At 32.3% G+C, this 105,590-nt stretch overlaps 12 protein-coding genes and 2 pseudogenes across 15 annotated transcripts in view; 4 read left to right on the top strand and 10 right to left on the bottom strand.

The window, feature by feature from the left end:
• Positions 1-8,819: 8,819 nt before the first annotated feature.
• Positions 8,820-10,100, top strand: LOC124943072 (annotated as a pseudogene).
• An 8,758-nt stretch (positions 10,101-18,858) lies between these two features.
• LOC124943071 (phospholipid scramblase family protein C343.06c) lies at positions 18,859-22,704 on the top strand. The gene is made up of 14 exons (XM_047483634.1): positions 18,859-18,887; positions 18,934-18,967; positions 19,270-19,365; positions 19,513-19,974; positions 20,057-20,143; positions 20,224-20,265; positions 20,761-20,805; positions 20,889-20,954; positions 21,028-21,084; positions 21,197-21,258; positions 21,930-22,050; positions 22,131-22,196; positions 22,273-22,379; positions 22,466-22,704. Exons 1-14 carry the CDS (start codon positions 18,859-18,861, stop codon positions 22,494-22,496), a joined length of 1,305 nt encoding a protein of 434 aa, XP_047339590.1. The 3' UTR covers positions 22,497-22,704.
• Positions 22,705-22,773: 69 nt separating this feature from the next.
• Positions 22,774-24,641, bottom strand: LOC124941999 (ADP-ribosylation factor 1-like 2). The gene is made up of 6 exons (XM_047482404.1): positions 24,438-24,641; positions 23,671-23,761; positions 23,464-23,579; positions 23,330-23,389; positions 23,198-23,263; positions 22,774-23,083 (listed from the first exon to the last, which is right to left on the bottom strand). The coding sequence occupies exons 1-6, from the start codon at positions 24,492-24,494 to the stop codon at positions 22,916-22,918; spliced, it is 558 nt and encodes a 185-aa protein (XP_047338360.1). The 5' UTR covers positions 24,495-24,641; the 3' UTR covers positions 22,774-22,915.
• A 2,881-nt stretch (positions 24,642-27,522) lies between these two features.
• On the top strand, positions 27,523-33,535 carry LOC124941779 (histone acetyltransferase MCC1-like). Its single transcript, XM_047482129.1, has 6 exons — positions 27,523-27,729; positions 31,471-31,678; positions 31,769-31,910; positions 32,167-32,266; positions 32,353-32,581; positions 33,231-33,535. The coding sequence occupies exons 2-6, from the start codon at positions 31,560-31,562 to the stop codon at positions 33,412-33,414; spliced, it is 774 nt and encodes a 257-aa protein (XP_047338085.1). The 5' UTR covers positions 27,523-27,729; positions 31,471-31,559; the 3' UTR covers positions 33,415-33,535.
• A 627-nt stretch (positions 33,536-34,162) lies between these two features.
• Positions 34,163-37,121, bottom strand: LOC124941839. The gene is made up of 7 exons (XM_047482199.1): positions 36,877-37,121; positions 36,688-36,789; positions 36,486-36,591; positions 35,113-35,228; positions 34,828-35,019; positions 34,574-34,716; positions 34,163-34,464 (listed from the first exon to the last, which is right to left on the bottom strand). Exons 1-7 carry the CDS (start codon positions 37,002-37,004, stop codon positions 34,280-34,282), a joined length of 972 nt encoding a protein of 323 aa, XP_047338155.1. The 5' UTR covers positions 37,005-37,121; the 3' UTR covers positions 34,163-34,279.
• Positions 37,122-38,078: 957 nt separating this feature from the next.
• Positions 38,079-42,965, bottom strand: LOC124941190 (WEB family protein At5g16730, chloroplastic-like). 2 transcript variants are annotated; one of them, XM_047481478.1, is made up of 4 exons: positions 42,859-42,957; positions 42,705-42,796; positions 42,245-42,476; positions 38,079-40,938 (listed from the first exon to the last, which is right to left on the bottom strand). In XM_047481478.1, exons 2-4 carry the CDS (start codon positions 42,719-42,721, stop codon positions 38,221-38,223), a joined length of 2,967 nt encoding a protein of 988 aa, XP_047337434.1. In that variant the 5' UTR covers positions 42,722-42,796; positions 42,859-42,957; the 3' UTR covers positions 38,079-38,220. The 2 variants fall into 2 exon arrangements, with proteins under 2 accessions (XP_047337434.1, XP_047337433.1); XM_047481477.1 differs by having other exon boundaries at positions 42,705-42,965.
• Positions 42,966-46,911: 3,946 nt separating this feature from the next.
• Positions 46,912-48,341, bottom strand: LOC124942357. Its single transcript, XM_047482844.1, has 2 exons — positions 48,162-48,341; positions 46,912-47,476 (listed from the first exon to the last, which is right to left on the bottom strand). The coding sequence occupies exons 1-2, from the start codon at positions 48,320-48,322 to the stop codon at positions 47,353-47,355; spliced, it is 285 nt and encodes a 94-aa protein (XP_047338800.1). The 5' UTR covers positions 48,323-48,341; the 3' UTR covers positions 46,912-47,352.
• Positions 48,342-52,834: 4,493 nt separating this feature from the next.
• On the bottom strand, positions 52,835-56,458 carry LOC124941118. The gene is made up of 5 exons (XM_047481384.1): positions 56,307-56,458; positions 54,514-54,649; positions 53,917-54,016; positions 53,251-53,331; positions 52,835-53,157 (listed from the first exon to the last, which is right to left on the bottom strand). Exons 1-5 carry the CDS (start codon positions 56,338-56,340, stop codon positions 53,023-53,025), a joined length of 486 nt encoding a protein of 161 aa, XP_047337340.1. The 5' UTR covers positions 56,341-56,458; the 3' UTR covers positions 52,835-53,022.
• A 6,731-nt stretch (positions 56,459-63,189) lies between these two features.
• Positions 63,190-64,801, top strand: LOC124943070 (glutamic acid-rich protein-like). Its single transcript, XM_047483633.1, has 4 exons — positions 63,190-63,195; positions 63,950-64,018; positions 64,316-64,444; positions 64,496-64,801. The coding sequence occupies exons 1-4, from the start codon at positions 63,190-63,192 to the stop codon at positions 64,799-64,801; spliced, it is 510 nt and encodes a 169-aa protein (XP_047339589.1).
• Positions 64,802-69,974: 5,173 nt separating this feature from the next.
• LOC124942854 (histone-lysine N-methyltransferase ATXR6-like) lies at positions 69,975-76,886 on the bottom strand. The gene is made up of 5 exons (XM_047483424.1): positions 76,633-76,886; positions 76,183-76,268; positions 75,617-76,085; positions 74,104-75,494; positions 69,975-73,950 (listed from the first exon to the last, which is right to left on the bottom strand). The coding sequence occupies exons 1-3, from the start codon at positions 76,699-76,701 to the stop codon at positions 75,719-75,721; spliced, it is 522 nt and encodes a 173-aa protein (XP_047339380.1). The 5' UTR covers positions 76,702-76,886; the 3' UTR covers positions 69,975-73,950; positions 74,104-75,494; positions 75,617-75,718.
• A 4,920-nt stretch (positions 76,887-81,806) lies between these two features.
• Positions 81,807-87,476, bottom strand: LOC124941212 (annotated as a pseudogene).
• Positions 87,477-89,767: 2,291 nt separating this feature from the next.
• LOC124941213 lies at positions 89,768-91,948 on the bottom strand. Its single transcript, XM_047481499.1, has 3 exons — positions 91,617-91,948; positions 90,240-90,307; positions 89,768-90,094 (listed from the first exon to the last, which is right to left on the bottom strand). The coding sequence occupies exons 1-3, from the start codon at positions 91,932-91,934 to the stop codon at positions 89,941-89,943; spliced, it is 540 nt and encodes a 179-aa protein (XP_047337455.1). The 5' UTR covers positions 91,935-91,948; the 3' UTR covers positions 89,768-89,940.
• A 1,341-nt stretch (positions 91,949-93,289) lies between these two features.
• On the bottom strand, positions 93,290-100,659 carry LOC124941211 (DNA-binding protein SMUBP-2). 2 transcript variants are annotated; one of them, XM_047481497.1, is made up of 7 exons: positions 99,493-100,659; positions 99,085-99,396; positions 98,143-98,426; positions 96,351-97,379; positions 95,255-95,423; positions 94,598-94,755; positions 93,290-93,719 (listed from the first exon to the last, which is right to left on the bottom strand). In XM_047481497.1, the coding sequence occupies exons 1-7, from the start codon at positions 100,229-100,231 to the stop codon at positions 93,486-93,488; spliced, it is 2,925 nt and encodes a 974-aa protein (XP_047337453.1). In that variant the 5' UTR covers positions 100,232-100,659; the 3' UTR covers positions 93,290-93,485. The 2 variants fall into 2 exon arrangements, with proteins under 2 accessions (XP_047337453.1, XP_047337454.1); XM_047481498.1 differs by having other exon boundaries at positions 99,085-99,410; positions 99,493-99,667.
• Positions 100,660-105,553: 4,894 nt separating this feature from the next.
• LOC124941366 (eukaryotic translation initiation factor 5-like) overlaps positions 105,554-105,590 on the bottom strand; it is a 2,812-nt gene continuing 2,775 nt past the window's right edge. For both annotated transcript variants that reach the window (XM_047481676.1, XM_047481675.1), the window contains exon 2: positions 105,554-105,590. This exon is cut by the window's right edge. The gene's annotated coding sequence lies outside the window, so the exon portion shown is untranslated.

Genomic DNA, 105,590 nt, shown 5'->3' with positions numbered 1-105,590 from the left:
AGTAAAAAAAAATATTTTTAATATTTTTAGTTTGTCTTAATCTTGTTGACAACTAATTGTATCATTGGTTTAATTAAATTCAATACTATGATAGATAAAATAAAAATTACTCACAATAATTTATGTTTATGTTTTAATTTTAAAAGACCATATATATATATATATAAGAATTGTAAGACAATATCAAACCATCTTTAACTAAAAAGAATTTTTTAGTTCAATCTTATATTATAGAAAAATAATACAGGTTTAAGTTGACACGTGATGATGTATATTAATAAAATATGACTTGCATAAAACAAAATATAGAATGAAAATGAAAAACTAAATCTTATGTCTTTTTCATCCTAATAAATCGTCATTAGAGATACCATCTCCAATTATGTTTTTGTTTGTATTTTTAATAACCTAATTAAGACATTAAAATATTAAATAACAATAGAAAAACAATTTATTTAGCAAAAAAAAACTAAAAAGTTATCTCTTCAACAACATTGTTTGAAATTTATATTCCTCCATAATAAAAAATAATAATTTAATATATAAAACACGTTTCGAATTTATATATAACAATCAATATAGAGACATCTAAAAAATATAGAGAAAATATAAACAAAATTTTTATAATAATAATAATAGAAGACATACCAACAATCTTACACTATAATAAAAAAAAAAGAGGGAATAATGTCAATTTTATCATCAAACTATAACTGAATATTCATATATACCACTGAACTAATTTTTGTTCATTCATACCACTATAGTTGAACTTAATGTTTATCTATATCACTGGTTACCCAAAACATCCAACTCCGTTAAGTTTTACGTTAAATGATGAAATATGTGATTGTGATTGACATGTCATTTTTTTATATTAATATATATTATATTTTTATTTTTATTCATAATTTTTAAATGATAAAACTTTTATATTTTTAGATTCATTAACCAAACAATCTAGATATTTTAAGAAAAATTCATAATAATTCACTTTTTTTAATTAATATATTTTCAATATTTAATTTTATTAACAAATTTTATTATTTAAAAATGTTAATAAAAATAAATGTTGAAAATATATTAATTAAAAAAAGTGAATTATTCTTAATATTTATAATTTGTTTGATTAATGGCATTGAAAATGTAAATTAAGTTTTATTATTAAATTAAAGATAGTGAATAAAAATGAATATATAATATATATTAATTTTATAAAAGTGACATGTCAATCACAAGTGTTATCATGAAAAACTTAACGGGTTTAGATGTTTTTGTTCAGCAGTGACATAAATGAATATTAAACTCAACTACAGTGGTATGAGCAAACAAAAATTAGTTCAGTGATATATTTGAATATTTTGTTATAGTTCGATGATAAAATTGACATTCTTCCCAATAAAAAATTTTTTCTATACAACAATATTGAACAATAGTTAATTAAAAATAACTTTTTAGTCCAAACTTATGTTAGTGTAAATATGAAAATATAACATACCATAATTTATAATAATATTAAAATAATATTTTGAATTTTTAATTTAAAATATCAAAGGAGAAATTAAAATCAAATTATAACTAATTATTGGGATAATTAGACCATAATTAGAAAAATTTATAAAAATTTAAAAATAATTTGAGGTTAAAATATTATATTTAATTCTCATATCATGTCATATTTCCTTTTTTAATTCTCTGCATATTTAAAACAAAACTAGGCTAGCAGTGTTTTAGTCATTGATTTTCCAACTCCCTGTTCGTCTTTAAATCTAACATGTTCATTTTCAGTCAAACACTCAAACTCTAACCGAAAATCAACCTCATCTAACAAATAATATAACAATATTCATAGATCTAGCTAGCAAAGATTAATTAGCTCATCTCAAACAACACATTCAGATAATTTACAAAAGGAAAGCAGTTTCAAACCAAATGAAGAACAATATGAATCGAATAACAATTACAAAAAAAACATTAATTTCAGATCAATGTCGTATTACAGAGAAGAATAACACTTAAAGAAAAGGCAGATCTTTAAGTAGAATCAATATTCACCAGCTACAAAACACTCGAAAAATCTCACTATCACTCAAGAAAAGGGAAAAAGGATCTTCCGAAGAAAATAGCCTTTCGAATACCAGGATGATGTGCCCCTGCCTTCTTTTCTTTTTTTTTCTCCTCTCTCCCCTCTCTTTCGATCTGGCTCTATCTCCTTTTTATAAGCGAGAGTTGATCTTTCTTTGATGCAGTCTTCTCGGCGGCATTAGGAGACCAAATCCAATCGATGAGTCGATGCGGTCTTCTTGGATTTGAGGAGAATCACGGAAGAATTAGACATGCATCCACAAGATCTCTAGGGAAATCGACAATTTGTGGTTGATCGTTTCTTGCAACATCACCGGGGAAATCGATAATTTGTGGTTTGGAGCACCATACTTTCAGACAGTAACAAACAATATGAAGGACACGGATTTTCATTATCATTTTCAAACAAAAATTAAATCTTAAAACCTAATAATTTATATATATATATATATATAAATCATCTTGTGGATCAATTAGGGTTTGAAAATCCTAACCAAATCCTCATATCATGTCATATTTACTTTTTTAATTCTCCGCATATTTAAAACAAAACTAGGCTAAGTTAATTCTCTGCATATTTAAAACAAAACTAGGTTAAATTGATTCTCTGCATATTTAAAACAAAACTAGGCTAGCAGTGTTTCAGTCATTGATTTTCCAACTCCCTGTTCATTTTTAAATCTAACATGTTCATTTTCAGTCAAACACTCAAACTCTAACCGAAAATCAACCTCATCTAACAAATAATATAACAATATTCATAAATCTAGCTAGCAAAGATTAATTAGCTCATCTCAAACAACACATTCAGATAATTTACAAAAGGAAAATAGTTTCAAATCAAATAAAGAACAATATGAATCGAATAACAATTACAAAAAAACTTTAATTTCAGATCAATGTCGTATTACAGATAAGAATAACACTTAAAGAAAAGACAGATCTTTAAGTAGAATCAATATTCACTGGCTACAAAACACTCGAAAAATCTCACTATCACTCAAGAAAAGGAAAAGAGTATCTTCCGAAGAAAATAACCTTTCAAATACCAAGATGATGTGCCCCTGCCTTTTTTTTTTCTTTTTTTCTCCTCTCTTCCCCCTCTTTCGATCTGTCTCTATCTCCTTTTTATAGGCGAGAGTTGATCTTTCTTTGATGCGGTCTTCTCAGCGGCATTAGGAGACCAGATCCAGTCGATGAGTCGATGTAGTTTTCTTTGATTTAAGGAGAATCACAGAAGAATCGGACATGCATCCACAACATCACCGGGGAAATCGACAATTTGTGGTTGATCGTTTTTTGCAACATCATCGGGGAAATTGGCAATTTGTGATTTGGAGCACCGTACCTTCAGACAGTAACAAACAATATGATGGACATGGATTTTCATGCTCATTTTCAAACACAAATTAAATCTTATAACCTAATAATATATATATATATATATATATATAATCATCATGTGGATCAATTAGGGTTTGAAAACCCTAGCCAAATCCTCATATCATGTCATATTTCCTTTTTTAATTCTCTACATATTTAAAACAAAATTAGGCTAAGTTAATTCTCTACATATTTAAAACAAAACTAGGCTAAGTTTATTCTATACATTTTAAAACAAAACTAGGCTAGTAGTGTTTCAGTCATTGATTTTCCAACTTTCCGTTCGTCTTTAAATCTAACATGTTCATTTTCAGCCAAACACTCAAAATCTAACCGAAAATCAACTTCATCTAACAAATAATACAAAAATATTCATAGATTTAGCTAGCAAAGATTAATTAGCTCATCTCAAACAACACATTCAGATAATTTACAAAAAGAAAACAGTTTCAAACTAAATGAAGAACAATATGAATCGAATAACAATTACAAAAAAAAGAAACTTTAATTTCAGATCAATGTTGTATTACAGAGAAGAATAACACTTAAAGAAAATGCAGATCTTTAAGTAGAATCAATATTCACCAGTTACAAAACACTCGAAAAATCTCACTATCACTCAAGAAAAGGGAAATAGGATCTTCCGAAGAAAATAGCCTTTTGAATACCAGGATGATGTGCCCCTTCCTTTTTTTCTTTTTTTTCTCCTCTCTTCCCCCTCTTTCAATCTGACTCTATCTCCTTTTTATAGGCATGAGTTGATCTTTCTTTCTTTGATGCGGTCTTCTCGGCGACATTAGGAGACCAGATCCAGTCGATGAGTCGATGTGGTCTTCTTGGATTTGAGGAGAATCACGGAAGAATCATACATGTATCCACAACATCACCGGGGAAATCGACAATTTGTGGTTGATTGTTTCTTGCAACATCACCAGGGAAATCTACAATTTGTGGTTTGGAGCACCATACCTTAAGACAGTAACAAACAATATGAAGGACATGGATTTTTATGCTCATTTTCAAACACAGATTAAATCTTAAAACCTAATAATATATATATATATATATATATATATATAATCATCATGTGGACCAATTAGGGTTTGAAAATCCTAACCAAATTCTCATATCATGTCATATTTTCTTTTTTAATTCTCTGCATATTTAAAATAAAATTAGGCTAAGTTAATTCTCTGCATATTTAAAACAAAACTAGGCTAAGTTGATTCTGTGCATATTTTAAACAAAACTAGGCTAGCAGTGTTTCAGTCATTGATTTTCCAACTCCCTGTTCGTCTTTAAATCTAACATGTTTATTTTCAGTCAAACACTCAAAATCTAACCGAAAATCAACCTCATCTAACAAATAATATAACAATATTCATAGATCTAGCTAGCAAAGATTAATTAGCTCATCTCAAACAACACATTCAGATAATTTACAAAAGGAAAGCAGTTTCAAACCAAATGAAGAACAATATGAATCGAATAACAATTACAAAAAAAAAACTTTAATTTCAGATCAATGTCGTATTACAAAGAAGAATAACACTTAAAGAAAAAGGCAAATCTTTAAACAAAATCAATATTCACCAGATACAAAACACTCGAAAAATCTAAGTATCACTCAAGAAAAGGGAAAGAGGATATTCCGAAGAAAATAGCCTTTCGAATACCAGGATGATGTGCCCCTTCCTTTTTTTTCTTTTTTTCTCCTCTCTTCCCCTTCTTTCGATCTGGCTCTATCTCCTTTTTATAGGCGAGAGTTGATCTTTCTTTGATGCGGTCTTCTCGGCGGCATTAGGAGACCAGATCCAGTCGATGAGTCGATGCGGTCTTCTTGGATTTAAGGAGAATCACGGAAGAATCGGACATGCATCCACATCACCGGGGAAATCGGCAATTTGTGGGTTGGAGCACCGTACCTTCAGATAGTAATAAACAATTTGAAGGACATGGATTTTCATGCTCATTTTAAAACACAGATTAAATTTTAAAACCTAATAAATTATATATCTATATATAAAAATCATCTTGTGGATCAATTAGGGTTTGAAAACCCTAACAAAATCCTCATATCATGTCATATTTCCTTTTTTAATTCTCTACATATTTAAAACAAAACTAGGCTAAGTTAATTCTCTGCATATTTAAAACAAGACTATGTTAAGTTGATTCTCTGCATATTTAAAACAAAACTAGGCTAGTAGTGTTTCAGTCATTGATTTTCCAACTTCTTGTTCGTCTTTAAATCTAACATGTTCATTTTCAGCTAAACACTCAAAATCTAACCTAAAATCAACTTCATCTAACAAATAATACAACAATATTCATAGATTTAGCTAGCAAAGATTAATTAGCTCATCTCAAACAACACATTCAAATAATTTATAAAAGGAAAACAGTTTCAAACCAAATGAAGAACAATATGAATCGAATAACAATTACAAAAAAAAAAGAAACTTTAATTTCAGATAAATGTCGTATTACAAAGAATAATAACACTTAAAGAAAAGAATGATCTTTAAGCAGAATCAATATTCACCAGCTACAAAACACTCAAAAAATCTCACTATCACTCAAGAAAAGGGAAAGAGGATCTTCCGAAAAAAATAGCCTTTCGAATATGAGGATGATGTGCCCCTGCCTTCTTTTTTTCTCCTCTATTTCCCCTCTTTCGATCTGGATCTATCTCCTTTTTATAGGCGAGAGTTGATCTTTCTTTGATGCGGTCTTCTCGGCGACATTATGAGACCAGATCCAGTCGATGAGTCGATGCGGTCTTCTTGGATTTGAGGAGAATCATGAAAGAATCGGACATGCATCCACAACATCACCGGGGAAATCGGCAATTTGTGGTTGATTGATTCTTGCAACATCACCGGGGAAATCGACAATTTGTGGTTTGGAGCACTATACCTTCAGACAGTAACAAACAATATGAAGGACATGGATTTTCATGCTCATTTTCAAACATAGATTTAATCTTAAAACCTAATAATTTATATATATATATATATATAAAAAATCATCATGTGGATCAATTAGGGTTTGAAAATCTTAACCAAATCATGTCATATTTCTTTTTTTTTAATTCTTTGCAAATTTAAAACAAAACTAGGCTAAGTTAATTCTCTGCATATTTAAAACAAAACCAGGCTAAGTTGATTCTCTACATATTTTAAACAAAACTAGGTTAGCAGTGTTTTAGTCATTGATTTTCCAACTCCCTGTTCGTCTTTAAATCTAATATGTTCATTTTCAGCCAAACACTCAAAATCTAACTGAAAATCAACCTCTCTAACAAATAATACAATATTTATAGATATAGCTAGCAAAGATTAATTAGCTCATCTCAAACAACACATTCAGATAATTTACAAAAGGAAAGATGTTTCAAACCAAATGAAGAACAATATGAATCGAATAAATATTACAAAAAAAGAAACTTTAAATTTCAGATCAATGTTGTATTACAAAGAAGAATAACACTTACAAAAAAGACAGATCTTTAAGTAGAATCAATATTCACCAGCTACAAAACACTCGAAAAATCTCACTATCATTCAAGAAAAGGGAAAGAGGATCTTCCAAAGAAAATAGCCTTTCGAATATCAGGATGATGTGCCCCTGTCTTTTTTTCTCCTTTCTCCCCCCTCTTTTGATCTGGCTCTATCTCCTTTTTATAGGCGAGAGTTGATCTTTCTTTGATGTGGTCTTCTCGGTGGCATTAGGAGACCAGATCCAGTTGATGAATCAATGCGGTTTTCTTGGATTTAAGGAGAATCACAGAAGAATCGGACATGCATCCACAACATCACCGGGGAAATCGGCAATTTATGGTTGATCGTTTCTTGCTTTTCTTCCCTATAAGGCAGAAAGAAATCTAAGGAAAATGTCAAATGAACAATGAGAGCATCCCCATCGGTGGGTGGAAATATGATGTGGAGACAAATTGTACATGTGTACATGAATAGGAGTATGGGTATAATTGTGGAGAGAGAAACAAATATTTACTATGGTACAAATGAAAAAAATCAAGCCAAAAAGTGGTCCCCACCTGACATGTTGTTTAATTTTTGATTAAAAATGTAAAATTGTTTCTTTTTAATTTTTTTTAATTGATAAAATGTGGATCTCTTTTATTTGAAAAAAATGACATTTCTTTTATCAATTGAAAATATGACCGTTTTATTACAGTTTTTTTATACATATGATCACGTTTTTTTATTTAGATAAAATCTATAAATAGATGCTCACACACTATCTAATTTCATCTCATATTCTCTTCAAAATTGTATCTACTTGAAATTTGAGAAAAAAAGGAAATTAATTCTTTTCAAGATTCATATATCCGTCCCCAAATTTTCACTTTCTCTCCTTAAAATTCCAATGTTCGACCCCAAAATCCAAACATTCGTGCCCACCATTTATTATTTCATAAGATTGCCGATGATTATAATAAAAATCGACCTACAAACTGCCTAGTGAGACGTTGGGACCTTTTAAAAATGCAATTTTACACGCTGTAAAGGTTTGTGAGTGCCTTTAACGAATTGTACAATCAGATGAAGAGGGATTGGGGAAGTGAGCAAAGTGATGTTGATATACTCATGCATGCAATGAAAGAGTGGGCACAAAGGCACAAGAACAATGCATTTACTCACTTGGGTATGTGGAATATACTTAAGGAAAGTGCTAAGTGGATTAACTAGTAGGAACATGATCATTGCGGCAGGAAGAAGACAAAAACATCTGCTCAAGGAGGATACATGTCTTCTTCTAATCCGGAAGATGCCGATGAAGAATGCGTACGTCCGGTCAGTCAAAAAGCAGCAAAGAGGAAGGGTAATATGAATCATCCCTCGAAGGATATCATGTACGAGGAGATGAAACAAAGCATCGACAAAAACATGGAGGAATACAAAACGATAGCAAATGAGAAATTGAAGGAACAAATAAAATACAACAAAAAATGGGAGTATGATGTTATCATGAAGGATACCTACCATGGGGATGTCGCCAATGCAATTAGCAGTACATCTCAAACTTTATGACGAAATTACAAAGAATTAGGGTGTTTGAAATTATGTTGTAGTATTTGAAATTCCGTTGTAGTATTTGAAATTTTGTTGTAGGGTTTGAAATACTGTTGTAGTATTTAAAATTCCGTTGTAGTTAAATTTCGTTACAAACTAGTCGTTATAAACTAGCCGTTATAAACTAGCCGTTGTAAACTAGCCTTTGATGTATCATTATATATTAGAGTAGTTATCTCACACTTCTTCACAATACTTAAATCAATCTTCTTATACCATTTTCTCCTCATAATAAAGACCACCCCAAACACAATGTCTTCAAATCCCAACCACAATGCCAACACCAATGTTGATAGTGATGAAGAGTTGTGGAATGATGACTCAGATGATCAAATATTTTTCGAAATTCTTCAACAACAAATGCTTCTTCAGTACATAGGGAGCTCTTCCAGTGCAACAACAAGAAGAAAAAGAAGAGTCGTAGAGCGTGATCGTGAAGGAGGCCATAGTTGTCTTGTTGCTGACTATTTCTCCAAAAATCCAACATATCCGAGTGATATTTTCTGTCGTCGTTTTCGGATGAGAAGAGTCCTTTTCACACGCATAGTCGATGCCTTATCTCATGATGACTATTTTAAATGGAGAGTCGACGCAACTATAAGGCAAAGTTTCTCACCACTTCAAAAATGCACGGTTTCCATCCGCCAATTGGCGTACGGAGGACCCAAAGATCAATTCGATGAGTACCTACGTATTGATGAAACTACCGCCATTGAATCATTATTTAATTTTTGTCGTTGTGTAATCATCATTTTCGGCGAAAGATACTTGAGAAAGCCAACTACTGTTGATTGCGAACGTTTGCTCCTTATGCATGAGCATAGGCACGGCTTCCCCCGAATGTTGGGTAGTCTCGATTGTATGCATTGGGAATGGAAGAACTGTCCAGTCGCATGGAAAGGACAGTTTACTAAAGGTGATCATGGAACACCAACAATAATGCTTGAAGCGATAGCATCTACCGATTTATGGATATGGCATGCCTTTTTTGGAGTCGTGGGGTCCAACAATGACATCAATGTGCTTAATCAAAGCCCCCTCTTCAGCGATGTTTTAAAAGGAAAGGGCCCAAAGATCGACTTTGAAGTGAATGATAGACAATATACCAGAGGGTACTATTTTACAGATGGAATCTATCCTAAATGGGCTACTTTCGTCAAGAGTTTTCGGTGCCCTCATGATCCCAAGAAAGCATTGTTTAAGAAAATGCAAGAGGTTGCAAGAAAGGATGTCGAGCGGGCATTTGGTGTCTTATAAGCTCATTGGGCGATGATTAGAGGACCGGGGCATTTTTGGTACTAGAGTAACTTGAAGGATATCATGTATACATGTATTATTTTGCATAACATGATAATTGATGATGAAGGGGATACAACATTCAACTAGTCGGAGGAACCCGATGACAACAATACAATTCTAGAGATATTTCAAGGTCCCGTCGGAGGATTTAATGAGTATAGCAAGCGACAGGCTGCACTACTTGACAAGTAAATGCATCAACAACTTCGATCGAACTTGATTGAGCCTGTTTGAGCGCGTTACCAGAATTAGTAACAAAATATGATTTAGTAGTGTATTTTTTCATGTATTATTGTGATTTAGTTTAACATTGTACTCGTTTTTCATTTCTTAATTAAATTTTTTTATTTTTCAAAATTTTATACACAAATTATTGACAATTTAATGTCCTAAATTATTTTTAAAAATTATTGATTTTTTAAATTTTTTTAATATAATTTATAAATATTAGTTTTATTTATTTAAACAAATTAATATAATTAAAAATGAAATAAGATTTACTTGAATTATTGAATTAAAAAATATTGTATGAATTAGATGATGTGGATGGGGATCCTGAAATAGTAACAATTGTACCTGAGATGGTTGAGGAATAGAGATATAAATTGATATGTATAATTTACTTTTGATGTGACAACTGATGTGACACATATTTATACCTATGTATGGGTATAGGAATAGGATGCTCTAAAAGAGAAATGGCCCTCGTCTTCTGTTTTGGTTTGCTGAAGAACCGTTCAAAAGAAAATGAAAATAAAATAACTCTTCATCCTTTAGTTGTTTTTAAAGTTTGGTTGATTGTAAATGAGCCCCTTTTTTCCTTCTCTTATTTTCCATAAATGGGCCTGGACTCTCATCTCCACTCGTTGGGCCTGATTCACAAAATAAAAATGAAATTAATAATAATATAAATTTTTACATTATTTTTTATTATTTTTAAAAAATAAATAATTATATTAATAATTATGGATATATTAAAATATCATAATTATTAACTAACAATTTATTATTTATTTTAAATAATATCGATAATAATTAATCGATTTTTGTCAAGCTCAATTATTATTTTATTTATTCTTTTGATATATTTTGGCCAACTAATTTTATTTTTCCCAAAATACTTCTAAATAAATAAATTAAAATAATAAATTTGGGGAGTAAAAATGAGTGTCTACAGAGATGGCTTAAATCGAAAGTGCACAAAATTTGTCCTAAAAACTATTTTTGAAAAATCAATTGTTATAGAGTTGGAATGATCGTGTTTAAGGTTAGGGATTATGATCCCTACATTTATATGAGTTGTTTACAACTTACAGATCATTTTTCACAATCTGTATCAAAAGATACAAATCTGCAATTCTTCTTACCAAATGAAGAATACTATGTCCCCGACGACCGAGTCATATAGGATCAGGACCGAAAAACATGATCGAGAACTCTTGGTCCTAACCGAGACCAAGGACCAAGAAAATCGACCTAAAACCGAGACCAATGACTGGTGTTCTTGAGTGAGGACCGAGTCCTAGGACCGATATTCTTGAGCAAGGATCGAGGAATTCAACCGAGAATTCTAACCTAGGATTGAGAGAACTAACCTAGGACCGAGACTACCAAGTCCCATGAATGAGGAATCTAGATCTAGGACCGAGCCTCCTAGACCTATGACCGAATAACCTGAGTTTAGGACTGAGCCTCCTAAACCCTAGGGCCGAACCCTACGGTCCCTTGACCGAGTGTCCTAAGCCCCGATCCAGACCACCCTTGGTCTAGACCGAGCCCGTCCGAACCTAGATGGGTAAAAACAGACTCAAGCCCTAGGACTCTAGTCTTAAGGCCTGCTTGGTTCCACTTTTCAAAATCTAAAATTACTTTTGTAATTTCAGAACCCCAATTCATTTTCAAATAATCCCAAAATGTCAGAAAGTAATACTTAAATATTTTCGGGATATTTATCAAACAAATATTTTGACTAAGGCCCCATTTGGAATTTATTTTTAAAATTCTAATATTTTCTGATATTTTCAGGATTTTTACTCAATCTTATATCAACGCAATCACATGTACGTCCTTCTAAATAATTTTGTATAATTATTTACGTAATCTAAACCTATCATTGTTAAGGACTCAAGACTACTAATTAAAGAAAATAAATGTTATAAATAAAACTTTTGATAGTCAGACTTTTACTTTAAAAATAAAACCGTCATTTGACGGGCGCGGAGGATATAACGCGAAAGCCCTTTCCTGAGCGTAACAAAAAACGAACCTTTTATGAAAACTCTAGTAAAGTATTTTTATACACGTACCATTTACTGATTTTTCTAAAATCATTTAGCGACTCTATTTTCAAATAAATATTCTTTTAAATTAATTATCTTTGATTAATTTAAACTAGATTTTAATCAAATTATTATTTGATCCCAATATTATTAAACTTTAAATTAAATTGGTTGTTTTTACATAGATAATTTCAAAAGTAGACAAGTACTATCAAAATCTTTTAAAATAATATTTCTTTTAAAAAGATGCATAACACGCAAATCAAGGTTAAAAATGCATCGAACCTCGAGCCACCCCGCGATCCCCGTATTGTCACGTGTCCATAACCCGTGCTAAACTACGGACTAAGGGAACTTTTCGGGGTTACATTTATAGAAAAATAATACATGTTTAATTAAGTTGACATGTGTTAATGTATATTAATAAAATACAACTTGCATAAAACAAAATTAGAAAATGTATAATGAAAAAGAGAAACTAAATTTTATGTCTTTTTCGCCCTAATAAATCATCATTCGAGCTACCATCTCCAAATTTGTTTGTATTTTTAACCTAATTAAGACATTAAAATATTAAATAACAAAAGAAAAACAATTTATTTGATAATTTTTTTAAAAAATTACTTTTTCAACAACATTGTCTAAATTTTATATTCCTCCCTAATAAAAAATTAATTTAATATATAAAACACGTTTCGAATTTGTATATAAGAAATAATATAGAGACAACTAAAATATATCAATGTGTTGCGTAATTAGTGATTAATAAAGAAAGTTATAAACTTTTAATATTCTAATCATTCTAATGAAAGCTCAAAGCAAATGACAACAAAAAGTTCAAGTAGAAAACAATTTAGTCACCTGTACAAAACAAAACTAAATAGAAAGTTCAAAGCGTATGACTGAAAGATCAAAATAGAAGAGAGTTTAGTCGTCACTTGTAAAAAAACTAAACAGAAAGCTCAAATAAAAAGACATCAGTACAATTTACCGTTGTTACGCTAATCTTAAGAAAGGACAACATCATCTCCATCTCCATCTCCATCTCCATCTCCATCACCAAAAACTCAAAGTAAAAGACGACACGACATTGATAAAGATCTCCATCATTAAGGAGCTTCTCACTTTAACCAAACCCTATAATGAGTTTAAAATAATTAATAGTTAAATATAACCCGCCCTGAAATCCGCAAAAAAAATTAAAAAAAAAACCGACATTGTTAAAAATAATTTATAGTTAAGCATTATTATATATGTATAGATATATTTTTAAATTTCTTTTTAAATTTATATAATTTTTAAAATATACTTACATGGGAATGTTATAAATTAAAATAACAAATATTTATTATATTTTTCGGATTTTACATTATATATATATAAATAATTAATAATTGTAATAAAAAAACAAAAATGCATTATTTATTCCACCATACTTAAGCATTCGATTAAGCCTTTAGGCTTTGACTCACCATCCGTGGACAAACTCCGAGAAACCCTTAAAAATGGTAACACTTTAACCGTTTGACCAATTATGATGATTAAAATAATTTTGTATATGTATATATATTTTATAAATTATATTTTGAATAACTATATAATCCTTTAACTTATATTTTGTTTACTTTTAATAATTTTAACTATAAGCCAGTATTTTAGATTTTTTTTAATAATTTTTAATTTATTTACATGTAAATTAATCCTTTAACTTATATTTTGTTTACTTTTAAGATAAAAAATAAATTTATTTTACTTAAATTTTATCTATTAAATTATATTTATGTGTACGTGTACCAAGTATTTTTTTTATTAATAATGTTTGTTTTAATATAATATGTTTGTTTATTTAAATGTATTATTGAATTACTTTATTGTTTATGAATTATTGATATATAATTAATTTTATTAAATGAATGAGAAATTTTTTGGATTAGATATGTAAAGTTGATAAATATATAGATAATTAATAAGGTTAAAAAATTAGTGTAAGAAATGAATATTCTAATAATATTCTTTTGAGTTTGAAAATAAGCTTTTGAGTTAGAGATGAATTACTATTTGATGTGATGTTTACTGTATTTGGGGTTTTAGAATGAGTTTGTGGATTGAAGATGGTCTTAGAAGGTATATATATATATATATATATATATATATATATATATATATTAGGAGAGAAAAAATAATTAAGATAGATAAATTAGGAAAACATAAATTATGATATAAATGATTGTGGAGAAAGTAGTCTAACAAATATGAATAAAACTAACTTACACCAAAATTTAGTTCGAATTTTAACATTTATTTCACTAATTATAACTAAAAAAACAAACTATACAATATATGAATGATACACGTTTAAGGATAATCATAAAAAAAATATAAATATGAGTGTTTATCTTGTCATAAAATTTACTCAAAACATAACGAGATTAACCATTTGGTAATAACAATGAAAACATAAGTCAACATAAAATTTAACGTTAACGACCTCAAAGATCTCCAAGAAGATCAATAAGTTCACCAACAACCTTCATCGATTTTCCAGAAAATATCTTTCATATCGTCATAATAGTAGTGTTGTAGAGTAAACACATCACTTAACCGTGATCACTGAACGTTCTACTATTTTTTTCGCGCTAAATAGTTCACTAGAAAATAATCGAGATAAAGTTACATCGACTCAATTTAACCGAGTTCGTGATTTCCATCCGAACATCCCAGCAATCGATGATTGACTCAGACATAATGTTCAAAAGTAGACTCAAAATCACAACCACTCTTTTGCAATACAAAAGCAAATGACATGTTATATCCACCTCTTTACAACACATTCTGCAATGACTAATTATAATACATATATTTTTTTCATTCGTCAATCATCCGTCAAAATCTCTTAATTCATTACACTCAATAAAAAACGAAAATTTTGAAGGGAAATTAGAATCTCACAATTTTTCTCATTAGAAGTCATATTGGACAATCTCCGCAAAGTATAACAAATATAGTCGATTCTATATTAAGTCATCAAATTCACGGGTTAGGACAACTCACCCTAATGCAATCCATTTAATAAAACAATATATTTAATTTAATTTATTAGTTTTTTTAAACATAAGCGTTAACGATAAAAATAATGAATTTTTATTTGGTCCCAATATATATATATATATATTCACGAGTTAGGTTAACTCACCCTAATGCAATCCATTTAATTAAACAATATATTTAGTTTAATTTATTAATTTTTTTAAACATAAAAGATATATATATATATTTTTAAACTAAAATTAAGGCAGCAATGTGCGGTTGAGGCATCCCAAACTCTGGGCAACACGAGTAACGAAGACCTTTTAAAAAATTTATATCTTGCAAATATAAAATATCAGGCGAAGAAAAAACATCATAACCTTGTATAAATAATTAATAATATTTTATCTTATTAATAAAATATCAAATTAAATAATTAAAATACCAAACAAATAAAATGATTATTAAACTTTAAAAAGTATTAACTAAATAAATTTTATCCAAACAGTTTTAAATGTTTAGTTAAAATGAATAAATAATATTAAAAAAAACAAAGAAAAACCTGAAAAAAAAATAATAATAATTTCAAAGCTAGCAAAAATCCAGGTTACTAAAACGAAATCTATATATATATATATAATGATACTTAATTTTTAAAGTGTCCGGATAGTCGGGTCGAGAGCTGTGGTTAATTTGGATATATATGTGTGAGTAAATGGATACTTGGGTCGGATTGTGGGTTGACCCGCCCATAAACTTAAAACGGTTAAAAATAAAATTAAAAATGTTATACGTATGTTCGAACTTACAACCCTTTAACCAAGTAAACTAATATCACTTTATATTTTAAATTCAACACCAAATTTGATGAACGCGAGATATTTTAACAATATAAGTTTAACTTTTTAACTAACTAATCTATATATAATATATATATAATGATGCTTAATTTTTAAAGTGTCCGGATTGTCGGGTCAAGAGTTGTGGTTAATTTGAATGTATGTGAGAATAAATTGATATTTGGGTCGGATTGTAGATTGACTCGCCCATAAACAATTTTACCATAATATTTTTTTTCTCGATTTTTTATATTATTACTCATGCAAATGCACTGAGATATATGCTAGTTTAATTAAAAATTATTATAAAAAAAAAGTACATAAAAAGATTTTACTTATTTATTTTTGCTAAAAAGGGGAAATTGGACGAAATGACCCTAAAAATAGGCCTATTTGCCTCCGTGGTCAAGGTTTAATAATATTTGATCTGGTGACCACTTATTTTTTTTTGGACAAATTTACCCTTTTCGCGTAACGCGAAGGGAGTTCGCGTTTCGCGAAGTGAGACGCTGTGAAAAGTCCAGAATTCCCTTACTATATAATACAATCCAGCCATTTTTTTTCATTTCTTTTCTTCTTCTTCTCTCTCTTCTCCCCTCTTCTCCTCCTTCTCTCTATAGGAGGCGGCTTCTGCGGCGACGATGAGCACCACGACGAGCACCACGACGAGCACGAGCATCCCACTTGGTACGTTTATTCTCTTCAAGTTTCATATCTTCATGTTTTTGTTGTTCGTTTATCATCTTCACATCTGCATTTTCGAATCACTGTTTTTGTTTTTGAATCTGCATCTGCACCACGATGAGACTTAGCGTTTCGCTAAGCCTTAGCGTTTCGCTAAGTCTTAGCGTTTCGCTAAGACCTTCTCGTTTCTTTCTTAATCATCAATCATATCTATTTACCCCGATCTGCAGTTTTAGCTAAATCTTATGCTGACTTTTATGGCCAAAAGCAGAGTCTGGATTGAAATATTGTTTATTCAATTAATGTGTCAGTTGAAACCTGAGGAAGGTCCAGATTATGAAATAAATGTGGTTCCTTTAATTGTTTCTTCAACTAATACCTTACCAGTTTTTTTTCTTATGCTTTAGATGATGTCTTACTTTCCTCTTTAGAGAGATAGAAAGCTTCAAGTGGTATGTTTTATAGGGAAATCTTGTGCTTTCTTGCATGATTGAATTGTATCTTTGTTCAGATTGTTATATGTACTAAACCATTTTGAGATCTTATATGTCACTCTCTTTGTTTTCTATGGGGTCTTATATCTAGAGTGCTCTTCAAGCCTCGATAAATGGCAAATAATGAGGTGGAATCGAACGCACTTCGTGGAGTAGAATGGGAAGTTGTTTCACCTACAACATCGGCTGCTGCTGCTGCTCCTAGTACACATGCTAAAGACACAAATGCATTTTGGTCATTATTGGACAGCAGAAGGAAAGGTGGCAGGTTTTATCATTAAGATGGTGAAGGGACATCAATATTGCTAGTAATTTAAAGGGTGGAACTAACTATTGCACTTGTTAATATAAATTGTAGTAATTGGTTGTGAATTGTGATACAATTACTTTGATCATATGCAATGTTTCAAGTTAAAAGTTTTTTCTTTGCATACTTTCATTACAATCATAATGATGTTTTAAACCAAACTTTATTCATAGTGTTCCTAATGATGTTTTAAACCAAACTTTTAAATATATGTTATATTACTAAACAAAACTTTCAATTTTCTTGTTGCTATTTTACTAGCATCTTGTCTTGGTGTAGCATTCTGGATTGGAATTCAGTATTTTTTTCAGATTAACAAATAACAACTCTAGATATAGTCGATGTAATCTTTGTGTTTAGCATTGTTTTTATGAAAAAATCTTTTTAAAAAGAAGCATATTTGGACACTGTTGGACACAAAATTACAGAGGTTATATAACTACCTATATAAGTATATATAATGAGAACATGTTCTAAGAGTTACATCAGCCTAGTAGTAGTATTCTCATTCGTGGTTAGGAATGATCTTTATTGAGAGGTTTCAAGTTGATGGTGTGGGCAAGGCCTCTCCGGTTCTCCTCTAGTCCACATGATTATGAGATCTCCTCGTTTTCTTCCCAATGTGAACAAAGTGCCTGCATAGACAACAACAACCCATGAATTATGAGGTATCAAATGAAGTAAAAAAGGAAAAACTATAATTTAGATCTTGATAAGAGAAAATAATTGGTAATTTTCCAATAAGATCTTGATTATGAAAGTACAAATAAGCTGAATGAGTATAACCAAATGAAGTAACTAAAACTACACTATCTGGATCATAACCAAAGGAAGAAAAATCACTTTTAATTTTATGTTTGGTAATTTTCCAACAAGATTGTGAATTTGTGAGTATGATGATAGAGATAGTGACAAATACCTAATCCATATGCAATCATTGCCCATAAGAAATATCCTGCTCTGAGATTCTTCTTTGATAACCAGTCAAACCTCTTCATATGCGCGCCTTAGCGTTACGCTAAGTGCTTAACGAAACGTTAAGTACTTAGCGTTACGCTAAGTGCTTAACGAAACGTTAAGTGCTTTGCGTAACGCTAAGTGCTTAACGAATCGCTAAGTGCTTAGCGAGACGGGAGACGCGAATCTTCCCTGAAACGGAACTCTAATGAGCTGCAAATATCATCATGAACAATAATGAACCAAAATATCAACCAATATGAAGAATAATGAACCAAATATCAACCAATATCAACAAATATCAACAAATACCAACAAATATCAACCAATATCAACCAAATATAAACAAATATTAACCAATATGAATAGATTAAACGATTTAGGGTTGGAGTTTGGGTTTGAAACATGGATGTGTATGATGAAAATCGATTCAGGTTAGGTTAAGTTTACTTATCTTTCATTTGATATTGTTTTCCGTAGGCGCCCTCGCCGTTGCTTCGCCGCCACCGTCGAAGTTTCGCCGCCGTCGTTTCGCCGCCGCCGACGACCAGAGAGAGAAGAGAGAGAAACGAAATGAAGAAAATGAAAAAAATTTAGTATATATATTCACACTGTTTCACTTCGCGTTTTCGCAAAGTCCCTTCGCGTTACGCGAAAAAGGTAATTTCGTCTAAAAAAAATAAAGTGGTCACCAGATCAAATTTATTATTGGGTGACCACGGAGGCAAATAACCCAATTTTTAGGGTCATTTCGTCCAATGTAAAATTAATTTGAATTAACCAATTTTCATTTATTTTTACCTTCATTTGAACCAGAGACAGACAGACGGAATTCGCGATCAGCTTTGCGATGCGATTGAAGAACGGCGATTTAGAGTTCGTCTTCAACCTTGTTTAGCGACTGCTTTCGATGTACTGCATTTCTTATCTCTTTTGAATCTTATTAAGACAGATCCTTCCTCTATTCACTAATTTAACCATTTAAGATTGCGATTACAGTTTATACTTTGATTTATAGTTGATTATCCTATTCAATGTTTACACCTTTCGTTCTTGCAGTCTGATGCGATGAATTGTACAAGAACTTGTCGTTCTCTCGCTAGAGTTTTAAAATCGAACGCAAAAGTAAACAAATGTGGCAATGACTGGAATGATCTTCATGGAAATGAAAGGAATATTACCAATGGATTTCATCGATACTTAGGATCTGGTTCAAAAGAGTTGGGAAATCAGGAAAAATGGTCCTTGGTTAGAAATATGCAACCTGCTATCAATTTATCTAGGCAATATGGAAAAACTTCAGGAAATGAATTAAACTTGGATAGGGACTTTATAGTTCAGCTATGGATGCAAGATATGAAGATGAAAAAAGAAAAAGAGATGAAGAGGAGGAAGTTTATTAGATGTGTAAAGAATGAACCTGAAAGGTTGTTTTCGGGAAGATACTTAACAGAAGAAAAATCGGATTGGTTGCCTGTTAACCATGGCACCAATGTCTTGAAACCGACATCTTCGGAGGAGGTTGGTTTGTGTTTATTTCAGTGTATTGTTTTTCCTAGAAACTTTACTGAAGTGGCATCTTTCGATTATTATGTTCTTGAAGGCTCGGGTTTTACCTCTTCTTGGAAGATCTATTTTGTTGATTACTAGAGATATTGAATGGGCTAATCTTGCGTTTGGTATTGAGCAGGTAATAATAGTTGACAAATTGAATGTTGATTCAAATTTACATAGACTTTGTACTTAGATTGTTCACTATTTGAATGGCAGGAAAACCGGTATGCTGTAATTGACGTCTCTTATCCTCAATCGGTATGTTCTTGTGACTTTTTTCCTTGACTTAGTTTTGTCTGAAATGAATACCATAAGGCTATGTTTGGAGGTTTATAATTGGAATTGGAATAAACTGAATTACAATTCAATTTGTATGTTTGATAAAGTTATAGAATTGCAATTCGGAAGGGGGATAATGGAATTGAAACTTGAAAAGTTATATACATTCAAAGAATACCACAAGACTATGTTTGGATGTCTATAATTGGAATTGGAATAAACTGGATTACAATTCAATTTGTATGTTTGATAAAATTATAGAATTGCAATTCCAAAGAGGGGAGGATGGAATTGAAACTTGTAAAGTTATATTCATTCAATTCTATTGGACTTATATTCCAGTTCCAATTCCGTATTTTAAGTCATCAAACAAACAATCGATTTGGAATTTGACCCTCAATTCCAATTCTGCCCGAACCAAACATAGCCAAAGCTAAAAGAGAAGGTTCATATCTGACATGGTTTTGTTTTCAGCCTGTTGGATTTATTCGTGAACAGAGCAATTGGTTTGCAAGACAGGTAATTAGAACTTCTTGAACCATATATTCTTTTGGATATTTTTTCTCTTTTAAATACGTTATTACTCCTGTACTTCATTGCAGACACTTCGTCTAAGACGCCCTTTTATTGCTTACTTCACTGATTCCACCAGTAATGAGCTATTTAGGGTGAGATTTTACACATATCTCAGTTTGACCTGTCAGATTAGTTTAGTGCTCATTTTTATTATATTTTGTTCAGGTTCGTAGGCCTTTTTGGTGGCTTACGAGCTCAATTTATACAGAAGTAGATGGTAAGGTATGTCCAGTTAGATATATATGGCTTTCCTTTACCATAACCTTTTTTTATGAACTTTTCTTACATTACGCATATGAACCAATGATACTAACTTTTAGTATTCTTCTTTTAGGAGATTGGTGTTGTTCATAGAAGGTGGCATCTTTGGAAGAGAATCTATGACCTCTACTTGGGGTAACATTTACATTGCCTCCATTTTGCAAATTCTGGCTTGAAATGAAACTACATACTCATTCTCTTCTATTTTGATGCACTCAGCCGCAAAAAATTTTAGTTAAACTTTCCTCTCATGCCCATTTGGTTGAACATACAATCTCATTTATCAATGGTTCATATTTGAATAGGAACCCATTCTCAAGCATCAGAATGCTGTTGGAGCTTCTTGATATCTTAGGCTTTTTTGATCTTGGTTTATATCAAAATAATCTTGTTTGATGTAGGTTATTGAGGAATGGGATTTTTGGGTGAAAAGACATTAGGGGTACACATTTATAATGATTTTTTATATAGTTCAAAATAGAAGGTATTTTTGTATTATTGGTTAGTGATTTGAATGATGAGTTGATTGGATGGTGAGTTGTTTGAAATTAATCTAAAAAAACCCACATCAATCAAGGCCCTTAAATTCAACTGACTATAAACCAAGTCTAGATAGTTACATCGTGCACCATACTTATCTGTGCATCGTCCATCTAAGCACGTTTTCTTTATTTTTAAAACCTCCTAAATTTACCAATGGACATACTATTGGACTAGGGCTTTTGATTCTATCTATGTCTAGTTCAACTAACTTGGATTCAAAACCTCTATCTTTCTTCTATTACTTGGTTTCTGATATATTGTAGGAACAAGCAGTTTGCAGTGGTTGAGAATCCTGGATTTTGGAATTGGACCTTTACATTGAAGGACATTAATGGGCAAGTGTTGGCTGAGATAGATCGTAACTGGAGAGGATTCGGTTTTGAGGTATTTCTCAACTATTCTGTGTGTGTTGCCTTTAAAATGATAGTTTAGATAAATGTTGATTTAGTTAAATATGATTGCAGATACTCACTGATGCTGGTCAATATGTCATACGATTCGGGTCTACATCTAATGATGTCATGGAGAAGGTAGTACATAGTATTAAGGTTCAATTATTGTGTTTCTGAATAAGATTTGAAGAAAAAAATGTGTTTGGTTTTGCAGAATCAAGAGTTGGAAGTAGTTCGGCCCTTGACCCTATCAGAGAGGGCGGTTACTCTCGCACTTGCTGTCTCATTGGATAATGATTATTTTTCCAGACATGGTGGCTGGTAATTAGCTATATACTAACTAATTTTCTTAACTATTATCCGAAAACTAGCAAACACTCATGGGCGAATGATTTATTCTTCGACAGGGGAATTCCATTTTTCGTTATGGGTGAATGATTTCATGTCTGGAACTTCATTAGCATGATCAACAAATCCGATGAAAAGAAAACACAAACGCCGGTTAGTTGATATTGTGTTTTGCTAACATGGTCTTAAGTGGTGGTAAACTGTATTAGTATCTCCTGAGAATAAATTTGTAATATTGTGTTCAAAAATACAAATCCAACATTATACTGGCCCTTATTGAATTTACATTTTCTGGATCTATGTTTAGTTTCCATTATGTGTGTGTTAAATGACATTATTGTTCAATAAAACATTACTATATATGTAAGAAAACCCAAAAGATAAATTGTTAATAATAATAATAATAATAATAATTTACAACATCTCAGCAATCAACACTAAGTTGGGTTCCTTAGATATTTTACTATTACACAAGGGAAGTAACAAATCAAAAAAAGGCCAATTCACAGTTATCCATCAGAAGCCTTAACCTCCTTGAGAGTGCTAGAAAGCCAATCTAGCCCTTCATATAAACCATCTCCTTTAGTAGCACAAGTCCCTTGTATATGCCATCTCCGGTTCTTTAGATCGTAAAGTCCAAGTCCCGCACATACTTCCATGGGCGTCATCGCCCCTTTCTGATTAAAACAAACCAACATAAAAGTGGATTATTCGTAAACTTTTTGAATTTATAAGTGTTTCCAAATGGGGTCAATTATGTATGATGAACAAGGAAGAGTGTGAATTAGTACCATATCTTGCTTGTTTGCAAAAACCAAGATAACACTATTGAGCATGAAAGGATCTCTGATGATGGTCTGCAAGATGATGAACAATTCAATTAGCTTCAAATCTAAAAACCCGGAAGGTAACATGAAACTAACCTGAAACTCTTGCTTTGCTTTACCAATTCTCTCTCGATCCAACGAGTCCACAACGTATATCTAGGAAAGAAAATGAAAGATTTTAGTGTAACAAACTACTGCAAGGGACGGGAGTGTAAAGATTTCATTCTCACCAATCCATCGGTATTATTAAAGTAATGCCTCCATAATGGCCTCAATTTCTCTTGACCTCCAACATCCCACACTGTAAATACCACATTCTTATACTGCACTTTCTCCACATTGAACCCTACATATTAAAGAGTGTATGAAAAAATTGCAGTTCTTGAGAGCTCCAAACATGATTATATCCATTAGATACTACCTCAAGAACAACATACCAATTGTAGGAACAGTCGACAAAACTTCTCCTATATGAAGCTTGTATAATATTGTTGTTTTACCAGCAGCATCAAGACCAAGCATCACAACCTATACCAACAATTTATTCAAGAATTTTGCTTAGGAATTCTATACTGAAAGCTATAAACAATCACTAGAGTTCATATGTCAATTCTCATCTCCAGCAACAAGTTCATACTTCACCGATTAAGTAGGTTAGGTATTCGTGTTTGTTCACGATCAGCAAACAATATTCTATGATCATATGAAAACCTAATTGGAAGGTCCGATAAAATTCAAATCTTAACAAGATATCTAAACCTCCTTAAAGACTCGATTAGCAAAATTAACTAAGATTATGGTAAAAGAGATGGAAAAGGAGAATAACAAAGATCAATCAAAAACCATTTCTGAAGCTATAAACAATCACTAGAGTTCATATCTCCATTCTCATCTCCAGCAACAGTATCATCATCATCATCAAGTTCATTCTTCATCGATTAAGTAGGTTAGGTATTTGTGTTTATTCACGATCAGCAAACAATATTCTATGATCATAGGTAAACCTAATTGGAAGGATCAATAAAATTCTAATCATAATAAGCTATAATAACAAGAAATTGCGACTATCATGAGCGATCTAAACTTCCTAAAAGACTTGATTACCAAAATTAAGAAGATTATGAAAATAACAAAGATCGATCGATGAATCAATCGGATATGAATATCGTGTGTTTGTGAAAAAGAGAAAGGAAGATAGATATACCCTCATTTCGCTATTACCAAAGAAGGTATCAAACAACTTGCGAAAGGCTTGTCCCATGGCAACCAACTCCTTCTTCTCCCGACGATGATCCGGCCTTTAAGAAAGATCAGACAAATCCAAGAACGGAAAAAGAGATTGGAATGGAACAAAATTATTCGCCTTTTTCTATCTATCTATCTATCTGTATATCTACGATTGATGAAGGATGGAGGAGGAGAAGCAGAGAAGCTTCTCCAACACGATTTGATAAAAATGAAGAATTCTTCAAATTCACATCCCTTTTACATCTATAAATATTGCTTCTTTTTTTTTTTTACTATTTCCACTCTTTTCCTTTTTTGTTTTTATACCCTCCTTTTTTCTTTTCTAATACAAAAATAACTAAAACTTTTATTTAAAAAATATATATATTAATATTTTGAGTTGTCTTAGATGACTTGATAAATCAGATAAATAATTTCATTATTTTTATCCTATTAAATTTTTATTTTTTTTTAGTTACGAGTATAAATATTACTTTGAACACATTTTTTTTATTACTTAAAAAAAATACATATAATATGTCCATTATAAAGTTGGACGTAGAATCTTAATAAAACTAGCATTTAGCCCGTGCATTTGCACGAGTAATAATATAAAAAACCGCGAAAAAAATTACGGATAACATTTTTAATTTTATTTTTAACCGTTTTAAGTTTATGGGTGGGTCAACACATAATCCGACCCAAGTATCCATTTAATCAACATCATTATATATTAGTTAGTTAAAAAGTTGAACTTATATTAATATTAAAACGTCCCGCATTTATCAAATTTGGTGTTTGAATTAAAATATAAAGTCTTTGTAGCCTAGTTGGTTAAAGAGTTGTATTTGTTTTGTTAGGTTGCAAGTTCGAAACATACCTCTAGCATTTTTAATTTTATTTTTAACCGTTTTAAATTTAAAAACGGGTCAACCCACAATCCGATCCAAGTATCCAAATTAACCATAGCTCAACCCGGCAATCCGAACACTTTAAAAATTAAGCATCATTATATATATATATATATAGATTAGTTAGTTAAAAAGTTGAACTTATATTAATGTTAAAACGTCCCGCGTTTATCAAATTTGGTGTTGAATTTAAAATATAAAGTCTTTGTAGCCTAGTTGGTTAAAGAGTTGTACTTGTTTTGTTAGGTTGCAAGTTCGAAACATACCTCTAGCATTTTTAATTTCATTTTTAACCGTTTTAAATTTAAAAACGGGTCAACCCACAATCCGACCCAAGTATCCAAATTAACCACAGCTCTCGACCCGGCAATCCGGACACTTTAAAAATTAAGCATCATTATATATATAGATTAGTTAGTTAAAAAGTTGAACTTATATTAATGTTAAAACGTCCCGCGTTTATCAAATTTGGTGTTGAATTTAAAATATAAAGTCTTTGTAGCCTAGTTTGTTAAAGAGTTGTACTTGTTTTGTTAGGTTGCAAGTTCGAAACATACCTCTAGCATTTTTAATTTTATTTTTAACCGTTTTAAATTTAAAAACGGGTCAACCCACAATCCGACCAAAGTATCCAAATTAACCACAGCTCTCGACCCGACAATCCGGACATTTTAAAAATTAAGCATCATTATATATATATATATAGATTAGTTAGTTAAAAAGTTGAACTTATATTAATGTTAAAACGTCCCGCGTTTATCAAATTTGGTGTTGAATTTAAAATATAAAGTCTTTGTAGCCTAGTTGGTTAAAGAGTTGTATTTGTTTTGTTAGGTTGCAAGTTCGAAACATACCTCTAGCATTTTTAATTTTATTTTTAACCGTTTTAAATTTAAAAACGGGTCAACCCACAATCCGACCCAAGTATCCAAATTAACCACAGCTCTCGACCCGGCAATCCGGACACTTTAAAAATTAAGCATCATTATATATATATATATAGATATAATAGACATTTGATCTCAATAAAAAGAAAACAAGACCCAACAATATCATTGTAAGTTTTAAAAATAAAATCATTTGACAAAAAATTACCATCTCAAAAATTTATGTATGCATCATCTATAAATAAAAAAATGTCAATTTTTATATATAACTTTTGAAAAGATACTTAACCGTGTTTAAAATATATCAAAAAGTACTTGTATTTATCTCTGAACAAATTTTCAGTGACCGACACTGACGTAACAAATTTAAGTTAATAGTGATTTATGTGAGTATGTAAGACCTAGCCTCGGGAACTTTGACGATTCTTTTGAAATTCCTCACTCGAAAACGTTACTCGTAAGTTCATGTTATATTTCATTGATAACTTTAATTATTCTTTGAATATCCTCATTAGTGATGATCCTAACGATTCTAATGTTTCATTCAATGTATTTACAATTTATATAATCTAAAAATTATTGCATTTAGAACTATATATTCGATTAAATATGAAATTGATATTAACATAGACATTTAATAAGCTCTGAATCTAACTTCTTCATTTTTTTTTATAGTATTTTGTAACCAAATTCATAATAAACTGGTTTCTTATTTGTTCCTTTACTAGACAATAATGTCTTCTACTTTAAAATCTAAAAAAATACCCATAGATTCATCCGATTGGATAATTTTTTATATGTGAATTCTTCGCAGGAATCAGTAAAACAGAGTATATCACGTCAGTATTGATAACCAAAAATTTGACCGATTGTAAACACATATAATATTTTGAATATTTTTAAACACGGGTTAAAGTGTTCTAAAACACAAGTATTTTTATTTTTTTATATTTATTTTAATAACAATTTTTGTATATAAATCCAAATAAAATTACTTATTTTTACTTTGTAAATTTTTAAAAGTGAATAGGAGTGATTGATGATGATAAAATATCACTTAAAAAAAGGAAAAACTATTTACACTAAATAAAGTAACAATGAATAATTATTTCAAAATATAAGTTTATAATCACAAAGTTAAAGGTTAATATTTCCATTAAATTTGTTTAAGTACTAATATAAGTTAATCAAGAAAGTTCAATAGCAAATACATTCTTTATTCCTACTACACATTTACTTCTCCTTTCTTTTGCCTGGTAGCTTCCATTTTGTAGTTTGTAAGATTAACACTAGATTATCATTCTTCTCCTTTTTTCAATCGAATCCGATCTCATATAAATCTCTCTCCTTTTCATCAATCAACGTTTTCAATCTCTTCCAACACTCTATTCTCTTCCCTCTCCAATCCTACCGATCGTTCTAAGCTTCAGATTCTGTCTTCTCTGCTCGACGACAGCCGACCGCCTTTCAGGTAATTGAATGAATGTTCATGATTTCAGTTCATCTAAAGTTCTCAAGATCCTGTACTGTTTCTAATTTACTAGAGGTTTTGTTCTGTTGTTCAGTGACTAGTCATGAACTATTGAATTTTCAGTTCTATGTGATCAAACGAACAAATGGATGTAAGATTGATTTGAATCGTGTTAATCTTAATTTTTACTAGTTAGTATGTTAGTATTTTAGGATTACTAGAAGAATATATAGTAAGAAAGATGATATGATTCTAATATCAATCTAAGGCTGATGTTCTATCATCAAAAGTAACAAGATACATGAGGAGTTGACCTTTTGTTTAGCTATCTGAATTTTGAAAGGTCAACTTTAGGAGGTGATCTGAATATAGATTGAGGACTTTTAATAGCTAGAAAGCCAAAAAGAAAGTAGAGAAATATCGGTTACACTAAATAGCTTTCTGTACGCGAGCTTGGCGGTGTTGCACAGTACACATTGTTTTTGTAGTTTGGGAACTTATCCATTTGTCCCTAGTTGTTCATTATAAAGGAACATTGTAAAGACATTTTCTTTTGATATAGCCTACAATGGTTTTTGCTGTTAGCGAAATTAACCTGTTGCTTCAGCTTCTTTATTGGTGTTTAGGAGGCTCAAACTTCAGTCCAATAGTGCAATTTGTAATTGTACTATTTTAGCAAAGTTTTTGCTTGTTGTTTGACAAATGTTGTGTTGTATGTAAAACCTAGGTGATGTTTTGAATAAATGAATCATCTTGCTGGATTTCCAATAGGAATGAAAGCATTCATTGAGGTAATTTTGTTTACTAAAACCTATTAAACCAAAAAGGGTGTTAAAAGATCAGTTGTATGGTATTGTGTTATCTTTTATGATTTTAAAAAACATTAAGATAGAAAATAAATTAACTAATGAGGTATATTTAACTAATATAATTATAGTTACTTTGTCCTGGAACAAAGATATTTTGTAACAAGGTGAGACTTCTATGAGGGGTCAACATCACGATGATGACACTGAGGTGAGTTAAGAGCTTAATTATGAAGGATCAGTGAAGGAAAGAAATTGTCAATTTGAAGGGAAAAATTGGTATCCAACCTGGTTAGTACAAATGTTGGTCAACATGTCTTTGTCCATGATTCTGAGCTTTGTAACTCAAACACACCTCATCTTTATTCTGAACTTTGGGTAAGTTTCAAGATGATCACCAAAGACATTAACCAGGTGGAAGTAGGCACTATACAAATAATAACTAGCTGAGAAGTTTGGATGGACCAAGCTGTCCAAATAAATTTCAGCTCACTGTTTATAGTTGTCCTGTTTGGGAGCAATTCAAGTCCCAAACTCATCAATCACTCAGTCGATTAGAGAATGAAGAAGCAGTAGAAGACTTTGATAATGATGGACTGACTTGAGTTGTGAAATTGTAGCTATCTGTGGAGATGTCTATGAAACACCTATCTAAAAAGAGGATGTAGTAGCCTTGACTAACGTGAAAGGGGGCATCATTTACTTTTTGAGCATTGATGATCTTTATTCTATGTTATGAGTAATGGGGTTAGTCAAGGAATTAGGGTTATTAAACAAGCCTTCACTACTTTGAGAGACAAGATGTCAAATCTAAGAAGAGAGCTTCTAATTTAAATTTGAGTGGGCCCTTGAAAAGCTTGAATGTTCAATAACTTATGATAATTGATAAACAACTTTAAAAATAGATTGAATGAATCTTCTTTTTGATCTATACTTGAGTGATGAAATAGATTCTATCTTGAATTACTCACGAGCATATAGATATTTTGGATTGAGTTACAAGGTTGTATAGCTCCTTTGTTGTTGTTGATGATTTAATTTGGATCACATGTGTTATGAAGTAAAGGGATTTTCCTTGAGAGGATGTATTAGGCACTATTATTTGGGTGAAAGCCATTGCATCTTTTTAAGGTAACATGGAAACATGGTTTGTCCTTCTGAACATTGGAAACAGGTTTGTTCTCATGAACATTGCAAACGGGATTTGTTCTGAAGAATATTGGCAGTTATCCCTTTTCGTGATTTTCATACTTGTGTTTAGCAACTTTCATCTTTGGAGGCTTCTTCACATATTGTGAAGGGCTTTCTCTTTTATTTAATTTTTGAAATATATCTTTTGTTTCTCTTCTTTCTTTGACTACTTGATTGTAATAGAGAAATTGCTACCTATACATGTTTTAACTTTTCAATCATTTTCCCCAACTCCTTGTATGGAGTGTCTGATATATATAATAATAATTGTAGAATTTTGAAGAGAGGAGATGTTTCTTCTTATATTGGATTGGTTAAACTATTACAATGAGAGGCCAATTTATAGGCAATACTAAAAGAAAGTGAATAAATTATGGAACAACTTCCTAGATAAGAGTAAATGAGCATTTTGTTGGAAAGACACAACTCCATCCACTTGGGAGTTAATGTCTCTTGAGAATGCAAAGGAGTTGTTTGGAATAAGACCAAGTTTGTATTTCCACTGTAACTAATTGGACATAACTTCTTAGGAAAATAATCTATATTGAATTTCAATAAATACTTATTATAGCATGACATAACTAGTAAATCCTTACACATGTGAAATTGTCAAACTTATTAGAACTATTGATGACATCAAGTCATCCAAATGAAAAATATTAAAGTACAAAGAAAGTTACAATTAATGTATAAAAAGAGTTTAAATGACACAATACTACTGTTGACAGTGAGAGGACAAAGTGCTTTTTCCTCCATACTTAAGAAAGGAGAGACTTGCACAGGATAGGACTTCTTTGAGATTTACAAAGATCTAAGTTTTTGGTATATGTGTTTTCCTTTTCCCTTGCTTGTGAACGCACTTCATGGTAACATTTTTTTTATATAATAGATGACATTTTCTTTAAAAAGTATACAACTTTACTTATAATACCTCATGCTTCTCCATGCATTTGACCATCAAAAGAAAGATCTTTACAGTATTGCAAAACAGTTTGAAAAAGATCTCCATAGTCTCAGGTATTTTTGTGGAATTACTTTTAGAATAAACTTATATTCATATTAGGATTACGATGAATAGTAGTATTGTGTCCTTTAAACATTTTTTGTACATAAATTGTAACTTTCTTTGGCCTTTTCCAATAACTATTAAGTCTTTTGGATCCAGAAATGGTTCATCTCCAAACCCAAAGGAGTCTTCCAATAAGGATAGCTTGATTGTTTCACTCTTTATCTTTTCATTTTCTACTTCGCATAGGGTTCCTCTTCCCTAAGCGCGAATAGTAAGATTGTAGAAGTTTCTTTAGTACATTTAAAAATGAGTTGATATTGAGCAATCAAGTAAAAATGTTAACAGCAATGATTGCTAAGGTAACTGTAGGGATTGCCTTTCCATGTTCAATACTCTTACCACTTGAGCAACCCTGTGTGGGAATGAATTTATTTAAATAGATTTTAAAAAAAGGATTTTTTTTTTTTTTGCTTGAGTTGATAGAGTGAGCTCATTTGTAAATTGTTGATAATAAGTTGCAGTCCAGTTAAATAGACTTGTATGTGAGTACTTTAATTTGAATTTGAGAGACACAATTACTATAGATAATGATGTTAACATATGCGACAGTTTTCATTTGAATTTTGAATAATAATGGAACTACCATTTTATTTTATCCTATCAGCCCTTGCATCTATCTGTATGACAAATTGTTCTTTCTGCACTCTGATTATGAATATTCTTTATGTTTGCTAGGAACTGATGCAAATGATGGTATGTCTGATGCATTTCAACTTCAAGGAAAACTTATAAACAAATAATCACATTATTGTTTGGAGGGGTTGATGTGGCGTCATATGGGAGGCTCTCAGGGTTTATATTCTCCCGCAATATCTTATAGGCCTATACAACCTTCTGATTTAGATGTGCTTATGAGACTTCATACTGATCTGTTTCCTGTCAGGTGATTTAATCATATTCTCATGCTTCTTGCTGATTATTATTGATGGCAAGATATTTTTATATTTTGTGAGAATATGAATATTTTGTACAGGTATGAGCCTGAATTCTATCAGAAGGTTGTTACTGGCCAAGAACTGTCGTGGGGTGCTGTTGATCGAAATCGGCCCAATGGTCAAAATGATGAACTTATTGGGTTTGTTACTGCACGAATTCTCCCAGCAAAAGACAGTGAGGTGAGCCTGCATAGGTAAATTTCCATGGTTGATTTCTATGACTCACTGCATGTTTGATGTGGGGTTATATTTGGGTCAAATGACCAACATACATATACCTTATCCATCAAACAATACTTGGATTGAATCCAAATAACCCACATCAACAAGCTCTTTTGCAGTTAAACCGAGTCTTATCAAGTGGGTCGGTATTGCGAAGTTTGTAATATTAAGATGTTTTGTGATATAATTTTCTGAATAATGAACATTCATTCAGGTAGAAGACTTGCTGAGCTGCAACATGTCGAAAAATGATCTTAAGTTAATTTACATTCTTACTTTAGGAGTGGTAGAATCTTACAGAAACCATGGCATAGGTAAAAAAAGAAGCTTCCATCCTGATCAATAACTGTCCCTTTTTTTTTTTACTAAATTAAGTTGTATCTTCTGTCGAAATATTCAGCTGTGTCACTTATAAAAGAGGTAAAGAAATACGCGGCGACCATTCCAACATGCCGGGGAGTCTACCTGCATGTAATCCTTTATAACAATCCGGCCATTCATCTCTACCAGAAAATGTCGTTTCAATGTGTAAGAAGGTTGTACAGTTTTTACTTCATAAACGGTCAGCATTTTGATGCCTTCTTGTTCATCTACTACGTCAATGGAGGTCGAAGTCCTTGCTCGCTATTGTAAGTATTTTTCTTTTCCCACTACCATATTCATATTTAGAAACATATAGTAGTGGTCTCTTATCTGGATCCTAATTCTGGTTTAGGGTTTAGATGAGAAACTGTCACTAAAATTACTAAGGCCTTGTTCGGTTGATTTTTTTATAAACCCAGTATAATCAAACATTATTTCATCAAAATACTAAAATACACCCTACTTTTTAAAAAAAACGTTTTCTCAAAATTACAACAATCAAGATTTTTTAAATAATCCAAAGTTTATTCAAATAAAACTCTAACGAACAAGCCCTAAGTTCTGTTTTCAATTGTCATCTCATTTGAATCCACCTCCAGATAGAAAAAGAAATGTTTCCAAATAAATTTGTCGACGGTTTCATATCTATATCTGGATTCAAATCCGACCCTAAAAATGGCTTCAAATAGGTCCATAGAAACAAGATAGTGTTATGTTAGTCCAACCTCTTGATACATGTTAGGGCTAAATTAAGGTTTTAATACAAGTAATTGGTTATCGTTATCGATGGGCCTTGTTCTAATCGGCTTGAATTAATATTGTTTAGTTATTTAGTCATACCCTAATTTCTACTTAGTTCGAATCTCACGAAAACTACATTAAAAATTGGTTTAAGGAAAAAATATTTTGTTGCAGGGATATTATGAGACATGTGATGACATATTTGAAAGGTGGAATAGAAGTGGTGATTTCGAAACTACAAAGAAACGAAAATAAGGGATCGAGGTGGCATAAAAACCGAGAAACATTTAACCTTGTATCAACAACACAAAACAAGAAGATCCTTTTAAATGATGATTCAGGTTATCAATGTGTCTAGTGTTTTTTAATTTAATGTTTGTATATGTTCAGGCCAAATAGTAATTTATATCATCATTTGACAGGATTATTTGTACCTTTCATGAGTCTAAAAATGTGAATAAACTATACATTAACCTCAATTTGATGTCATTTATTGCACCCTAAAAACTAACTTACTTTTCTAAAGGAAAATAATTAGTGCTATAAGTTAACCTGAACTGTCTATCACATTTTAAAATCCATGATTCTATTTTTAAAAAATTACAATAATTTAGATAATAATCTGTAATTAAATTTTGACCGCATTGTTAAATTGGAATTCAATTGAAATTTTAGACATTTTTCTTTCAAACATCACAATTTAGGTTTCTTACGGTAAAAGTTATACAAAAACGAGATTTTAAAAGTTATACAAAAACGAGATTTTATTAAAAGTATGTTAATTTATTATATACATGATATTTATAAATAAATAAATAATGTTACTAATTAAAATTCTTTTATTGAAATTCGATAGTTAAATTATTGACATAAATATTTTATTTATATTATTTAAATAATAAATTAACGAAGTTTAAAAATAAAAATAATACACCAATTTAAGTGATTATAAGATTATGGGTTAAAATTTTCATGATTATTTCATAAAAAGTAATACTTCAATTCAAAATATATTTTAGAAAATAATTTAAATCATAAAAAATAATAATATGAACTCCTTAGTTTGAAGTAACCAAAATCTGCTAACTTTCTAAAAAAAAAAAAAATACTGTAACAGTTTTTTCATTGTAAATTAGTAACTATGGAAACAAAATCTTGTATAAACCATAAGAACAAACAACACTCCCTCAATTAAACATTCTAAAAATTCCCAAAACAAGTTTTCAAGAACTGAGATGAAGAGAGATAATTGACGAGAGCTTGATCTTGCGTACTTTCTTCGAATTCTTGGGCAAAAACGAAACCTCAGTATTCGACCTAACTGTTACTTCTTCCAAATCCAATGCAGAAGAAGACCCTTCATTCCGATAGTCGCGATATTTGAACAAAACTTGAAGCCTAGAAGGGGCTATTATCACCATTTTCAAACCAAAACAAAACAAATGGTATAAAAAAGTGAGAACAAATCGACTAAATCATCATATAATCATAAAACTTTAAGTTAAACTTAGTCATACCTAGTCCGAACATACTAGTCATTTGGATAACGACACGATTGATTTTAGATCTCTTAACAAATTTCAGCAGAAGCAAGTCATCGTCTTTCCCTTTGAATTCTAAGAACTCTCCCAGAAGATATTTGTTTCCTTTAAGCACCAACCTGCAAAAAAAACTTCAATTACTCAAAATCTACCAAAATTACGAAAATATCAAAGTCATAAACCGAGGAACAGAGGAAAAAGTGTTTTTTTCTTTTGTTTGTTTGGCAAACCTGTCCCACATCGGAGAAGTGCTGAGAATGGAGTTGAGTTTCTGATGAATAGATTCTTCGGTTTCTTTCTTCCCACCTTGGAAGGCGTTCTTTAACCAACCAGAAAACATAGTCTTACCCTCGGGTTTCAGTTGCAGCCACTGGTCGTAGGTGACAACCTCCGGTGGAAACGAGTTCGATGATGATATTATTCTGCAAAACAAAAACAAAAAATGTTTGAAATTTGTGATAACAAATTAAAGATCTCGTCTTTTAAAGTGTTTTTCATAATTATTAACAACATACTGGAATTTTGGATTTGGACAAATAACTTTACAAGCCAAAAACCCTTGTGGAAGAGACACTCCTCTTTGTTCAAGATATGACTCTAGAATGGAAACTTGCTCCTTTGCTTCTACTACCTGAAACAATAAATTAAAACAATGGATAATTAAGAAACAAAGAATGGCGATTGGACCCTGATAAGAAAACACCCCGATCCGGAGCTAGATCTAGGTTTGAACGTTCTGAAATATATTAACAAATTTAATAATATTTTTCCGTTTAAACCTAGCTACACTCCAGCTTCAGGTTGGAAACACCCAGCCCGGGTTGAATTATGTTTAAAATTAAACTTAGCAAAGAGACCACAATATATTTGATTGTTTCTCATCTACATTCAAATTTGGCTACAAAAACATAAATTGTAAGTGGTTTCAAATGGGGGCTTATTGGCTTCATTTAAAAATACCATTTTCAACAAGATTTCTCATCCATGTGTGAATCCACAACAAGAAATGCCTTACAATGGCGACATCAATAAGAGTTACTCTTCAGCTAGGAGGCAGTGTCCAATTGAGTTACCACGAATAATTCAATCTTAAACAAATCAATAGATCTACAAATTGGATCATGGAGGGAGTAGTAAACACGATTTCATGTCTATCTATCTACTAAAAGTATCCACAAATTCACGAGTGGTGATTACTCAGCCATATCGAGATACAAAAAGTATTTCCAAATAGTTACAATTCAAATGATTCAAGCACCCAAACACATGAAATTCATAGACCAAACAGTTTTAGGCAAGCTTTTCGAGATGTAAACTTAATCTACTAATAAGAACACTCTTCTCAGAGAACCAAAAACAAATAATTATCAAGAGATTAAACAACTTACAGGGACAATTCAAAAGATTCAAGCACCAAAACACATGAAATTCAAAGAACAAACTAAAGAACAAACAGTTTTAGGTAGCTTTTCGAGATGTAAACTTAATCTACTAATAAAATTCTCTTCTCATAGAACAAAAAACAGACAATTATCAAGAGATTAAACAACTTACACAGACAGTTCAAATGACTCAAGCACCAAAACACATGAAATTCAAAGACCAAACTAAAGAACAAACAGTTTTAGGTAGCTTTTCAAGATGTAAACTCAATCTACTAATAAGAATTCTCTTCACAAAGAACCAAAAACAAACAATTATCAAGAGATTAAACAACTTACAGGGACAATTCAAACGATTCAAGCACCAAAACACATGAAATTCAAAGACCAAACTAAAGAACAAACAGTTTTAGCTAGCTTTTCGAGATGTAAACTTAATCAACTAATAAGAATTCTCTTCACAGATAACCAAAAACAAACAATCATCAAGAGATTAAACAACTTACAGGGTCTGGAAAATTCTCCGTTTTGTTCCCAATACAAACCCAATTCCCACTAGCATCAACTGATACAAACCCAGACATATTCTGTACTGAAATCACAACAGCTTCCCTGTTATAAGCATCCAAAATGAAGAAAAAAATATCAAATTGAAAGGCACAGTTGAAAGAGATTCAGAAATTGGTTTAAAATCAAACATATATATACCCTTTAGTGACAAGAACCATATCAATATCTCGATGAGAACCAGTATCAGCATCTGGAATTCTAAGACCGATATAGGTTTTTCCACCATAAAGTTTTTCGAGTCTACATACAGCAGAAAAAAGAGATCTTTAAAATCAGGGTTGATGATTAATTTCAGCTAGATTGATCAAATAGTAGATGATTTAGTACCTTTGGGCGACGGAGAAAGAAGCGTTGGAATCGGAGGTTTCGACTTGAAGGATTTCATCTTGATTGTCGTAGAAGAATAGGCGGATTAACTTGTAGATAACCAAACAACAGATTATCTCTAACCACATGATTAAATTGGTGAAATTAGATAGAAAAATGAGATGGGTATGATCACAAGTCTTCTGAAAACCTAGAAAAATGAAGGACAAATAGAATCTGAATTCATATGAAAGATCTTCAAAATTTGGTGTAGAGAGAGAAAATGGGTCAAAAACTAGCAACAAATTGTTTTTTTCAAATTCAATGTTAATTATTCTTTTGAAAAATATATTTTCCACATTTTTTTTTATTGAATATCTCTGAGCTTTAAAATTGATTAATAACATGTTAGGTTTGTTACTAAATATTTTTAATTTTATTTTTATTGTTACTCTATAATGGTTATAATGGTTTTGTGTTTATCACAAAGTGAACACTTTTGTTTGTATTATTTTTGTCGTTATGTTTAAACGGTTATCATTTATATCATATTACGATAAATATGACATTTATATCATATTACATCAATATTTCAAAAAAAAAAAATGTTTAAAAATCTTGACACTAAAAAAAATGAATGAAAATTTTATTTATGAAATCTCATTCTATTCTCTTTAATTTCTTTTCATTGTAATAAATATAGGCAATCCTCATAAAAATTATCATAGATTTAACCTTAAATTCTAATGTCACAAAACAATGTCATTATCATAATATTACAAATTTTGTTTTGTTTGATAGATATTTTATCTATGAAAATAATATTTAATTTAATACCAAATAAAAAATCTATAAAAAAAAATCATAGAATATTCACATTATTTGTTTTGAAAATTGAAAGACTTTAAAAATAATAAGATCCGGTTCAACTTTAAAATATATATTTTAAGTAAAAATCGAACTTAAAATGTTAAGTTTTGCAACTCTTTCGAAGTGTAACTAATCTCCACGAGTTAAACACATAACCCAGAAACACATTCAATCAATTTAAACAATTTTAAATTCACAAAATAAGTGAAGATTTTCAAAGAATTCATAATCTTCTACTCAACTTGAAACAACCCTAAAAAAGATAGGACAAATACAATGCAGAATAGGATAGGAAGATTAATAACACATTAAAAGAGACAAGAAAAGAACAAAAAGAAAAAGACCAAAAAAAGAATAGTAAATGTTGAGAATGAAACATGATCATACAAATCCCCTCTTTCTCGTGTATTTTTCTTTCTTACAAACCCCAAAATAAAAATATGCAAACAATAATAATCATAATAATAACAATATTACCTTCTTTACTTAACAACTTCACTTCTTTGTGCTACTTCCTTTCTTCTTTAGCAAACTTGAAAATTTTCCAAGTAAAGGCTTCTTCTTCTTCAAAATTTGCACCTTCGTGGGCGACGTCGTTCCCCCGTTTTCAACCGCCCCACCAGCCGCCAACGACGATACTCCGTTCGTCACTTCCTTTCCCTCCACTTCCTCTTCAAACGACTCCCCTTCGACTTCTCCTTCCCCCTCGACCTCGGGGGAGAAATCCTTCTCTTCTATCTTACAGCTCTCCCACATTTTCAGTTCAGTCTCCACTGAATGTGCGTCGTCCTCCTCGTCATTATCGTCCTTATTGTCTACCACACCTCCGTTATTCTCTTCTTTCTTAACAACGACATCGTTCTCTTTCAGGATCGAGTCTTCCACCGCGCCATTCTGCTCGGACAATTCAACTTTTTTCTTTATCAAACTTGACAAATTTCCAAGTAAAGGCTTCTTCTTCCTCAAACTTTGCACCTTTGTCGGCGACGACATTCCCCCGTTTTCCACAGCCCCACCAGCTGCCAATGACGATACTCCGTTTGTCACTTCCTTTCCCTCGACTTCCTCTTCAAACGACTCCCCTTTTCCTTCTCCCTCACCCTCGGGCGAGAAATCCTTCTCTTCTATCTTACAGCTCTCCCACATTTTCAGTTCAGTCTCCACCGATTGTTTGTCGTCCTCATCCTCCTTATTGTCTACCACACCTCCGCTGTTCTCTTCTTTCTTAACAACGACGTCAATCTCTTTCAGGATCGAGTCTTCCACCGCGCCATTCTGCTCGGAGAATTCAACCACCTTGGGAAGCATGTCGTAATCTTTTTCGCTACCGGAGAACTCCACGTCTCCGTTTTCCTCCACTTCCAATACCTTCTTCCTAGCCATGGATTCCTCTAGTAACTTAGTTAGCTCGTTGATACGGATAAGAGAAGAAGCTTCCTTGGCTCGAAGGTCGTCGTTCTCGTGAATAATGTTTTGAAGTTCGGTTTCTTTGTCGAGTAAACTCTCCTTGAACTTCATGCTCTCGCCTTTCGCTTCTCCCAGGACTTCCTTCAAGTAGATTATTTCAGTTTCAGAATCCTTCAAATTCTTCTTCAGTTCAATTCCTTCATTCTTTACAGATGAAACCTCTTCCTCAGCTTGCTTGAGTGTAACCTCCAGCCTGCTTATTTCCTTTTCCTTCTCGGATAATTCGTTTTCCAAGCTGTTGATAGATTTCGTGAAATGAAGTTCTTTCTGTTCCCATTCGGTGGCAGATTGTTCGTGTTCGCGGCTCGCTAATTCGGTTTTCTTCGAAAGTTCATCGCTTTCGAGCTTTAGCTTGTCAAGCATTGATTCATACTTCTCGTTTGTTGCTTTCAAGACTAACTTCAGATCTTCAATCTGGGATTCAGAGAATTGATGCTCAGATTGAATCGAGAGAAATTTCTCCTTTATCTCCCGCGCTTCGGAAGAAACTTCGTGCAGTGCGGCAGCTAAGCTTTCCATTGCTTTCTTGCTCTTCTCTTCTTCGTCTTTGACTTTATCGAGTTCGTTTATCAGTTTGTTCTTCTCTTCCAATAACGTCTGGACGCTTTCAGCTGCGAGCTTTTCGTTATTGAGAGCTTGGTTCTTCTCTTCTTTAACGATTTCAAGCTCGTTTTGTAGCTTTTCGAGTTTGCTCACTGTTTCGGAAGCTTCTTTCTTAACTATATCGAATCGTCGATCCGATTCCTCCATGTCCCCTTTATGCCCGCGAAGTGAGATTTCCAAAAGACCGACCTTTTCCCTAAGGGAAAAGATTTCAGATTCAGCGTCTTGCAATAGATCGTTGCTATCCTCTAACTGTTTCATTACGGATTCGAGAGATTCAGATGCTGATTTCTCCAACCGACTTGATTCGGTTGCGCGAGCATCGAGTTCATCGGTTTTCCTCTTCAATTCCGATACTAAACTATGTGCGTATGATTCGGCCAACTTTGCAGCCTCAAGCTCGACGTTTAGTTGTTCAATCGATGCTTCCTTCTCTAATAGTTTCTCCTCAAATAATCTCGCTTTCTCGAGACTATCTTGTTGGATGGAAGCTTCCTTTTCTAATGACTTCGCCTCAAATGTTTTCGCTTTTTGGAGTTCCTCTTTTAGGGTTTCGACCTCTGAATGCAATTCGGAAACCATCTTATGGGTCTCGTTAGTTTCTGTCTCAATCTTGAACTCTAATGATTTCTTCAGCTTGGTTAATTCAGCGGAGAGAATCTCGACTTTCTGAACGTGGATTTCAGCGATCTTGGTTGCATCTTCTGCGTGAGCAAGAGCTTGGGTTTTGGCATCATTTGTCATTGAGAGTTCTTGTTTAAGCCTTTCGAGTTCTTCAGTAGTTGAAAGAAGAGAAGAGAGGTCAACAGCATGTTGGTTTCTAACAGATTCAAGTTCTTTCTGCCATGTTTCATCTTTTGAATAAGTAGCTTCAATCCCTGCCTGTTCGAACTCAACTGCTCTAAATTTCTCAATCTCCAGATCCTCTTCAGCTCGCTTTTGAGCAACTAAAGCCTCTCTGAGCTTCTCATTTGCTTCCTCGGCTAATCTCTGGGCTTCTTTCAGTTCTTCATGGGACTGAGATTTCTCATTTTCAACTTGAACCAATTTCTCCTTAGCTTTCTCGAGATCTTCCTTAACAAGTGTTAATTGAGCAAGTAATTCTGATGATGCTTTGGAAACAGCACGTGTTTGTTGTGGTTTCTGATCAAATCAAAGAGAAATGAAAAGCCAAATGAGGAACAATAGAAAGTAAATGTAATATGGTCAGTAAATTCAGATTCAAAGTAGTTGAATATCATATGGAAATCTAGTTCAAGCTGAATAAAAGTACAAACATTAATAATGTTCATAAGAAATGAATCAATATCAGTGAATTTGCAGCTTGTAATAGCTCAGTAAATTCAGATTCAAAGTGGTTGAATATGATTAGGAAAACTAGTTCAAGCTGAATAAAAATACAACCATTAATAATATTCATAAGAAATGAATCAAAGTCAGTGAATTTGCAGCTTGTATTCATGAAATCTGGAAAGAAACCAATCTTAATTGTTCAAAGTAAAATCTGAAGCAAAAGATTTGTTAATCAATCAATAATCATATCATTTGATTCTTCACAAATGATTACACACTAGTTAATTTGAATAACGAAGAACTCAATTGCTCGTAACAATAGAAAGTAAATGTAATATGTTCAGTAAATTCAGATTCAAAGTAGTTGAATATAATATGGAAATCTAGTTCAAGCTGAATAAAAGTACAAACATTAATAATGTTCATAAGAAATGAATCAATATCAGTGAATTTGCAGCTTGTGATATCTTCAGTAAATTCAGATTCAAAGTGGTTGAACATGATTAGGAAAACTAGTTCAAGCTGAATAAAAGTACAAACATTAATAATATTCATAAGAAATGAATCAAAATCAGTGAATTTGCAGCTTGTATTCATGAAATCTCGAAAGGAACCAATCTTAATTGTTCAAAGTAAAATCTAAACCAAAAGATTTGACAATCAATAATCATATCATTAAATTCTTCACAAATGATCACACACTAGTTAATTTGAATAAAAAGAACTCAAATGCTCGTAACAATAGAAAGTAATTGTAATATGTTCAGTAAATTCAGATTACCTAGTTCAAACTGAATAAAAGTAGAACAATTAATGATGTTCATAAGAAATGAATCAATATCAGTGAATTTGCAGCTTGTAATATCTTCAGTAAATTCAGATTCAAAGTAGTTGAATATGATTAGGAAAACTAGTTCAAGCTGAATAAAAGTATAAACATTAATAATGTTTCATAAGAAATGAATCAAAGTCAGTGAATTTCCAGCTTGTATTAATGCAATCTATAAAGGAACCAATCTTAACTATTCAAAGTAAAATCCGAACCAAAAGATTTATCAATCAATCAATAATCATATCATTAAATTCTTCACAAATGAACAACGAAGAACTCAAATGCTCGTAACAAGTAGAAATGTAGAGAAGAACAATAACTTACATCAGTAGGAGGAGTAATAGGAAGCTTTGGCGAACGACGATCCAAAGAAGGCTTAGAATTCGCAGATCTAGGCGAACGATCAATCGATAAACGAGAACTTTGAAGTGGAGACGGTGAATCACCACCAGCACCGCCACCAGCGGCAGCAGGTTTAGACACTCCTCTGACTACTTTACTAATACGAGGAGTTGCAGGTGACGATTTACTATTAGGAGTTTCAGACAAAGAAGATCTGTTGATAAACCATAATTAGAACATAAAAACCTAAATCCGACTCAAAAACGAATGGATCTAGTTCAAATCCACTAGTAAAACCGTCAACAACTGACTATTCTGATGAAAACGAATGAATTAAGTTTCAGATCCAAGTCAAATATAGAAAATGAACATGCAAAACAGCGAAAATCAGATCGAACTAGTAATCAAACAAGTCAGATCGAGAAATGCAGCAGGAACTTACTTGATCTTGGAAGACATGATTGAAATCGTTCAAAATCGTTGGAAGTTTGTAGAGGAAATAGAAGCTGTGCTGGAGTGTTTACTGCTATAATGCTGACATTGTAAGAGAATAAGGATTGTAACCAGACGATTGTAGAAGAGAGAGAGAGATTTACAGATATATTATTGCAGTTGGTGCTCTTCGTTGTCTCCCAGAGTGGCCACACCTTCTTCTCTCTCTATAAGGTAAAAAGTCTTTCTCTCTCTAGAAAATGCCACTCTTCTCGATTCAGTTTTTGATTATTTGGAGATGAATACGGATGAAAGTTATATTTCCATTTCTTTTAAATATTAAAATATTATTATTGTTCTTTTTCTTCAAATTCAAGTTTTATCTTCTTTTTCAAAAAAATAAATTTAAGAACTAGTTAATTTACTTAATTATTCAAATTTCAGTTATATCACTCTCAATAAGCTAGGCTTAATAATGTAGTAATATAATTAAGGTGATGATGGGAAAATTAGAGAAGGATATGAATTTCTTAATATAAGTTTGGGAAATATTTTATTGTAATAATAGATTATGTTTATTAAAAAAAAATAATTGGGAAATTGATGTATTTAATTAAGAGATGACAGGACAACATTATACAAAAAAATAAAAATAAATTACATATTTAAAATACTTCCTGATTAGCTAAAATTACCAATTAAACTTAACAATGTCTTAAATATTTTGAATGTTTTTTTCATTATTACTAATAATAGCATGTTTTTTCTACATGGGTTCTTGCACTTTTATAGCAAATTATTAATATTATATATATATATATATGGTTGTCAAAATAAATTTACTATTTATTATTGAAATCATGATAATTGTCTTCTACTTAATTCTACTTAAGAATAAGGAAACATTTCATTTTTCTTTAAAATACTTTCAATTAAAGTGATGTCATAATTTACAAAATCTTACTAAAATAAATTTGAATTCAAAAAAGTAAAGATTTATGCATTTATTAGTGAATTTATGTTTGATTTTTTTAGCATTTAATAAACCTAAAACTATTTAGGTAAGAAGCAATATTTTAATGTTACATTTAACAAACCTAAATGAAAAAGTAGACAAATATTTATTTTTTTATCTTGATTTAGTCCTCTCAACTTTCTTATTTTGATTTATTTCCCTAATTTATTTATTTTCTTAAATTTAACCCAGTTTTTTTTAATTAAAAAAAAATTACAATCTCCTAAACAGTTTGAAATAAAAAAAAAAACTTAGATGATATATTCATTTTTTTGAAAAATAAAAAATTAAGCCAAATCACACTAAATATGGTTTATTTTAGTTTTTTTATTGGAAAATTCTTATTCAATAAAAATAATAATTTAAAATTTTAATTATTTAAATTATTATGATAACATTTTATATTTAAAATTTTAAAGAAAAAATCACAATATGATTTTGAAAATTTTGGTCCATAGAAATTATAAGGTTAAGGTTTGTAATTTAAAATAAAATGAATGGCACAACTTAAATAAGTTTCATGTCCAAATTTTACTAAAAAATGTCATGTAGGAGACATAAAATTGAAAAGTTTCATTTAACCTAAAGACAGAACAATATTTTAAAGTAGAATTAAATAATAATATATAAATTTTCTTTTTTCAAAAACCTAATATAATATCATATTTTTTATTAAAATATTATTATTTTATTTTTCTAAAATTTAATTTAAAAAATTATAATAATTGAAACTATTTTATTTTTTAATTTTAAAAATTAACACGACATCACGTAAACGATCCTAATTTAACTCTATATTTTTCTTTTAACTAATAATTTAGTTTACTCAAAATATATTTTGAATAGAAAACCATGAATAATTTAACCAATTATAATTTACATTTTCATTGTATAAAATTATTATTTAAAATTTTTGTAACTGGCCCAAGATCAATCAAGTTCTAGATAACATCTTGTGAGATGAGTTTGTAATTTATTTATTTATTTTTGCAGTATACTCCAAAAGAAAAAGACTCGTGCTTTCCTTTTCAATCTTTTATCTATCCTTGGACAGTATTACTTTTGCAGAAGCAGAGGCATGGTTTTTCTGCTTTTAAGCATTTCGCCATCACTTTTGTTCCCCTTTTATCGGGAGGATAAAATTGGAATTTTGTATCTAGTATAAACCTTACTCTTCCCTAGTTTATACACAACCGATAATCAATTCTAATCGTCCTTTACTAAAATACCCCTGTATAGAATCACATGTCACCTCTAACCTATTCTAAAAAATTTTAGGTAAACTTGAAAAAATTTAGTATGGTTTTAAAAAAAAGTAACAAGAAAATTATAATTTTAAAATACGAATTTGGGTAAACTTGAAAAAATTTAGTATGGTTTTAAAAAAATAACGAGAAAATTATAATTTTAGAATCCGAATTTGGGTAAATTTGAAAAAAATTAGTATGATTTTAAAAAAGTAACGAAAAAATTATAAATAAATCAGAGTAAATAAATATAAATTTTATTTTGTTTTAAATAGATAAAGAAAATATAGTATTTAAAAAATAGGTAATGTCACATTTGTACCGTAAAAAAATTAATTATTTTTTGATAGGCTTCAGCCAACCCGAGTCCCTACATAGATCCGCCCCTGAGTTGAGAGACTTGATAATCTCTTTTAAGAAATATATATTTGACCGGTGTTTAAAAGTACCAAGAAAATACATTGTTTACCTCCCATCAAATTTTCGGTGACCGGTACTAATGTGGTGGTATTACACCTATGTCAATATTACTTAAAGTTGTCACACCGAAAATTTAATCGGAGATAAACACGTGTACTTTTTTTGAGTATTTTTTAAATGTGGAAAAAAGTTATATTTTTTAAAACATACTCAAATGTCTTTATCCCAATATTAAAATATTATCTATTTTAAATTATTATTTTTTATTTTATCATTATAAGTTAACATATTTAAATCTTTTTATAAAAAAAAAATCACCACATAGTAAAAAAAATCACCACCTCTTCAAAATCGTCATAAATATTTACTTCTTAAATAATTATTTTCTAAAAAATCTCAATCCAATCCTAACCAGACATCAATCTAAAGCTCTTGATATATTTTATCTCAAACATAAAAACCAGTTTTGAACCTTGTCCTATCTGAGTTACTTGAATTTAACCAAAAATACAAATATATACCCTATATTATATTAGGGTTTCACAAATCAGTGAGTGAGTGAGAGAGAATTAAAAAAAGACATTTAATGAAGGGTCATGTGTTTAATAGGGGCAGCAATAAATAATGGTATACACGACTCTAGTTGTATAAAATAAATAGGGAGAAGTTGACATGCAACCAACAAAACAGATATTTTTTAACCATTTTACTAAGTAGACATAATCAAAGCTAAATAAGAACTATATAAGATAGCAATACTTAACCTAAAATATAATTTGATAATGAAATAACAACTCAATATATTCTTTTTGTTGAGTCCTTGTGAAGGAATATTACTTTAATCTCAACTTAATGCAATACCCTTCAACCCAATTGAGTGAAAAAATTGAAAAAAAATAAAAAAGCAGGAGAGAAGTCCAAGTGGGTCCAGGCTGGCTTCTTCCTGGACTGTTCATTATCATCATCTTTTTCTCTCTCCTGTTTTTTTTTTTTTTATTATAAGTTGGGTGGGCTTAAGTTAGATCTGTCGGTTGAATTATTAATCTTTGTTTCATCAGTTAGTTCCTTTTATGCAGTCTCTTACCCATAAAAACAACTATCTATGATCTACCCACCACCTGAGAAAACAATATATGTGTCCTATGGCTATTTCAGGCTAATTTAGTCTAGTCTATAATCGGTTTGACAAGATCATAGAATCAATGACAAATGAAGTTAGTAGCAATTAATGAAGTAAAAGATCATAGATCATTGACTTGCTTTATTGTTAATTTCTTATGAAAAAGAGGTAAAATGAGAAACAAATGAAGTTAGTGGTTTTACTTTAAACTCAACTCTAGAAAAAGATTGATCATTTAGTGAATTACCCACTTACCCTTATGCCAACTAGATAATCCCACACTTACTAATGGTTTATTGTTAATTTATAATGGAAAAGGGTAAAATGTGAAACAAGTTAAATATGATGTTTCTCAGTGAAAAATCATCTATGAATGACAAATAAAACTGTTTTCACTTCAAACTCAGCAACAACATGAACATGTAAATTTACTTGTTTCTAAACATATAGAAATCATAAGGTACAAGATGATCTATCATACAAGGTTGTAATGAATAACCACAATACCCCCATCTCCTAGGAATGTGCCCTAAGTATGTTATATCAACAGGATTTGATAACAACTCGTGCATAAGTGTTTAACCATTTATTTTCAAAGAAACTACATGGGAATGTGAATAAGTATTTCATTGTCCAAACCATAGAAAGTGAAGGAATTGCAAGCCTACCCATTGTTCATTTGTGCATATGGGTGTCTGTTTTAGTCTCTCTAATGCAACATTGGATTTGGCTCAAGACATTTTCAGAAGTGAGAACTAATTGGGAACATTTGTCAGATAACAACTTATAGGAACAGCATATGCATTATGTATCAAATTAGTAAGAAGTTTAGCGACTAAGAGACTAACAAACTTCACTATTCATCATCGTAAGAGACATGACAGCCAGTGGTGCAGCCAGATGCTTCACGATCTTCAGCTCCACAACAGTCATAGAATTTGGCAGCATATGGAGGATCATCTGGTCCCAATTCATAATACCTAAATCGAAAAATAAGATGCAGAATCATAATCAGCAAATAAGATATTTTCAAATATAGGCTTTGTTTTCATTAGTAATCTGCAATCATCCAAACTCTTGGAGCATCATTCAGCAAATTATGCATCCACAATCTTTAAAAGAATGATTCTATCTATGAATTCTCATCAGACAGAGCAAACTTCAAGTTTTTAATTTCGATATCATACTATTATTATTCTACATGGAGATCAATTATCATACTTATTGGCTTTCTTTCTCAGTAGGTACATAAATAGGGAGAAGACAGTGGAATTGTTTTATCATTGCTATTGATTGAAAAAGGATCATATTCATCTCCTGAAACAGTTGCAAAGGTAGAAATCTACAGTATTCACAAAATCTATCATCAATCATCATTCATCACAATCATTTATTTGAAGAGTGGGACCTGTACCAAACACCGCCACAATAACGTGTTCACTGACAGGTCTGAAGCAGAACAAGGAAATTTCAGGAAGAAGCATCTATGAGTGATAACAGATTGAAAACGTTTTCTCTAGAGGTTATATCAATTGAAGATCAGAGTAAAAAGTTGATAAGAACTTCGATTGTGTTATGCATCCGTTTCAGTATGATTCAAAGCATCAACCTAACGCTAGAGGATGATTTGAGGAAATAAGAGAAGAAAGATGATGGATTGAGTACCTTTTCTGATCGTCGTGACGGCGAGAAACGAAGAAACTGGGATGGAAACGGCAAGAAGATAAAGCGTTCTCCGATGGATTGAAAGATTGTTTGCATCTCTTGCATATAGAGAATTTCATCGCAACTTCATTCTCTCGTTTTCCTCTCTCTTGATTATCCATTTTTTTTCTTCCTTGTGTTCTTCTTCCTTATTTTCTTCTCTTTTGTTTTATTATTTTTATCCTCTTAAGTTGAAATTTCATAAATTTAAATGGTATAGTATAATGTTTATTATTTGATTAAAAATATAAAGATTAGATATAATTTTTTTAATAATAAAAAATTAAAAAATTATTTTCATCCATTTAACCTCTCCCATTAGAAAATTTGACGAAATGACCATAAAAAGATATAGGTGGAAAGTTTGACGAAATAACCCTAAAAAAAGTTTTGAACAGCGCATAAATTTAATTGCGCAAAGAAACACTTTAACATATTTTGACGAAATTACTCCGTCGCGTAATGCGAAGATCAGGATCGTCACGTGGAGAAAAAGCCTTAAAATTACCTCGTCACATAACGCGAATGACACGATAATTCTGAACTTTTAATAGGTTTTTCCTTCCCGAGACGATTCTGCCCTTCGCGTGACGCGACGGGGTAATTTCGTCAAAATATTTTGAAGTGGTCATTTGCGCAATTAAATGACCAGCGCATTTAAGGGATTTTTTAGGGTCGTTTCGTCAAATTTCCCTAAATGCGTTGGTGACCAACGCATAAATTTAATTGCGCAAATGATCATTTCACAATATTCTGACGAAATTATCCCGTCGCGTAACGCGAAGGAAAAGGTTGTGAAAAGTCTAGAATGATCGTGCCTTTCGCGTGAAAATCGTACCTTTCGCGTGACGATCGTGTTTTCCGCGTTACGCGACGAGGATAATTTTGTTGGAATATTTTAAAGTGGTAATTTACGCAATTAAACTTACCGGCACATTTAAGACCCTTTTTAGGGTAATTTCATCAAATTTCCCCTCCCCTTTAATATATAAAATTACAAATATAAGTTTTAAAATACTTATTATTATGAGCCTTATAAAAATTTATAGTTTATTAGACCTTATATGGCACCCAATTTTGAATATCTCATGTTACATTTTGACATTCAATTCAAACAATTGTATATATTCAAAATTAAACTCACAACTTAAATGTTAACATTTATTTTTGGAGATGTGTTTATTCAATGCTTTTAGTGGTTGGTTGTTTTAACATTTTTATTTTATTTTAAAATTGAATTATTAAATTATATATAAAAATAATGTGTGGGGGATAAATTAATATATTTATTGATAGTTTGAATAATTAATGATAGAATACAAGATTATTTTAAAAAAACCCAAATTCATGTTTAAAATGATGGTATGCGAACTTCAATTTGATGAATATATAAAATTTGACAAAGCAAAATTTCAGATTCAAACAAGCTGAAAAGATGAGTTTGCCTTTAAAGAGTATTCAATGGAAAACTGTTATGAATATGTTTCATGTTTTATGTTCTTGCATTTGAAGTCGGTTAAAGGCTCAAATTCCATGGAAAGTCAAATGACTAATGATTTAAGACCATGATTGAAGATGATGTTTAACTCCATTACAGACATTTTCATAGATTGTATATGCTTAGGTTCAACTGATTCTGGTTTTGTTTGCATCTGAAATGAATATTTGAAAAGAGAATACATTAAACCGATTAGATTTATTACACCTCCCGGCTTGAATGACAAGAAGAAAAGAAAACGTTAAACGTTTTTCTTTAAAATTAATGTTTTTGGGTTCTTATATTTATTTATTTTTGAAAAATTGATACTTTTGTTTTGGGATCTAGCTGTCGGTAGAAAACAAAACAAGCTTCCGGGTGGGTATCTTTTTAGATGGTAAGAAGAGGAGGATGGTATGTAAATATGTCAACGATATCTTAAAACTGCAAGTAATCATCCTCGGACAGAGAAGAGGATAACCCAAAATCGAATAACTCGTCCACAGGAGGGAAAATAACGGGTCATTATTAGTTAATATTGAAGTCCTCCCAAAAAAAGTCTACATGACCCGTTAAAGATATCGGGTATGGAGTCTTGGAAATCAAACGTTTCGTCAGACAGCAGCAGCTGCAAACATCGAATGTTGAGAATCCTCCGATAAGAACATAAAGGATACGTCCTGCTCTTTAGTAGTAGTGAATGGGATTTCTGATTCTGCTACGGCATCGGTTTCGTACTGAAAATATTTCTTCGTTGAATGTGTGTTACGATGTCTTGGACGGGGACGTATGTAGTCGGAGCGGTGAAATTGGTCTGCGCATCGGGTACACACGCAAACCAATTTTACCGTGTCGACCACATTCCCGTCACAGTACACTACAATGTAACACCTTCGAAATTTAACGAACAAACTTTTTCAGTCCTACCGGAAGTATAAATCGATGCCGCAGTAGAATCAAAAAAACCCACTCACTATTACTTTTGTAAAAGGGCTAGCAAAAGCAATTGTTGTGAAAGAAGACATCCATCCCTAAGCAAATAAAAAAAAAAATGAAAATGGACAAGTTGTCATGGGGAAGACAAGTTGTATTTAATAACTGATCATTTTTATGTTCCCCATTTTCGGTCAAACTTCTTCATTACATTATTATTTCAAAATTTTAATTATTTATACTTAAAAAAATATACTTTTATAAATATTTATGAGTTCATAGCATGCCTTTCTGTTGATACTGATAGAGTGTAGTTTGTTTTAATCTTTAAAAGAAAAATAGAATAAGTATTTTATTATTTTGATTTTGATTGATTATTAAAATGTTTAGAAATATTAAATTTATCAGTGATGTTGTGGTCATTTTTAAATTTATCTTAATTTAAAAATATGTTGTTTATATATTTAATGTTAGTAAAAATTCTCAAATTTATTAAATTTACAGTAATTAAATGACTGTGTTAAATTGTTATCCTAACATAATCTATTAGCACATTAAAAGAAAATTACATACAAACAAGGCCTAACATATATTAATGAGATTAGAACTCACCATTAATGTTGTAGGTATTCATCATCATGGCTATTTCTGATATTTAGTTTTCCCTTTCTTGATGAAATTTAACTAAAAAAACAAAAATTTAAGTTTAAAAAAAGTATTATAATAAATTAATATCAAATAATTTGAAAAGACCTAACTTGATTTTGATAGAAGATACAATAAATTAAAGTGAGAAAAAAATTAATGCAGGTTTGGGTATTATCATATTTCCCTTTTGTGCGGATTTTTTTTTTTTTTTTTTTTAACTTGTTTTTGTTAGTATAATTATCCTTTTATATTAAGTCGATAATTATTTTTATAATTATAATATGATTAATAAAAGTTTTTTAAAAGATCCAAACAAAAATAAATAATAATCAAACCAAGTTTAAAACCAATGTTAGTATTTATTTCTTTTCTAGGAATTACGTTAAAAAAAAAAATAATAATACTTAATTAATCAACTAAAATACTATTTTTTACTTTTATTAAATTTTAATTTAAATATAAAAATAAATTTTAATCATTTATCTTAAATAATTTATTTTTTTTATCAAAAGAATAATTTTGAAAAAAAATCTCATAAAAATTCTAAAACAGAAAACGGGCCCGAAGGAGATGAACTAATCTAAGAAGATATTTTGATTCTTTAAGGAGAAAATAATAATAAAATGAGGAGTTCAAAAGTATAATAACAATACTAATAATAGAACTTTTCCCTTTGAAAAAAAATTATATAATAGATTTGAGGTTAATATCATCCATCATATATGAAACCAAACAAGCACTAAAAGAAAGCATTGAAAGAAAAATATTGGTCAAAAAGAGATGGACCTTCCATTTTCAAATAAAGGATAATGATGCCAAAATGAAAATAAAGCTTTTAAAGTGGTATTTAGATCTGTTTGCTTTGATGCCATTTAATGGCAAACTGATAATGACTTCACTCCAAAATATCTTTTATTATATCTCAGACCCAGAAATTGAATTATTTGAAAATAACAACTTGGTTATTCAAATACCTAGATTAAACTAAGTTCAAAGTCACAAGAAACTTGGATCATATGTCTCATATTCGATTTCCACTAAAAACGGTTTCAATCAAGCTTAAGAGAAATTATTTGAAAATAACCACTCAGATATTCAAATACCTAGATCAAAACAAGTTCAACAAGTTCAAAGTCACAAAATAAGGAACATAGCAAGAATAGTCATGATTTTCAAACCGACAAGAGATCAAATGTCTCATGATCGATTTCCACTCAAAACACTCTCAATGAAGTTGCGGTCAATACTTAAACGAAATTATTTGAAAATAACCACTCAGTTATTCAAATAACTAGATCAAAACAAGTTCAAAGTCACAAATTTTCAAACTGGCAAGAGACCAAATGTCTCATATTCAGTTACCACTAAAAACACTCTCAGTGAAATTTGGGTCCAGTCAATGCTTAAACGAAATTATTTGAAAATAATCACTTAGTTATTCCAATACCTAGATCAAAACAAGTTCAAACTCACAAAATAAGGAACATAACAAGAATCATCGTGATTTTCAAACTAGCAATAGCAAAAAAATCAAATGTCTCATGTTTGCTTTCTTAAGAGAATAAACCCTGATTTTCATAATCAAGTGCACAATTTCAGAATTTGATCGTCTAAAATGATTGATGAGAAAGTACTATTACTAGTATTACACTTTCAAGTCGTATAGCAAACACAAATAACAAATCCAGCAAGTACATAAGAGGAGCTCCATCCAAAACATTTCTATTTTTATTCATTGTTCATTAAACAAACCTTGAAAAGATCTTACATGGTAGCTTCTTCAGGATCACTTTCGACAGGAACAGGAGGCATGTTGTTCCCACCTCTTAACCGAGACGAAACATTGTCAATTGCAGAATTCAGTTGGCTAATTTTTTCATTCAGGGTCTGTCTTGTTTTCTGCATTTATGGTCAAAATCCAAAACAAGAACCTTAGATAAGAAGATGGGCTCCGTTTTTAAATTTTTCCAAAGTTTAAAGAAAAAGTATCACCTCTAAACCACCATCATAATATATGGGTCTCTTGGCACGTCGAAAACCATATTCATCTTCATTAAGTATGGCTTTCCTGATCTGATGACAGAAATCAAAACTGTTATAAACTTCAAGGCTTCAATATAATTCCATGTTATCTCTGCATCCAGAAACTCATTAACAGATAGAAAAATGCAGTTACAAACAAAAGAAAATTTGCAATTGCAAGTTAGTTATATAGATTTACACATTGTTTGATAACACAACTTATTGCTTAATTTTAAAGAAATGTGTTCTTATCTTATCTGAATGAAGTCATTTGATAATTGTTATTGAAAATCACTTAATCTAGAAAGTCTAGCTTAATTCTTAATTGGGTAAGCTAAGAATGACTTAACACAGCTTTAACCCCGTAACTTAATTTGATTAAGTTACTACAAGGGTAAGATAGTCTTTTAGTATTATTCCGATATTTGTTTCACATCTTCTCAAATCAACTTTCATATCAAGTACTTAAAATTTAGTTATTTTCATTTGGTTTATTCCGTCTTTTTTTTTTCAGTTTTATCAACCGCACCCTTAGTTATATAGTATCGGGTCTACTTTTTCTTGTAGAAAATATAAATTTTTCACTAAACCATCGTCAACGCGAAAGTCGCATCGACTATGGTAGAAGCTTCATACCTGTGGAGCAAAAATATAACCCAGAGTACCAAAAATAGCACCTCCAAGAAGAAATCCAGCAGCAAAATCACCACCACCACCTCCTCCACCTCTGCTGTCACTGCACATCAAGAGAAAAAGTGATCCCCAACTTAGATACAGTATATACACATCTTAAGAAAGTTCACACACTTTAACTCTTCAGAACTCTTCAAGGGAATCGTTATCGCACAAGATAAGAAGAGGAATGAATGTTATAGTTTCAGGAAAACTGTTCAAGACCCATGTACATAAGAAACATATTACAAATTCAAACAGACAACAAAGAGTACCTTGTAAAACTATGCACTTTTTCATAAACCACTTATCATTGTAAGAGAATATATCATTTCATTATAATATTTCCGAAAAGTGTAAACAACAACAAACAAGTAGGCAGTCTATACTGCCATGAGAAGTACTCGAGTGTTTTTCTACTTAATTCCCGAGGATCCTCATGACTGCAAATTGTACATCTTCTAATGCAAACCCTTAATATATAGACAAACTAAACAGTAAAAGGCATCAATAAACTCCGAAGGACAATTTGGCATCAATAAATAAGGATAAGTTACATACTCATACTGGCTGCAAACAAATAGCTTCTTAGTTGCCAGCTTCTGACTGCATTTCCTCTTAATAGAAACTTCCGATGCTTGACCAAGAAACCTAGTTTCTGGAAAGCACAGATCACTGGACTTGCGATAAGTTGCACCTATATCAAAAGAAGCACAAATGAGAATCCTGAAAAATCTTAAAGTAATTTCAATATGCATGAATCAATCCTTACAAAAGCATTACGGATGTAGATTGCAGACTTAAAATGCAATATTATAGTGCTACAGACAGAAATTAAGAACATAAAGCAGAACATATAGTGAAATTAAGAACAACAGTTAGAGTACTACAGAGAACGACGAACAGAAGCACATTAGAGACGGAGATTACGAACATATAAATCAGTGCAATATGAGAGTACTACAGGCAGAAATTAAGAACATAAATGAGAAAATATAGTGAAATTAAGAACAACTGTTAGATTGCTACAGAGAACGGCGAACAGAAGCACATGAAAGACTAAGATTGGACATATAAATCAGTGCAAATATTAGAGTGCTACAGGCAGAAATTAAGAACACAAAGCAGAAAATACAGTGAAATTAAGAACTTTTATAGTGCCACAGAGAACGACGAACAGAAGCTCATGAAAGACGGAGATTACGAACATATAAAGCAATGCAATATGAGAGTACTACAGGCAGAAATTAAGAACATAAATGAGAAAATCTAGTGAAATTAAGAATAACTGTGATAGTGCTACAGAGAACGAAGAACAGAAGCTCATGAAAGACGAAGATTACGAACATATAAATCAGTGCAGTAATAGAGTGCTACAGGAAGAAATGAAGAACATAAAGCAGAAAATATAGTGAAATTAAGAACAACAGTTATAGTGCTAAAGAGAACGGCGAACAGAAATACATGAAAGACGAAGATTATGAACATATAAATCAGTGCAAAATTAGAGCACTACAGACAGAAATTAAGAACAAAAAGCAGAAAATATAGTGAAATTAAGAACAACTGCTATAGTGCTACAGATACCGGCGAACAGAAGCACATGAAAGACGGAGATTACGAACATATAAAGAAGTTTAATATCAGAGTGCTACAGGCAGAAATTAAGAACATAAAGCAGAAAATATAGTGAAATTAAGAACACAGTTAGATTGCTAAAGAGAACAGCGAACAGAAACACGTGAAAGACGGAGATTAGGAACACATAAATCAGTGCAATATTAGAGTTCTACAGGCAGAAATTAAGAACATAAATGAGAAAATCTAGTGAAATGAAGAACATCTGTTATAGTGCTACAGAGAACGACGAAAAACATATAAAGTAGTGCAATATGAGATTACTACAGGCAGAAATTAAGAAGATAAAGCAGAAAATATAGTGAAATTAAGAACAACAGTTAGATTGCTACAGAGAACGGCGAACAGAAGCTCATGAAAGACGAAGATTACGAACATATAAATCAGTGCAATATTGGAGTGATACAGGCAGAAATTAAGAACAACTGCTACAGAGAACGGCGAACAGAAGTAAACGAGAATCGAAGATTACGAACATATAAATCAGTGCAATATTAGAGTGCTACAGGCAGAAATTAAGAACACAAAGCAGAAAATACAGTGAAATGAAGAATAACTGTTATAGTGCTACAGAGAACGACGAACAGAAGATGCGACGGAGATTACGAACATATAAATCAATACATATAGTGAAAGATACATCAAATTATGACGAATTTCATTCTGAAGTAGAAATCTATCAATATTGAAACGCATTTAAGAAGGAGTAACTAAACCTGAGATTGAAATCGAAGCTACGCCGGTAGCCATGGTGTCTTGGAGAAGAGAGAGATGAAAATCGCAGGTAAATCCAATTCCAAAATTCCTTAGTTGTGTTGTGGACAATTAACTCGCTTGGGATCTTACATCCATATTAGCTGAGTGTACCAAGGCGACTGTATTTTTTTATTTCAGATAATTCCATATATATATATTAGCCCTCAAATTATGGGAAGATTTCAAAATCTGCTACTAAATTCTGCTGTGTTAAAATCAACCATTATACTATTTAAAATATTTTAATATTGTACTTTTTAATCTTTATTTTTAGTTGACGATTTTATTTATTTATTAAAATAGCACATACTCTATTATCTTAAAATTTATTATAATATTAAACTAATAAATATTTAATTTGTAATAATATATATATATTTTTTTGCTTAACCTGATAAAACTCATATATAAATATGTTCATATATATTTAGGGTAGGCGTGTAACTAAAATCGAAAAAATTAAAATGAATCGAACCGATAAGAACCGATAAAAACTGACCGAAATAATTATAAAAGGATCGAACTGAATTATGGTCTGTTCATAATTTTTTGTACCGACCCAGCCCGGTTCGGTTAGCGATTTAGATAATAAAAAACCGACTTACCGTATTGATATATTTATATAGCTTAGTTTTGTTTTTTGTTTTTTTTGAAAAGGGTCCATACAAATTATATAAATGAGAGTCGTTTAAGCACACAACGACAAAAGCATAAAAGAAAATAAAAAAAAGATAAAAAAATAAAAATAAAAACAAACAAACAACGTGACATAAATATGTTCACAGATGACCAAAGGGTATGACAAAAGAACATAATTTAACGAGCACGGAGATCTTCAATAAGATCAATGAGTTCCCCGACCGTATCAACTGGTTTTCCCAAAGAAACCTTCCCGATTGTCATAATAATATAATTATGAATTAGACACATTAGTCTGCTACGGTTACTAAACGTTCTCCGGTTCCTTTCAAGCCAAATGGTATATTTATATAACTTAGTGGTAAAGGATAAAACGTAATATTTTTTTTTAAACTCATTTTTATTTAATTAATAATTTAATATATTTTCTTTTAAGTTAAATAATTATTTTATTATTTAATTTATTAAAATTTTATTATAAAACTCAATTAATTTTTTTTATTGCATTATATTTTATATATATATATATATATTATATAAAATATAATTAATTTTTTCATTCTTTAGTATTTATATTTTATATTATATATTATATATTTGTTATTTTTTCAACGATTAAACTAAGGTAACAGATTTATTAACTGACCAAATGGAATTGATATTTTATCGCCAACCATAGATGGAGATTTTGAAAAATCGACACCAACTGTTGGGATAATTTTTTCGGTGAAAAATTCGACCGAATCGAATCAGCCTCTAATTTAGTGATATGGACAAATTTTAAATTAGGAATAATTAGGGGTGAGCATAATATGGGTTTACCCAAACCCAACCCTAACCCAAACCCAAAATATTAATTTGGGTTGGTTAATATGGGTTGGGTTGAGTATGGGTTGGGTTGAGTATGGGTTGGGTTGAGTATGGGTTGGGTTGAGTATGGGTTGAGTTTAATTTGGGTTGGGTTAGGGTTACCCAAATTACCCAAATTATATAAATTTAGTTTAATTCTTTATTATTAATCCAATATAAACTAATCATCTTCCAACTTTAAGTCGAACACGTTTTTGACATGTTTAACATATTTTTCATAAGTTTAACATGTTTTCCACACATCTAACACATTTTTAATATTTTTAACACGTTTCACTTATAACATGTTTTTCACACGTTTAACACGTTTTTCATACGTTTAACACGTTTTTCACACGTTTTCATATTTTTGACACGTTTTCACGTTTTTGACACGTTTAACACATTTTCACACTAATAACACGTTTTTCACGTTTTTGTCACGTTGAACACGTTTTGACATGTTTAATACGTTTACTGCGTTTTTGACAAGTTTAACACGTTTTTTTACATTTTTGGCACGTTTAACACGTTTTTTTACGTTTTTGGCACGTTTAACACATTTTTAACATATTTAACACGTTAACACGTTTTTGATAAGTTTAACACGATTTTCACGTTTTTGGCACGTTTAACACGTTTTAAACATATTTAACACATTTTTGATAAGTTTAACACGATTTTCACGTTTTTGACACGTTTAACACGTTTTTGACATTTTAACATGTTTTTGATATGTTTAACACGTTTTTCACACGTTTAACATGTTTTTCACACGTTTAACACGTTTTTTACACGTTTAACACGTTTTTAATATTTTTATCACGTTTTCACACTTAAAACATGTTTTTCACATGTTTAACTCGTTTTTACGTTTTTGGCACGTTTAACAAGTTTTTGACATGTTTAACACGTTTTCATACTAATAACATGTTTTTGTCACGTTTATCACGTTTTTGACATGTTTAATACGTTTAACGCGTTTTTGACAAATATAACACATTTTTTTTACGTTTTTGGCACGTTTAACACGTTTTTAACATAACTAACACGTTAACACGTTTTTGATAAGTTTAATACGATTTTCACATTTTTGGCACGTTTAACACGTTTTTAATATGTTTAACACGTTTTCACACGTTGAACACGTGTTTCACACATTTAATATGTTTTTCACGTTTTTGGCATGTTTAACACGTTTTTGACATATTTGACACGTTTTTCACACATTAACACGTTTTTCACGTTTTGGTACGTTTAATACGTTTTTGACATGTTTAACATGTTTTTCACGTTTTTCATATTCTTAACACGTTTAACATGTTTGTAACATGTTTAATACGTTTGTAACATGTTTAACACGTTTTTTTTACGTTTTTGGCACGTTTAACACGTTTTTGACATTTAAACACGTTTTACACATTTAACATATTTTTGACATGTTTAACATATTTTTTGCACGTTAACACGTTTTGATAAGTTTTAACACGTTTTTGTCACGTTTAACACGTTTTTGGCGTTTTTGACACGTTTAATATATTTTTCACACGTTTGACATTAAACGTGTGAAAACGTATTAAACGTGTCAAAATGTGAAAAACATGTTAAACGTGTCAAAAACGTGGAAAACGTGTTAAACGTGCCAAAAACGTGCAATATGTGTCAAAACGTGTTAAACGTGCCAAAAACGTGAAGAACGTGTGAAATCATGTTAAACATGTTACAAACGTGTTAATAATTTGAAAAACGTGAAAAACATGTTAAACATGTCAAAAAGTGTTAAACGTGCCAAAAACGTGAAAAATGTGTCAAAATGTGTTAAATGTGTCGTAATCGTGAAAAATATGTCAAACGTGTTAAAAACGTGTTAAACATGTCAAAACATGAAAATAGTGTCCAATGTGTCAAATGTGTTAAACGTGTGAAAAACGTATGAAACGTGTGAAAAACGTATGAAACGTGTGAAAAACGTATTAAACGTGTCAAAAACATGAAAAACGTGTCAAAAAGTAGTTAAACGTCTCAAAACGTGGAAAACGTGTTAAACGTGTCAAAACGTGTTAAACGTGCAAAAAATGTGTTAAACGTGTTAAACGTGCAAAAAATGTGAAAAACGTGTGAAACATGTCAATAATGTGAAAAACGTATTAAACGTGTCGAAAACGTGTTAAACGTGTCAAAAACGTGGAAAGCGTGTTAAACGTGTCAAAACGTGCCAAAAACGTGAAAAACGTGTGAAACGTGTCAAAACGTGTCAAAACGTGCCAAAAACGTGAAAAACGTGTCAAAATGTGAAAAACATGTTAAACGTGTCAAAACGTGTCAAAAACGTGTTAAACGTGTCAAAACGTGCCAAAAATCTGAAAACATGTGAAACGTGTCAAAAATGTAAAAAACATGTTAAACGTGTCAAAACGTGTTAAACGTGCCAAAAATGTGTCAAAATGTGTTAAACGTGTCGAAAACGTGTCAAACGTGTCAAAAACGTGTTAAACGTGCCAAAAACATGAAAAACGTGTTCAACGTGTCAAAATGTGTTAAATGTGTGCCAAAAAGTGTTAAACGTGTCAAAAACGTGTGAAAAACGTATTAAAAATATCAAAAACGTGAAAAATGTGAAAAACGTGTTAAACGAATAAAAATATGTTAAATGAGTCAAATACATGTTAAATAAAAAAATAAAATAAAAATAATTTGGGTTACCCAACCCATACTCAACCCAACCCATACCCAACCCATATTAGTAAATAATATGGGTTGAATTATGGGTTGGGTAAATTTAATTTGGGTTGAATATGGGTTGGGTAATACGGGTTGGGTTTACCCGTTTGCTCACCCCTAGGAATAATATTATATTTGTGTACGAACTTGGCTTTTGACACCTCTCTTACACTAAATGATTTGTATTTTAAATAATATGTTTTCTCAAATAACTTTAAAAAAAAAAAATAATCAAACATATCAAACAAATATTTAAATATTGGACTCAGATAAGTACCTGTAATATGGGAATATTGAATATAACTTTTGGATAACACATTGTCACCATTTTAACTAAAAATGTATATTTACTAAAAACAGTTTTAAAAATAAAAAATGAGCAGATACTAACAAAATTGGACTATTTTTAAACCTAAATAATTTAGGATGAATGTATGTTATATTATTATTATTATTAAAATGTTACATTTTTTTTTGATAATAAAATATATTCATATAACTTATCCTACCCAAGCTAGATGGGAAATTTGACGAAATGACCTTACAAACTGGGTTATTTGACCTGGTGGAAATTTATAATTTTTTTTGCGCTCGTGGTGCTCTATTTTTTTTTATACGATTTTGCCCTTGTCGCGAAACGCTAAGTCACTTAATGGAGATAAACCTTATAATTTTACATTAATGGAAACATTTAGATTCTTCAGAAAATGCCTTTGAAGAATCTATCATTAATGGAGATCAATGATAGCATCTTCAAAGGCTTTTTCTGAAAAATCTAAATGTTTCCATGTAAAATTATAAGGTTTATTTTACTAACACAGGTTCTCTTCAAAACCATGACTTTGTTGTTGATACCTTGTCAAACGAGATAGATTACCTATGAAACCAATAAAAAATTGTGTACTTGACGATTCGCTAAGTACTACGAGCTCCAGCTAAGAGAATGGTTTGAATTCGATTTCGTTATTAAAATATAGTAGCGAAAACGTATTCAAACCATCCTCTCTTAGCTGGAGCTCGTTGACCTCGCGATTCGTTAAGTACCTCGCGATTCGCTAAGTCCCTCCCGATTCGCTAAGTCCCTCCCGATTCGCTAAGTCCCTCCCGATTCGCTAAGTCCCTCCCGATTCGCGAAGTCCCTCCCGATTCGCGAAGTCCCTCCCGACTCGCTACGGAAGTTGAAGAGACGCGCGTACGCACACGCGCTACACCTTATATATTCAAAAATTTCAGAACATTTCATTTCAACCGCCCCGACTGTCTCTCTCTAACCCATTTTCTCTTCACTGAATCTTGTCAAGGCCGATCATTTCTTCTTTCTTCTCGTTCGTCATTAAGGTTTGTTCATTATGTTTTTTTGCCATTAGGGTTTCTGTTCAGTATATTTTTTTGCCATTAGGGTTTCGCTAGGTACCTTTCGATTCGCAAAGTACCTATCCTAGCGATTCGCTAAATACCTAGCGATCATTTTCTGTTTTTTTGTTTATGGATATTGGTCTTTGCATGTTAAGATTAGGTGTTTGTTTCAGATTTTTCGTTTAGGGTTTTTGCATGTTAAGTTTTATTGTTTGTTTCTAATTAGTTATTATGGTTAATGCTGTCTGATGTTCAGTTAACGGTTTCGCTAGGTACCTCTCGATTCGCTAAGTACCTAGCGATTCGCTAAGTGCCTCCCGATTCGCTAAGTACCTAGCGATTCGCTAAGTATCTCCCGATTCGCTAAGTACTTAGCGAAACGAAGAGTACTTGGCGAAACGCTAAGTTCTTACGGTGTACGTTTTTGTTCTTACATTTGTGATGATGTTGTTCCTTTTGTAGATGGCAGAAACAACTGTTACTGAGTTTCCTGGTCGGATTTCGTGGAAAAGTGCCCTCACCCTGAAGAAGATTGTTAATAAGTTCGAGCAAATGGATCTTCTGGAGAGTGTGTACAATACCCAGTTCAGATCATTATTCACAGCCCCCTCTTGCAGTTCTCAGGAAGTATTGTTCATCAAATGTTGTTGAGGAGGTTAAGCTCAAACTCCAAGGAGATAACTTTCATGGTGAATGGGCAAAAGCTTGTATTTGGTATGAAGGAGTATGCGTTGGTTACCGGCCTATGTTTCGGCGTTTATCCTGAGTTGGACCAAGAAAAATTGCGCTGTTGTCCACCTCTCTCGGTGAAATACTTTAAAGGGAGCATGAGTGTGAAAATGTGCGACTTCGAGAAGGCTTTTTTTCAAATGCAAAGACAAGGAAGATGCATTCAAGATGGGGCTGGTATGCCTGATTTGCCAGTACCTATTCACATTTGACCCAAAAAGAGTTATATTTCCAAAAATACTCAACATGGTGGAAGACAAGGACACTTTCCTCCAATATCCATAGGGGAAGGTCACCTTTAGAGCCACCCTCAAGGGTTTAAACAAGAACATGAAACATCTCTGTACCTCATTTTTTGACAAGAAGGAGAAGGCTGAAGATCCTTATGCTCCTTTTGCATATAACATCTATGGGTTCGCATTGGCACTTCAAGTGTGGACGTATGAGGTCTTCGAAAACTTTATCCCTAAATTCGCCAGAAGGAATCAGATTAATGACCCTCTACGCCCAAGGTTGTTACTCTATCATTCCAACAGGAAAAACACATCGATGGAGGTAAAGACTGCTCTAGAGACCACGGATGTGACTGAGATGGAAGAGTCCTCCATGGAGAAGAGGTTATACAGTGGTGATGTATTTGAGCAAATCGACGAGACAACTGATGATTTTTTTGAGGGATTTACTGATGGGAAGGTAATAAAAGATGATTTTGATGAAGATGAAGAAAGTGAACATGAAGAAGTTACTCCGATTCACCCCAAACCTGCCACGAGGAAGAGAAAGGCTGATACTACTCTTAAAGAAACAGCCAACTTGAAGAAGAAGCTTGCTTATGAATCGATTTCGGCCCGCATTCTTACTCCCCCATCCGTGACCTCAAGTCCTCGGGCTGACACACCTTCTCCTCGGGCTCCAACACCTACTATTGGATGTGATTTTAATGAGATGAAGGAGGAGCTGAAAATAGAGATGAAAGAGGAGATGAAAAAGATGAAAACAGAGCTCATCAAAGATCTAAAAATGACAATCCAAGAAACTCAACAAACTCACCTTGAGTCGTTCAAGAAGATGGTTTTTAATATGTCCAAAGAGTTGTTAGAAAAATCCAACAAAAGGATGTCCATATTATTAACCAGATTAGATGATATGGAGGAGAATATAAAGAAGAAGAAGAGTAAGAAGAAGGATTCTAAGAAGGCTGTGAAGGTCGAAGAGGAAAAGAATACTGAGGTATGGAGATATTGAATTTTGCACTTTACATTTCATTTCGTTAAGTACATATCTGATCTGACCAGTACCTATTTTGCAGGTTAAGGATTGTAAGAAGTATGTCAAAGTTGAGAAGAGCAAGGTTGAACAGGAGGAGGAGAAGAAAGAGGTATTCTGCGTACTTTTCGTTTCGCTAAGTTAGTACTTTTCGTTTCGCAAAGTACTTTTCGCTTCGCTAAGTTAGCACTTTTCGTTTCGCAAAGTACTTTTCGTTTCGCAAAGTTAGTACTTTTCGTTTCGCAAAGTACTTTTCGTTTCGCTAAGTTAGTATTTTTCGTTTCGCAAAGTACTTTTCGTTTCGCTAAGTTATTAGTATTTTTCGTTTCGCAAAGTACTTTTCGTTTCGCAAAGTACTTGTTGTCGATTCGCTAAGTTTGTACTGACCAGAATTTTGTCTATTTTGTAGGAGATGATAGCGATGCAGGAGACTGTGGGGGATGATGAGAAGATGAATGATGGGACTGATGGGAAGAAAGACGATGTAATGGAGGACAATGAGAAGGTGGAGGATGAACAAAAAGAGGACGGTGAGAAGGTGGATGATGATGAAAAGATGGATGAGGATAAGGTGGAGAACGATGAGAAGGTCGATGATGATGAGAAGGTGGAAGATGAAAGAAAAGACAACGATGAGAAGGTCGATGATGATGAGAAGGTGAAGGATGAAAGAAAAGACAACGATGAGAAGGTCGATGATGATGAGAAGGTGGAGGATGAACGAAAAGACAACGATGCGAAGGTGGAGGACGTAAAGATGGAGGTTGAGGCTAAAGTGGAGGACGGTGAGAAGCTGGATGGTGTGGCTAAGGTGGATGATGTGGAGGTTGATCTGAAACTGAAGGTGAAGGATTTGAAAGTGAAGGTGAAGGATGAGAAGACTGTGGGGATGTGAAGGCACAGACAAATGATGAAAATGATGACAATGATGACAATGACGATTTCCAGTTATACAATACTCCTCCTAAAGGAAAATTATGGGAGGAGAGTGAGGAAAGCCGAAAAAAGATGACTCGTACACCAACCCTTCCTTGTCAAAAATGCCCAAGACAAAGGATCCTATGAAAGTGAATCACCTTCAAAATTTGAAGATGAGCTACTGGATAAAGTAAAGGCGTGGTTGGATGATCCAAAAACCGATAATTCGACAACGGATTTACATACGGTTCAAGCAAAGAAGGAAGTGTTGGTTAGAGTTGTAACAAGGTTTACATGGATTGAAGACACTGTAAGTCGTGCAAATCAATTCATTAATCTTCGTTTCGCTAAGTACTCGTCGTTTCGCCAAGTACTTGTCGTTTCGCCAAGTACTTGTCGATTCGCTAAGTACCTCTCGTTTCGCTAAGTACTCTTCGTTTCGCTAAGTACTCTTCGTTTCGCTAAGTCTTAGTCAATGTTGTTTGATATGTACTGAATGTATGTTGTATGCTCCCATTGTGCAGGAAATCGATGCATTCTGCCATCTTCTGCGGAAAAAGGATTTTCTGCTATCCCAAGACATATAAAAATACACATGCGGCAATTGGGGATTGCGTATTGTCGGATAGAATCAGGCGACAGCACAAGGCTTTTATTAAGGATCCTGCCAAATATCCAGTCGACGAATTCAAAGACTATTATATGGGCGCTCCACATAGATATATGCCAGAATGGTCAACAATTGACGATGTCTACATGCCAGTGAACATTAACCAGAAACACTGGATTTTATGTGTAGCACGTCTTCAAAAAGTACCGCATTGACGTTGTACGACTGTGATGCCTATCTTTATAAGAATCTGGATCCTTATTTGAAACCCTTCTGCGACATGATTCCATTTATATTCGCCAAAACATCACTCCCGGTGAGAGGGTAAGGTATCCTAATTTCAACTTCGAAGGCCCCATCCAACCAATGACTTACAAACGGTTTCCACACCCCAAAGTGAAAACGCTGCTACTAAGGTTGGAGAAGTCCCACGGGCAACAGAGAGCGGGGACTGTGGGGTCTTCACGCTAATGTACATGGAACACTTGACCGCTAATCAACCCGTGCATAATGTGACCTCAGAAATATGGGATTTTTTTAGGCAGAAGATGGCGGTCCGGTTATTCCATCAGATTATGGAACCTTAAACATTATTTTTTGTAAATTGGATAACTTATTTTGATGTATTGTAAACCTTGATGAATATGTTGGAAGTTGGATTATGTATGTAAATTATTTTGTGGTAAATTGATGTATTGTAAATTGACCCTTCAACCTACAAAAAAGATAAGTTAGTAGCCTTCGTTTCGCCAAGTACTCTTCGTTTCGCCCAGTACTTTTCGTTTCGCCAAGTACCCTTCGTTTCGCTAAGTTAGCACTTTTCGATTCGCTAAGTCCCTCCCGTTTCGCTAAGTCCCTCCCGTTTCGCTAAGTGCCTCCCGTTTCGCTAAGTGCCTCCCGTTTCGATAAGTTCCTCCCGTTCGATAAGTGCCTCCCGTTTCGCTAAATTCCTCCCGTTTCGATAAGTTAATACTCATCGTTCCCCTACTCATATACTACTACTATTAGAACATACAACATAAACATTAAACCTGAATTAACAACATACCAGTACCATAGTTCAATTACAACATATATTACAACATAGTATCTATCAAGCTAAAGGTTCATATTGTTGAGATGATGGTCATGCTGCTTAGATGATGAAGCTCGTGCAGTAGATGGTGCAGGCATCACTGCTTTGCATGTTGCCCTATTATGTCCAAGCCCAGCACATGAGCTGCATCGTCTCGGGATCTTACGGACCTCACCCTGGGATGACCTACGCTTTGTTTGTGTCCTGCCTTTCTTAACCTTCACATTTGGTTTAAGACACGAACGTTGCTTGATATGTTCGGGAACATCCTAATTTTCTTCATCACCGGGAGGATAACATGTCTCGGCATATGAATTTATCCAACACGTAGTTGTGTAATACTTGTGTGTAGGGAAAATATAACGAATTATTAATTGGTTAAGCAGAATGAACACGTGAGCTAGATATTAATACCTTGAACAGAAGTCATAAGAAACCAAATTCCGACTACGGACAACAGCCATTGCATGCGTACAAGGAAGACCCGAAACTTCGAATACTCTACAAGTGCAGTTCATGTCTTTCAAATTGACTTTGAAATGGGACTGATTGTCATGCACATAAAACTCGAATCGGTTAAGCGATTGGACTGTATAGAATCTGGCCTTCTCGAATCCCTCACGTAACACCTTCTCATAATTTGGAGATAAACTTCTTTGTGATTAGACGCTCTTTCTCTTCTATCGTTAAACATTGTTGTATTGTGAATCTTAAATACTCAGCATTTCTGAAATGGGATACTTTCTGGCTTCCCTGCTCTGACTATTGAAACTCTCAGCATAATTGCTTGTCAGTTGATTGTATCGCTTACCGGGAAAAAAATGCTCTACTCCATCTTGGGAACCCAATTTCTTCAAATAGGCAGCAATCCTGTGATCTTACCTTGATTTTCCCAAACCACCGATTAAATCGTGGACAGGTATGCCCTTGAAAACCGAATCAAAACTCCGCATGACACTTATCACTTGTGAATTTTGGCCACAATATTCATCTTATGTGATATGTGCACGCACCGTGTTTTGCTTCTGGGAAAACAGCACACAAGGCATTAGCGATGCTTGGGTGTCTGTCGGATACGAAGACAGGATCATCAACTAATCCAATTGCCGTCTCTTCAGTTTTGCATGAAATAAGTCCAGGAGTTATTATTCTCTGAATCAACAACGCCGAATGCGACAGGATATAGTTGCTCATTCGCATCCAATGCAATAGCCACCAATAATTGACCACCCACCTTGTGCTTAAGAAAACTAGCATCAACACATATACAGGACGGCAAAAGGATTTGAAACCCCTATTGAGAGGCCTAGGGACATGAACATATACTTGAAGTGACCGAGCTCGTCTGTCTGTATGTCGGTTTAGGTACCAGGATTACACTTCTCCAACATGTAAAGGTATGATGGCAGTATTCCATAAGAATCCTCTACCGTTCCTCGCACCGCTATTAAAGCATTTTCCCTTGCCCTCCATGCCTATTATAAGTCAAAAATATCCCATAAGTTGTCTGCATGTCTTCAATTATTTTCTTAGGCAAGTGGTTATGATGATGGTCCATGTACTTGCTCTTCACGCACTGCCCAATAACCCATGCTGGTGTTTGCATTTTTTTCTTGGGCCTCGACAAAGTTGAGCATGAGTGTTGATGCTCAAATGTCCGGATCTCAAACATCTCAGAAACTTACCTTTCACAGCCGCAAGCTCCACTTGCATGTCTCATCCAAACATTTGAGTTCCCAAAGATTTTTTCTTGACTTTCCACTTTGAATTCAAAATGATTGGCCACTCGCATATTTATATAGAGCAAGTTGAAGTTCTTTTTTTATTTTCAAACAACGAACCGACTTCCAATTACGGTTTCACTAGTTAATGTCATCGCAAATGTGGGGTCTGGCGTGGGATGTGTCTGTCGGGTCTGTCGATGGTGTACCCATTGAAGATCGTCTTTGCACTAGATGGTGTACCCATTGATGATCCTTCTTGCACTTGGTTGGTGTACCATTTGATGTCTTTTTGCACTAGTTGGTTGTACCCAATGATGATCTTCTTGCACTTGGTTGTATAGGTATTGATGCTTTTTCACCACTAATTAACATGCAAGTCCTGAGTAAGTGGGATGTGAGGCAAAGAGGTTTCTCCGGCTTCATTTTGACTTTCAACAAAGAATTCCAAGGGTACAACAGGTGGAACAAATTTCTGAGTAAGTTGTGGTGGTAGTATACTTTCTTGAGTTGGGTATGTAAGTAGTGGTATCTTTTCTTTAGTAAACGCTGACTTCTCCACTACAGATACACACAATGGTGACACTGTTCGACCCAAAATCAAGCGGCGATAGATATGTGGTTCAAATCCCCATCATTATCAATAAAAACAGGTTTTGGATTTCTGATATTCGGAATATCATACTTCACTTGGAGCACTAAATCGTATGCTGATAACTGGAGATTAAGTCTATCGTAGAGTATATCAAGTAATTCAGCATAACGAGTACTTTGGGGTAGATCAAATGTTTTGATTGAAGATGCATCAAAATACAGTATTCCCATCAGCATCAGTTTCCACTCTCCATTATAGAAAACGAAAACTTCAGCTGCAATATAAAAACATGATTTGATTTAGAGACGTATAATTAATACTTCGCGAATCGCTAGGAACTTAGCGAAACGGGAAGGCCTTCGCGAATCGTAAGGCACTTAGCGAAACGAGAAGTCCTTCGCGAATCGCTAGGAACTTAGCGAAACGGGAAGCCTTCGCCTCGCGAATTGTAAGGCACTTAGCGAAACGAGAAGTCCTTCGCGAATCGCTGCGCACTTAGCGAAACGGGAAGTAAACCCTAATCAATCTCAGAAACCGAACATCAATAAAACATGCTTCAATAGACGTACCTATTGGAACAGTGCTCGTGCACGTCGTCGAGCTCATAGTGATTTCGAACGAAACTTCGCCGCCGAGATCTCCGACGAGTTCGCCGCCGCCGCCGCCGGAGTTTAGGAGAGAATGAGGCAGAAGAGCGGGAAGAGAGAGAAGGAGAAGAAAAATACATGAAAAAAAAGTACGGAGGTTATATTAAATATTAAGGGCAATCTGGACATTTCACATATCGTCACTTCGCGAAACGCTAAGTGACTTAGCGTTTCGCGACGAGGGCAAATCGTCCAAAACAAAAATAAAATCACCACAAGCGCAATTAAATTATCAAATTTCCACCAGGTTCAAATAACCCAGTTTGTAAGGTCATTTCGTCAAATTTCCCAGCTAGATAGATCCTTAAGTTCAAAGACTAAATATCTTCTAAAATAAACTAATAACAAAACTTTACTTACAACCAAATCATTTTAGTTATCAGGTACAAAAAAAAAAACTCATTTACTTATTTAAAATCGTAAAATGCTAAGAAAAATTTGTAATGATTTGTCGTTATAACCAAAACGACATAAATAAACTGTTTTCAAAAAGAAAAAAGGATCAATAGTTAAAGAAAAGGATTCTTGCTGTTATCTCAAAAGTTCGGATCCTCCTATTATGTACAATAGCCGTTATCGACACAACCACCAAAAGTAGTCACAAGCAAGAAAAGACACAACGAGAAAAAGTATAAATATCCGATCGCAAGACATAGCGAGAGATAAGAGGGGAGTACGCTATATATATGTATATATTCGACGACGTTAAGTTCTCTGCCATAAGAAGGAAAGCTAATAACTGTACATATGACTGCAGTCTGCAACCTTAAATCCATTCTACTTGTTGTGAGGGGGAAGTGAAGAAGATTTCATATTCTGCCTCGTTTCGCCACTTTAACATCGTCAGGGTATTTGAACGAGAGCGATAGTGAAAGAGAAGCGGACGAATCCTCCTCCCTTTTTCTCCTCTGCCTTTCCAAAACGAACTGTTCCTCACTTTTGTAGATAAGAAAGGTAACAGTCCATGATGCTGCTTTTGGTTTTATGACTTCGGGAAGCACCTAAAGCAAGCTCGAGAATCTGGGAAAACTATCGTCAACTTTAAATCGAGAACTCGAGCGAGTAAAATCTTTCACGGGTTGTGGGTTCATGGGAAAGAAGTGTCTTTCAGCAGTTTCAGTTTCATTCAAAGTTGATGACGACGATGATGAGTGTGCAGTTTGGAAATGGTAGTTCTTGTGGTTCATCTGCCAATTGTTATTATGGTATTCCTCCTTTATGATCTGTGGTTGTTGTTGTTCTCTCCTCTTGAATTGTGTCTGTCTTCCATATGTCTTATGAGATTCAAACCTCTAATCTTTAATGGAATCATCTTCTCGATCTTTGATAACCGCTATTACTTCTAGAAGGTGGAATAAGACTCTTGCTGTTCTTTAGGATCTGCATGCTGTACTTCCTGCATAAGTCCTAGAAGGATATCAATTTCAACCAAAGAGATATAAAGTTTAGTATATAATAGAAATCCTAAACCCTATACTTGTACATCGTCAAATGTAATTCCGCATACCTTGTTTTCCAAATAACCCACTAACCAATCAACAATCTATATATATTTATTCATTATATATCTACACCCTGATGTATTTTTACCCAAATAAAAAAATGTCAATAACCTACATCAAACCAGGTTATTTGCATTGTAAATAACTACTAGTTTATTCAAATAAGCTGCTTAGATCAAAAGAAGGCCTATGATTGGTTGTTTAATACTTGAAAGTTGTCTAATGGGAGCAAATATAAATCCGGGGTAGGTTTTTGCCTTACAAAGAGTAATGGCGTCACTTTAGGGTAGAAATGGATGTATTAGGAACATGACACTTTTAAGTTATAAAGTACTCGCCACAGAAACGAGAAGGAATCTTCACATAGAAAGAGATGAAATTCCTGTTATTTAATTATCAAATGCACAAGAAATAACTCACCATAGCAGTGCTAGAGCTCCAATTACCCCTGACAAGGGATGCTTGTCTGCATCTGCATCATAGGAGGTGACTTTTTAGGGGAGTATGACATGTAAACAGCAAATCCTAGCAATAAGCTCAGATGATTTCAGATTATTAAGATAAGTCAGAGTATCTGTAGCAGTGCTAGTGCCTCCAATTACCCGTGACAAGGGAATGCTTGTCTGCATCATAGGAGATGACATTTTAGGGGAGTATGCCACGTAAACATGCACATCCTTATCACTAAGCTCAGATGATTTCAGATTATTAGGAGAAGTCAGAGTTCTAGTAGCAGTGCTAGTGCCATCCCAATTACCCGTGACAAGGGAATGCTTGTTTGCATCTGCATCTTAGGAGGGGAATTTTAGGGGAGTGTAACACGTAAACAGGCAAATCCTTCTCAATAAGCTCAGATGACTTAAGATTATCAGGAGAAGTCAGAGTATCAGTAGCTCCTTGATTTACTAAATCAGTTGGAAAAACCACGATTTTTTTTCCAAAGAATTCGTTCTCTTCCCTTTAAAAAACTCCCCAAAGAAAGAACATCAAATTCCAACCTGCAAAAGTTGAGGGAAAAATAAGAACACTATGAATTGCAGTGATAAAATTCAAAGAGCACTTTTGGAGTTGAAATATTGTAAACAAAACTTAGGGTGATGTCATAATAATAAAACATCTCAAAAAGTTAAAAAATATACTTTTTTATAACCCTGCATTAATTGATCTAAAATGCACCACAACTTGGTGATTTAAGTATCCCCTGTACCATAACAGTCATAATAATACCGAATGGCAAATAGACTTCCAACATATATCAGATTTTGATGCTGAAAGCATGAAAAAACCTGAAAAGAATACTATTCGAGATAATATATATTATTTTTAGGAAAAAAAGCTCAATTTGTCCAAGGAACATAACGCTAATTCTCAATTTTCCCACTGAACTAATATTCTGCTCAATTTGCCCGTAACTATCGAAAATCACCCACACTCCATCAATTTTAGTAATGATACTTTTTTTTCTAAATAATGTTTAAAATCCTAGCAAACAAGCCTCGCACTACCAGATCCAACCCCATTCGTTCAACCCTTTTGTTCTCTCTCTGTCCCTCTATTGCCCATTGAATTCATGGAAGAAACAAACCAAGAGTAGCGAGAATGGAGGCCCAAGGAGGGGCAGGAACAATAAGTTGAGGAAGGCGAGGTCAAGAGTTGCAACGGGGAATCCAAAAGTACGATGCACAAATGATGATATTATGCTCAGATACAATTACAAATGGCAGCCCATTCGCAGACAGTGCAACTTTCTCCTCCACGGCCCAGAAGGTTTCATACCTTTTTAATGGAAATTCGACGGACATTTAATGGAAACGATGCAAGTAAAATATTACTTAAACAGCTTAGTGGATTGTACAGAAAATAGGTCAAAAGACAGATCTCAAGCATTCGCCTTGTAGAGAGAGATTAGTGTTGAGCTCAATCAATGATACATCACAAGAGTCAAGGAAGGCAAGGATGACATGTTTTCCTAGAAAATAGTTTATCACTTCTAATTTGTCATACTCTAATATTTTTTATGTGTCTAAAAAAATCATAGAGAAGTGTGTTGACCTTTCCATAATAACAGGGGCCTAAATGTCTGCCTATTTACTGCAGTATGACCATATACGCCATATAAGAAAAATGCAACTAGTTTGTGTTTGTCATACACATACATGTAGGCCACTCAACTTGGAAAATAATACATATGGTGTACATTGTTTGAAGGGGCGCCTCAAGTGTTGAACTTGAATACATCTAATCAATCAAGTTAAACACTGATTATTATGCAAATACTATTCCAAGAATAACTTAATCTTGCATTTCTTTCTTTTCTCTTCAAGAGAGCATAAAGTCTTAGTATACCACAATTTGTAGTGTTAAGTGCCTTCATATTGGTGATGGATATCTTGACTAAATTGAGAAAGAATTGATTCAAAACCTTAGCCGCCTCCCATGTAAAAATGTGACTAGTATATTTGTGTACTTTCTAAAGAACCCTAAATACCTAATATTATAAACAATGAGAGACGGGCCAAAATTCTTACGCTGGGATTCTTGAGAAGCCGTTGGATGGAAATATCAGAGTTCAACACCATCAAGGTTCCCTTGAGGGGCGAGATCATTTTAATCATGGTCTCCGTAAACCCGTGTAGCTTTTTTCATAACTGTTACACAAGCAGGATAATGAATAGATACAAAATGTTAAGGAGATATCCAATCTAAAGAAATTAGTATAGGTTGGTGGAGGAAAAGCAATTGTACCTCTCCACATCTTTAGCAAAGAAATAGAGTGCAATGTTATCTTCTGTTGCACAAGCTTCCTGGAATTGGCATTGGCCATGTACTTAGTCGAGGAACTTCATTCATACAATTGTTTTGGGAGAGCTTCCTTGTCATATCAAGAACTTTAGGTGATGCACAAGTTGATATATGCCTTGAATGCCATCACGTAATTCAGAGAATTTTCCACTTCTATGAATCTCAAGACCTCCTCTGAAGGACAACAGAAATGGGACAAAAAGAATTGTTCAGCAAATTATAAGGTTTAAGAATAGCTTCACCATGAGCACAGCATAAGAATTGCTGACAAGTTTTCAAGATTTCAGCTAATAACACAAGGTTCATAAATAAAAAAGGAGTACATACATCCAAGCGAAGTCATGTTGTGGTATAGTTTGATATCTTCAAAGGGACAGATGGTGCAGCTACCACAAGATTGGACATGGCCCTAGCGGGCACTTGCACATTTAAAAGGAGACTTTGAGAAACTGTTCTCCATGCCATGCATTAATGAAGAAGTAATAAGCAGAGTGGAATCACATTATTGGAAGTTTCAGATTATATAAGTTTTCAAGAAATCAATGCTTGCTCACCATCCAAATTGGCATCAGAAGGGAATCATTTTTGAGATAATTGGTGTGGACATCTGCCTTTACATGTCACATCTAAATTCAAGTTTGGGGTCAACCCATTCGATTGATCAGGACATTCGTTTTTTGTCTGTATATTCCAGGGTTTTTTAGAATGACTGCCTCATTGCAGCTTTCATTTGTTGTCTTCGTTTATCTTTTCTTTTGAGACATTTACACTAATATGATCAGAGGCTGGTGATTGTCAAAAGTACAAGATTCAGCAGCATGACCCATTCCTTTACATCTCTGACAGGGAACATTCTTCCCCCCCAATAGTCATGTTAGGTTTCTTGTAATTGACTGACTTCTCCCTCCTCTCACCAAGAATCTGCAGAATCCCAGGACGAGCCAATGCAATTGCATACCTTCATTAGTGCTACCAAACGAGTTCTCAGGGAGTAGGAGAAAACATTTGGCAATACATGCTCTACAGGCAACTCTGATTTGCTTCAGCTCACAGCAAAGTAGCACATTCACTAACAGATGATCCTCCAGCTACCTATTAGAACATTGCTGCCCTTTGACTTCCACCTATTGAGATGGTTATGAAGCAATAAGAAGTCATAAGTGACAAACTGGTACCCAAAAAAAGATATTTACATAACATAATAGCAGAAACCTCAGATGTAGGGGTAAAAAATATGGAAACAGTGAACAGGTTGATATGTAATACTATATTTAATATCTTACAAAGAGAAGGACAAATATGCGAACTATTGAAGGCACCTCTTAGCACACTTCAGACATAGAAGAATTAGGATATTAGTCTCAACCTTTTAACATAGGTGCGGCTAAATTGCCCGTGGCAGAATTCATTTGCCTTCTATCTAAATGAAGTCTTCCTTTCAAGTATGCTCTGTTCCTTTCACTTGTTTTAATCCTTTTGTATCCTGAGTACAGAGAGAACTTAGATGATAGCATCTACTTTTGATTCAGGAGGATTTTACGTCGCCTGGATGAACATGTTTGAATGACATTGATTTTCCCATTGTTTGGCAGGTCCTTCCTTCGTATCAAGGGGACAGGTTCTTTTGATATTTTATGTTTCTGCGAGACGACTTCAGAAACATTTCGGCTCCTAATTTAGAGCTTGCAAAATGAATGAATTAGACTTCAGTAGAGAGCCTGCAAAACAACCAACCATGCAGCTTAGGATTGATTAAAGCAATTTCATAGTTTGCTACACAGAAAAGACCACAGTTGAGTTCTAAAGACTTAGTTTACAAGGTCAATTTTTAAAATCATACCTCGAGACATTTGTCTGTTCGGAAAATCGGAATGTGCAGGTTCAGAACTATTGGGTTGTGGTCCAAAAGATGAGTGTTGAGCCTGGCTTCAATTTTCCCTTTTCAGATTCCTGAAGAAGAATCCCTCGACAGAGTGGATGTTTCTGCTAGACTGGACACCATAGGCAAGCCTGTGCTTGGAATTTGTTCAAGATTTGTTTCTCTTAGCTGAGGTGACTTCCAATTCTCTGCAGGCCTTTTACCAGTGATCTTTTTATCCGCAATATCTTTTTTCCTTTTGCTTGTCCCACTAATTGAATCTATTCTATTGGGCAATACACTTGCTTGTCTATTTAGTTTATATCTGGGAATATCACTCTGCGCAACTTCTTTATCTTGCTTTTGATCTTTATTTACATTATCAATTTTGCATTCTTCACATAGCCAGTTGCCTTCTGGAACTTTTTCCATCTTTTCTCGCATGCAATAACGCAACACAGATCGAGGGAAGAAGAAGCATTATATTTCGAATAAAGTGACATTTTGTAAGACATGAAAGAGAAATATACAAAATAATACAATCATACGTGTGCTCTGCACCATCACTACATAAGCTACATATGGCAAGCAAATCCTCCCGGCCTGCGTCCCCACAAATATCACAAACCTTCACCTGTTTACAGATTTCCAACAAAAACAGAAAATTTCACCATTAATAACATTTTAGAGAATATAAAATTTATAGGACTAAAGCTCCAAAAGCAGTCATCAGAAACCCAGTCCTGTATCCATCATATTTTTCTTATCTTAAATAAGCATCAATCATTACACATCGTTGCACAAACAATTATAAGATTGTGCAACCTTCTAAAGGACAGACTCCTGAATGTGCATACAAAGAGAACAACAAAAACTGAAAAACTCAACATAAGCACAAGCTTACACAGAAAAGGAAGTACATGAAAAAAACTCTCAAGTTAAATATCAATGTAATACCTAAAGATTTCAGTGAACACTAGATAACATCCACAACTTACATCATGCTCCAATATCTCATATTCATCACTTTCCACCCTGGGCTGAGATTGAACAGAAGCTTCCTGCATTGCAGGTGATTCTGACTTCAGCTTCTCTGCATTTTTCTCTGACGAATTCAATGATTCAGTTGTGAATCCAACACTAGTATTATCCCTTTCTTCTTTCAAGCTCAAAAGCAACTCAGAGTTACATTCAAGAACATCATTGTTCTTCGTCCCTCCATTGCAGATGAAGCAGACATTTGTTTGCAAGAAGAATCAGAATTGCATCTTTCTGCACATGTTATCTCAACTCGACCTTTCCACAATCAGGCACCGAAGAATCCAAGTTGACTTCACACCCTTCTACATTTAGATCATAGAATTAACATTCCCATTGTGATTCTGGGAGCCTGATAATCCACCATCAAGCTTCAAAACCTACTGGAGCTGTGGCTTTACTTTTGGTTGCTGGAACTGAACTACCTGCTGAAGCTGCTGAACCTAAAACCTTTCCCCGCGTCTTCCTTACCAATACTGACCAATTTATTTGCAGTATTAGCTGCACTGAAACAAGAGATACTATCATCATGAGCATCTAAACCAGTTCCCTTCTCTAGCTTTGCCTGAGCACTCCTGGTTTATAACCACAGCTGATGTTCATGAAAAGCTGATCAGGCACAGCTGCTTTGCTCAAGTTTGTTTCAATCTTAACACCTTCAGACAAACTGTAGGGGGCAGAACATTTCACATTGTCTTTGGCTATTTTCAGAAAAAGAATCATGATTGAGTTGACACTAGTAAATTACTAGATTCACATGGAGCATGTTGTCCAATGCTGTTTGTACTGCTTTAACAGATAAAACATCACTGTAGAGTGGAACAAGGACTACCACCTTTCCTTGACAAGTTCATCAGAAAACTCATTGCCTTTAGACCCCATGAGACCCCGATTAATGTGCAAACAAGATGAACAGGAGCGGAACAAAAGTTGCAGGTCCCTGACTCACGTTTCATGCTACCTAGCTGATCCTTAGAAAATCTACCTAAATCCTTCGCTCTCTGGATTTGAAACCTGACGAAAAATGAAGGCACCAATCAGTGATGGAATAGTTCAGATTGGTGCTACATTACTGCAGTTTTAAAACTGTAACCACAATGAATCATATTAAAACCTAGACATAAGGAGAACGTGATCACTTATGTGCAAAGATGGACAATCACTAATACAAGAAAGTAACTGTTAATATAAAGAACACCACTAGATACAATGATGGGTAGTATGTTATATAATTTGAATTGTCTATTTAATCAAAACAGTAGCAGAGATGTCCAAATGACTTCACCTGAGTCAACTTTTGTAAACATGGTGCAGTGTATTCAGGGCTTTTTATCTCAGTTTCATCTTTCAAAAGTGAAGTGTCCCTCTCATGCACTACCATTAAAGTATTGTTTCACATAATAGTACCCATATCATTATCGAGTTAAATCAGAAAAAATTCATATATCCCTCACACATTGAACCTTGCATTCATGAGAATCCCTCTAGGATGGGACTTGTGATAGATCTTAAAAATACAAAAAATTTATTTTCAAGCATGTCTGAAAACCTTACAAAAACTAGTATCAAACAATAGAAAAAGAAAAACAGTAAGAACCTAATAGATTAACATGAAATAAAGTGAAAGTATCCACACATAATGCTTGCAAAGTTTCATAACCCATCACTCCAATTTGACAATCTCTAGTCATTGTTAAAACCCTATTCCCAATCTTTGCATTTATATACAGAAAAACTTTCATCGAGATTCTGTCTTTCATCTTTGCTTGTCCATACTCAAAGAGCACTTATCTTTAGAATAGATGCTGTGCCACAATATTTTCTAACCGAGGTATCCTACTTACCCACGAAACTGAAGAGTTTTCAGAGAAAGCAAGAAACCCGCAAACAAAGCTTGATGAAATCCAAAACATTATCTAAATTTACAGCTAATGTTCACTTAGGATAATCCTGGTTGTGAGCTATAAAAACCCTTATCAGGAAATCAATGTAAACAAATTCAATAAAGCATGCACGATTAAAACCCATCAGATAAAAATTACCCTAGAAACCAGATTCAAACCCTAGATACAGATAATGAAATTACATGCCTTGGGTTCGTTAATAGAATCAGTTGCTGTATACAGCTGTTGAGGGTTTTCTCCCTTCTGTTTATCATCGATAAAGGGGTAATCGGTGAAGAATAAACATCAGTCTTCTACACATCAATCGGAATCTGGATTTTGGATTTCCTGTATATATCCGATCGACTCAAAAAAAAGATGAAAGAAAGAGAAAAGAAAAGGAAAAGTAAAAAAAATAAATCACCGAAGAAGAACTTTGTTCGCAATCGTCCTGCCTCACTCACTCTTTCACATGTAATAAATTTGTGATGAGATTATCATAGATGAGAAAGATTAAGATGTACATTGAATTATAAGGGTAGGCGATGAAGGAATCAAAGATAATATCGTGAATTGAAAAAGGGGAAAGATGGGGAAATCAGGAAAACCTAATTAGATCAGTGTTTGAGTATTAGACTGCATCCGAGCTTCATTGACCGACCAATTTAATCTGCTTTGTCAACTCATTTTCTTGGTAGGAAGAACACAAAAAAGGGTATTTTTATGTAAAATTGTATACAAACTATATTAATGTAATACAATTTCAATCTAAAGATGAAACCCTAACAAATTAACCTAATATAAATTTAACAAAATAAAAATTAATGAAAATATATAACCGAGCACAAATCACACTCGAGCAAACTTACGGTAACGAGGAATTATGTTCATAATAGTTAAGTAGTCAATTAAGAAAACGAGAATTGCACGGGTTTGAAATGTCTGTGTCGTGTAGAGATTTTATTTTTATTTTGATAATAAACTGTTTAAAAAAATTGTATAAAACGATTAAATTACGAAAAAATAAAATAGGGTAAGTAAATTTTGGAAAAAATAATGACATAAATCAATTGGAATTCTATCATTGTATTTTATTTACTTTTAAATATAGTAATTTGTTAAAATTATATAAAATGGGGTGTTGTATTTAAATTAGGTTAACTTACTGTCTAAATGAATTTAAATATCACTAATTTAAAATCGTTAAAATATAATATCGTTTTTGTAATCATTTCAATAATAGAGACCTAATTGACCTTAAAAAAATTCTAATTTGACAAATTATGTAACACTCTCGATTTCCGAAAATATTTAAAAAAATATAATAATATGAAAGAGATAGTATATATTATGAATTCCTTGAAGGTTACATAAATTAAATTATTAATTTTAGGTTGTTGATTATAGTTGTGTGGCCTCTTAATAAAAATTTGGGAAAATAAATAAAAGAAAGAAAACATAAGTAGTAAATAATTCCCTAAACTATTCAAGTAGGTTCAATTATGTCCACTATGATTTGTATATGTTCAAATTGGTCTCACTTATTCAATAGTTTTCATAATGTAAGTGTGTCCCCTCTAATTATTACTTTCAACTTAAGCATTCAAATTTTAATAGAAGTTTCCTAAGCTTTTTAAATGCTAAACAAACTCAAATGAGTCATAATTTTGTAAAAAAATATATTTTTTTATTATCTGATTGTATGATTACAAAAGAAAAAGATATTTGTTTGCATAATTATATTTATAATTTAAAAAAATAGGGGATGTTAAAATGAATATTTGTCTTTTTTAATGATATGAGTCCAACTAAATACCCTTACATAGATATAAATAACTTTCACTAAATACTCATAAGAATATCCTATGTTAATTCAATTTCTCATAAAACATGTTAATATAAGTAATGATCATTGTGGTTGAATGTGCTACCCTTCTTTAAATCAATTATATCATTCTGATTAATTTAAGTGATAAAAATCTTAAACTAACGAATCATCGAGATGTCTAACTCCAATCATACTAAAAACACGTTGATTTTAAATCTTCTTGTAAATATACAATGACGACCATTTTAAAAAACTTGTTCTTGACCGTCTGTTATTATGACCTTTAGTTTCAAGAACAAGTAGAAGTCATTTTTCGTAAAAGAGTTTCGAGTTTTATCTAAGAAATTTAAAGAACATCGTTCAAATTAGTAAAAGATTAAGACCGATAAAATCCATGAATATTTAGTCTTTATAACTATTTTAAAAACAAAATAAATTGATGGATGAAATCCCGCTATATAGTTGAGAATTGCTTCGAAATGCCATTGAAGTTGCAAACATTTTGGATGAGAATTCTTATTGATGAATTTGAAACATGTAAATAACAAAGATGAAAAATACTCTATCGAGTTTTGAAAGTTTCTCGATGAAATAACACATAATTGCTCATAAAAGTTTGGAGGAAAATGTAGAAAATGAATAGGTAGTTGTTTATAATTGATTGTGCATAAAAGTTTACTCCATTATTAGTTTATAGAATTTATCTTCATTAGTTAGGCTAAATATGTGTGGTTGATCAAAGATTGATGAATTAGGAATATTAGGTGGTTCTCAAAATGCCTAAATTGAAGGATTATTCTTTATCTATCAATGACAAATCTTCTCAATGACAAAAGTACATATATTATATGGTCTCTAATGCATTCTTATCCACTTACAATATCAATGAAACTAAAATTGAACTAGAAGACATCAAAAATATCTTTAAATTATGTTTGATTGAGCTAGAAGACATCAATAAATAGCTTTAAAATTATTTTTATTTTTTTTAAATATCTCATTAAAACGTTGAGATAATATCTTGAAACATAATTTAATTAAATATATATTCAGAATTTATTAACATTTTTATCTCCAATATCAAACCAAAATCCAACTTAAAAAGTGTTAATAGAAAAACTTGAAAACTTAAAAATGTTTCTAAGCTCAAGAATTTGTCAGAAACAAAATCAACTCACATCCATCCCAACAATCTTATCCAATTACAAAATGAAATTAGGTTTAAAGCGAGAAGACATGAACAAATATGACAAATATCTCATCTTGAGATAGTCTTAAAACGTGACTTAGTTAGGCATATATTTTGTCCAAAGTCGACCCAAATCTAGCTTTAGAAAGTGTTTTTGAGAATAACTTGAAAACCTAAAAAGCTTTGAACTCAACAATTTGACATTAAAAAATATCAAATACCTATGACATTTGATTTATTTAAACAGACTCTTCTCTAACTAAATACCATATATGTTACCAAAATGTACCAATTCCAAGACCAAAACACATGAGAAAAATGAATAACTTCTTCAATCTCTATATTTGATAATAAACAAATAAATTACAACCCATATGTTCGGGGTCGGCTCGTTCTTTTCTTCTTCGAGTCTAATCTGTTCACATCATTGTGCAGTTTCATCCCTGTCTTAATAAGTTCCCACCAAATCGAGATTGATTGGAGATACATTAGTTTGTGTTCTTTGCTTTTATATATATATATATATATATATAGACATGTTAGCTACACCACTTCAATACACAAAAAATTCAGTTCTTTATGAGCATTGCATCCATCCTTCTATTTCTAGCAGCATGCTTTAGTTTCTCAAGAGCACAAGTCCAACTTGTCTTACTCTTTCTCTAGACAAGCCAATCCTGGAGTGTATCAATGAGAGATCATTATTTAGAAATAAAACTTATGGTTTTGTTTCATCAACTGGATTATTTTGAAAAAAAAAAGTGACCAAAATATATCCTAATAATGAGATTGAAAAAGTGGGAACAAGGACTTAGGGGTTTGTTTGATGTGGATTTAATCCAACTAAACAACATCTCATCATCATTCAATTATTCTATCAAATCATCAACTAAAATATATCAAAGTACCCTTAATTTATTAAATAATAAGGATATTTTGTACTTTAACACAATAATCCATTTTTTTAATCAAACAAAAGAAATTCTAGAAAATCATTTTTTTTTAAATAACCCAGATCAAACAAGCCCTTAATTACTTCAAAGATGAAGAATTGATTGGAAGATTATGGGCAGCAAAAGAATATGGAAATATGAAATCAAAGAATTAGGACAATTAACTTTCATCTGAAAACTTTATTAGCTAGCACATGAAGACAAACATCAAGATAATCCATTTGTTTTAATCAAACAAAAACATTTCTAGAAAAATCATTTTTTTCAAATACCCCAGATCAAACAAACCCTTAATGACTTCATCGATGAAGAATTGATTGGAAGATTATTGCAGCAAAAGAATATTGAAATATGAAATCAAAGAATTAGGACAATTACTTTCATCTGAAAACCTTATTTTAGCTAGCACATTAAGAACAACATCAAGCCTCTTTGCCTTTTTTTTCACCATTTATGACTGAATTGATCATCGAAATTGATATAAGAAGGAACCAATGAAACTATTTTAGTAAATATTAACTGCCTAGACTCATCAATCATTTCATCAACCAAAATACCCTTATATAAAAAAATATTTTAGTCATTTAAAGCTCCTTGTTTAAAGGGATCATCTTCTCTTAGGAAGCATTTATAACATTAAAATGATTGTTCTGAACTTTTGTTGAATATTTTCATTTGATAAACCAATGATTTTCAAACCATTAAATTAATATAAATATTAAAACCCAGGTCAATGAAACATGTAAATACTCACCTTCTACTAATATCTTCCCAGGTAAGACATTCACCATCTAGGCCATAGTAGAGACGGATAATCTCTCTTTCCCTTCCATTAGAGTTGTATTAATAGTTTCTTTACTTCATCCTGCAAAATTAGCACAACCAGTGTCAACTTGTTTAATTAATAGGTGTGAAGGAAGTGAAACTTCAATTCTACATTGTTAATGACATCAGCATAACGACACCAACTTATTATTTATGTCGATTTTGCTTGTTCGAGATAAAATTAAATAGTCCTGCAGAAATAGTTAGTTCAACATCATTATACCAATTCATTTTTGCTGAGTAAATTACCTTGAGAGCCCACTCATCTATTCCGTGCCATGGAATATTCCCCGGGTTATTATCTGCAATATACTGGAGGTAAATGAAGAGAATTAACTATATTAGTACATCAAACTAAGTGAGAACATAATGAAATGAACCCTAAACTTGAGTAGTGGCTAGAGATCATAGGTTCAAAATTATAATGGAGAGAAAGAGAGGGATCTATTTAGAAACTTAAGTTAAAATTGAATTATTTATTTTATTTTTTCAATTGTTTACTAATGATGATCCAAATTATAGCTTGGTATAAAGATGATTTTTTGGATCATGATCCAGATTATAGTGTGAGTTTTGGCTTCATTTAGAATAAAAGATTATTTTCTGAATTATGATCCAGATTATGTTTTTAGACCATTGTGATCTTTTAGAATTTTTGAATCATGATCTGGATTATAAAGTGTGATAACAAAAGGCTCATTGAGGTGTATGAAAATGATGATTTTGAGTAGCTATAGGTATACATACACTGTGAAGTGTTTCTCCAGGAAGACCATTAAGCGAGGGGAATGCTTCCCGGTCAAGTGAGAAGACTTTATTACTCGCCTGCAAATAGATAGATTGTTGCTAAGCAAGGATAAACGAAACAAGAAATCGGGCAATAAAGTGTTCAAATATTATTACCTCTGTTGCATTCTTCACTTTCTTTTGTGACATGTTCAGACATGCTGCAATTTTCTGAACAAAATATATTGATTCTTATACAGGGAAATCTTAAATCATTTTAAGAGAAAATATAGACAATAAGTATATGATCATAAAATCTTCTTTAAGACAACAATTTTTAGCATAAATATATAGGTAACAAATGGAACTCCAAACTACCCATATTACCTATGTGTCTATTTCACTTTGTCTAACCTCATATGTTTCCTTCCTAGTGTTTATTACTCCAATTTACCGAATTTAAGCAACACAATTACATCCTGATGTTCTTGAGCTTTGCTTGATAAGGATTATTTGGAATTATTTCCAAATAACCCACCATCTCATCAACCATCACTTCCTCAATTCATTCAAATCATCATCAAAATACCACAAATTACCCTTACTGTATTCTTTACCCAAATAAACCACTTTCTTCACATCAAACAAGTTTTTTTCTTTCTTTCAATATAGCAGATTATTTCCAAATATCCCTACATCAAACAAGCTCTTGGTCTTTTTATATGAGCCATTTTGTTTTCTTTTCTGTTTTAAAAGTAAGCCTATACGGTTTGTTATGCTTTATGCTTGACTAACTTGGGCATACACTGCTACAATAACTAAATAACTATATTGCACCCATTCTGGTGTTACATCTGGAATTAAACATATGCACTTTTGTTTTTTGTTTAAGTGAAATCAGTACGTCAAATCGCAATAAATATTATTGACTGGACAAGATAATTACATTCCAGAGGGAACCAATACCTATAGTTGCTATCCACAAGTTGAAAAATTGTAGTTCATGTATTTATTTCCTTTTCTATTGTAAAATTTGGTTGTGTTACTGGTATTTGTGCCAATGGACACCAAACTAAAGAACTGGGCTAGCATGCAACACACTTTCATAAGGAATTAGAAAAATCTAAAGTCTTGTCATGCAAAAGAATGTCAAATGAAGATGTTATCAAAAAAGGGAATGAACTGAAGCAAGTTCTGAATCCTTTACACACATGATTAAATCCCTCATATGAATTATCAAGAAACAGGGAATTTAACTTACATCAATGGATGGAACTATGCCTTTCTCTTCCAGTTTTGATTTTGCATTGCGAATCAAACCAAGCCTTTCATGCAAATAAGTAGGCAATCTTAATGTTCTAGAGTTCTCAACTAATGCTCTTGAAACACCCTGCAGGAAGAAACGAGTGGGTTATAAAAATTTATCCCAATAGTCTAACTCTTGTGATGCAATTGATTTTTGCATGTATTTTAAGATGTTAGTTTCTTATATTTTGTTGTCCAGTGATCATGTTTATTTAAAACTAGACATCATGAACTTCATATAGAAAATTGCATCCCTTTTGGTCAAGTAGATATATGAGAAATATTAATCTTAAATTATGTGTAGAAAATGACGGATGGGAATGTCTACATACATAACCATTTAAATTTCTAACCAAGAAAGTTTCATTTTGTGTTAAATAGAAGATAGGTAATATCAACATATATAGAAGCAAAATCCTATGTACATGATGTTTGCCATAACTATGCCAGTTTCATGTTGTTTGTCCATACTGCAAGGAAATGTTAAAACTTACCTGACGTATCCACCAATAAACATAAGTTGAAATTTTAAATCCCTTAGAAGAATCAAACTTCTCAATTCCCCTAAGGAGCCCAACCAAGCCACCCTTCAAAGATGATGCAATATGATAAGTGTCAGAACTTAGAATATGAAAGTGAAAAACCAATGAAACTGATACTGCAAGCCTGAAACCCATTAAAATAGGAGTTACCTGAATAAGGTCAGCCATTTCAGCACCCATGTTATCATATTTTTGTGCAATAGACAGGACTAGACGAATATTAGCCATTGTTAGCTTTTCTCTCGCTAAAGAACACTCTATCGAAGTTGATTGCAGTTCAGCACGAGAAATCCTTAGGGAAGTAGCAAGTTGCTCATCTGATGGCTCACATCCTAATCTTGCCTTAAGCCTGATTGTAATCAGCACAAATTTGAAATAAGATTTTCCTAGAAACAAAAAAAATCACATCTTTCCATTTATTTTATTCAAAGGGTACTGACAGCATCACAAAAAGCATCGAGTAAGAAAAGTTGCTCAACCTACAGGAACTGTTCAGAAGGTGGATATTTTAAAGTAATTCGTCCTAATCAAACACAAACTTATTTGAAACAATGGTCAATGTAGTGTAGCTCATTGGTTAGATGTCTACTCCTTAAGCGGAAGGTCAAGGAAGGAAAATATTTTTAATAACTTCATCCCTACTTTTCGAGCCATCACATGTCAAATGATAAAAGTTACACAAATAAAGAGTAAAATATTTAAATTATTATTAAAAACAACATGTATGTATTGACTACTAACTAGTACCAGAAAAAAAATGATAGTGAGGATGTTCCTAAATGAAAGAATAAACATCAGTAGTTACCTTAACTTCTGCTGTTCTAAGTATATGCCAATTTTGATGATTTTTGAGAGTTGCACTACTTCTGCATGGGTAAGCAACTCTTCACTTATTACAACCCTTTACATACCCTTTCAAACGTTCTTAAGCAACTCTGGATTAATGTTAGACCTCAAATGCTTTACATTAGGTTGCCCCATATAACTGCTCACTTTTTTCCTCCTATCAGTTGTTCTGCGTTGCCTAGCCGTAGTCCCTGAACAAGTAATCATCTGCTCCTTCCTGGATGTTTTCTCTCTCGTCTCTAGTATACTTTCTTCTGGAGAAAGATTCCATTGTTTTTCTAGCATCGACTTCTGTAACAAAAGGATTGCCTCCAGGTTAACCTCATGATCCCATGAGTCCTTCCCTAAACGGTCAACTGTTTGGAACACTTGTGCAGTTGAAGGTTCTGAACCCGTTTCAATATGTTCTTTAAGAGCTTTGATGGATAAGAAACTAGTGTCATTATAAGATGACTTCTTTGCCCTGATAACGTTTGTTGATGTAGGTTGAAGGTACGATGAAGTGTAATGACTGCTGCATGAAAGCTTATCTGTATGGTCTGAATAATAATAAGAGGAACTCAAAAGCCTTTTCCCAGCACTAAGTCCAATAACTGCAGCAGCGGCCATCATATGGCTTCCCTATCGCTTATGCTATAGCATTACACATATGCCTAACCAAAATTAGATGAAATTAGAATCTGTATGATTAAATAAGAAGTATATTTGGTCCATTACATAATGAAGAAAGAATAATCAGCCAATTTCATAAGTCTAAATGCTCGTATACTATTGAAATTTCAATCATATTTGAATAAATGTATGAAGATTAATAGATGATTCTGATAACTAAAGGCAAAAGTTTCTTTTCAAATCTATATAAGTTTAAGTTTGAAGCCTGCATTTATGAAAGAAATTCAATAATTTTTGAAGCAAGAATAGTAACAACTAAAAAAACACGGAAAAAGATGCAATAATGTGTTATTATTCAAAGTGAAATCTAGAACAAAATAGCAAACTCCTTCCTTAAAAAATGATTAATGAACAGTTGATTAGAAAAATGTACTTAGAATGAATAAGTAAAGTAATAAGTACTATATTTGAGAATGTAACTACAAGTAATAGCATCTAATAGCATCGTTTATTTCGATTCTCACTAAAAACGTTTTAAGTTGAAATAAGATCATTAATAAAATGAGTGAATCTGTCACAAGTTGGAGATCATTTATCGAATCAATAGAAGCCAGAATTAGGAAATATATAGTAATCAGAGGACACAAGCTGAGTGAATTCAGCAGTTGAAAAGAATCACCTATTCGGACTTCATTTAAGGAAACGAACAAGAATCAGAAATCAACAATTAAACGTTCTACAAGTTAATAACTAACATTGAATACAAAATCAAAAGGAAACACAAAATCGATTCAGTATCTTCCATTAATCACAATAATGATCTGAATACAGAATACAAAACATGCATTGAGATTGAGTATTGGAGTAACGAACATAAGCTGAGTTATGAAGATCGGATCCATACATTATACATACCTGAATGACAATGAATAAAGAGCAGGAAATGATGATAATAATAATAATCGGCAAGATAAGATGATAGCGGCGATAGAACCAAAGCTAGCTGGATATTGTGAAGTGTGCTGATATTGCCGTTTAGTTTCACAATCCTTTCTCCGCCATGCGAAGCCAGATGGAGTATTACTACTAGTTCAATGTTGCCGTTTCTTATCGATCGATTTGATCGAATCTCTGTAAAATTTGAAGTATTTGGAAGGAAAAAAGGTAGAAGAGAGAGAGAGAAAGAGAGTATGGTTAATGGATATCAGAAAGGAATGCAGCGATTGGCTGGAAGAGATATTTGGTATTACGTCCGAGTGGCTCACCGATTTCCAAATGGCTTTTCTTTGCCACGTATACTTTTTCTAACTGTCAATCTTTCTTTCTTTGCCCATAATTTTATTAAATATTATTAATCAAAATAAATGATCAACCCAAGAATGTTATCAAAATATATTTTATCTTATCCACAACTAAAAATTAAGTAACAAAGAGTATTCAATAACATAATTGGATTCACGCGGTAATATTTGATTTACTATTTTGATTATTTTTTAGTGAAATATAGAGGAATCGTTAAACTTTCACTCAAGTGTAATAGTATGATACTATTATAATTTATAATATTAGTTTCTAAAAAAAATGATATTTGTATTTTTTTTTTTAATGTCAATTTTAGTCTATTTAAGTTAAAGTGTATGTTGTAATAAAATTTTTAATAATAAATTTTAATTAAAAAAATAACATAAAATAAAACATAGCTACTAATGGTTCTAAAATTAATTTATTAAACTATTTAAAAAATATAAATTTTCAAATGAACTCATTTTTGTATCATTTTGTTACATTAAGACTAAATGTCTCAAATTTAGTTAACACTAGAAATGTCTTCCATTTAAATAAATATAGTTCTAAAATAAAAAAACTAAAATTGTAAATATGGTTATAAATAATATTTTTAGTATTAAATCTAAGAAAACCTTTTTGAAAATAATTCAAAGTAGTAAAACAAGAGTCTTCCTTCAAGATAGAATGTCTTAAGGAATTATGTTAACTGTCTAAATAAAATAAAAAAATCAAAATCAAAACAATTTTTCCTTTTAAGTTGTACTCTTTTTCTTCTTATTTTAATAATATTCATATTTAATTTTTATTATACACTATAATTATTCACTACTACAGTAATAATTTTAATTATACACTATAATTATTCACTACTACGCCTATTGCAGCAGTTTATTCGGGAAATTTTATGAAATAATCCTAATAATTGCCTTTATTTGTAATGCCTTTATTTGGTCTAAACGTAAAAAGAAAATACCCCTTCGCGTCACACAACGCAGTGTTTTCGTCCAAAGGGTCATTTTTCCGAGGTTTATGAAGCACTTGTCATCTCCCCAAATAAGAGCTATAGGATCATTTCATCAAATTTCTTGTTTTTGACACGTAAATCAAATGTGCTTTCAAATTGACCCCCTTAAGAAGTAAAGTTACATTTAATCCATAGTTTGAGAACTTAATTAAGAGCAACAAGAATAATCATCATTCAATTAACCAATTCAATGTAAAACCAAAACAAGAAAAAACAAATTTAGGGTTTTTCCTCATAATTATGCTTTTTCACTTCTCAGCATCAGCTTCAACAGGTGTTTTGGTTGTCATCTTGTCAACAGCATGAACAATGTTCTGCAATTCCTCCCAAATAGCCTTGTAAACCATCCTCTGTCTGTTTACCATAGATTGTCCTTCGAAAGCTGATGAAATTACATCGATACTGCAAAAAATAACCATGCCATATTTCTCTTTTCAAATCTCATCCATAAACCAAGTCGAACGCTACAAATGGTATATCATTGACAAATCTTTTGAAAAGTTTAGAACAACTTCTTATGACCCAAAATCACTATTCTATTGCTCACCTAACGTGTCGTCCATCACCATACGCATCGTTCACAACTACAGATTCTGCGTTTAGCTGCTCTTTTATCTGAAATTCAGCAGTTTTGTAGACACGGTTAGGAAAAATAATAACATGATTGCTCATATTACATGGAAAGCATTAGTCTCGAATAGTGTAGGACTAGTAGACTAACAATCTGCATAGTACATATAATTTTCTCAAAAAAAATAGATGAGACAAGAAGAAAACTAGTTATTTGCCTATTTGAAATTTCAAGGGAAGCTTTAGGGTCAAAAGAGAAGAAAGTTAACTTCAAACTGTTGCACCAAATGCACCAAAGTCTGGTTCCTTTAGGCAAAGACACTTCCTATTGTTTGAGGTAAATTTTTACATAAGTTATTAAGTTTATTCTAACTGTTGAAAAAAAAAACATTTTGAGAACTAGTAGCTCAAGCTTGAGAAGCAAAACCGAGTTTGAATTTTAAAACAAATATCTCGTGTAAGATCACAATTCAACGCAAATTTTTGGCACTGTATTGTTTGATATGATACTTGTGTCAGCACAAAAAGGTATATATAAGTAAATGGTGTTTGCTAATGGATTGAAATGAGAGTTTAAGTTAATTAAGAAAGACTAAGTGATTAACTATATGTGCATTATTCTATGAACTTAGGTTCTCTTTTTTGAAACCATAGTTTTTCTCCAGAGGAAGCTAGCACGACCCCAATCAGAGAACACTATGAGTTGGTATTCATGAAGAACCTTTTCAGCTTCATTTTGTTTTCGTTTTTGAATGTAGGAAGCTAGTATGACCTCCACTTCAACCGACAGCATTCTAAGTGAGAATCAAACTCGTAACCATTACTCTCTTATGAACCATTCTAGCCATTTGAGCTACCTTAATGGTTTTTTTTTCAAACAATGAAGCAAATGATTTGCAATTGATAATGAACAACATGCATGGAAAAAGCTATCTCATCAAATCGAGTTATTTCGTGATTGGTCCTAATAATCTCTATTGGCATCAAATCCAAAATTTCTTTACAAACATGTGATAGTTGAATTCCTCTAACTTCTCATCTCATTCTTCAATCTAGCAAACCCTACCTGTTTATTACAGTGTTATTGAATTTTACTTAATAATAATCAAGTTCCTAAAACACTCAAATAAGAAAGATGAAATATCTAACTAGTTTCATCAATCACATACTAAACTAGGGTTCAAAAATCAGAAACTTATATAAGCTTCAACATATTCAAACCTAAACAAACAAACAAAAAATCATCCGAACAATTCCAATAACGATATATACACTACCTGTAATGTTTCCAGCATCTTGAACAGTTCAATTCAAAGAAAAATCAAACATATAAGAGAATAAACCACAACAGTACCTTCTTCTCCATTGATAGTATCAAAGGAGAATCGATAGGGCCGGCGGAATCATTGAGTTGAGATAATGTTCTTATGGTGTTGAAACGGATCAAGTTACGGCTAGATGTGAGAGAATCGCCGCCGCGGTAACGCCTAATCATCATCATCTGGAGCGGTTGGTTCTTAGAGATGGATGATAATAGAAGAGGTGTTCTGGTAACAGTGTCACGAAGATTGAGGAGTTGATGAGATGTGACGATTGAGCGGCGGCTGATGAAGAAACTTGATCTTATGGTGGATAACGCCATCGCAGGAGAACGCAGAAGCGATTCCACCATTACTTAGATGATGTAGTAGCATATCTCTATTTGATATCTTTAATATATATTAAACCCCCATTAGTGATAACAATCAAAAGGAGAAAAAAAAATCATATTAAATTTTAAGTTGTCTTAATTTCACTTTCATTTTTTTATTATTATTTAAGATCAAGATAAAATTAATAATTATTTAAATTTAGTTTATCAATAAAATAAATAATAATAATAATATGGAATTGTCGGGATTGAATCTCTTTATTATGGTCAATTTCAGTATTCTTATCGAATTTACACTTTTGACTTTTAAATTATATAAATTATGGTTTTGACTTAAGTTATTAACAATTTCAAACGTCGTTAACTTATTATTTATATATACATTTATAAATAAATAAAATATTTATATAACTAATTTAACTACCGAATTTGAGTTTTGACTACCGATTCTTAAAATTCGATAGTTAAATTAATGAAATTAATATTTTATTTATTTATGAATAAAACGTAAATAATAAGTAAACGACATTTAAAATCGTTTTATATAATTTTAATAATAAGAAATCTCAAATTGTGAGGATTAAAAGAAAAGACTCAAAATTTCAATTGTCCAGGAATTTCAATTTGATAATTTAACCGGTATAAAATGAGTTCCTAAAATTGGTTAAATTTATATTCTATCCTTTTAAATTTGTGTTATTCAACAATTTGTCGATCAAAATATCAAAATAAAGAAAAGAAATATCATGAACATGGTAACCTATATCAAAACTATCAAATAATGTTTTCTAATCAAAACAAACATTTGATATCATAGACAAGATTTTTAAAACTAGTAAATTTAAATTGAGAAATACTCTTCTAAATGATGAGATATTCAATCTTTTTATGTCATATTAGCGATATTGGACAATCACAAGTTCGATTCCATCTGGAGCGCTTTGAGTTTAAATAGAGGACCATAATTGTGGGATATAATTCTAATTTTCCTTTAATTCCCTCCAAAAAAAATCATTTATTCACGATGCAGAGTCACTTCCCTAAATGCAATCAAGTTTTGACTATTGTTTCTAAGAGAAAGAAGGCAAAGTAACCTCACTTATTCCTTCTAAACAATACTATTTTTTCACCAACACTACTTAATCTCAAAGAATATGCAGCTTCATTTGTAATTAATGTATTTACTAACCATATTTAAGACATAAGCAAGCTTAGTTTTCTCTTCGGGTCAAAGACATAATGTAACAATCATATCATCAACATACACAATCATAACAACAATCTTATACCATGTTATCGCAATCTCTTATCCAAATTACTTCAACCCAACAAAAGTGAATCTTTTCACCCATTCTTAACCACAGAAAACAAGGGCATTCAATCATAAAGTATCATTTACAATTAATACCACTAGTAAAAATAGGAGTATAACGTTGTTCATTTTATGACTGTGTTGTGTAAACCTGTACAAGATAGGGCAATAATAAATATTGGGAACAAATGTATGTAGTTAATAAGATGGAGAGAAAGTAATTGATTGATCTCATTTCATCTTATTAATGATAAATAATACTAGGCCAGCATTGGGTCCATACCAAGGCCAGAACCACCATATGCACCAGGCTCTGCGTGCTTCACTCTACCATTATGCCTGATATGACGCAAAAGCCTGGCAAGGAAAGTGTTATGGCATATTGTTGAGCTATCGCATATAACTGCAACGTGTTTGCGTGCTCTTGTTATGGCCACGTTCATACGTCGGCTGTCCCCCAAGAATCCAACCGCTCCTAGTGTGTTTGATCGAACCTAAACACAACCATAATTATCAACAACCTCATAACCATAGTATTTTTACCAAGATTTCCATTTGCATAGACTTGGGTTATAATTATCAGGAAGAATACTGTAGTGATAATAGGAAAGGAGAAAAGATTGTAGCGGTTAGGTACTTGGGTTAGTATTTATTGGCCAAATGTAGGAAATACCATTATTGCATAAGTCCTTGTGTTCAATCTTGTTCATGTTGGGGTTATAATATTATTGTAGTTGATGATTTGAATGATGTGATTGATGAAAAAATGGATGAAAACATATGGTGGGTTATTTCAAATAACCCAATCCTAACAAGGTCTAAGACTATATAGACTTGTTTGAGGTGTTCATTTTACTATTTAATCCAAATAAACCTGTATTCCATTATCAATCATTCCTTTCATCGAATTATCAATTAAAAAACCTAAATATCCTTATTTTTAAACATGTTAAAGCTTGTTTGATCTTGGGTTTAAATTCGTTTGATGTCAAAAAATGGTTTATTTTGATCATTTGGGTAAAATGACCCAAATAAACTTAGCATTTAATTTTTTTAAATGTTATCAAATTGAAAAAGTGGTTGATATTTGAAAATAACCTTGTTTGTGCCGGGTTATTTGGGGTTCTAATACCAAATTGCCCTTAAAATATAGTTTTGTAAAAAAAAGAGGGTATTTGAAGGGATTGGAACCCAGATCAAACAAGGGACAAACAAACCACCTCAAACAAACCCTTAGTCATTTTTACTTAAATAACCCACTAATTAAATAACCCCACATAAAAAATAACCCCAAAGCCCTATGATAATGATAGAAATAATGGATGTGACAATAAAGAAAGTAAGACACAATGCAAGATTATCATAGACATACCATTGATACAATCACTGCATCAGCTTCCCGACCTTGAAAGCTGTCAACAGTCGAAACTTCTACTCCTCTAGCCTCATAAAGCTCATCCAGCATGTCCCTTAGGAGTTGTACCTGAGCAACATAAGGAGACTGAACTAAGATAGCTGCCGGGTTAACACCTGCATAGACATTTGAGAAGCCAAATGAGGATTGGATGAGATATAAATTATAGAAACATTAACACCTGCATAGCCATTTGAGAAGCCAAATGAGGATTGGATGAGATATAAATTATAGAAACATGGGAAAAATATGTTACTTGAAGGAGATTGAAGTGCAAGGTCAAAAAATGTAGCACAAGTATGAACATAGTCATACTGGTCAAAAACATTAACATATGGAGCTCAACTAGGAACATCAAAGATCGGTAACAAAAATCTATAGAGAATATGTTTCATTCTAATATCATATAGCCATAAAAGCCTTAGATTTTTTAAAATTTTTTTGGCTACAGCCATAGATAGAACTTATCCACAAAACACTATAATTTTAATTTTATTTGTATATTTTCTTCTCATAAGCAGTAAGATAATGTTCATCACGTTCAAGTGTTTGTAAAAGAAAAATGAGTGCACTTCATGTTTTTCAATTGACCCTTTTTTGGGTTGAGAGTATTACCAGCATATATCAAACAAGCAACGTGTTCCACAACAATATCTGCTTCCCCTTCATTGTAAAAAGAACCTGTCCCAGCAGGATCCAAACGCTCCTCACAGCCTATGGATAAACTTCCATGTTGTTTTCTTGTATCGAGCAAAAGCAATGGACATTGTGTTATCCAAGTAGGCTGCAGTGATCAAGAAACAATGTGAAGCTTCTTTACATCTATAGCATTGCAATACAAGCACTAACAGTTATCCAAAATGATCTTCTACCTTTCAGGCATAATATATTCCAAATACTACAATTTTAGTATTACAATCATGTACTTAATGCCCCCATTTTGAAAGCTATTGTTTTTTTTTCTGGATCTGTTATCAGATACAAAACATTAACGTTTGGAAACTCAAAATTTATTTTTGTTTTGGAAATGGATCCAAATATAGTATCAAAATAATAAGTGTTTTCAAATGGGGCTTTAAAGTGGGTAATAGTGATTCCAAAGTAACTGAACTAAGCTATTATTTATTTTGTTGTAAAACTGGAACAAGTAATGGATATAAATGAAGAAATTTATTTGTACATGCTAGAACCAATGATTGTGAAATCTAAAAGATAATATTTCTTGGGTGTCTTATATTGTACATAAAAAATAAACTCATGCTTTTAGGCTCCTTCACAAAAGGTTTAAACTAAGAGCATATAAGCTTCTCTGAATTAGCACAATACAGATCATAAGTATATACATATAAATATTGGTCTGTTTTGTTACACTTTTTCATGTGATCATGATCCAAAAAAATCTACATTTGTTTGTCAAAAATCATGATTTAGAACTAATATTGATGACGATCTTAAAATAATCTGATTATGAATCATGAAAAAAATCTTTAAACCAAATGAAGCAAAAAATTAAACTATAATTTGAATTGTGACTTAGAAAATAATTGTATACCAAATGAAGCAACAAAATCACATTTATAATGTGGATCATGATCTAGAAAATTTTACCAAACAAAAATAATCACTTTCAATTTAACTTTAACCATTTTCCAATGAAATCATGATTATAACAAAGATTGTAACAAAATACCAGCAAAATCAGATTACTTACCTTAACAAATGGAGAATCCACAAGTAGATGAGAAGCAACAATGGGGGAGGATTTTAATGATCCACCATACATCTCCCTTGAAGCCCAACTTGATATTGCATCATTCATCCTGAATTGAGTTGTCAGTTTGGTGACTAGAACTTCATCATGCAAGGTTGTTGCTCTCTCCAAGAGTGATATTCCAAGACCACCTTCAGAAGCTATTCTAGATAGAATTATTGGAGCTAGTTGGCATTGATCACCTGCAAGAATACACCTTTTTCCCTGCAATATTGGGATCCAGCAAGAAGCTTCAATTGCTTGGGCTGCTTCATCTATAATAACCAGATCAAATGCATCTAACCGTCGAATGAGAGGATCAGCTGCTCCAGTATTGGTTGCCAGAACAACATGAGCGCCTTCTAATATCTCCTTTATGATTTCCTTTTCCTTCTTCTTCAAAGCTTTACCTAATTGTTTCAGAAGTTGACGAATCCCAGAAGCTAGAGAATCATCCCTCAAACAAAGTCTTAAGTCCTTCCTTAAATCCGATCTTTTTCTATCAAACTCTGCTCTGAAATCTGCAATCTTCACATTCACAAGCTCTACCAGCGACTTTGAAGCAACAACAGGCGATATCCTTGCTGGATTTCCACAACGTACAATTTTTATTTCGCTATCAGAAAGTTTTTCAACAATGTTGTCAACGGCAGCATTTGTTGGTGCAGTTAAAAGGACCCTCTCACCCTGTTTGACTGCTTGTAAGATCAGTTCTTTTAGTAGAACCGATTTTCCAGTACCTGGAGGCCCTTGTATTATCAGAACTGGACGTTTCTGGTTCAAACCAAAGGATAGTGCTTTCCTTTGGGAATCATCATATTTAGAGTTTAAAATATCATCAGCTTTCACTTCAGTCCAATCCACAATATTTTTTTCCTCCAGCCAAGAAACATCTTCTTTGTCTCCAAATAGCGTAGCAACTACAGCAATGGAGGGGTTGTTCTTATCCAAACCTTTCTTCCGCAATATCATCAATGCTTCACAATTTCGCTATTGTGGTAAAAGAAATCATCAATTAGTTTTGGTTCAACTGAAAATTAAGTTTTGAATGTTCAATAATTAATTTTATGTGAAAAATTAGTTATGTGCCTGAAAAATAAATTTTGAATAAACTAAATGAAAACAGTTGAATTTTAAGTACTTCATATATGAGTTGATTTCATAAAAGAACTAATGTCGGGAAAGTACTTATATACTGTTGTCCCTTGCAGTAACACAGTTTGACTAATTTACCCAGGATTAAAGTTGTCTTTTGTAGGCAACTTTAATTGTTGCTAACATGTTTTTAATAGATTATTTTGATCGTTTGAAATATTATACATATAGCTGAATTTAGAATAAGACAATGAGTACAGAAAATGCTGATAAGATAACAAACAACAATCATAAAAAGGAGAAATGTCTACATTTCCTATAAGATTTATTTGCAAGTTGACGATGGAAAACTAGACATAAAATAGTATTATAAAGATATAGATATTTGTAACTCTCTTAAATAAATACCAGAGTTTATTCAATTGTTTTTCTAGCCTTGTTGAAAACAATGAGAAAATATCAAAATTCTTGCCGTTACTGTAAACTTTTTAATGAAGTTTTTCCTTTTCCACAAAAAAAAGGAGATGAAGAATCTGATGCAGTAAATTGAAGTTAAGGAGAAAGAAACACTTGTAAATGCTACACAAGCAATGTTTCTTCCACATGTAATGGCAGCCAAATGAACAGAAAACTTAAGAATTGGTAACCATTAATTTACCTCATATGTCAGTGCATCAGCTAATCCAGGAATCCGATCAATGCGTATAGACTTCCCAAAGAGCTTAGCGAAGGTGGGATCACCATGTCTAGATTCTAAAGCCACAGTAATGCTACATCCATCCTCTCCGAGATTATGAACAAACCCCTGCATGCAAGATGTTGCGCCAGCACCCCTGCTGTCACAAGTTCTCACACAAACCATGTCTCCAGGCGAAAGGGTAGTTGGTGGTAGCCTGTGATTTCCATCTACCCTAAATAGTACCAAATGCATTCCACCTAATCCTGCATTCAAAATTCAAGTTATCAACAGAATAACAACTTCAAATAAATCCTCCATTTTAACAAACTATTGTTTGTTACAAAGACACCAACGAAATCAAGTTTATCAGTACTAGCAAATTGTAAAAGATAATAACTGTTTAAAATAAATTTTTTTAATGTAATATATAGACAATAAGTGAAAGCCAAACAAAGTTTTCTAATTGAACAAAAACAGATAGAAGTATTGAACAAATGCAGCAACCCTTCGTAACTTAAGAACAATATGAAAATTAAATTCCCTTATTCGTGATCATGCTTATTTTCATATCTAAAAAACAAATAAAAGTTAATATTTGATAAGTTAAATGTTAATGAAGATCATGTAAAAAACATAAATGAACAAATATATTTCCTCAACTGCAAGAATTTCCTTTTCTATCATATCTACAAAGTACGGTGATCACTTATTGGGTAGGTTAGGTTTAATTGGCTAAATATCAATATGTCGCTAATATTCTAGTCTATACTTTATCAAAACTTTAATCCGCCACATTGAATGCTTTCGGTTAAGGATGGCTGGTAGAGCGAGTTGGGCAGTTGGGTTACTCACCCTGATAAGGTTGGTTAATCTTAGCTTCAAACAAATACTATAATTATTTTGTCTCTCACACATAGTTACCTGTAGACGAGTTAATTGCATTCAAATTGCAGATGGTATCACAAAGTTCTTGATCAGACTGGCCATGGCTAACCAAGTAATCAATTGCTTTTGGTGAACTGGGGATATCCTTGCTGGGTAAAGGAACAGCATCCAACTCTTCTTGTGTATACTCTAGTTCAGAATCTCTTTCTATACGAAGAAGATCTGACATGTGTTTAGTAAACTCATCAATCCTGCTTTGAATGGCCTTGACCTTGTCAAGATCCATACCCAGACTACTTTGGAAAGTCTTAGGTTGAGAAATTTTCCTTGCAATAGATTTGTGCTGAGCTGCAAATTGCACCCTGTCAGGCCCAGGTTCTATTTAGAGGTTGCAAATATTAAATGGAATTTTCACCTTGAAAGAGTTAGGAGATTAGAGAAAACCTGAAGTTGCCAGCTCTTTCAGAAGCTTCCATGATTCAGTATCACGCCAATTGTGAACTAATGCTTTAGACTCCAGTTCAACGAGAACTTCTCTCAGCTCTCTCTGAAAATTATCAAAAAGAGTAGGATAGTGGGTGCAAGCTTTCAGACAGACTGCTTCTAGTCCAAGAGGCATCGGAATAGCGGTTAGGTATGGCTGAGATTGAATAACGAATGTAAGACCAGGACCCATCCGCTGTCTGACCTCCAAAAACTCCCCTTGAATCTCCGACATTGCAATATCCGATGCCATAGCTTTCATCCCCTCGCATATCCATCTTACCACACTTTTCCCCATATCCCTTCTCCCCATTGGGTCTCCATTCTGACGTAAACTGCGCAGATCAACCGTCTTACCATTCTTAACCTTGGACGGAGTTTCCTTGGCTGCAGATGGCTGCTGAGCACCAGAATTGTCAACAACTTCAGTGGGAGACTCCTCCTCGAGCTTCTTATTCGTTGAAACCTTGTTTCCAGACCTGCGGCTGCGGTATTTTCTCTTGGAAACAGTTGTTTCAATCCCGCTGTTACTGCAACGAATCGAACTATATTTGGTGAATGATGGACGACGGTTAGTTGTCAAGACTTTTCTGTTAGTTATGAAAGAGGATCCCCATGATGGAGGATTTAGCGTGAGACGGCGAGGTGACTTCAAAACGAAAGTCGAGATGTTACTACAGATAAATACCGACGTTTCCATCTTACACCCCTGCGCAGGATCGTATACTATCACTAAAACATAAGCTTAGGTATCAAATTTCACAGCTTTTAATCGATCAAATCGATTCCTAAAGAGGAAGAACAGTACAGTACAGTATTTAGATTGATTCACGCCTTATAAACTACAGATATATATATAATTCTGGCTGGAAATGCATTTCCATTTATGAGATGACTGAAATAGGAAGGGAATCGAATTAGAGGTCAGCGAAATTCCAAACCTTCCTTGTTCAGTGGAGGATATTTTCTTGCATCTTGTGGTGGGGGCGCTAAGAATGGCGATTTGAGAGGTTGAAGGGAGAACTTAACGTTGCCATCGACTTCCGATCTGGACCATGAAGAGATGCGAACGCGTCGGCTAATTGGCCGTTCGCGATTCTCATTTGGCAGTGTTTGAAAAAGTTGACGTGTTTTGCTATTACACTGCCATCTTCTCTTTCACATCAATGGAAATTACGGATCTTCTACAGAGAAAACCTAGAAATTGATGTGGAAGAAGCTACACCAGTCATTAATTATTTCATAAGAAATTTGCATGCATTATTATATTTTAGAAATAAAAAAAAATTAAGTACAAATTTAATAAATTAAAATAATTAATTAACTTGAAATTTTTTAAGAAAATAAGTAACAAGATCTCCACACGAATTAATAGGTTTCTGGATATAATCTCCGACATTGTCATGATAATGACATTTTGAATAATTCTTAACGGTCTAATTTTGTTGTTAAAAATTTTTCGATTTTTTTTCAACCAGATAGTTCACTATGAAATTATAGAGATAAAAACTCATATTTTAAATCTCGTATTTTTAGTCGCCCAAATTCATGTCTCCAATAGTCACTAACGGTTTCTAGCATAACCCACTGTATTCTAGTCAAATTTCACAAAACACTTCATATATACTTGCAACAACGTGACAATGTAAAAGTATATGAGACACATACGTCAATGACTCACAATAAGAATGTAATTTTTCATACATCTATTGTCAGTGAGAATTCCGCCGTAAATAACACTCCAATAAAAAAATGATTTTAATTGGTAGACGTCTTATACTATAATAAATTTCTCAACAAAGATCAATCGGGCTAATTTTATTGAACAAAGTGTAACAATGTCCCACATTAAAGTTATTCAGATCTCGCCACCGCATTGAATCTTGAGAAGACGGTTTAACCTCTTATTTCTAATTATTAACAAAAATCTATTATTGAACATGCTTTCATCATTGTTCAATCTTCTTCTATATTTGATACGGTTAGCGAAACCATTAGACCGAATGTCAAACATATTTTTGACTGATGCATCTCTACAAATTGAAATAGAATCAAGCTCGGGGAAAACATTCACCAAACATTACCATCACACCAAATGTCATCCCAAAAACTAATCGAACTTTCATCACTAACAATAAAAATTGAATGCTCTCGATAAATCTTCCACATGGCATAAATATCACCCAAATGTTGCATCCCACATGTCTATAAGAAATCTTGGTGAACCAACCAGACTTATCCTGACCAGATTTACATTTAATCAATTTAGCCTAAATATTATCTTGCTCAGATTCAAATCTACTACACCATTTAGATAAAAAAAAAAGGCTTTATTAAAAAAAAATAAGATCGCGGATTTCCAGTCCCTCTACTCTTTTATTAATTTAACTTATCCCAAGTCACTAAATGAGAAAATGAGGAATTAGACGATCTCCATAAGATTTTACACATAATTCTCTTCATCTTCACGATCACACACTTTGGGAGAACAAATAGATACATCATATAAGTTGGCATTGAAAAAAAGCGATCTTGATAAAGACTAAACGACATCTTTTAGAAATCATCTTACTTTTCCAAATGGGAAACTTCATCTTCATCTTACTGATCGGGTCCTAAGAAGCTTTGGAGCTAGCTTTAGCCCCTAGAGGGAGCCCGAGATACGTAGACAGAAAATTCCAATTTAAAATCCCAGAATACGTGTCAATCTAATTTTTCTCCTAGACGAAACTGAATTAAAGAAAAAGATATTAGACTTACTTAAGTGTAGTCCTAAAATGCTTTAAATATCCAAAGAATATTTGAAGGTGTTTGAAATTCTCTCAATAGCCTGAATCATGTAAAGAGTGTCATCTTCAAATAATAAGTGAGACATAGAGAATGAAGATCGTCTCGTACTGAACTCCACCCCACGAAACAAACCCGCATTTTCGGCAAACAACATCATTCTAGAAAGGTCTTCCATAACAAAAACAAATAAAAAAGGGGAAAGAGGGTTCCATTGTCTTATACCCTTCGAACTCTCAAAAACCATGAGAGCTCTCATTCACGATAACAAATAATTTCGTCGTCGATACGCAAAATATAATTTATCCGATCCATTTCTCTCTCATCCTCATTCTATCCATAATATCAAAAAGGAACTTTTAATTAACATGATCATATGCTTTCTTGATATCGAGTTTGACAAAAGCACACTTTTATTGTCTCTAGAGTTAGCTGAATCAATACACTCATTGGTGATTAGTGTTGCATCGGAAATTTGGTAGCCTTTGATGAAAGTCATGTGATTGTAGAGATAACCGTACTCAAAACTCAACACATTCTATTTGTCAAATATTTCGAGATAATCTTATAAAATGACGTAACCAAGCTGACAGGTCGAAAATTCTTCACGTCAATAGTTTTGGCTGTCTTACGAATTAGGACAATCAACGTAGAATTCCAACTTTTTCAAAAGATGAAAATCGGTAGAAATGATTCATAGCCGCCATAATATTAGCATTAAGGAAATCCCAAGCCTTTTAAAAAAAATAAAGTAAAATCGTCGCTCCCGGGGGACTTATCACTACCACAATTCATTATTGTCGCCTCCACCTCCTTGATAGAGAAAAGAGCTTCCAACATGCATTTCTCATTTGTAATTATAGATGCAAAACTGGTGTCATTTAGCTTTGGTTTAACCCAAAATGGTTTCTAAAATAAATCTTTGTAAAATTAAATAATAGTATTAAATATAGTTGGTTCGTTCTCATGCACACACCAACAATGGATACCAAGTTAATAGTATTATTTCTCGCTTGTGCTTTAGAAATGTCATGAAAATACTTAGTGTTTTTATCACATTTTCGCAACTAAATCGTTCTATTGCGTTGTCTCGCCCCAATTTCCTCCTCTTTACATAATTCAAACAACTCACTCACTAGATGAATCCGTGTAAAGATTTCCGTAATAGAGATCATGAAATTTCTCTGCACCATCAATTGTTAAAATTTTACAACTTAAAACCTCAATTTTAGAGCAAAACAATGCACGATCCTCCACAAACCAACTTTTTAATAATTTTCGTAGTTCAATTCTGTAAATTAAGTATTAGATTTATTTAATGAATTTCATTAATTTGACAAGTTCACGTACTACCATTTAAAAAAAAGTATGATAATTGTGAAAAAAAAAATAATTAAATAAAAACTTAAGTTCAATCGAAAACCGTTTACAAAATATATATAATATTTATGAAAATAATTAATAAAATATATAATTAAATTATTACCCGTATACAGGTTAAACCGGTAGAATAATAGTTAAACCGAAAATCAAACCGTTTTACTGGTAAAAATTAGTTATCCGGTAAGTTAACGGTTTGGTTCAGTTATCGAAAATCGATTTTTTTAATAATCCTAGGTGTCATGCTACTTCTCTTCCCTTACAAAAATAAATATATAAGGTCAAAGTGATGATTCATAAATTGTGTGTTTAAATGTGGATTTGTTGGTGTTGTTATTGTCTACCAATACATACAAGAATTAGGAAGGATGGGCAACAAGTATGGAGAAATGTTGTTTTTGATTGCTGCGCCCTTATGCATAAATGCCTTTGTTGGAGTTTATGTCAAAATTGGAACATACCTTTGAAGAAGTCACCAAAGTTATCAGCTTTATACATTTGTTTTGTTAATTGTTTCTTTTTTTCTGTTTGTAAAGGCAGTTGTGTTAAAGCTTTGAACTCTTTGTCTTTATTCCTTAAATTTTCTTGTAAGATTCAGGACTAGGCATGTCTCTAGCTTGTCTTTAAAACTCATGTGGTTTTTTTCTTTTTTTAGTTTTATTTAATAAAATGGTATTAGTTCGTTTTCTCAAAACAAAAAAAAAAATAAAAAAAATAAGAACTTTTACAATTGAAATTTTAAGTTATGAGAGATGTATATGAACTTAATCTCATATGATAATTTTGACTTTGAAATTTTAATTTTGAATTAAGTGTATTTTTAAATTAGTTCATGACAAATTATGTCAGGATTTTGAACTGGCATATTTATTTTGATAATTGTCTTTGCAATAATATTTGTTGGTAGACTATGAATTAACAAAAAAAAATAACATATTCTTATAACCCACTAAAACAGTTTTAAGTATAAAAATCTTTATTATTATTTTCTATGAATTAAGAAGAAATAGTATGACCCTCCCAGCATCACTCACTCACGCTCCCAGTTTAAATAAGTATACAAACTCTTATTTAAAAAAAACTACAAATTTCAAGCACAAAATTAAAGTGGTCATAAGATAGGTTTTTAAATTCAAAATAATAATAATAATTATTATTATTATTTTCCTGATATTTTGACAGGGCATCGGATCAGTTCTACTGACACAGGACTAACAAAAATCTTCCAGCCATATTTAAACATAAAATCTTCTGACTTCTGTATTTGAAATGATATTTTGAAGGAATTATCTTATGTTAATTTATTAAATATCTTTTATATAAATATATTTAGATTTTATGGATATAATTATTTGAAAAATATCTAAATAACCCCACCTCAAATATATTTAAACTTGAAATGAGTAATTTATTATAAAAATAAAAATAATAAATCATCAATCCACTTAAGATATCTTAATTTAAGATTTTTTTTTATTTTTTTATTTTTTTTGTTAATGAGAGAATTAACATCACACCATGATTTATTCCATTTCTATTAAAACACTCAAATGGGTATTCGATTCAAAACGAACCTTTTAATTTTATTCAAAAAACACTCTAATGGATATTGCCCTCCAATTCAATTCAAAACACGCCCTTTAATTTTATTCAAAAACACTTGAATTGGTACCCTCCTCCCTTCAAAAATTGAAGAGTAATTACACCTTCTACTTCCATTCAAAACACTCATGAAAAAAATTCAACCTCCACTTTCATTCAAAATATTTTAATAATTATTATTAAAACAATCTCAAATAAACCACAAAAAGCACAAACTTATAAGATAAAACAAAGAAACAAAACAAGGATAATTAAATTCAATAATAATCCACTTAAAAAAACAAACATTA

This window comes from Impatiens glandulifera, chromosome 6, assembly GCF_907164915.1.
Source record: "Impatiens glandulifera chromosome 6, dImpGla2.1, whole genome shotgun sequence".
In the NCBI taxonomy this organism is placed as follows: Eukaryota; Viridiplantae; Streptophyta; class Magnoliopsida; order Ericales; family Balsaminaceae; genus Impatiens; species Impatiens glandulifera.
The sequence above is the reverse complement of the archived record's forward strand: the minus strand, read 5'-3'. Positions and strand labels throughout refer to the sequence as shown.

Coding starts and splice junctions, on each gene's coding strand:
- LOC124943071 (XM_047483634.1), top strand. CDS start 18,859: ATGGATGTGTATGATGAAAATCGATTCAG. Junction 20,144..20,223: donor TTGCGTTTGGTATTGAGCAG/GTAATAATAGTT, acceptor TTTGAATGGCAG/GAAAACCGGTATGCTGTAAT. Junction 20,266..20,760: donor ACGTCTCTTATCCTCAATCG/GTATGTTCTTGT, acceptor TTTTGTTTTCAG/CCTGTTGGATTTATTCGTGA.
- LOC124941999 (XM_047482404.1), bottom strand. CDS start 24,494: ATGGGACAAGCCTTTCGCAAGTTGTTTGATACCTTCTTTGGTAATAGC. Junction 23,390..23,463: donor TTAATAATACCGATGGATTG/GTGAGAATGAAA, acceptor TTTCTTTCCTAG/ATATACGTTGTGGACTCGTT. Junction 23,264..23,329: donor AAGCAAAGCAAGAGTTTCAG/GTTAGTTTCATG, acceptor ATCATCTTGCAG/ACCATCATCAGAGATCCTTT.
- LOC124941779 (XM_047482129.1), top strand. CDS start 31,560: ATGTGGCGTCATATGGGAGGCTCTCAGGGTTTATATTCTCCCGCAATA. Junction 31,679..31,768: donor ACTGATCTGTTTCCTGTCAG/GTGATTTAATCA, acceptor TATTTTGTACAG/GTATGAGCCTGAATTCTATC. Junction 32,582..33,230: donor CGAAGTCCTTGCTCGCTATT/GTAAGTATTTTT, acceptor ATTTTGTTGCAG/GGATATTATGAGACATGTGA.
- LOC124941839 (XM_047482199.1), bottom strand. CDS start 37,004: ATGTGGTTAGAGATAATCTGTTGTTTGGTTATCTACAAGTTAATCCGC. Junction 35,020..35,112: donor TGTCCAAATCCAAAATTCCA/GTATGTTGTTAA, acceptor TTTGTTTTGCAG/AATAATATCATCATCGAACT. Junction 34,717..34,827: donor ACTTCTCCGATGTGGGACAG/GTTTGCCAAACA, acceptor TTTTTTTTGCAG/GTTGGTGCTTAAAGGAAACA.
- LOC124941190 (XM_047481477.1), bottom strand. Junction 40,939..42,244: donor CTATTACTCCTCCTACTGAT/GTAAGTTATTGT, acceptor TGATTTGATCAG/AAACCACAACAAACACGTGC.
- LOC124942357 (XM_047482844.1), bottom strand. CDS start 48,322: ATGGATAATCAAGAGAGAGGAAAACGAGAGAATGAAGTTGCGATGAAA. Junction 47,477..48,161: donor CGTCACGACGATCAGAAAAG/GTACTCAATCCA, acceptor TTTTCGATTTAG/GTATTATGAATTGGGACCAG.
- LOC124941118 (XM_047481384.1), bottom strand. CDS start 56,340: ATGGCTACCGGCGTAGCTTCGATTTCAATCTCAG. Junction 54,017..54,513: donor TTTGTTTGCAGCCAGTATGA/GTATGTAACTTA, acceptor CTTGATGTGCAG/TGACAGCAGAGGTGGAGGAG. Junction 53,332..53,916: donor GTTATATTTTTGCTCCACAG/GTATGAAGCTTC, acceptor TTCTGTCATCAG/ATCAGGAAAGCCATACTTAA.
- LOC124943070 (XM_047483633.1), top strand. Junction 64,019..64,315: donor AGGAGGAGGAGAAGAAAGAG/GTATTCTGCGTA, acceptor TCTATTTTGTAG/GAGATGATAGCGATGCAGGA. Junction 64,445..64,495: donor AAAAAGAGGACGGTGAGAAG/GTGGATGATGAT, acceptor AACGATGAGAAG/GTCGATGATGATGAGAAGGT.
- LOC124942854 (XM_047483424.1), bottom strand. CDS start 76,701: ATGCAGGAAGCTTCTGTTCAATCTCAGCCCAGGGTGGAAAGTGATGAA. Junction 76,269..76,632: donor ATGAGATATTGGAGCATGAT/GTAAGTTGTGGA, acceptor ATCTGTAAACAG/GTGAAGGTTTGTGATATTTG. Junction 76,086..76,182: donor AGTGATGGTGCAGAGCACAC/GTATGATTGTAT, acceptor ATCTGTGTTGCG/TTATTGCATGCGAGAAAAGA.
- LOC124941213 (XM_047481499.1), bottom strand. CDS start 91,934: ATGGTGGAATCGCTTCTGCGTTCTCCTGCGATGGCGTTATCCACCATA. Junction 90,308..91,616: donor TACTATCAATGGAGAAGAAG/GTACTGTTGTGG, acceptor GCTGAATTTCAG/ATAAAAGAGCAGCTAAACGC. Junction 90,095..90,239: donor GGTGATGGACGACACGTTAG/GTGAGCAATAGA, acceptor TATTTTTTGCAG/TATCGATGTAATTTCATCAG.
- LOC124941211 (XM_047481497.1), bottom strand. CDS start 100,231: ATGGAAACGTCGGTATTTATCTGTAGTAACATCTCGACTTTCGTTTTG. Junction 97,380..98,142: donor CTGATGCACTGACATATGAG/GTAAATTAATGG, acceptor TTACCACAATAG/CGAAATTGTGAAGCATTGAT. Junction 94,756..95,254: donor TGCTTGTTTGATATATGCTG/GTAATACTCTCA, acceptor ATGTCTATGCAG/GTGTTAACCCGGCAGCTATC.